The sequence below is a fragment of the Gorilla gorilla genome, chromosome 19 (assembly GCF_029281585.2).
Source record: "Gorilla gorilla gorilla isolate KB3781 chromosome 19, NHGRI_mGorGor1-v2.1_pri, whole genome shotgun sequence".
In the NCBI taxonomy this organism is placed as follows: domain Eukaryota; kingdom Metazoa; phylum Chordata; class Mammalia; order Primates; family Hominidae; genus Gorilla; species Gorilla gorilla.
The window spans coordinates 109,902,512-110,046,690 of NC_073243.2; positions in this window are offsets into that span (position 1 = coordinate 109,902,512).

Here is a 144,179-nt window from a genome sequence, read left to right on the forward strand (position 1 = left end):
CATCCATCCATTTACCACCTACTCAATCACCCACCTACGCAGAAACTTCTACCAAGCCATAGAATCTTTGGTTTACCTGTGACACACCCACACATGTCCTCTTTCCAGGGGAATAGGTAGTTAAAAAATTCTGTCTGCAATGTGAAAAGGACAGGAGGAAAGAGAGAGCTGCCCTCCCAGCTCACCCCTTGAGGAATGCGGAAGGATCAGTTCTTTCGGGAGCTGGAGGTGCCCATTCCTCTCATGCACAGGAATTAGAATCAGAATCAGGAAGGGTGTATCTATTTATAACACAAAGAAGTTAGGAGTGGTGCATTGAAGGCCACAGAGGTCTGCCTCCTGACCCTTAATGAACACTCAGAGTTCCCAGGTTTGTAATAGACCTGGCGGTCTTTGTGTCTAATTAGATGCATACAAGAATTGACATAACCTTTGACATCCACATAATGGATGCAATGATGTTCCTTGTTCTCTCCACCCATGAGGTTAAATGGAGTTTTTAAATAAATACATAAATACTAACCCGTGGTTGAGGCCCATTTTCTCCCTGGATCTCCTGAGCTGTGGCATAGATCTGGCTACTGATATTAAAGCAGGAAGCCATAACCTGAGTGTCTCGCAGCTGGTGATGGAACACCATACCAGGCTCTTCTGAGGCTCCCGCACTGAGACTGGGCCCCCAAAAGGCAGGACGCCCTAGTTGGTCTCGGACCTCAACCTAAGTTGTTACGCATTGTAACGACAGCTCCTGGTCACTTCTGGGGCTGGCGGCGGGAGCATAATTTAATTGCTTTTCCTTCCTCCCTCAGGTCTGCATATTATATTATATTGAAAAGTAATTATGCAATGAAAGTAAAATGTCAGCCGGCGCTGTCTGGGAAGCAGCGGCACAGATGTGAATTATTCTCTTCCTCGCGTCTTGCAGACATCTCTATACCTCTCTCGGTCACACACCACGGTGTGTGCTCATGGGCTGGAGTATTTATGCACACAAGATGAGATTTGCTGGTTTTTTTATTTTTTTATTTTTTTCCCTTTTCCCCTTGCAGCATCTAGATCCCAAGCTGAGTTGCCTCGTTGGCAATGATTGATTACCCAATATCTAATTAAACCTGATCCAATCACTTATTATGCAGAGTGGAACAAACAAACTGAAGGCGGCTGTCAGCGCCGTGATTGATGATGTGGCCAGCCCGGCTTTTGTGGCTCCTCATGTCCCGACGCTTGTTACAACCAGGCAAAGCCGCGCCGGACCAAGCGCCTGTCACTCCCCGCCGCCCGCCGCTCCCACCACCCTCGCCACCCTTCCCTTCCTCCAAGTGAACTTTTAGAGGAAAAGTAAACGGAGTGGGAAAGGGAAAACAGGGTTATTGAGGACCGATGAGATTCCATCTAGGTTGTTCCAATAATGAGATCAAAGTCTTCCTCCATAGAGTCCTGAAGCGTCAGGGGGTAGACGGCAGGGTCTCGAGAGAGGTGGGTGTGGAGGAGGAAGGGTGTGCGTGTGTACGACGCTGGGTGGGGGCATCTTTGGCCATGCGTGTGAGTTTGTCTGGTGTGATGCTGTGTGTGTGTGCACCATTGCACTGTGTGTGTGCACCAGAGAGCTGCCTGAGGCCCGAGCCACAGCAGTGGACGCACCTTGGGGAGAATGACGGACAGGATACTGACGCAAACCTAACAGGGCAATGATTTTTTCTCTACCGTCTGCCAGGCAGGATTCTCTTAGCAGCTCTCATTTATAAATTTTTCAGCTTTAATGTTTTAATTATTTAAAATGCAAATAGGTTCAAGGAGAAAGCAGCAGAAAATACAAATTCCCTCAACAAATTCCTTGTGCAGGGGCTACAGGGCTGCAGATGCAGGCGCTGTCCCACCACGAGGGGCTGTGTCCTGAGAGCTGGGGTGCTCCTGAGCTCGGGGGGCGGGTCCTCTCAAAAGGTGATCGGCTTCGATGGGACGAGGCAGGTCTGATGTAGACGACAGAGGACAAGGGCCCTGTAATAAACACACCTGCAGTTGGGAGACTGAGCATATGTGGAATACACGCCATGGGGAAAGCCGGCAGCATCGTGGAGCATCAGTGCTCGGCAGACCTGGCTGTGCTCCCATCCATACTCTCCACAGACCTGTGCATGGCTGACTCGCCACCCACCGCCCTGCACCCCCAGATGGCCAAACCTCCTCCGGCAGACAGAGCTTCCTCTCCTTTCTCTTTCTCTCTGAGGCAGTGATTCCACAGGGAAGGGTAACCACCCGGTCCCTCTCCCGTGACGACTCACAGACACCAGTGCCTCAGGTTTGCATCCCAGTAGATGAAAAACAACAGCACAGGCTGGACACGGTGGCTCACGCCTGTAATCCCAGCACTTTGGGAGGCTCCCAGTAGATGAAAAACAACAGCACAGGCTGGACACGGTGGCTCACGCCTGTAATCCCAGCACTTTGGGAGGCCAAGGTGGGCGGATCACCTGAGGTCAGGAGTTCGAGACCAGCCTGGCCAACATGGTGAAACCCTGTCTCTACTAAAAATACAAAATTACTGGGCATGGTGGGGCATGCCTGTAATCCCAGCTACTTGGGAGGCTGAGGCAGGAGAATCACTTGAACCTGGGAGGTGGGGGCTGCAGTGAGCCGAGATGGCGCCGTTGCACTCCAGCCTGGGGGACTGAGTAAGACTCTGTCTCAAACAACAACAACAGCAAAACCAGCAGAGCCTCAGGGACCACAGGAGGGGAGAGGCCTGAGGCCTGTCATTTCAGGAAACACCTGATCATTGGTGGTGGGGCCTTGAGCTACACATGTGAGACTGAAATGTGGACCTGAGAGGCGTGAGGGTCAGCAGTGTAGGGACTGTCACGGGGCTGGAGACTCCAACAGATGCCGGCGCAGGGGGTTGGCACCCAGTAGGGGAGCCTCCTGTTGGTGGCCCCTGCTGTTCCTGGCTCTGTGCTCATCCCACCCTCAGATGCCCCTGGAGGGGTGAAGGAGCTGGCAGGGTGCACACACTCAGCCAGGCCATGGTGGGTTCTGCTCCCATGCTGTATGCTTCCTTGGCTGTCTGGGAGACTCTGGAGAAGGAAGTGCATACGGGACTGGCCCCTGAAGAATGGGGGCTTCAACAAATAAGGACAGGTGGCTGCGGGCCTCAAGTCCTCCGTCCCTGGTGCCTCCTGACTCTGTCCCAGGGCCCTGGAAGGGCTGGGGACTCCCAGGGCACAGGCAGCATCCATGGGCAGAGGCTCTTCTGTCCCCTCTCATTAGCTTCAGGGACCATCTTCTCTTGTACACGACAGCGAGAAAATGCAAAAGCAAATTGCAGGTGTGTGCATTTCTTCTGGGGAGGCCTAGACTTGGCTCAAATTTACAAGTTTGTGAAGAGAGAGAAGAAACAAAGAGAGAAAGATGAGAGCCATGTCTTCTGTTTTCTGTGAGCTCTGTCCATTACTCTGCAGCTTAAAAGCACCCCCATTAGGGAGCTGCCCCTCCACGCCTCCCTCTGTGTTAAAGGCAGAGGTTTACCCAGGGCATTCAGCAGTCCACCCCTAGCATGGAGAGGAGCGGGCCTACAGGCGCCAGCTTCTCCACGCTGTTCCAAGAAATGGAAAAGATACGGGATTTGGAGGCTAAGACCCAGATTCACATCCTGACTTCCTGAATGTGGGAAATTCAGCAAATCTCCCGGAGTCAAAGTTCTTCATTTGTAAAATGGGCAAATTTAACCCAGCTTTGAGCAAAGAGAAAGTGATAGAAATAGGAATCCTTGTCACCTGGGAGCGTTCCTGAGGTTGGATGAAGGGGTTTACCTGTGGGAGGGTGTGATGGGAGGGAGGGCAGGGCCACTGGCCCCCTTCCCGCAGAGCCCCGGAGCCCTTCTGTCCTGGCCACGTGGCAGCACCCACCGGGGGACACACATGCGGCTGATATACATTTAACGGTCCAGTGCCTGTTATAAAAACTTCTATGCATCATTGGGGTTCCAAGTTATGCTGGATAGAAGAAAGATGCAAAATGCCAAAAACGTTCCATTTTTCTGATTTTCCCCATAGTTTAGACGTGGTTTTTGTTTATGCCAGCCCCAGTGTAAGGTTTTCTCACCTCCAGCATCTCAGATGCAAATGCCTCTTCTCCCTCCACCTTCCACCCTAAGCCTCTCTCCCTGACCCAAGACCACTTTTCCAGTTTGACTTGAAACTCCAGATGTGGGTTGGACCTAGGCTGTTTAAGTGGTATAAGCTGCCTGCTTTTCAGAATTTGCTAATGGTTGAACATAATTGATTGGCAAATTTAATTTGAATTAGAAATATACTCTGCCCTGGGCCAGGCACCGTGGCTCATGCCTGTAACCCCAGCACTTCAGGAGGCTCAGGTGGGTGGATCACGGGGTCAGGAGTTCAAGACCAACCTTACCAACATGGTGAAACCCTGTCTCTACTAAAAATACAAAAAATTATCACAGCATGGTGGCACACGCCTGTAGTCCCAGCTATTCTGGAGGCTGAGGCAGGAGAATCGCTTGAACCTGGGAGGCGGAGGTTGCGGTGAGCCGAGATTGTGCCGCTGCACTCCAGCCTGGGCTACAGCACAAGACTCCATCTCAAAAAAAGAAAAGAAAAGAAATATAGTCTGCCCTGGTCACTTGATCAACACAGCCATTTCATCAACTTTTCAATGAGGACAGTGCACATTATAAATGGCAGAAGATAACTCAGGGCTGGTGCCCCCAATGCTTCGTTCTGCATCATTATTTCCTTTCTCCTACATGCTCTGTCTGCAGGAGGCTGCGGGACAGGAGAGAGCCATGTGCCTTCGGAACCCTTAGATACAGGTCAATGGTAAAGCAGGGCGAGGACCTAGGAGAAAACTGTGGGGCTGAAGAGCCTTGGAAGAAGGCTTTAGCGGCTTTGGTGCTAAAATATTCTCTTTTAAAGAGCAGGGGAAAATTGTCTCTGTGAACTGACCCAAGCTGGTTTGCATTTGTGTGAGCGTCAGGTCCTGAAGGAAACTGGTCCTCATCATAAATCTGGTTCAATTTTCTTTAACTTTCACTGTGTGCATCCTTCCTCCTTTCTGAGCAAGGGGTTTCTTAGTCCATAATCACCACATTAAGATAGAAACACAGTGGCAAAGTGGCAACTTCAGACTCTGTGGAAATGGGCATTTTAAAAAGAAGTGATAGAAATGGGAAGCCTTGTCACCTGGGAGCGTTCCTGAGGTTGGATGAAGGGGTTTACCTGTGGGAGGGTGTGATGGGAGGGAGGGAAGGGCCACTGACCCCCTCCCTGCTGACACCCGGAGCCCCGGAGCCCCGGAGCCCCTCTGTCCTAGCCATTTAGCAGCACCCACAGAGGGACACACATGCAGCCGACATACATTTAACGGTCCTAATGGGTTTGAGCAGGAGTCAGGGTATAATGAAAGGAAGTTCATGTATTAGTGTGCCTTGTCTTTGAGTCAGAACTCTGGAAAATATGGATTTGTAGAGCAGATGGAGATCAGGTAGTTATTGGCTGTAGTAAACACAGATCATTGTTTACAGTAAACATGCTTTGTCCATCAGAGATAGACTGGATAATGAAAATGTGGCACATATACACCATGAACTACTATACAGCCATAAAAAGGAGTGAGATCCTGCCCTTTGCAGGGACGTGGACGGAGCTGGAAGCTGTTATCCTCAGCAAACTAATGCAGGAACAGAAAACCAAATTTAAGAACCACATGTTCTCACTTAAAAATGAGAGCTGAACGATAAGAACGCACGGACACATGGAGGTGGGAACAACACACATTGGGGCCTGTGGGGGCCGGCAGGGAGAGGATCAGGAAGAATAGCTAATGGATGCTGGGCTTAATACCTAGGCGATAGGATGGTCTGTGCAGAAAACCACCATGCCACACATTTACCTATGTAACAAACCTGCACATCCTGCACGCCAACCCCAGAACTTAAAATAAAAGCTGAAGGAAAAATTAAAAAGAACATGTTTCGTCCTAGTGTGCGCTGTAATCTCAGCTACTCTGGAGGCTGAGGAGGGAGGGCTATTTGAGCCCAGGAGGTCCAGTCCAGCCTGAGCAACATAGTAGGACCCCAGTCTCTCTCCCTCTCTCTCTCTCTGTCTCTCTCTCAAAGAAAAAGAAGAAGAAGGAAGAGGAAGAGGAGGAGGAGGAGGAAGAGAAGGAGTTGAAGTTTTGAAACCGGACTTGAACTCCACAGAAAGATTTTTGAGTCCAATTCACTGAATGGGCTTCAGAATCATAAAGAAACATTGACTTTTGATATCCACCCATTACTATTTTACCAGATATAGAATTAATGATGAAACATCTGCCAAGCAAGTATTTTAATCCTGTTAAGTTGGTAGAAAGATGAAAAAAAAATCTACTAGAAACCAAATCTGGTTTTTCACAGCAATGAAAATCAGTGTTTTACATAAGGGCACAGTGAGTCCTGCCCCCCGGATAAAGCCAAATTCAGCCCAGAAAGGTTATCTCAGGCGGGCACTTATGGTGCTTTTCTCTAAATTTTCACTTCAATTAATCTCTAGAAATTCAGTGTCTGATCCCCGTGACAGAAGCCTCTGGCTTCTTCAGAGTGACTGCCGAGGAAAAATTATCTGACACATATCAAACACGCAAGAAACCACACTGGACAGCATTAATCAAAACTTTCTCATTTCCCGAAGAATTAAGCATTAAATAATTAATCCCAGCACTACAGGCAGCTGTAAAAGAGGCCTCATGCCTCCCTGCTGGTAGGAATTTGTCCTTGTCTAAAAGACTAGATTGATATATTTATTATTTATCAGATTAATCATGGCCAAGAACATTATAGATTGGCAGCCCAGCCCAGCCAGGGATGGCGTCTGGCCCTTATCAGAGCAGGGAGGCTCCCACTGACACCGCATGCAGAGGGTGGAGGGAGCAGCTGCCCTCCAGCCTTTCCTGCAAAGGAAAAGGTGTTTAAAACATTATTTTAAAAAGAGAGTGAGAGAAAAAAGGAAAGTCGAAGAAGAGAGCTGATGAGGAAGATACCATTGACCTGGGGCCAGAGGAAAGGCCCAGGGGTTGCGGGAGAGCCGTGGTCCGTGGGCCAGAATTTCAAGGGACGCTATGAAGCCAAGATCATGAGCTGTGAGTCCGAGCTCCAGCGGCTCCACGTGTATGTCAATCAACGCTGCCTTCTTGACTTGGCACCCTTCACATCCCCTAACCTCGTCCTTCAGTGGCCCCGACCACCACTCCCTGCAGGCAGCTGCTGTCTCATTTTTGGCTGATCTTTTTTTTTGCAAGGCTGGGTTGCCACACAGCTGTGCTGGCTGTCCTGGGGGATGAGCGCATCTGACTGAAGACAGGAGAGAGCAGACGTCAGGGAAGAGCCCTTCTCCATGCCTGTGAATTGTGGTGGCTCTCATTTCATTGTTGAGATACTTGTTTCATCAGAACGAGGGTTTTCTAATCAAGCAAACCCAAATGTCCAGGATTTCTACTGAGATTTGAACAGCAAGAACAGTTCATGGAGGTAGAGAATAGCACCCAAGCAGAGAAGGGCGTGAAACCTTTCAATCTCATGATTGATTCACAGACATTTTAAGGAAAAAGGGGTTCGCTTGGGTAAATAAATTCGGGAAACTCTGGGTAAATTGGCTTAAATGGGCGGCCTTTCTGCAGGACTGCTCAGAGCCTTTGTAAGGCTGGATGGTTTTGTGGGACCCTGGACGGCTTTACGTAAGCAATGCTTCCCCACTGGGGCCCAAGAACACACGTTCAGACCCCGGCCTGGAGACTTCAATCCCTCAAACATGGCAGCCTCTCCAGCCTCCCCCTCCAATCCCAGCCACCTTCTGGTGCAGGGTCTGAGTGAGGCAGGTCAGAGACTGGGAAGAGGCCAGGAGGGTCTGACCACACCCTCTGTCCACTTAAGGATGCTGTCATTCTGGAAAGGCAGTTGATTCACTTGTTAGTAGTGAGGAGGCCAGTCTGGAGGGGTCGAAGGACACACACTTTGGTTGACAGAAGGCAGCTCTCCCAGCCCTTCACACAGTCCCTGGGGCAACTCCACGAGTCTGAGATGGAAAACTCTCCATTTTACTTTCCTTAGTAAAACTTACCAAGGAATGTTATTGATACGTATAAATATATTTATGTACTAAATAACTATACATGTTTATTGAAAATGATTATGTGAATAATTCATGCAGAATAAACTTTATTTTCTTAGAATAAAATCGACTGACCTTGAATTACTCAAATAGTGGCTTCAGGTTTGCTGTGTGAATGTGGATCTCACCCCCAGCCTCTTCCAGGACTCCCTCCCTTGACCACCTCCCTCCCCTGACCACTCCCCTCCCCTGACCAGCTCTCCTCCCCTCACCACCTCCCTCCCCTCACCACCTCCCTCCCCTCACCACTCCCCTGCCCTGACCACCTCTGTCTCCTGACCACCTCCCTCCCCTCACCACCTCCCTCCCTCACTACCTCCCTCCCCTGACCACTCTCCTGCAGGCACAGGTCTGTCCACCATGAGTCCGTGATAGCAGCCACAAGCCAGTTACAGCGTTGGACCCATGCCCCCCTTCTGTTCTGCTAACGGTCAACACTGGGCCAACCGTGGAAGACTCCAAGTCCCCCATTCCTGGGGTCAGAAGCATGCAGGTCTTCTTTTTGCAAACACAAAAGCTGAAACAGAGATGCCTTCTCAGGGAAGAATTCCTGCGTTTCGGAAGGGAAATTGTTCCCTGCAGCTGCACCTAGCAGGCTTAGGCTTCCAGGGTTCTCTCTGGGTTTAATAAGCATCACCTTTTTCTAAGGTGCTGTTTGGTTGCCAAATTCAGATAAAATATTTTGTTTTACAGATAGAAAATCCAAGATACTAACAGGTTTAAGTGATGTTTTCATCGCCACACCTTTTCCATACATAATTTAACTACAATTTCACCCTTTCTTTCAGTAATAACTTAATTGGTACAATATAAATGACATCAGATTAAAAAATGTATTAAGAGTCCACTCATTTCTCTCAGGAATGCGATAAATGATCATCAGTGGATTTACAGAGGGTTTGTGCAGAGTATGAATAATTTAATTTCCATTGCTCGACAAATTTGCAAATGTTTTTAAGCCGTCTAATTTTTTTCCTTTTAGTTTGACTAACTAGAAGTTGTTTTCATTATTTCCAATATCACATATGTATTCTGCTCACAGGTGTGTGCAGCCCTGCATGTAGATCTGCCTCCCGCCGATCCTCCGGACTGCACACAGGTGGTGCAGGCAGGTGAGCAGCTGTGAGCTGTGCTGCAGGGGTCAGTGCTGCCTGCGACCGCAGGGCACCCCGGGTGACGACGGCCAGCCCTGACCCTGGGAAGAGCGGCCAGGAGGAACAGGTATTTCTCAAACAAGAATGGATAGAGGAAGCTGCACCAGGTAGGAGGAGCCTCCTGAGCAGAAACAGAGAGGCCTGGAGGAGCTGCCTGCGGGCTGGGGTGGCTGCACAGAAAAGCAGAGGAGGACCTGGAGGCTGCAGCACTAGAGCCCTTTACAAACCTGACCTGGCTGCAGTGAGATGTGTGAAGGCAGAATCCGACAGTCCGAAATGATGAACATGATGGACAGTAACTGTGCAGTGTAGTAACAAACTCTAAATCTATTGAAAAATTCAGGGGAATTCCCATGTTTTTGTATGGAATTGGGTTTTGAATGAACCCATTGAAGACACTGAAATTCTTAAAATAAATGAACAATCATAGAACAGGCTGGGGTGGGCATGGGAAGCGCTGTGTCCCCTGCCTGGAGACATACGGGCTGTCCCTGAGCCCCACCCTGCCTCTGCCTGCCCTCACCTGCTGTGCTTCCTCCAGGAACGCCCTGTGTCTCTTCTTTACCAAGATGCTGCTTACATCCCTGCTATGGTCTGAATGTCTGTGTCCCCCACCAAATCCCTATTTTGAAAGCTCACCCTCAAGGTGGTAGCATCAAGAGGTGGGACTTTGGGAGTGAGGAGATCAGGCAATGACGGTGGCGTGCTCAAGATGGGGCAGTGTCCGGCAGGGAGAGCTGACTGTGTCTCCCGCTCTTTCCATCACATGAAGACACAGGAAGAAGGCAGGCCTCAGAGCCGGGGGGCCTCCCCAGAGCCCACCACTGTGCCCACACCCTGATCCTGGACGTCCAGCTCTGGAACTGTGGGAATAAATGTCTGCTGTTGGAGCCCCCAGCCTGTCATGAAGCCCAGCCTAAGCTAAACCCACTTCCTTGGGAAACTCCTCCTCAATCTCTCTGTAGGTTGCTTCTTGGTGAGACTCCCTTGCCTGCTCGGCCACCCTGTCCACCCACCACTGGTCTACCACATCTCACTGTCTACAGCTCTGTGTAACCAGCTCTCTGCAACCAGCTCTGTGTAACCAGCTCTCTCTCTCCGTAACTAGCTCCCTGTAACCAGCTCTCTCCACACTCAGAGCAGTCCCTGACTCGGAGCCCACCCAGCTTAGGCACAGGAGGGGCCGCGTGGGCTGAGCCTGCTGAGGGCACCTGTGTGGATTCAGGGACCATGCTGTTCTCTTGATGTCTTCCTTTATTCAGAGAATCTGAAGTGGTTAGTTGGATGGTAAGGCCGGTTCTCTCTAGAGAAGCCTCTTTCTGAAGAACTCACACCACCATCATCCTGCCTTTAAAACAAAGCCAGCCCCACCCACCACCAGGTGTGTGGGCCGGGACAAAAGGGACTAGAGGCTGGGGGACGGGCTCCCATAGAAACTCAAGTCAGATCCACACTCCAAACAATTAGCTCTCCAGAGAACCACTGGAATTTGTATAAGGAGTATAAGGAGAAGAATTAAAATAAAAATAAATTAAATACATTGGTATAATTCATAATTTTTTGGTAAATATAAATAATCAACTCAAGATGAAGACATTTTGAGGTTATCAGTAATAACCAATGGAACTAAAAAAAGTCAAAATTTTTCCCCATAACTGTTTCTAGGGCAAGAGGATTTATAGGCAAATTTCATCAAGATTTCAAGAAACGTTTTATTCCAATACCATATGAATTACAAGAAAGTTAAAACAAGACCACAGAAAAGCTACTCAATTCAAATCTTAAAAATAGCAAAAATCTGGATATGAATAACCTGACAAAAAAGACAGAGTGTGAGAAACACAGCTTACGCTCATGTACACTTGTCTGTGTAATCCCTGAGCGGCAACTTTTACATGTCTGGGGATTTTGCAAGATGGTTGTTGTATTAGTCCATTCTCATATGGCCATAAAGGCATACCTAAGGCTTGGTAATTTATGAAGAAAAGAGGTTTAATTGACTCACAGTTCTGCAGGCTGTACAGGAAGCATGGCTGGGAGGCCTCAGGAAAGTTACAGTCATGGTGGAAGGTGCAGAGGAAGCAAGCAGGTCTTACCATGGTGGCAGGAGAGAAAGACAGAGCAAAGGGGAAAGAGCTCCACACTTGTAAACCACCAGATCTCGTGAGAACTCACTCACTATCACGAGAACAGCAAGGGGGAAATCCGCCCCATGATACAATCACCTCCCACCAGGTCCCTCCCCCAACACTGGGAATTACAATTCAACGTGAGATTTGGGTGGGGACACAGAGCCAAACAATATCAGTTGTTAAAAGTAGCCATTATTTAAAAATGGTTAAAATAAACCCATATTAGTTATTAAAAATAGCCATTATTTAAAAATTTACTAATGGCTATTATTAAAAACAGCCATTTTGAAAGTCATTATGACATTGCTATATAAATTTAAAATTAATAAATTGTATTTTTAAAGGCAATGCTTACTAAAGAAGCTTCCCGTTTTACCCTCTGCACGCCTCTACTCCCGCGCCTGTGCGGTGGAAATGCCCTGAGGACGGCCGCCATGCTCCTCCTCACCCGGCGCTCCCGGAAGTCCCCCTGGCAGCCTGAGGTCAGCATCCCCGCGGGAATATTTACACCATGGAGGCTGGCAAATGCTGCCCACCGGGACTTGCTTCGTTGTTTGGTTTTGTTGACTGTCTACACTTACGGAAGTAATGGAGGACAAAATGTAAAACATGAAATCAAATGTAAAGGTGGCTCATGTCTTTAGTCATGTTATTGTGATGAGCGCGATGAGCTGATAAAAAATTCTCCCTGTGTTGGAAAAAATTCTCCCCTGTATTGGAAAACTATTATGCAGTTCAGCAAAGAAGTCCTCACATCACGGACAAATGAGTCAAATTCCGACTGTGTTCTTCTCGTCAAACTTTTGTGTCACTAACATAAATCAAAATATCAACCAACCTTCATGTCATTCATATTGAAAGTGATTGTCAATTGCAGCCAGAGGTTGGCTACAGAGTCAGGAGTTCAGCAAATTCAATAAAACATTCTGAGGATCAATTGCTTGTGTGACATTTACAATAAAGAGTATTGTATATTGTATTATTATTTGTTGATTATGTGCCAAACATCCCTTATATCAGTAGAACTTATTTTTAAAAAATATGTAAGCATATGTGTGCATATAATTTTTTCAGAGCGCTAGATATTTACCAGCACTCCTCTGCATAAAATACTAATGAATCAGACTTCACAATTCATTAAAAGTCAAATCTACCAATATCAAAATTGATTTATCAAAAAAGTAGGGTGGCTTACCTTAACAATATATCTATTAATATAGTATATGGCATTAATAGTTTATTAGAAAGCCGTGTAGCCAGATAAATAGATGTTACAAAGGCAAGCCCATTAATATCTTCATATGTAAGAATTATGTATCATAATTATAATACATATTCAACTAGCATATATCATGAATCTACATATTCATAGCATATATCATGAATTTAGCATATTCAAAAATCTACTAAAGAGTATGTACTTAACCTGGTAGGGAATATTTGCCCCAGCCCACCAATCAACATCATCTAATAGCAGAACACCCGAGGTATCCTCACTAAAATCCAAGGACTCAAGGCACTTTCCAATATTCCGCTCCGGCACAGCTGTGTTAAGGGGTAGGACTCCCCTAGATAGGAGTTCAGCTTCTACCTTTGCCTCTGCCTGCCCTGTGGTTGGGGCAAGCTTTGGTTTGCTTGTTTTAGGAGTCTCTGAGGATTAAATCAGATGACGTATGTGAAGTATTCCTTGCGGCCTCTTCTGTACTGTGAGAACTAAATACATTATAGGCAGTGCAATTCTGTGAGCCAGAAATAATTGGCAAAGTGACTGGGAAGCAGGAAATAAAATTGCCGTTATTTGCTGATCATGTGATTTTTGTGGCTGGGCTACATCAAAGAATCACCTAAAAACAAATGAAATAGCAGAAGGTCAGGTAGAGACACACACACACTGTCACCAGATCAGAGGCTTTTATGTCATACTGCAATTGACATTTATAATCTGTGATGGGAAAGTGATCATTCAGTTCATAAAATAGAACAATTAAGAAATGAGTAGGACCCATCTGAAGTATTGTTATAATTTGAAAAATATAGAAGAGTTTGAGTCAAAGGTGAAATTCAAAATATGCAAGTTGTTTTTGTTTAACAAATGAACATGGGAACCATTTTGGAGGTCTATGTGACAAAATGTTTCTAAAAATGTGTCTGAAATAACAAAATTACTGCAAATAGTTCTCCCTCCTTCCCTGCTTCCCTGCCTTCCCCATTTATTTTTATTTATTTATTTTTTTTTTTGAGACTGAGTTTTGCTCCTGTTGCCCAGGATGGAGTGCAGTGGCACCATCTCTGCTCACTACAACCTCCACCTCCTGGGTTCAAGTGATTCTCCTGCCTCAGCCTCCTGGGTAGCTGGGATTACAGCCACATGCCACCACACCAAACTAAATTTTGCATTTTTAGTAGAGACGGGCTTTCAACGTGGGTTGGCCAGGCTGGTCTCAAACTGCTGACCTCAGGTGATCCACCCGCCTCAGGCTCCCAAAGTTCTGGGATTACAAGCGTGAGCTACTGTGCCCGGCCTTGCCTTCCCCTTTTACCTTCAATTTTCTTTTCTTTTTTTTTTTTTTTTTTGCTTTTTTCATTTTTGTCTTTATAAAGAAAATTTATTTAATCTAGAAGATTGTAAAACATGTAAGGTTACAGTCATTATTTGGCTTTCATGCTAAAATATGCAAATGAAAAAACAGATACACACATTTGAATATGAAGATTAGCATTTAATACGTGGCAAATACGTAGGGCATTAGTAAGTATGATAACAAGATAGTTTAAACGCTATATGTAATAAAAATGAAAACACATGACATACAAGAAAAAAATGGGGTCACCAATCTCTGGAAGCAAAAGGATTTTCCCAATATGTCAGTTTTTGAGGCAGTGTGCAAATGCACATTGATACCTTGGACCACATAAATGATGAACAGGCTTGCATTTAAAAAATAAAACTAAGTGGAAGACACACTGAGAAAATATTGCAACTGATGATTTTAAAATCTCTTATAAATTAAGTAAGATAAAATATTAAGACCTCAATGGAAGAGGAGTGAGGCGTGTGAACTGAGCCGAAGGCGGGGCAGGGCCAGGATAGTGGCGACCGCAGGTTCACAAGTCATAGCACTGATAAAAGGTCAACAATCAGGAAACAACGTTTTTTATCTATCCATTTTGTAATTTTATTAAAAATGAAAATACCAGTGGAGACCAAGTGTGCTAACATGACTACCTTCATTTGCTATCGTGCATGCATATTCACTGTGACAGTTTCATAATATGCATTAAGATAAAGGCTGCTCAGTGATGGGATGAATTCAAATTCATTGTAGAGATTTTTGTTGGGACAAAAGGTAACAAGAGGATACAAAAATAAACCACAAGTAAACTATTTATGTTTTTACTGGGTATTTCCACTTACATGTATGTGTGTATTATATTATTATTATATATATATATTTGTAGTCATATATTTATGTGTGCAGATATAAAGATATTTCTATAGCAGAGGTTATATTAATATATAGTTTTTATCTTGCCTTTTTACTTAACATAAATCTTTACCATTTAAACCATGTATTTCTTTTATTTCTTTAAAAAAAACAGGATACAAGTGCAGAACATGCAGATTTATTAATAGGCATACATGTACAATGGTGGTTTGCAGCACCTAGTGACCTGTCCTCTAAGTTTCCTCCCCTAAAACCCCACCCCCCAACAGACGCTGGTGTGTGTTGTTCCCCTCTCAGTGTCCATGTGTTCTCAATGTTCAGCTCCCACTTATAAGTGAGAGCATGTGGTGTTTGGTTTTCTGTTCCTGTGTTACTTTGCTGAGGATGATGGCTCCCAGCTTCATCCATGTCCCTGCAAAGGACATGATCTCATTCCTTTTTATGGCTGCATAGTATTCCATGGGGTATATGTACCACATTTTCTTTATCCAGCCTTTCATCAATGAGCATTTGGGTTGGTTCCATGTTTGTGCTCTTGTAAATAGTGCTGGAATACACATACATGTGCGTGTGCATGTGTCTTTAGAGTAGAATGATTTATATACCTTTTGGTATATACCCAGTAATTGGCTTGCTGGGTCAAATGGTATTTCTGGTTCTAGATCCTTGAGGAATCGCCACACTGTCTTCCACCATGGTCGAACTAATTTACATTCCCACCGACAGTGTAAAAGGTTTCTATTTCTCCACAGCCTTGCCACCATCTATGGTTTCCTGACTTTGTAATAACTGGCATTCTGACTGGTGTGAGAGTGGACCATGTATTTAAATATCCTCCAAGATATGCCTTTAATGGCTTCATAATATTAATATCTAATTTTGGGAACATGTTTTATTTAATCCTCCCCAACACTGTCTATTTAGTTTCTTTTGGAGGTTTCACTGCTGCGGGTTGTTCTGCAGTGGACAACTGTAAACAGATGCCCTTTAGTGCATCTGAGATCGCTGCCTGAGCATTATCTAGTGACCCATTTCCACCACAGGGTCACTGCTCCCCGAGAGCTCCCTTGGGGACCAGAAGCCTCTGCCCTGAGCCAGCCCATTTCCACTCCATGAGCCAGAAGACTGAGAACAGCCGGGTCCCAGCAGAGCCATGGCTGCCCATAACACGTGAGAGGCCTCTAACTTCCCTGCGGGCTGCCTTCCACCTCCCGTGCCGTGCCCACGCTGTATCCGGAAACTGCACTTTGCAAGTGTGGACGCTGGCTGTGGTGCTCCTGGAGGAATCACCTCCAGGCGACTGCAGTGGTCAGCTTCCTTTCCTCAGGAATGTGTCGCCTGCAAAGTGGCACGTAGATTCATGCATCTCACATGGTGAAAGGCATTCTTACGCATTCCTGTTGGCTCCATTTGTCTTGGAAGTGTCCTTTCAAGACTCTGGTGACATTGGAAATTGTTCTGGCACTATAATTATTGGATCTGTTAAATGTTCTAGTTGGATATTTGGTACCATGGATTTCACTCTATACACATGAAACCCAAAAGCTTTTTTTATTTCTACCTATTTAACTTAAGAAAGAACAAAAAAGACAAGAAACATAGCTGTACAAATTAAGATAATAAAATTAGCATTTCCATCCACATGAAGAGGTGGCATTGTATAACCATCCTTTTGCTTTGATAATAAAAGTTTAATCTTATTTTGGTTTTAAGAAATAGGACATTCATCTTATTAAAAATAAATATTTTATACATGTTTTCATAATCGCCTTCATAGCAGATTGCTGTTGGAATCGTGCATATGCTTCTGTTTTTTCCATTTGGGTCTGGTTACGGAGTTTGATGATTTCTTCATTGAAGTTGTTTCAGCCCACTGAGCATTAATACTTTGAATTTGTATCATTAATTTCATACCTGACCCAGAGCTATGTTTTTATTACATTAAAGAGTGCTGGAGTAGATTGTGTTCATTTAGAAATAAGTATTAGAAAAAAAAATCCAACCAAGACTCTATTGAAGCTGTTTCTATTTTATCCATACCTGTTTCTCTGTAAAACTGGTTGGCAAAGGTCTTTTCTACTGTTTTCTGTAAGGAGGGCAAAGAGGATTCCTGAGTCCCAGGTTGACCTGGGATGTCCTGGGATGACCTGAGATGTCCTGGGATGATCTGGGATGTCCTAGGATGTCCTGGGATGACCCGAACGTCCTGGCCCCTGTGGTTCAGACGCAGATCTTCACCAAACCCGTGCTGACTCCTCTGACTGCCCCTGCCCTTGGGGTCGGGGAAGGGAGGTTGCTGACTTGCAGGCTACCCCTCTCAAGGGGATCCCATGGCCGCTGCCTTGATGTGGACCTTCCCGCTCTTCAGGTCCTGGGAGTGGCCCCACTGGTTTCAGAGTTCTTCTGTGCACAGCAGAGGTCAAAGGGAAAGACGTGTCTAGGGAAGAGGAGGTTGGCGCGGGCCAGGGGGGTGGGGAGGGTTCTGGCTGAAACCCACAATGGGCCGGGCAGGGCCTGGGAAGCTTTGTTGTTCTTTTGTGGGTTTTTTTTTATTTTTTAGCATCACTCCTAGTTAATTTAATACTTACATGCAAACTAGTCCCTTGGGAACTTCCAATGTGAAGGCTTTCTGCTGGTGTTGAACCTTGTGTGGGCTGGACCTGGGGAGTGCAATCACCAAAGCCACTCTGCCTGGACCCCCATCGAGAGAGAGAGAGAGAGAGAGAGAGAGAGAGAGACAGAGAGAAAGAGAGAGAGAAAGAGAGATACTTTATTTTACAAAACAGTTCAAAACACTAAGCTTCTGGCCCATTCTGCCATCGTACAAACTACAAATGCTCGCTCAGAAGCTGAGGGGCATCCTTGAGTAGCATGTCTAAAAAGTGAATAAAAATCCATATAAAACAAATACTCAAATAGTTTCCGCAGGACACAGATAAGTGTGACCCGTATCCTAGTCTTCCACGTGGCTGATGCGTGCCGACACTACTCTCACAAAGACATTTCAAAACTAGCATAATTGAGTTAAATGGTCCCCCCAAATCCCTTAATTCAAGCTAAACTTGCAGTTTAACAACTATAGGAGTGATATCTACACATTAACGCCACACCTTAACATGCCTAACACTACACATGAACACGCTTCCGGGTGCTGTTACATCCCGCTCTCTCCCAAGCACGAGACACAGGCAGGATGCTGACGTCCTGCTTCTCTGCTGCGGGCGGGAAGTCAAGACTCCGGATTTGCTGCAGGAGTTGCCGTGGGGATCCTGACTTCACGCAGGAGATGGTCGGCCTCTGGAAGTGCCTGGCCCGTTTATCCTCGAAATCTACCTGTGCAGGTGGTCCTTGCCTCAGCCCCTCAGGACAACACAGGTCTTTCCTAAGTCAGAGGGAGACCATCAGATTGTCGTGTCCAAGCCCCCTGAAGTGGAACCCACAGTCTCCATTCAGTCTGCCCTCAGTTTCCCTCTCCTGTGCAGGGCCATTGCTGCTGTGGACGCGGCTCTCGCACTCCTCCACTCTCTCCGGCTGCTCAGCGCCAGGGTGTCGGTGGGGAAACAGCAAGAGATAAGGGGACAGTAAAGGCCTTACTGGTGGAGCTGCCGTGGGAAGGGGCTGCCGTGGGAAGGGGCTGCCGTGGGAAGGGGCTGCGAGCAGCCTGTGTCCGACCAGGGCCTCGTGGTCCTTTGAGGGTTGCCTCGCTGACCACATGCCCACGGGCACATACATAGATGCCGGGTTCCCCACGCCAGGAGTCCTGTAGCATCCACGCTCTCAGGCAGGATTTAAAACGCATTCCGGCTGCTCTCTTTCCCTGAAATCTGCATGGTGGGCCCAGTGGTGCCCATGAGCCTCTTCTCCAGCAAGCTCCAGGCGCTCGAGCCGATGCCCACTCAGCCAGGCCCCTCACCGGTACACCACGTGATGCTTTCACGGGGAATATCTAGAACACAGGTGGAAAACTCGGTCCCCTGGGAGTCCTCACTGGAGGGACCCCCGCCCTTCCCATCTGAGATCTGGTGCAACGTCAGGTGTTTCCATTTGAGAGGTGTTGCCCGGCTCAGCCACAGAGCCACCCGGAGAGCAGGCTTTCCGTCCATCTCTGTGCCACGGAGTAGCTGTGCGGCTCATGCAATTTCTTCTCTTTTCAGGGGGATCTCACCTGCTCAAGGATTCGTTCCTGAGACGGCGCTCATTTTCCCTGTTCCCATCTGTCTTTGGAGTCAGCCCCTTTCCCAGTGCCAACCTTTCACCCAGGACTCAGTCACATCATCATCCGAGACTCCCGACGCCCCCTCCTGAGGGGCTGAGTGCGTTTCAGAGGGGGCAGATGTCAGCGCTGTCCCTCCTCCAGACGGCCCTCATACTGCAGAAGCCAGCTCCATTTCCAAAGGAGACACGTGGCGGGCTGGGTCCTTCCCTGCTGTGAGAACACCATTCCATCAGCCCTTTTCTTTTCACACTAGGAAAGAAATGAGTTTGTAGGACGAGCACAGCCCCGGTGGGTTTAATGCTTTCCTTCTGTGAACAAGCATCAGAAAAACGCTTTCCTCATTTGGACAACGCCAAGGGGAAGCAAAACCAGGCTGAAGACCTGCGCTCATGCCCACCTCAGTTCTGCCACTTGAGCTTCTAGCAGGTGGGCAAGGTCAGAGAAACTCAAGTGTCACTGCTTGAAGGCCGCATCACCCAAGGATGGTGAGGCCACCTGAGGGGCAGGGCAAGGACACAGGAGCGGTGGGCTCAGGGTGGGAGGGATGATCACGGGTCTGGCCACAGAGATGGCTTCACCTGCCACACATGGAGTCCTTTTGGTATTCAGCCATTCACAGGCTAGGGCCTTGCCTGGACATCCGCAGATCCACTGCTTGTGACAGGCAGGCCAGGTTCTGCAGTGGGCTCACTTTGCAGTAGGTCCTCATGGGCACTGGCCACAGGGTCCTTGGAGCCTATCATTGACGCCTGTGGGCTCTGCCTTTGGACTGTCCAAGATGCACCATTCCACGGCTCTGCAACTGGTGCAAAGCTGTTGGTGACATTCTTGGGCTCTGCCCTCAGACTCTTCAGGTGCCACCACTGCACAGCCCTGCAAGCAGTGGCAAAGTTATCCAAGTCTCATCTGAGCAACAATGACCAGTGGCTGCTGGTCCCAGCACCCAGGGCTGTGTGAGATCAAATGAGAAAAGGAACTTCGACGGCTCAGGTCAGCTCTTGTGAAAGGTCACTCTCTTTCCATAGTCTCTGCTCCATACTCCAGGGTGTCCTTGAGTCCAGCTGCTTCCCCATGAGCTGCCCCAAGGGCCCTGACCTCAGTCAGCACCTGCTGGCCGCCCTGTCTCTTCTCTCTGGCCATGCAAGCCTCCCTGGCTATCCGGGTGGTGCTGCCACACTGGGTCGACCAGCTGACTGCAGGTGCACCTGAGCAGTTCAGGTGTGTCCTGCCTGAACCTCAGGCTGACCTCAGGCTTGGCTCTTTAAGAAACTCCTTGGTTTTGAGCAGGAAGAGATTGAACTTCCTGGCAAAGTGCACCAGAAAGAGCAGCCCTCAGCCCAGGGAGGGGTGGGGGTGAGTGCGGTCACAGGTGACATTCTGGTCTTCCTGTGTCCTTGTTTCAAATGTCTTTTCAGCCTCAGAAATGCTGCCAGGGTCAACAAACTATAACTGGCAACACACATATTTCTGCATGCTTAGGCTCATGCACATTTCTGGACACACGCATTCACTTCTGCACACTTAGGCACACACACTCCTGCACACCCTTACACATGCTCCTGGGCACTGAGAGTTATACACTCACACGTGCCCTAGCACACTTGTGTATCTTACACACTCACACACACACTAATGCTTATGCCCAAGCTCACACACACTTACACACACGTTCACACACATCCACACATAAGCACACACTCACACACTCTCTCACGGGAGCACACACTTGCTCACTCTCTCATGGGAGAACACACTTTTTCTGCCTTCTCTCTACTGACCTTTGCCAGGAGAAGCTGACATGTGCGGAGCTCCCTGCATCACCCTGACGTGGTGATGTTCTATTACAGGACGGCGAGGGCAAGGTGGCCACTGGGAGCCTAGATTCCTTGCCCGGCCTCTAGCCGAGGTGACCGTATCAAGCAGGAGGTCTACAAGGCCGCAGGTCCAGTGTACCACACATGGCCTGTGGCTGCTTCTCCTTTTACCCCCACCAGAGAACCCTTATCTGGCCTTCTCTTTAATGTCAGTGATGATAAACTCTGCAAACACCATAACCGACCACCCGAATGGCACACCTTCTACTCCCCAGAAATCCGCCCACAAGCAAGGAGCTGGATGGGATGTGCTTGCAGCAGGGGCCAGGCTCGCTGCCACCCACAGCTGGACCCTTCGACAGGGACTGCCCTTCCATAAATTACCACCACCAAGAACTAGGCAGGAAAAGATGAAGACCTAAGCAAAGGGTCTTTCTCAGAAAAGTAAATGATGCGTAAGACCACAGATTGCAAAGCTTATGGGAGATACAGGAGTGTAGATGTTGTACCTGTTAAAATGACGACCTGAAAATTTGTTAAGCAAATGTCAAATAGATGCATACAGGCGCCAGAGGGAGCACTTTGGGGTGTTCTATTTACAAATTTTTAATTACGTTTTCTGTTAAAATTGGTTCTCCAAATAATTAAAAATAGCAGCCGTTGCATTGACATTGCTCTCCCGTGTCCCGGGTGGCCTTGCTGTGGAGCGCCTGGTCGTCCTGTGTGCCAGTGTCAAGCTTGTTAATTAGGCTGAGCGTGACACATGAGAACCTCAGCTGGAATCGGCCCCCCCGGGTTGTGGGGCAGGGAATGTCTCCAGCATAGTAGCTTGTTGGAGCAAGAGAGTATATTTATTGTTTTACAAGTTGGTGGGGTATATTGCTCATAATTTTCCCTTACGTAGAAGCCTTTAATATACCTGCATGTGGAAGTCTTCCATCTGCACAGCAGTAGGGCTCTTGCTACCCTAGGTAAGCCCTGGTTGAGGATTTCCACAGGGTAGATTTCAACCAGGACTGGGATGTTTGTCCGCATGATGTGGTATTCACATGAGGCCCCAAGCTTCCTACAAATAGTGAGTGCATCCCCTGAGGAAGAAGCGGGGTGGCTCCGCTTGGCTTGAAGTCTTCTGTCATGTTCACCTCTGCGTGCATCTGAGCCAAAACAGAGGTGCCGGCCATGCTAACAGAGCCTTCTGTTGCCTCCAAGAGCATCCCACAGGGTACAGAATTCTGCAGAACCTTTCATCTCCCAAGCCTTGGAGTATAGACAGTTCCATCCCAAGACAAGATTGCACATGAAAAATAAAGATATCCAGGTTCCCTCATGGGGAATTCAAGGAAGGGTTGCTCTACAGCATCCGCAAAACCACCCTGACTCTGAAACATGAGCATCAGACATTGTTTCTGAGCTGGGGTATATTGCTTGGAGGGGATCTGGGTGCACAATTCCCCAGGGGGCTTCATGTCTCCGTCCCCTTCCGGGCAGGTCCCACAGCCACGCCGCTGCCCGTGCAGGCTGCACTCGCTGCTGGTGTATTGCAGGTGGACACGGCCTGAGGCTCGGAGTCTTTGACCATGTCTCCATGCTTTCTGGACACCCGAGAGGGAGGCCTCTTGTTCCTAGTACATTTCATGCTGGGAGAAGTCGGGGAGCGTAACTGCCTGCCACAGGAGGAACAGACCCCGACTCTCACAGGCACCTCTCCAAGACCCGCAGCAGCCCTTCAGCCCATCATGGGCTCCTTCTCCCCCTGGGTGCCTCCTTACTGTCCCTCCTAAGCTGTAGCAGTCCCTCCCCGGCCCCCACCAAGACATGATGACGTGTTCATCCACACTAGGTGAGGCAGAAGTTCTCTGGGGATGTTGGCATTTTATTGGCCACTGGGTTTTAACCAAGAAAACTGAGTCATTTCTAGCAGGAAGGGTAGGCTGAGTTCAACCTCCTCCAGAGGCCTCCAGTCTTGGAATCCAGCCTGGGGAACAGCTTCCTCCACCCAGAGAGTCACTAGTTCATCGGGAGTCACAGTCATGGGCTGCCTGCTTGGGGCTGGCAGCGTAAGAGGGCAGCTGGAGCAGGCGGGCGCCGTGGAGAAACGAGGCCACCCAGCAGACACCCGTCGCTGTCATTCTACAGGAAAATGAGGGTGGAGGTCTGGGCTAGGCAGCAGAGGAGCCGGGAGGACCCCCCATGGGTGAGGGCTGTGCAGGCACCAGCCAGGAGCAGGGGGAGACAGAAGCACGTGTGGACCCAGCTTTGTCTGTAAGGTCAGGAAGTCACCAGTGCCCCCCAGAACCCCAGGGGTGCCCGCAGTGAGACTGATTCACCTGAGACCTCCTGGCTGAAAGGTACCCCAGATGAATTTGGCCTCAGGCCTGTCTGACTCAAGTGTTCTCTGAAAATGGAACTGAGCCGTGTATATGGCAGTGGCCCACAGGCCCTGTTACGCCCGCCCCCTCACACCAAGGGCCGAAGAGAAATCCAGGAACAGACGCTGCTTCTTTCTCATCAGGGCTGTGCAAACAATGCCCTCAGCACACGAGCCACCCTCTCTCTGCCTTCACCTTGATTAGGGGGCTCTGAGCATTTCTGAGACCCTGGGCCACCCCCATTAAGCCTGTTGATGCCAATCCAGAGGACCCGGGACCCCAGGAGGACTTCGAAAGAGCTTGGCCCAGACAGAAGCTCAGCGCCCCAGGTGTGCACCTCTGCTCCTGGAGGCCTCCATCCTGCCCCCTCCCCATGCCCATTGTCACACACATCCACACACACATGCACACACCCAGAGACACACTCATACACACACATGCACACACACCTAGAGACACAGACACACAGAGACACATTCATGCACACACACAAGGACACATACGCACAAACACACGCATACAGATAGACAAAGACAAATCCGCACACACCCATACGCATGCACATACAGAGACACATACATGCAGATATACAGAGACACATATGCACACACTCACACACACACATACAGAGACACGCACACAGATACACAGACACACATACAGAGACACGCACACAGATACACAGACACACATACAGAGACACAGGCACACACAGATATACAGACACACACACACACACACACATGCACATACAGAGACAAATGAGCAGACACCCAGAGACACACTCATACACACACACACGCTCACACATGCACACTCACCTAGAGACACATACACACAAACATCCACGCATAACAGATATACAAAGACAAATACACACACATGCACATACAGACACACACACACAGATATACAGAGACAAGTACACACCCACACACATGCACATATACATACACACACACACAGATATACAGAGACAAGTACACACCCACACACATGCACATATACATACACACACAGATATACAGAGACAAATACACACACACTCACACATGCACATACAGAGACACATACACACAGATATACAGAGAAAAATACACACACATACACATACAGAGACACACACACAATGTACACATCCACATACACAAAGACACACACACACGTCCAATGGTACACATCCACACATGCGCACATATGGACACAGCCTCCAGGGCTCTGACCTCTGGGTGTGGGGCAAGTGATTTGAATTCCATGGGCTTCTGTTTCTTCACACATGTCAGGAAGCCTTTGGACAAGATTGTCTCTAAGGGGAACTGAGTTCTAAGACTTATATTCAATTTCCCAGCTTGGTAAGGGAGCCACTGTAGGAATCACGACAGGGAACAGTTTCATGTTGATTAACCTCCCTGTCACCAACTCTTAAAAGACGCTCACTCCACACACACACACACACACACACACATGCACACACAGAGATGCATGTACACGTGCATACACACACATGTAGGAATCACGACAGGGAACAGTTTCATGTTGATTAACCTCCCTGTCACCAACTCTTAATAGATGCTCACTCCACACACACACGTGCACACACACAGATGCATGTACAAGTGCATACACACACATGCAGGCAGAGGCAGGTGCCCCCACACCACACTGTGCCTGAGGGCAGACAGCCCACACAGCCGGGAGCCGTCACCCCAGGGGGCTCCAGCCAGCCTATTTCAGGAAGAGGTTTTTCCTGAATACCTGCTGTCTCTGGTGTGAACACTGAAAATACAAACATACCCCTGCACGTGCCCACCCACGCATGCACGCCCTCCATACGCACACATGTACACACAGGTGCACACACATGTGCATGCACATATACTTCAGCATGTGGCTCAGAGTCTCTGTTACATAAAACTCATTTGTCACCACTCTTGAAATTACTTATCACCACATATAAATAAAGGTATAAATTGAATAACTTTACTTAAGAGAGCTCATTTAAAATTTATTTTTACAGAAATGGGTGTTATGTTTTTCAGAAATCAATACACTTCTCTGAGATCAAGGACTTTTTACAGACAAGTTTTTGGCCTGAAATTTCTTCAGAACTTCGTGCATAGAGACGTGAGTGCCATCTATAGAATGAAATTAGAGGCATGTATTTCCTCAGAGAGAGACTCGAGGAAAAGAAAAGTGAAAGAGAGAGAGGAGGAAGAGGAAGAGTAGGGAAGAAGGTGAAAAGGGAAGCAGGCATTTCAATTTCCTGTTAAGGCAATTTTTGCCTGTATCATAAGGACTTTTTCCAGGAGGCTTTGAATTTTATTATATTTCTTAGTTCATATTACAAATTTAATTAAATTCAGTATATCAAAGATCTGAATAATCTTTAAAGAAAACGAGCAGTATAAATAAATACAATTTAATATAATTGTAAATACTAGATAAAATAATTATAAAGATAAGATTTATTCAAAGAAGAGAAGGCCTTGCTTTAAATAATTGTATCTTAGTTTCAGCAAAAATGAAATTACATAAAGAGTTTTGATAGTTTCAAATCTTCCTTACCCCCACAGTACAGTAGAACCAACAGAGAATTTCACCCAATTTGTTTTCTTTGATCTTCTTGGCTGCCTTTCAGTTAGAGCTGTGAAGATGGAAAGTGTTTTTCTTCTGACCATTTCACGAAAGCGGTCCCTCTCCTGTTTCCACTCTTCCCCTCCTGGTCTGGAGTTTTCCTTTTCATGTTGAAAAGTGTTTTAATTGCAGCAATGGGAGGGAATACAGAGCCCTTTATCTAAAGCCTTTCTGCTAGTTATATATCTTTAAGTTGCAAATATATCTGGCTTGTAATTTAAATCATAATTGTACTTTCTATGGAAGATACTAAGATGAAAAGCAGAGGGCAGCCTACCACATACAAACGCCACTGTGCGCATACTCACACACACACACACACACACACACACACACACACACACACACAAAGAGAGAAAAAAGAAAAGAAAAAAGGATGAGCAGGATAAAAACAGCTTGTGTCAGTCCCCAAAAAATCCATCTGTGATCACAAATGAAACATTTCCAATCTCATAATGGGTAGACTGCTTGGTTTAATACCAGCCATGCAAAGCAAGACCTCATCAAAAGGGGAGCTGCACGGAGGTCCCAGTTTTCCATTAAAATAATTTCAAAAAGCTTTTTTTCTCCCATTGAAAGAACCCATTTTGCAAGATGATTTAGCTCAAAATCTGCTGGGAGTAACCCTTGACATAAAGTCATATTGTGTTGGAGTTTAGTCCTAAATTCATACATCAATTATTTACTGTCAACGCCGATTGTATAAGTGTAGAAAATTACGAGGAATGATATTTTCTCTCAGGCAGAAAAAATGTGATACAGCAGATACACACCCCACCTAATGTGCCGCCCCGCTGTCCAGAGCCCAGAATTATTTATGCATTGGAAAACAGTGCGCCGGGGCCAAAGGGAAAAGACAGAAGGGAGAGAGAGCGACAGACACATTATTTTAAACCTTTCCTAACACCCATAAATATTTCATAACAAATAAATAAAGAATGTCGGGCTTGTGTGGAGACAGCTGTAGCCGCACGGTTCAGCGCTCGCGGAGCTCTGGGGACCCCGCACTTACCCTCCGCTAAGCCCCTATTTCTTTTTAATCATCCACTTAGTGCATTGTGGGTAGAGGCTCTCCAGGTGAGCGGAGTGCTCAAGGTTACGCACGTGGAGGCCGCTTTTCATCTGACTTCAGGGTTTTTCCTTTCCTATTTTTTTTTTTAGAAAAATAGGAAAATGGGATCTTCCTCCTGTGTCCAGAGGTCTTATCAGAGGCCCTGTCCTGGGGGTCGCATCCCGACCTATGTCGTCTCTCCAATATCCCCCTGCAAAAGAACTAATGATTGTCCAGCTCCTGGAACCCATCTGTGAGACTCACACCGTTTAAACTCTACCACCTAAGACTTTCCTCACGCGCCACTCTCTCACTTCAGGAGGCACTGTGTGCTTCCTGAGGTGTCTTCCAACTTTATTCGTTTTTAAGTCAGTGGGAATCCTTCATGGTAAAAACAAACAAAAAAAGGCAAGACAAACGTGAAGCCTCGGCAGAGCAGAGTTTGCTTGTGTGTAAGGGATGGCGCTAGAGGTGCGTGCGTGAGCGTGCACCTGTGCATGTGTGTTTCTGTCTACTGTTGTGTCTACACACTGACCCACAGTATGTGGAGGGGTCACCTGAGGAAGGGTGTTGTTTACCATGAGGCGGAGCAGCAGTTTTCAAACATAAGAAACTGAGTGTGCCAAGGGCTTTGGCTTCCTGGGTTTTCAGAGAGTCTAGGGGGATGGGTGTCCCCGCAGGGACGCGTCCCTCTGGGCGGAGGACTCTGCATAGTTTCTTTATCCTCATGGAGCCTGAGGGACCCTCCCACTCAAGCAACTTCTACCCATCCACTCTCCGTGACAGTGGTTTGTTTGGCAGGTATTACTGAAATTCCCCTTATAGACTATTGTCACTGGCTGGTTGAGGAGCTCACCTGTGGCCACCTAGCACCTGCCTCCCACTAAAGCAGGGCTCAGAGGGGATTCTGAGGGCTTCCCCTCCTAGAACGAAGATGCATGCTGTAGCCTCTAGATCCAGGCAAAAACTAAACATAGCAGTGAATCAGAAGGCCGGCCAGGCGCCCTGCCACCAACCTGCATGTGGACTGCAGGGCTCCAGGCTGCTGGCCCGGCCTCAGTTCCAGGGGCTTCTGGTGAAACCCTGTTCCACGAAGTCTGAGACCAAAATGTCCCTTTCCAGACACTGGTGCAGCCGAGACCTGTCTGTGAGCTCACCTAATCAGGACCTGAGCCCGGGGCTGACTGGGACACGGCAGGGGAGGCTGGGGTCTGTGTTTCTGGTGCAGGGCCTGGATCACTGGCGTCTCCCTTACCCTGAGCCCAGGGCTGACTGGGACACGGCAGGAGAGGCTGGGGTCTGTGTTTCTGGTGCAGGCCTGGATCACTGGCATCTCCCTTACCCTGAGCCCAGAGCTGACTGGGACACGGCAGGAGAGGCTGAGGTCTGTGTTTCTGGTGCAGGCCTGAATCACTGGCGTCTCCCTTACCCTGAGCCCGGGACTGACTCGGACACGGCAGGGGAGGCTGGGATCTGTGTTTCTGGTGCAGGCCTGGATCACTGGCGTCTCCCTTACCCTGGCGGCTGATGTCCCTTTTTCCCAGTGTTGCAAGGTGGTGGCTCCACAGGGGCCTTCCATGAGGCTGCGCTACGGCTTTTCTAGAATCCCCTGCAGGTCTGGGGTGAATTCCTGACCCCCAGGGAAGGGCATTTGGAGATGGGGCCTTGGGGAGGTGATTGTGTCATGAGGGTGGGGCCCAGAGAGCTCCCTCAGCCTCTCCCCACTGCACGAAAACACAGGAGGAAGCAGCTCTCCACCAGCCAGGAGGAGCCCTGGCCAGAGCCACAGCTGCACCTTCCTCCTGGACTTCTCAGCCTGCGGCTCCATGAGAGGGGATATTGCTGGGTAAGCCCCCACCTTTGCATGTTTGTCCTGGCAGCCTGAGCTCCCCATGCTCCACTTTGTAGCAGTCAGCAGCTCCCCTGGGCAAGCTCTGTGGTGGCATCCCAGGACTCGTTTCTGAAGACCACGCTCAGATCTGTGTCCTCCAGACAGCTCAGTGACGTGGCGAGGCCCTAACTCTGTTCTGTGTCCCTCTTGCTTCCTGTTCCCAGTGACTGAGTCCTTGCTTTTCAGATTCTCATAGATTTCATCATTCTGTCCAGGGTGTCTGTCTCCAGCTTCTGTTCTGAGGGTTGGCTCACCGATCTTTGGAAAACAAATCTCTATTTTCTGAACTTAGGAAGAAAGGTACATTGCAAGAACTCTTATGGAGTCATCATTTAAAGATTTAATAAACCTCTCATTATTTTTTAAACATTTCAGGATATAACCAAGATCTCAAATAACCTGCTAAATATTTATTTCATTAATACTTAAGTGCACATTTATTTTTCACTAATTATTGCACATGTTGTTGAGGTATATCTACTGTAAGCTCATCCACAGTAATTTCAGGTTTTGAAGAAAGCAAGGCATGAACATCTAAACTTCATTCCCCAGCCCCAGGAGGATGTGCTGGGCTTTGCTGTGGGTTTAAGTCCCCAACTGTCACTGGCTCTAATGTCTGCTGTCCCCACCTGCCCCAGACGCCCCAGGAAAGAGCCGCATCCATGTGTAGCGACACATCTGGCCCATCATGGAAGATCCCAGTGACTGCCTGCAAGAGCGGCCTGAGAAAGGGCATTTGCAGGATGTCATCCTTAGGCAGATAAAAGTGGGAGGCTTTGCAGGTGTCGGGGTGACCGGAGGTGGCAGTTGGGAGAGGAAAGGAGACAGCGAGGGAGGCAGGGGAAATGCTCAGGGCAGATGCCTGTCCAGGTGCCAGCCTCCTTAGGGAATGGGGCTGCAGGGAGTACTTCACACCACGTTTGGCTCCGTCCTGGCGCTAGTTCCCTCTGTGACCAACTTCATGAAGCCCCGCGCCTGGATATCACCTTCACTTTGTCTGCGTCATACCCAGTGTAAGTTTTACCCAACAGTGGCAGCTGCTTTTTATAGGCAATATTTTCCTGAATGTCAATTTCAAATACAGTTCCCAGACAGTTAAGGGCGTTTTGTTTTGTTTTGCTAGTGTTTGTTGATCGCCATTTTTTTTCAGATAAGAAAACTTTATTTTTTTTTTATTTTTATTTTTTTTTTTTTGAGACGGAGTCTGGCTCTGTCGCCCAGGCTGGAGTGCAGTGGCACAATCTCAGCTCACTGCAAGCTCCGCCTCCCGGATTCACGCCATTCTCCTGCCTCAGCCTCCCGAGTAGCTGGGACTACAGGCGCCCGCCACCACGCCCGGCTAATTTTTTGTATTTTTTTTTAGTAGAGACGGGGTTTCACCATGTTAGCCAGGATGGTCTCGATCTCCTGACCTCGTGATCCGCCCGCCTCGGCCTCCCAAAGTGCTGGGATTACAGGCGTGAGCCACCGCGCCCGGCCAAGAAAACTTTATTTTTAGAATAGTAATTCAGATAACGTTAAATCTTGGAAACTTGGCTGGTCGCTTACTTGAGATGCTTCAGTTACTTCCACGTATATCCTGAAGGGTTTGTTAAATATTTAAGAAAAAGGAATGCTATTTTACTTAAACGTGCGGCACGTGTTGCTACCCTGCAACCCTCTTTCAGGTGTGCCTGTGAAAAGAACCACGGAGACCAGGAAGCCTCCGGTGGAGTCGAGGAGATGCAGCAGCCGTTCAGGCTGGCACCGTAATTTCCTGACAGTGTGAACCAGTGTGTGTGTGGAGCTCTAGGAGCTCGTGTGGGGGCTGGAGGAGGTGTGAAATTCTAAGGCCTCAGGTTCTGACAGTCGCTTACTTTAGGACAAACTGGACTTGTCCAGTGATGGTTCCCCCAGGATTGAGATAATGTATTGTTTATGAGAATGTTCTGGGGAGATGGGAGCCATGTTCAGATGAGCTGGCCCAAATGCTCCACGGAGGACTAGGCCAGGTCATGGCCACAGTGGGGCTCTTCATTGCTGCCCAATGGGGCTCTACCAGAGACTGGAAACCAGAGAGGACAGGGCTCCAGAAACCTCCGGGAAAGGCCTCAGCCTCGGGGGCAGCTGCTTCCTGGCCAGATCCTGAGTTATCATTGCCATTCCACCAGCCTGAGGGACTCACCACCTCCCACTGTCAGCATCCGGCTCAGCTGCCAGCCTGCAGCACCTTGTTAGTGGGCTACTTCTACTCAAGTCAGCACACCCGTGCGACTAGCTTCCCCAGGCCCGTGGTCTCGCAGGCTTCCCTCTCTTGGGGCCAGCGAATGGAGTCACGTGGGCTGGATCTGCAGCAATTAGAGTCACAGGGCTGGATCTGCAGTGATTGGAGTCACATGGGCTGGATCTGCAGGGATTGGAGTCACATGGGCTGGATCTGCAGGGATTAGAGTCATAGGTCTGTATCCACAGTGATTAGAGTCACAAGGCTGGATCTGCAGTGATTGGAGTCACATGGGCTGGAGCCAGTGGTATAGGCATACAAGCTATGTTTTCTGCCCACTCCTTGACACTCATTGCCATGTTTTCCTGTGAACTGTGGTAAACAAGTATTTTGAGAAGTATACCTGGGTTTGCTCCAGAGTGATACCCCTTCTCATTGGCTCAGGGCTAAGGTCCACAGAACTGCCTTTTCTCAAACAGGTGAGGAAAGCTCATTTAGGTCTTGAAGTCTCAGTCAGGAGAGCTTCAAAGATGTCCCTTCCACCATAATTCTCCATGTGTATTCTCAGTGGTTATCAGGAGCAACTGTAGGGTGACGGGAGTTAGTAGGTCTTCTTGTCCATTTTGAGGTGCAGACGTTGTCTTGGTTACTTCTGGAGATGCCTCCACGTTTGAGCACAGAAAGTTATATAGATAGGCTCGTGAAGCATTCACATAAGGAAGCTCCAGTTCCTCATTTGTAAAATAGATTGTTTTGATGCTAATAGTTCTTGACCCCTCTCTATGGGCTCGACATGATGCTAGGCCAGGCACACGTCAGTGAGCACGACGTGGCCACCTTAGAACTTCCCATCCCTTAGATTATTAAGTGATATAAAACACATAGAAACGTCCATTAAGTGCACAAATAATGTTCAAATATGAGGCTTTATTGCATTGGCCAGCCACAATGGTTCATGTCCAAGAAAGTCACTATTTGATGACCTTATCTCCATTGCTGTTGAATGAATGCTCCTCTTCCGTCCTCCTCTGATGAACCCCATGATCCCAGCATGTGCTCCCTCAGGGAACTAAGACATGCAGGTGATGAAAAAGCAGAGCCTGAGCATCCCAGGGCTTTCACTGGGAGGTGTAGATGTGGGGACTTCAAGGAAGCACGTGGGAAATTTGGTAATTTAAATAGAGGAGCTGCAAGACACAGACTCTTGAGGAGTTCTTAGGGAAGCCCAAGGCCAAGAAAATGAGGACTGGAGAAGAATATGAGGTCCTTCACACCCATAGCTAGAAAAATCTTTAGGTAAAGATGAACTTCTAGCCACATTCACATAAATACTCATACCAGAGGTCTATTTTCCTCAGAAAATGACAAGCCATGTCAAAAGGGAAAAACCAAAACAAAATAAAAATACAAAAACTTAGTTTAAAAAGACAAAGCGAGCATCAGAACCAGACTCAGCCATGGCCCTGATGAGGGAATGAGCAGATGGGAATGTAAATAATTGTGAATACTATGTCAGGAGCTGTAATGGGAAAAGTAGAAAGCATGAGAGAACAAACAGGGACTGTAAGTAGAATGATGGAAATTCTGAGTCTGAAGAATTTGCTACAAATGCTACCAAAAAAGAACACTGTGATAGAAACAAAGAATGTTAATCAGTGAGCATCACTGATGCTGCAGTGATCCAATACAGCTGAAGAGAGAATCAGTGAACTTGAAGACAGGTCAATAGCAATGTCCTAAATTAAAATGCAGAGAAGAAAGAATAAACACACACACACACACACACACACACACACACAGAGAGAGAGAGAGAGAGAGAGAGAGAGAGAGAGAGAACATTCTTTACTGGGAATGGGAAAATTTCAAAAGGTATACATATATGTAATACCAAAGGAGAAAAATGTTAATGTTAATGACAGACTCAAAACCACACATACTAGAAGCTCAGACAACACAAAGCAGAATAAATATAAGATGAAGAAGAGAGGAGAAGAAGAAACAGGAGGAGAAGGGAGAAAAAGAAAAACTATACACAAGCATATTATTTTCAAACTGTAAAAAATCAAAGAGGAAAAGAAAATTTTGAAAAAAGCCAGAGAGAAGAACAAGGATAAGAATTGCAGCTGACGTCTTATCAGAAATCATACAAGCAAGATATGAGTGGAGTGAAATATTTAAATTGTTAAGAAGAAAAAACCCAAGAATTCTATAAACAATTAAATTTCTCTTTAAAAATGAAGAAAAAATAAAGTCTTTCTCAGACCTCCCTCCAAAAAAATTCTTGAGAGAATGTATCACCTGCTGATCTGCCATTAAAGAAATAATTAAAGCAGCTCTTCAAGAAGGAATGTGATATAAATCAGAAACGTGAATCTCCACAAGAGAAAAGAGTCAGGGAAGGGATAAATGAAGGTGAAATGTATTGGGTGATTATAGTATGTGAGTAAATGAAATGACAGCAATATCACAAGGGACGGGCGGGAATAATCAAGAATTCTCTGCTAGAAGGCACCTGCACTCCATATGGAGTGGAATAGTGTTCTTTGTAGGTGGATTTAGATTAGTTAAAATGTATATTGTAAATTCTATGGAAGCCACTATATTTTAAAGAAGTGTAATTGGTATGGTAAGAGAGAGGATAAAATTGATTCCTACAAAATGGTCAGTTTAAACCAGAAGAGTCAGAAACAGAAGTCTTCAAATTAAAAAAAAAAAGTTACAAATATGGCTAATATTAATCTAACTAGATAAATCATCACTGTAAATGCGAACGGTCTAAATATATCAATTAAAAGAGCAAGATTATCAGAGTACATTAAGTGGATTAAGAAAACAAGACTCAAGTGTATGTGTTGTCTATAAAAATCTACTTTAAATACAAAGATACAGAAACACTAAAATAAAGATATGGAGATAGGTTCATCATTGTATTAGTCAGGGTTCTCTAGAGGAACAGAACTGATAGGATATATATATATCTTTTATATATAGATATATATCCTTTATATATACATATATATCCTTTATATACAGATATATATCTATATATATATATCCTATATATCCTATAGCCTACATCCTTTATATATATATCCTATATATATATCCTATATATCCTATAGCCTATATCCTTTATATATATATATCCTATATATATATCCTATATATCCTATAGCCTATATCCTTTATATATATATATCCTATATATATATCCTATATATCCTATAGCCTATATCCTTTATATATATATATATCCTTTATATATATATATATGGAAGTTTATTAAGTAGTATTAACTCACATGATCACAAGGTCTCACAATAGTCCATCTGCAAGCTGAGGAGTGAGGAAGCCAGTCTGAATCCCAAAGCTGAAGAACTTGTAGTCTGATGTTTGAGGGCAGGAAGCATCTGGCATGGGAGAAAGATGTAGGCTGGGAGGCTAAGCCAATCTAGCCTTTTCATGTTTTTCTGCCTGCTTTATATTCTAGCCACGCTAGCAACTGATTAGATGGTGCCCACCCAGATTAAGGGTGGGTCTGCCTTTCCCAGTCCACTGACTCAAAGGTTAATCTCCTTTGGCAACACCTTCACAGACACACCCAGGATCAATACTTTGCATCCTTCAATCCAATCAAGTTGACACTCAGTATTAACCATAAGAACTCCAATCCTTGCTAGCTTGAACCCATACACATCACCAGAGATCATACATAGTCTTCAAATAAAGGCAATAATAAGGCCATAATTACACCTGACATAATACAACTGTCCTTTGTACAACCAGAAATGCACCAATCCCCAACCCAAATGCTATTACATAAAGTTAACAATACTTAAATGCTGATATGAAGTCAATAAAGTTTATGTCACATGATAAAGGAAAAAGGAAATAAAATAAATATATTTTGTAGTGCAAACGTATACATGCACAAACATGTTTTTAGCAAAAGAAGGAGGAAATGCTCATGATAATTACAGTCATCCTTTCTGCAACTGGTCACGTGGTCATAGCTGGTATTGATGACTACCTTCTTCTATCACCCATTCTGTATTCCCTTTGCCTTCAGCAAGCACCTCAGCAAGTTTTTTTTTCTTTTTTTTTTCCCCCCCAGGCGTAGTGACCCAAACCTTCATTCCTGAAGGGTCTGGGCCGTCTGTGGTCCTGCCCGGATTGGGCTGTTGTAGTTTCCCATTGACCTTAATCATAGGGCATGGTAATACTAAGATACACCCTGATGGATCTCCTGTATTCCATGCATACTCTTCCTTACCTCCACTGTGGAGTAGTAGACTGATTTCATCTTGATAGTCCAGGTCAGTCACCCCAGCCAACACTGGAACTCCCTTCTTAGCCTGTTGACTTGAATGTAGGAGGAGCTCAAAGTGTCCAGGTGGCAATCTTAACTTCCAGTTCAGTGGAATTGTTGTTGTGTCTCCTGGTGGCAGCATTCTTCCCTATGGAACTAAGACCTCTGGGCCAGCAGAACATAATGTCGTGGGAACAAATGGCAAAAATTTGTTCCCACGACATTAGCAAAAAAAATTTGCTAGGTGATGGTGAGTGGTGCCACTTCCATTTCCACCTCTTGATTCCTGAACCTGTGAATTCTGGCTATGAGAGAAACAGCATATCTTGGATGCTGATTCTGAGCATACACAGCCTTTTAGAGGACTTTGCCCCAGCCCTGAAAAGTATTGTCACCTACTTGACATTGTAATTAAGACTTCAAAAGGCCATTCCACCATTCTATTAATCCAAGTGCTTCAGGATGATGGAGAACGTGGTAAGACCAGTGAATTCCATGAGCATGAGCCCACTGCCACACTTCTTTAGCAGTAAAATGAGTGCCCTGGTCAGAGACAATGCTGTGTGGAATACCATGATGGTGGATAAGGCATTCTGTGAGGCCACGGATGGTAGTCTTGGCAGAAGCATTGCATGCAGGACAGGCAAACCCATATCCGGAGTAAGTGTCTATTCCACTGAGGACAAACCTCTGCCCTTTCCGTGATAGAAGAGGTCCAATATAATCAACCTGGCACAAGGTAGCTGGCTGATCACCCCGAGGAATGGTGTCATATCGAGGGCTCAACATTGATCTTTGCTGCTAGCAAATTGGGCACTCAGCAGTGACTGTAGCCACGTCAGCCTTAGTGTGTGGAAGTCCATGTTGCTGAGCCCATGCATAACCTCCAAACCTGCCACAAAGGCCACTTTGTTCATGGGTCCATTGGCTGATGACAGAGGTGGCTGGGGAAAGAGGTTGAGTGGTGTCCATGGAACGAGTCATATTAAAATCCTCCTCTGCTGAGGTCACCCTTTGGTGAGCACTCACATGAGATGCAAATATCTTCACAGTTTTTGACCACTCAGAGAGATTCGTCCACATAACTCTTCCTCAAATTTATTTGTCACCAATTTTTCAATCATGCTTCTTCCAAGTCCCTGACCATCCAGCCAAACCATTGGCCACAGCCCATGAATCAGTGTATAATTGCACATCTGGCCATTTCTCCTTCCATGCAAAGCACACAACCAGGTGCACTGCTCAAAGTTCTGCCCACTGGGAAGATTTCCCTTCATGGCTGTCCTCCAGGGATGTCCTAGAAAGGGGCTGTAGTGCTGCAGCTGTCCACTTTCAGGTGATGCCTGCATGTCATGCAGAACCATCTGTGAACCAGGCCCCAGTCTTCTCTTCCTCTGTCAACTGATCATAGGGAACTCCGCATGAGGCCATCAGCGCAGACTAGGGGAGAGAAGGCAGGGTGGCAGGAGTGCCATCAAACTGTACTATACACAGTGAAGAAGCACTTCAGACTAAGAAAAAATAATACTAGAAGGAGACTCAGTTTCTCCAGCAAGGAATGAAAAGCACCAGAAATAGTAAATATGTGGTTAATTACAAGACTATTTTTTCTCTCAGTTTACTTCATATACACACCTTTTTAAATAAAAAATTATAATAGGGTCATGGATTCTATAATGTATATAGATATAATTTGTCTAAAAATTATACTGTAAAGATAAGTGGATGAGGTGAGTGAACTATGATTGTAGAACTTCTACATTTCACTTGAAGTGGTGCAATATTAACTCTAAGAAAACTGCAAAGCATCTTCTTAGATGTATAAGATGCACATTGTAAACCCTGCAGCTATCATTAAAATAATAATGCAAAGAGGTGTAGTTAGAAAGCAAATGAAAACAAAATACCAAAAATATTTAATTTATCATAACACAGAGGAGATTAAAACAAAACAGTGAATCTAAACAGAATGTATTAAATAACAGTAAAATAGTAAACCCAAATCCATCTATGTGAATTATATTAAATGTGAGTGGATGAACATTACAGCGTAAAGGCTGTGTGCATGAGACATCCCTTCTGCGTGAGACAAGCAGGAAATCTGAAGCCAGTCATTGGATCTCTTCAAATGCCCGGGTGTCTAAAGTCATGTGGATCAACTGCTCATTGTTCTACTGGTTTTTCAAGTTGTATCCAGAAAGTTTACACTGGGTAGATTTTACCCACTCCTTCAGCAGAGAGAGGCTCTGGAGATCCAGGAGCTGAGAATGGAAGCAGAGAAGGGAGGCCGGCGGTGCCCAGCGCACTCCTCCAGGGCAGGAGCCTGGGGCAGTGCAGGTGGGAGGAGCTGTTCCTGAAATGAAGATGCCCCCTCTGGTGTGAGGGAGCCTTGGGGGATGTGGGCTTCTTGAGCAAGTTTTATTTTTTATTTTTTTTAACTTTGATGAACATAGGAGTCACTGAGAATACCTAATCCTAGAAAATCCACCAAATCCTATAGGTCTGGGGTGGAATTCCCAAATCTGCAATGATAGCAGGCACCCAAGTGCGGACGCAAAGACACCAGCTGGAAACATTAGACCGGAGGGGTCAGGGCACCTCAAATGTGGACGGTGCTGGGTGCATCAGAGCCCTGAGTGCTGGCTGCAAGCTGGGTCCTCACTCACTCACCCCACCGACCCCAAGCTCCACAGCATCACCGAGCACCGCCGACCACATGTGTGCCGCCAGAGCCAGGCCAAGAGCCCCTCACCAGGGGCACGGCCCTCACAAGGGCACGCTCACCTGGGTCAATCTACTTCTTTACTTCAATAATTGAAATAACTTGTCGGAGCCCAGATTTAATGGTGTCCTTGATTAATCTCACTGTAGGCTTCTGCAAAGTAGATTCTAGGCTGGGGAGCACAGAAAGTCAACCTCTATTTGTTGTTTTTCAGCCATAAAATGCCTCTTACAAAACAAAGGCAGCTGAAGCCGGGGTGTGAGGCACCGCTGGCAGGTCCCCGGGGAGCCAGGGCAGGGCCCGATGCTGCTTCACTTCAGCGCTTGCTCCATTTCATAAATTGATTCTCAAACGGCAATTCATTAAGTCACTTAAATTGTGCACATGCATCTGCAATTTAAGCAATGCTAAAGTAATCTTCTATCAATAATCAAATATATTTTATTAGTTTTTCCCTTCTGGCAAAGAGGTAAATAATCCTAAAACAGCCTATTTTAGTCACTTACAGAAAATGGACACAGCCTTTTCTAGGATATGGGTCATGGTCATGTGTAGACAATACTTTTGATACTGTCAGCTCACAATTGTCCCTAGAAAAGCCAAAGTCACTTACATTCTATCTAATTCAAGGGATAAAGTGAGAGAAAGGACACATAAAATTGGAAATACGGACACAGGCCTGTGAGTTGTCCAATGACATTACTAAACAACACTATTTGCTAAAAGCCAATCAAACCAACTCTGAAGTCAGATATTCTTTTACTCTTTTTTTTTTTTTTTTAGATGGAGTCCCACTCTGTCACCCAGGCTGGAGTGCAGTGGCATGATCTCAGCTCACTGGAACCTCCACCTCCCGGGTTCAAGGGTTTCTTCTGCCTCTGCCTCCTGAGTAGCTGGGATTACAGGCATGCACCACCACACAAGGCTAATTTTTGTATTTTTAGTAGAGATGGGGTTTCACCATGTTGGTCAGGCTGGTCTCGAACTCCTGACCTCGTGATCTGTCCGCCTCGACCTCCCAAAGTGCTGGGATTACAGGCGTGAGCCACCGCTCCTGAAGTCAGATATTCTGAACTTGATGTTAAGCAGTGAAGAAAGTCGCTCTCGTGAGTGAGGTCTGGGCTTGCAGTTCTCTCCGTGGGGCCCTGCTGTGGGCAGGAGCCCGTGGATGGGGTGACTAGGTGCGGGGCGGGCTCTGTGGTCCTGCAGTTGCTCTGGGTCTCCTAGCGAACCTGCGTTCCTGGGCTGCGGCTTCTCAGTTTCTTTGGGCGGGACAGCACCGCCAGCATGGGCTGGAGGTGGCCATTTCTCTCCCCGTCGGTGGGCGAGTCTCTGGTAAAAGAGTTTCCCTTGCAGAGAGGCCTTGTCAAGAAGAACCAACGGCTCTGGTTATTTCTAAATAGTTCGTTTCTCCTCTCCCGGAAGAAGCAGGAGGGGATTTTTCTCTGATCTTCATTGTGAGGACCCGGCCAAGCCCCTTGAGGTAAAATCCACAGAAGTGTGTGAGGTTTCCCTAAGACAGGACCCTGGAGCGTGTAGCCTCAGATCCGTCTATGTTGAGCCTGCAGCAACTGGTCCAGGGTGGCTCCAGTTTCCGGCCTCGCACTGGGACGCTGGCTCCTGTGGAGGGTCCTGCCTCGGGGGCAACACTGTGGCTCTGCACTCACCTGTCTGTGGCTCCGATTGGGGCAGCCCTGGGCCTTGACTTCTCTGAGGGATCTAAGAACTGTCAATTTTCAGTTCGCTCAGCTTTTTCCCCAAAGATAAAGCTGGGGATGGGAGTGAGGACTCCCCAAATCTCTCCTGCCAGACCGGAAGCCACGAGTCTAAATCTCGCTACCTTTAAGGAAATGAATCCAGCCTCCAGGGCTTTATAAAGAAGACAGAATTCCTGCTCAGGGGTGTGGCCTAAACCCCGTCCCACTCAGGGGACTGCATGCAGGGAGGGGCAGGCCCTCTTCACATTACAGGAGACTGAGAGAGCAGGTGCCTTGGTTAATGCCTCCCAGATGTGGCTTCTGACAGGTGGGTCTGCTGGGTGTGGCCCTGAAGCTTATCTTGAGGAGGTGAGGCTTGGGCCCCAGACCCTTGGGCACTAATCGCTTGGGTTACATCTTACACTGAGTGCCCAGGGTTTTGGGGGTCTGACCAGCACATGTGCCCTAAAGCTGATCAGGTTTCTGTCTTGATCTTATCTGTGCCTCATCTTCCTTCTCTAGCCATCTGGTCCATCCCAAGTGCTAGCTTATGCCTCTTCAGCAAATTCTCTTCTTCTTACATTCAGATTTGGGTCCAGTGCTTGTAAGCCACCCCTTAATTGGCATCTGCTCCTTACTTTTTTAAATTTCAGCTTTTATTTAGACTCAGGGGTACTATGCAGGTTTGTCCTGTGGGGTATATCCCACGGACCTCTTTCTATCCTCTGTCTTCAACAAGTGTCACATGAATCATGATTGGACACAGCTATGAGACAGAGGCAGTTAATTCCTTGAGTATCTATGAGTGTCCAACACTGGCGCTGATTCCTGCGGGCTCTGAGCAGCTCACCTTCCGGGATGGCTCCATCTCCTGGGATGTGAGGGGTCGTTCCCCAGGGCAGAGCCAAGGACGGCATCTTCCCAGGGCTGCCAGCACCTTAGAGAGCCCACGGGGGGAAGAGCAGAGTGGGTCACGTGGGGCCAATGGCTTTTGACATCTGTGATGAGGGCGGATAACAGACATAGGAAATGATTCTGATTGTTTTAATTATCGTTCATCTGAAATCATTCCACCACAGACAGCTTGTTCACCTGCTCCAGACAAAACTAAAAACCTGACTCGACTTCCACATGGCAATAGAGGACAAAGGTTACATCAGGCAATTCTGCTTTCACTTTAGGGCAGTGGCATCCCTCAGAATGCATGCACTCCTGGCCCCTGACGCCATCCCAGCCTCCCACTCATTCCCACATGGCCCTGGACATATCTGGCTGCTTACCCTGTGGCGTGCCCACCATGTGTGCATTGAACATCTCGCCGTACTTTGTTCTACTAAGCAACAGTTGAGAAAACAACAGCAGCATGTACCTACTAAGCAGAAAAATACTTAAACTGCTCCTGTTAGCTAATTGTTTCCTTGAATTCCTTACAAGTCCATGTTTTTGCCTGGCTTTTCATTTGTGGTTGACTTCTGGGGGCTCTTGTACCTTTAAACATCAGCATTAACTAGGCGTATTTTAAATCACTAACTAAAAGAAAGAAAACCTCATTAAGAACCCGAATCACATCTAACCTCCCCTGGGTTTCTGGGACAGGGATCCCCTGCAATCCCTGTTTAAAATATCAGGAATATGACATGGCCCACTGCAGGGGTCAGCGGAGCCTCCACCCAGCACTAAGGTGCTGTCCGTGGCCCAGATAGAGCTGGACAGGGAAATCTTGACGTGCAAATCGGCTGCTCACCTGGGCTAAGGTGATGGAACTGTAGGCCCAGACCTGTGCCTACACCAGTTCTCCAAGCCCTGCTCACATGTCCACAGGGTCCTGAGAGTGCGCTGGAGGTGACATCTGAAGCCACACGCCCTGGTCCCCACCCACCCACTGTGTGTTCCATGCCTGTTCCTGATCTTGTTTTTGACTCTACTTCCCCCTGGCATGGTAAACAACATTTATATAAAAATGTCCCTGATTTATTTTTTTTCGTTCAAGTAGACAAAGGAATAGACAGTTCGTGTTCATCTCATAGTCACATACCTCTGATATTCTAAACTGGCCATCTGTAATCCGGGCCACTGGGCGGCGTTCTTCTGATATTCTGATCCCTAGTTCCCCAGAAGCAGTTGCAGCTGGGCGCCGTGGCTCGCGGAATGTGTAATGATCAAGTTGGGGTGTTCGGGGTATTCCCCATCTTAAGTGTTTATCGTTTCTGTGTTGGGGAAATTTCCAGTCCTCTCTTCTGGCTACATTAAAACATACAATGCATTGCTGGTAACTATAGTCACCGTAGTCCACAAGCAAACATTAGACCTGACGTCTTGGCTGGGCACGGTGGCTCGTGCCTGTAATCCCAGCACTTTGGGAGGCTGAGGCGGGCGGGTCACAAGGTCAAGAGATCGAGACCATCCTGGCCAACATAGTGAAACCCCATCTCTACTAAAAATATAAAAATTAGCTGGGCATGGTGGCATGCATCTGTAGCCCCAGCTACTCTGGAGGCTGAGGCAGGAGAATTGCTTGAACTTGGGAGGCAGAGGTTGCAGTGAGCTGATATCACGCCACTGCACTCCAGCCTGGGCGACAGAGCAAGACTCCATAAAAAAAGAAAAAAAGAACTGATGTCTTCTGTGTAACTGCAAGTTTGTAGCCACCCCCCTCATACCTTCCCCAGCCTCTGGTGTCTGTCATGCTGCTTTCTAACTCCATGAGATCAAGTTGCTTAGCTCCCACGCACACGAGTGACAACACGCGACATTTGTCTTTCTCTGCCTCGCTTATTTCACTTAACATAATGATGTCCAGTTCCATCTATGTTGCTGCAAATAACATAATTTCATTCTTTTTTATGGCCAATAGTATTCCATTGTGTACATATACCACATTTCCTTTTCGTAACTTTTATTTTAGGTTCAGAGATACATATGAAGGTTTGTATAAACATGTGTCAGGGGGGTTTGCAGTACATATTATTTCATCACCCAGCTATTAAGCCCAGTACCCAATAGTTGTCTTTTCTGCTCCTCACCCTCCTCCCACCCTCCCCTCTCAAGTAGACCCCAGTGTCTGCTGTTTCCTTCTTTGTGTTCATAAGTTCTTATCATTTCACTCCCACTTATAAGATCGAGTATAAGACCTTGATCTTGTGAGAATGTGTGGTATTTCGTTTTCTGTTCCTGTGTTAGTTTGCTAAGGATTATAGCCTCCAGCTCCATCCATGTCCCTGCCAAGGACATGATTTCATTGTTTTTCATGGCTGCATAGTATTCCATGGTGTGTATTTACCACATTTTCTTTATCCAGCCTGTCACTGATGGGCATTCAGGTTAATTCCATGTCTTTGCTATTGTGAATACTGCTGCAATGAACATTCATATGCATGTATCTTTATGGTAGAATGTTTTATATTCTTCTGCGTATCTATCCAGTAATGAGATTGCCAGGTCCAGTGGTAGTTGTGCTTTTAGCTCTTTGAGAAATTGCCATACTACTTTCCAGAATGGTTGAACTAATTTGCATTCCCACCAACAGTGTGTTTAAGTGTTCCCTTTTCTCTGCAGCCTCTCCAGCATCTGCTTTTTGTTTGTTTGACTTTTTACTAATAGCCATTCTTACTGGTGTGAGATGGTATCTCATTGTGATTTTGATGTGCATTTCTCTAATGAGCAGTGACACTGAGCTTTTTTCATATGTTTGTTGGCAGCATGTATGTCTTCTTTGGAGAAGTGTCTGTTCATGTCCTCTGCCCACATTTTAATGGGGTTATTTGTTTTTCTCTTGCAAATTTATTTACTTTTTGTATAGACGCTGGATATTAGATAATTAGCAGATACATAATTTGAAAGCATTTTCTCCCATTCTGTAGGTTGTCTGTTTATTCTGTTGACAGTCTATTTTGCTGTGCAGAAATTCTTTAGTTTAATTAGATTCCACTTGTCAATTTTTGCATTTGTTGTGATTGCTTTTGATGTCTTTGTCATGAAATCTTTGTTTCTATCTCCAGGATAATATTGCCTAGGTTGTCTTCCAGGGTTTTTATAGTTTTGGATTATATAGTTAAGTCTTTAATCCATCTTGAGATGCTTTTTGTGTGTAGTATAAGGAAGCAGTCCAACTTCAGTCTTTTGCTATGGGTACTCAGTTATCCCAGCACCATTTATTGAATAGGGGGTCTTTTCTCCGTTGGTTATTTTTGCCAACTTTGTCAAAGATCAGACACAGATGGTCATAGATGTGTGCCTTATTGTTAGGCTCTCTATTCTGCTCTATTGGTCTATATTCCTGTTTTTGCACCAATACCATGCTGTTTTGCTTACTGTAGCCTTGTAGTATAGTTTAAAGTCAGGTAACATGATGCCTCCAGCATTGTTCCTTTTGCCTAGGATTGCCTTGGATATTCAGGCTCTTTTTTGGTTCCATATCAATTTTAAAATAGTTTTTACTAGTTCTGTGAAGAATGTTTTTGATAGTTTGATAGGAATACCATCAAATCTGTGAATTGCTTTGGGCAGTATGGACATTTTAATGATATAGATTCTTCTTATTCATGAGCATGGAATGTTTTTTCATTTGTTTGTCTTCCTGATTTCTTTGAGCAGTGTTTTGTAGTTCTCGTCGTAGATATCTTTCACCTCCCTGGTTAGCTTCCTTCCTATTTCTTCCTGTTCCTTCCTATTTCATTCTTTCTGTGACAATTTGGAATGGGATTGCCTTTCTGATTTGGCTCTCGGTTTGGGTGTTGTTGATGTCTAGAAATGCTAGTGATTTTCGTACATTGATTTTGTATCCCGCAATTTTGCTGAAGTTGTTTATCAGCTGAAGGAGCTTTGGACCCAACACTGTGGGGTTTTCTAGATGTAAAATCATGTCATCTGTAAAGAGGGATAGTTTGACCTCTTCTCTTCCTATTTGGATGTCCTTCATTTCTTTTCTTGCCTGATTGCTCTGGATAGGACTTGCAATACTATGTTGAATAGAAGTGGTGAGAGAGGATATCCTTGTCTCAGGCCAATTTTCAAGGGGAATGCTTCCAGCTTTTGCCCATTCTGTATAATGTTGGCTGTGGGTTTGTCACAGATGGCTTTTATTATTTTAAGGTGTGTTCATTCAATACCTAGTTTATTGAGCATTTTTAACATGAAGGGGTGTTGAATTTTATCAAAAGCCTTTTCTGTGTCTATTGAGATAATCATGTGTTTTTTGTCTTTAGTCCCGTTTATGTGATGAATCTCATTTATTGATTTGCGTAAGTTGAGCCAACCTTATAATCCTAATTTCAGACAAAACAGACTGCCAACGAACAAAGACCAAAACAGATGAAGAAGGGAATTACATAATAGTAAAGTGTTCAATTAAATAAGAAGGCTTAACTGTTCTAAATATATATGCACCCAACACAGGAGCATCAAGATCCATAAAGCAAGTTCTTAGAGACCTACAAAGAGACTTAGACTCCCACACAGTAATAATAGGAGACTTAAACACTCCACTGACAAGACAGATCATTGAGGCAGAAAATTAACATACATATTCAGGACCTGAAGTCAACATTGGACCAAATAGATCTGATAGATCTTCACAGAACTCTCCACCCAAAAACAACAGAATATACATTCTTCCCATTGCCACATGGTACATACTCTAAAATCAACCACATAATTGGACATAAAACAATCCTCAACAAATGTTAAAGAACCAAAATCATACCAAACATACTCTCGGACAACAGCACAATAAAAATAGAAGTCAAAACTATGAAAATCGCTAAAATTTATGCAATTACATGGAAATTAAACAACATGCTTCTGAATGACTTTGGGGTAAATAATAAAATTAAGGTAGACATCAAGAAGTTATGTGAAAATAATTAGAACAAAGATACAATGTAGCACAGTCTCTGGGACACTGCTATGGCAGTATTAAGAGGGAAATTCACAGCACTAAATGCCCACATTAAACAGTTAGAAAGATCTCAAATTAACAACCTAACTTCAAAACTGAAAGAATTAGAGAAGAAAGAATAAATCAACCCCAAAGCTAGCAGAAGACAAGAAATAACAAAAATCAGAGCTGAACTGAAGAAAATTGAGACATGAAAAACTATTCAAAAGATGAATGAATCCAGGAACTGTTTTTTTGAAAAAAATAATAAAAGAGACCACTAGCTAGACTAATAAAGAAGAAAGAGAGAAGATCCAAATAAATGCAATTAGAAATGGCAAAGGGACTATTACTACTGACCCCATATAAATCAAAACAACCTTCAGAAATTACTGCGAACATTTCTATGCACACAAACTAGAAAACCTAGAAGAGATGGATACATTCCTGGACACATACATCCTCCCAAGACTAAGCCAGGAAGAAATTGATTGCCTTAACAGACCAATAACATGCTCCAAAATTAAATCAGTAATAAATAGCCTACCAATCAAAAATATCCCAGGACCTGAGGGCTCACAGCTGAATTCCACCAGATGTACAAAGAAAAGCTGGTACCATTCCTACAGAAACTATTCCAAAAAATTGAGGGGAAGGACTCCTCCCCAACTCATTCTGTGAGGCCAGCATCATCTTGATACCAAAACCTGGCAGAGACAAAACAAAAAAGAAAACTTCAGGCCAATATCCTTGATGAACATCGATGAAGAAAATCCTCAACAAAATACTTGCAAACTGAATCCAGCAGCACATCAAAAAATCTTCCATGATCAAGTAACCTTCATCCCCAGAATGTAATGTTGGTTCACATTTTCTTTATCCATTCATCCATGGGATCCGTGGACATTTAGGTTTGTTGCTTATCTTTGCTATTGTGAATAGTGCTGCCATAAACACGCAAGTGTAGGTATCCCTTTCGTATACTGATTTCTTTTCCTTTGGCTAGATACCCAGTAGTGGCATTGCTAGATTGTGTGGTAGTTCTATTTTTCGTTTTTTAAGAAATTTTAATCCTGTATTCCACAGTGGCTGTACTAATTTACATTTTCACCTGTAGTGTACAAGAGTTCCTTTTCTCCACATCCTCACCAGCATCTGTTATTTTTTGTCTTTTTCCTAACACCCATTCTAACTGGGTATAATGATCTCATTGTGGTTTTGATTTGCATTTCTCTGATGATTAGTGATGTTGAGCAATTTTTCATACATCTGTTGGTCATTTGTATGTCTTCTTTTAAGATTGTCTATTCATGTACTTTGCCCACTTTTTAATGGTATTATTTGATTCTTTTACTGTTGAGTTGTTTGAGCCCATTTTATACTCTGTAATTTAGTGCCTTGTTGGATGAATACTTTGCAAAAATTTTCTTTCATTTCACAGGTTGTCTCTTCACACTCTTGACTGTTTCCTTTGCTGTTCAGAAGCTTTTTAGTTTAATATAGTCCTATTTGTCTATTTTTGTTTTAGTTGTCTGTGTTTTTGAGGTCTTACCCATAAAATGGTCACTTGGGTCAATACCCAAAGTATTTCCATCAAAGTTTTCTTCTAGTAGTTTTATAGTGTTGAGTCTTACATTTAAATCTTTCATCCATCTTGAGTTGATATGGTAAGAGATAGGGGTCTGTTTCATTATTTAGCATATGAACTCCAGCACCATTTGTTAAAGAAGGTGTTCTGTTATGTATGTTCTTGGCTCCTTTGTCAAAGATCAGTTGGCTGTAAATATGTGAATTTATATCTGGGTCCTTCATTCTGTTCCATTGCTCTATGTTTCTATTTTTATATTAATATCATGCCATTTTGGCTACTATCACCTTGTAATATATTTTGAAGTTAGGTGATGTGATTCCTCCAACTTTGTTCTTTTTGCTCAGAACCACAATTCTTAAACACAAATGATCCTAGACTGGTAGTGACTGAAGGCCACTGGCAGAAGCAAATGGATGCAAAGGCATAAGAATGATACAATGGACTTTGGGGACTAGTTGGGAAGAGTGAGAGGGGGTGAGGGATAAAAGAGAACAAATATGATGCAATGTATACTGCTCAGGTGATGGATGCACCAGGCTCTCACAAATCTCCACTGAAGAACTTACCCATGTAACCAAATACCACCTGTACCCCAATAACTTAGGGAAAAATAAAATTTAAAAATTAAATAAATAAAATCCCACTACCCATATAGTCTAGAGAACATTACTGACTTCACAGGTCTAAATTAAATAAGATAGTGTTTGCCTAGTGCTTAGCATACATATGCTCAATTAATGGACATTTCAGCAAGGGCAGAAGAGGACTCTGGTTGGGTTTACAATATCCCTATAACCTCCTTGACACTCACTGTAATCAACAGGAAATGAGTTTCTGATTCCTAACTTAAAATAAAGGTGGCAAATCTAGGTAGCATAAAGTGATTTAAAAAAATGAAGCAAATGGAAACATTTTCTGGAACAATGTGCCTTCATTCTAGGCCTCAAATAAATATTTAAGTTCCTGATGAGCACACAGTCAAAAGCAATTGGTCACACAAAAGAATCAAGTATCTATGATAAAAATAAACAAGCAAGCAAACAAAATCTAACAAAAGAAACATACAACAAGTAGGATGGGAAATATTCCAGATAATAAAATTATTTGACACAGAATTTTATTTTATTTTATTTTATTTTATTTTTGAGACTGAGTCTTACTCTCTCACCCCATGTGGAGTACAGTGGTGCAATTGTAGCTCACTGCGGCCTCCAACTCCTGGGATCAAGTGATCCTCCAGCCTCAGCCCCCCAAAGATTTTTCAAAATAATTAAACGAGAAAATGAATTTAAAATATGAGTGAAAGGAGGAGATTATAAACAGTGCCCAGGCAGATTTGAAACATATCTAGATAGACCTTTTAGAAATGACAAATTAACCTAAATAACACATTCAGTAAAAACCTTCACAGCAAATTGCAGATAGCTAAGGAGAATTAGTGAGAGGGTAGCTAAATTAAGAAAAGTTAACCAGAATGAGACACGGAGTTTCAAAAGGATGGAAGCAGAGAAAATCTAAACGTATTTAACAGGAGTCCCAAGAGAAGAAAAGCAAAGGCAAAACAGTTTTCAAAGTGATAATGGCCGAAAAATTTTGTAAAATTAATCAAAATTAGTGTAAACCATAGACTCAAGAAGCCCAGTGAATCCTAAGAAAAGTAAATAAAAAGAAACCTAACTCTTCCCAAACCATGGTGCAAAAGTTAAAATCAGCCAAGCAGGAATGATGGCAAATACCTTAAAAGCAGCCATGGTTAGACATTGTCAGCAGCATCAATGGACGCCAGAAGGCAGAAGAATAACTTTTTAAATATGTTAAATAAAATTACCACCAACCTTGAGTTCCAGACCCAAAATATGCTTTCAAGGGTGAGAAAAAAAATAAAAGAACTGTTGAAAAAAATAGCCACAAACAGGTCCACACTAAAGGAAATTCTAGAAGATCTGTTTCAGGCAGCATGAAAATAATCCCAGATTAGAATTCTGAGATTCAAGAAGGAATAAAGCACAAAGAAAGCTATAAAATATGTGGGAAATCTAAAAGATTTTAGACTGTATAAAATAATATCTCCTGTGCTTAAAAATACAAAAAGTCAAAATACTTAATAACAATTTTATGTAAGTTTTGAGGAAAGTAAATGGAATTAAAATGTTTTAAAATCTTTATATAATCTGAGAAGAATATAAAAGTGTTGATTAACTTTAGGCTTTGGTATGTAAAGTATGGCTGGTACAGTTTTTAACGTAGAAGAATAGAAATAAAAATATATAACAAGAGACTAGAAAGAGGAAAAAGCAAAATAATAAAAATGTCACTATATTCCAAAAATAAAAGAAAAGAAAAGACAAAAGAATATAGAATAAGTAGGAGAATTAACAGCCATAATATGATAGTGGATTTAAACAAAAATGAGTAGTCATATCAAATATAAATGGATCAAATAATCTTATAAAAGGTTAAAAACAAGTAAACGAAATACTATGGCAATGTTTAAAAGAAGAATTCAAAAATCTGAAAGTATAATTTCTCATAGACAATAAAGGAAGGTAATCTTTAGCTCCTTTTTACAAACCATGCTTGGCCAGGTGCGGTGGCTCAAGCCTGTAATCACAGCACTTTGGGAGGCTGAGGTGGGTGGATCACGAGGTCAGGAGTTAAAGACCAGCCTGGCCAAGATGGTGAAATCCCATCTCTACTAAAAATACAAAAAAAAATTAACTGGGTGTGGTGGTGGGTGCCTGTTATCCCAGCTACTCGGGAGGCTGAGGCAGGAGAATCACTTGAACCTGGGAGGCGAAGTTTGCAGTGAGCTAAGATCGTGCCACTGCACTCCAGCCTGGGTAGCAGAGCAAGACTCCATCTCAAAATATAAATAAATAAATAAAATAAAAACTATGTTAACTGTAACATCCGTCACAAACTCTATGGAAACGAGCATTACCAAATATAAAGGTCATTTCAGAATGATGAAAGTAAATTTATCAGGAAATTATAACCGTTGTAATTAATATGTACCAAATAACATGATCTCAAAACCTGTGATGCAAAAACTAGCAAAACTTTATGAAGAATGCATGAATCCACACACATACTAGAACATTTTAATAACCATCACTCCATTTGCAGTAGTTAATAGAACCAACAGCCAAATATTTACTAAGTATGTAAAAGAGTTGAAAAATACAATTAAAACATTTAATTAATGGAAACATATGGAACGCTGCATGAGATACTTTCTTTTCAAGCAGATTTAACAAAATTGATGAAATCTTGGGCCATAAAGAAGTGTCAACACATTTCAAAGGAATGAAATCATATTACGTATGTGATACAACCATGATGAAATCCAGGTAGAAGTTAATAACAAAACAATAGTTAGAATATTATCTTCACAAGTGTTAAAGTGAAAAATGCCCTTCTAAATAGCCAATGTCAAAAATAAATTTACAGCAAAATGGGAAATATATTTCAAACTGAAAACAAGCAAATGAAGACTTTGGAGTAGGTTCTCATTGGAACATGACAGTGTCTTTGTTCTGAATGCTTCTTCTCCTTTTCAGAAAAAACACCAACAAAAAAGCAAAACATCAGGAAGAAATGCTCACAAATTACACATCCAGTGGGCCTTGGGAAGAGAGGAGGAGAAGCTGCACAGTCCACGATGCAGGTAAAGGCTTCCAGAGGCAAAGGACAGCAAGTCTTGGCAGTAGATGGGTTGTCATGGGACAGAACAGGGAGCACCCAGAAGGGTGCATGTGTTGTGGATTGGGGAGCAGGTGATGGATCTTGGAAACCTTCAGAAAAGGGAGGCCCACCCCTGAGCACATGACAGTAATCAGGGCAGGCGTTTCTGTAGGAAGAGGAGAGAGAAGCTTGGGAAGCCTCCCAGGAGGTGAGAGGTAACACATTCTAGGAAATGAGAGCAAAATGCAACTTTGGAAGCCTCTAAGGAGACCTAGCAGCCCAGATAGCAATAAAAACTTCTCTGGATCAGGGGAAGCCACAGACTGGTCCATATTTTAATGTGGCAGCCACAAAGAAGAGCTACTTATATTGGAAATGTGGAAAGCTTTCCTCGTCTATATTCACAGAATATTTGTTGCCTTCTCCGGAAAAAAAGCAAATTAAACCAAAAACTTCTGGGTGTCCGAAAGAAAAAAAAATACTTATAACCATTATAAACAAATTCAAACTAGTTGAGAAAGCAATATTTGAAATGCTTGTCAAAGACAAGGACCAATATTACTTACCCATAAAGTCACAAAGATATGAGGGGGGAACAGATTGAAAACCCAACAGAAACACAGGATTCTCTAGCAGAACCAATTCCTGACTTCTCAGAAAGAATCATAGCAATAATATTCCTTCAGAGATTTACATGTTGATGACAGACAATAGGTAACTAACAGAACCTTTCTCTGGCTATAAAATCATTGGTTCATATTTTCTTAAACATAACAACTAAGTTACTCCATTTACTTCTGGCATAATGTGTTGTTGAAAAAAATGACAATTATCATTTTCTCTCCTTATAAATCACTTGTTATTTTTGCCTGGACCTCAAAAAATGCCTACCTTTCTCCCTCCCTCCCTCCCTCCCTTCCTCCCTCCCTTCCTTCCTTTCTTCCTTCCTTCCTTCCCTTCTTTTGTTAAGGCCAGGAAATTTACTAAAATCTCTTAACTTTGGCCATTCGCGTTTATATTCTCAGACACATGCTGTGCTCTCTCAATATGCAGTTTCAAATCTTCTCCTTTCTTTTAATTTCAGGAAAGTGTTCTTGAAGTATAGTTTTTAGTATTTCTTCTGTTTCTTTTTATTTTGATTTTTCTTTCCAGGGATGCCAATTATTAATATGTCAAAATTTCGTTGCTTTTCTTGAGTATTTGTCATTTTCAAATCTTTTCATCTCTTCCTTTTTTATTTGTAAATTTTTTATTCTATCTTTTTTGTTTGCTCATTTAAATTTTTATTTCTTTATTTGTTTTTGATGGCTTTCTTCCAATTACTTCCTGGGTTCTTTTACCTCATTTTTGTGTCTTCCTGATTCTGATATTTGCTGTTGGTGGTTTGTTTTCCTATTTTGTGTCTCTTTTTTTAGCTTATTTAGAATGAGCCCACTGGAGGGTGGATCTGTGTGCTCTTCTGTTATTGCAGGGATGTTCTTCTGTCTTTTTCTAGCTAAAGCTTTGTGTGGGGCTTGACCTGGGTGCTCTTTCATTGCTGGTTTCCATGAGAGTTAAGTTTCCTGAACTTGAGGAGTTGGTATGGCTCCTGATATTTTTTCTGTCTTCATTGAATTCTTCCTGGGGTTCCGTTTTTCACTGTGTGAAAACAGCTGCTGCTTTCTGAGATTCTCGGCTCTGCCAGGCTCCCTTTTCTCTGGACCCCATTCCTCCACCTCCAGCGTTTCTGTCCTGCTCCCTCTGTCCAGCCAGATCAAAGCAGCTTATCCTCCACATGGGGCCCTGCCTGGGAGGGAGCCGTCAGGGCTGACCTGGCCAGCACTCCAGTCAGCCCTCTATCTGAGGGGACAGAGCTCTCCCCTGCACCTGCTGCCTCGCTCTGGGTGGCTGCAGGGCTTTCCAGGAAACACCCCTTGGATCCCAGGCTGTCTCCTCACCCCAGGCTCAGTGGATTCAGGGCTGCTTCCCTGCACTTTCTTGCACACACAGGTGAGTACCCAGCAGGACTGGCCACCATTGCTGGTGTCCTCATCCACAGGGACTTTGGGTTTAGGGATATCTTGTCCCATCTTCCCAGAACTGTTATACTCTTTTTCTTTCCAGTAAATTGTGTGTGGGCAGTGGGGAGGGGAGGATATGGAAAATACTTTAATTCCTCTCTGAGCTTCTCTTTCGAAAATGATTGGTACTTTAATGTGCTGGTTAATACTGAGTGTCAACTTGAGTGGATTGAAGGATGCAAAGTATTGATCCTGGGTGTGTCTGTGAGGGTGTTGCCAAGGAAGATTAACATTTGAGTCAGTGGGCTGGGAAAGGCAGATCCACCCTTAATCTGGTGGGCACCATCTAATCAGCTTCCAGTGAATATAAAGCAGGCAGAAAAACATGGAAGGGCAAGATGGGCCTAGCCTCCCAGCTTACAGCTTTCTCCTGTGGAGGATGCTTCCTGCCCTCGAACATTGGACTCCAAGTTATTCAGTTTTGTGACTCGAAGTGGCTCTCCTTGCTCCTCAGCCTGCAGACAGCCTATGGTGGGACATTATGAAAGTGTAAGTTAATACTTAATAAAATCCCATATATATTTATATATAAATAGATATTATGTATTATATATATTTATATATAAATATATTATGTATTATATATATTTATATATAATGTTATATATTATATATTTGTATATATAATATATTACATATATTATATATTATATATAATACTATATATAATATATGTAATATATAATATGTAATATTATATATTACATATTTTATTATATATTATATATATTATATATTATATTATATATAATATATAATATAATATATAATATATTAATAATATATTATATATTATATAATATTAATAATATATTATATATTATATGTAATATTATATATTATATGTAATATTATATATTATATGTAATATTATATATTATATGTAATATTATATATTATATGTAATATTATATATTACATGTAATATTATATATTATATGTAATATTATATATTACATGTAATATTATATATTACATATAATATTATATATTACATGTAATATTATATATTATATGTAATATTATATATTACATGTAATATTATATATAATATATAATATTATATTATATATAATATATATTATGTATAATATTATATTATATATAATATTATATATTATATATTATATTATATTATATATTATATTATATATTATATATTATATTATATTATATATAATATTATATATTATATATAATATTATATTATATATAATATTATATATTATATATAATACTATATTATAATATAATATAATATATTATATATAATATTATATATAATATATAATTATACATATAAATATATGGGATTATATTATATTATACATTATATATTTTATTATATTGTATATTATATTATATATTATATAATATATGGGATTTTATTTATAATATATCATATATATTATATGTAACATATAATGTATTATATATAATAACATATAATATATTATATATAATAACATATAATATATTATATATAATAACATACAATAATATATAATATATTATATATAATAACATACAATAACATATAATATATTATATATAATAACATACAATAACATATAATATATTATATATAATAACATACAATAATATATAATATATTATATATAATAACATACAATAATATATAATATATTATATATAATAACATACAATAATATATAATATATTATATATAATAATATACAATAATATATAATATATTATATATAATAATATACAATAATATATAATATATTATATATAATAATATACAATAATATATAATATATTATATATAATAATATACAATAATATATAATATATTATATATAATAATATACAATAATATATAATATATTATATATAATAATATACAATAATATATAATACATTATATAATAATATACAATAATATATAATACATTATATATAATAATATACAATAATATATAATACATTATATATAATAATATACAATAATATATAATACATTATATATAATAATATACAATAATATATAATACATTATATATAATAATATACAATAATATATAATACATTATATATAATAATATACAATAATATATAATACATTATATATAATAATATACAATAATATATAATACATTATATATAATAATATACAATAATATATAATACATTATATATAATAATATACAATAATATATAATACATTATATATAATAATATACAATAATATATAATACATTATATATAATAATATACAATAATATATAATACATTATATATAATAATATACAATAATATATAATACATTATATATAATAATATACAATAATATATAATACATTATATACAATAATATACAATAATATATAATATATTATATACAATAATATACAATAATATATAATATATTATATACAATAATATACAATAATATATAATATATTATATACAATAATATACAATAATATATAATATATTATATACAATAATATACAATAATATATAATATATTATATACAATAATATACAATAATATATAATATATTATATACAATAATATACAATAATATATAATATATTATATACAATAATATACAATAATATATAATATATTATATACAATAATATACAATAATATATAATATATTATATACAATAATATACAATAATATATAATATATTATATACAATAATATATAATAATATATAATATATTATATATTATATGTAATATATTATATAATAATATGTAATATATTATATATTATTATATATTATATATTGTTATATATTATATAATATATAACATTATTTTATATATAATACTTAATAAACTCCTCTGTATATAGTTTATATATCGTGTATAAATAAACTATATAAACTCCCATATATAGATACAGATATAGAAATAGATATAGATATATCCTATTAGTTCCGTCCCTCTGGAGAACCCTGACTAATACACCTGACAACAGGACGGCATGGCTCCTTAATCATGGCACAGATTAGAAGAAATCTCCTGCTAGAATATTCAGATGTTAAATTATAGACACGGGAACAAGAACGATGTTCCATTTCAAACCACTTCTTTCATACGCGAACACGCGTCCTTTAGCAGGGATACTTTTCCTCAATGAGTACAGATTTCAGCAGTTTGCTGAGATCACAAGTGCGCTTCCAGGCCGTTCCTCCACTCCTGCGACAAGGTCCGCCGGCAGAGTACACACGTTTTGTTCAAGCGCTGGAGGAAACTCGGCTCCCTTGCTGTGCACCTGCGGGGTCTGGTTTCAGCCTCTGAGCTGTTTCCCATTCGTTCAGACCCTTCCGGCAGCGTCAGCAAATCTCAGACTCAATGAATCTCACTGGCACTGGCTGTTCTCTTATTCCGCTTTTCTTCCAGAGATATTGACACCATGTTTACATCCATTTTAAAGTTTACTTTTTAAATTACGGAATGACTACCAGTGACATTTGATTTAGAAAAATTAGAAAATCTGGAAAAATATAAAGAAAGGAATAAAAATAAACCATGATTAAAGGATACTAAGGTTTACATTGTATTTTATTTCTCTTTTTTTTTTCTCAGTTAACAGTTACAGTAATTTTAGCAACTCACATAAATTTTAGGCAATATCCTATCTGGGATCAACAAGCTAAGTGAGTAACTATGTGAGATGATGTGAAATGATGACATGTCCGTTTCCTTCAGGATGGTAACCATTTTACTATCTTTATGTATCTTAAAACATTATGTTGTATACCTTAGATATACACAGTAAAATTTGTTTTAAAACAAAACAAAACCCATGACGCTTGGGCCAAATTCAACCCATGTCTGTTTTTGTACAGCCCCTAAGCTAAGAGTGGTCTTTACATTCTTAAATATTTTTTAAAAGTCATAAATAGAATATTTTATGACATGTGAGAATTACTTGAAACGATCATTTCTTTGTCCATAAATAATTCTGGGATCACATTTGCCTCATCTGTTTAATGGCTGCCCATGGCTGCTTTCTCACTATGAGGGCTGGGCTGAGGCTGGTGACGGAGACCACGTGGCCCACAGGGGCTATGATATTGGCCACCTGGGTCATGACAGAGGTTCCCACAGTTCTGTGCAGGAGTTCCTGTTTTAATCCCCATTTTGCATGAAGAGAGTGAGATTCACAGGTAGGCCCCCAGGTCAGATTGGGAAGTCAGACCCTGCAGGTGGAAGCTGGGGCCCCTCTCGCAGGGCTCCTGCCTGGCCTCCGTCCTCTGCTCCTTTCTGGGACATTTGCTGTGCATCACATTTTTTTTTTTTTTTTAAATAGAGTTTCACTCTTGTTGCCCAGGCTGGAGTGCAATGGCATGATCTCGGCTCACCGCAACCTCTGCCTCCTGGGTTCAAGCATCCTCCTGCCTCAGCTTCCCAGGTAGCTGGGATTACAGGTGCCTGCCACCACGCCAGGCTAATTTCTGTGTTTTTAGTAGAGACAGGGTTGCTCCATGTTGGTCATGCTGGTCTTGAACTCCCGACCTCAGGTGATCCACCTGCCTCGGCTTCCCTAAATGCTGGGATTACAGGTGTGAGCCACCTCGCCTGGCTTGTGTTTCTCTATTTAATGCATATTAAAGGTTATACTGCTTGAGTTTCATCCCATTGCGTGTTATTATCACCGTTGGTCCATATTTGAATAGAGTTTATGATTGTGAAAATGACATTGTATTTTGAGGCCATAATTAAGGTAATCACAGAATGTTACTATATGTCAGACATTAAGTAATTTTTAATTTTTGGCTATTCAGACATTAAATCAGAGACAAGTGAACAAGAACAATGTTCCATTTCAAACCACTTCTTCTTTTATACATGAACACGCGTCCTTTAGCAAGGATACATTTCCTTGACGAGTACAGATTTCAACAGTTTGCTGAGATCACAAGTGCGCTTCCAGGCCGTTCCTCCACTCCTGCGACAAGGTCCGCTGGCAAAGTAAACACTTTTTGTTCAAGCGCTGGAGGAAACTCGGCTCCCTTGCTGTGCACCTGTGGGGTCTGGTTTCAGCCTCTGAGCTGTTTCCCATTGGTTCAGACCCTTCCGGCAGTGTCAGCATATCTCAGACTCAATGAGTCTCACCAGCACTGGCTGTTCTCTTATTCTGCTTTTCATCCAGAGATATTGATACTCTTGTTTTACATCCGTTTTAAAGTTTACTTTTTAAATCACGAAATCATTACCTGTGACATATTTAATTTAAACAGCACTAAATAAGTTTCTGCCTGCATCTGTCCCTGTCTGCGTATTTCCTGGTGCTCTAACCTAGAACCAGAGCCAGCACGTAAGCGACTTTCTGCATCTTCCAGGCTCCTGATCGCCAGGTCTCCACATCCCCCAGACAGGTGTGCGTGGTCCTCACGCCCTGGGCAGTGCACGCGGCGTGCTGTCCACCCAGCCCAGGCAAGAACTGGCTCTGCTGTGCAACTCCTTCATTTTTTTTGAGGAGCAAGTTCTAGTATCACATTTAAGTTGCAATTTGTTTCATTGCTAAGGAGATGAAAAAGATATTTTGGCATATTGCTCTTCTTTTGTTAGTTGCCTATTAATTTTTTTCATCGTTTTTTATTGCTTTTTGTGAGTTTTTAAATGTATATGTCAGAACTACTTCTTTTAAACATATTAACCTTTCATCTATCACATCTGCTAAAATGGCATCTTTGTATTGGTGGCATTGGCTGTTAACATTAAGTTGTTTTACGGATGTAGATAATTTAAAATCTAGGGTTGTCAAGTCTTCATGTCCCCCACCGCAGTGGGTATAGCACGGTCTGACTCGCTCAGACACCGCTTCATACCCACCTTGCAGTCCCTGCTCCTCGTTATTATTTAGTTTTCTCATTGAAGCTTTGCTCTCTCTTCTCCTTCCTCAGTTTCCCTTCCAATCCCTCTCCACAAGGGCTGTGCCTTGAGCCCAGTGGGATCACGCCCACCATGGCAGAAGCCTTTTCCTCCAGGCAGGGACAGGTAAACATGGCCCAAATAGAGGGCTCGGAAATGCAGGGTTGTGTGATGTGGACGGAGGACTAAACCGTTCTCTCCAATTCACCTCGAGCCGTTGCAGTGTGTCTACTAGAAGCACTGGTCTGGAAACGTGAATCCACAGCTGCATGGAGAATTCAGATGGCGGAAGACGCCTCAGCATCTTCTGGGGGCTTTGCTGCGTCTTGGCATCTGCACTCATCATGAGCTAAAGCAAAATAAACCGAGACCAAAACACCAGGCTCTTCCACTGGGGCCGGTATCTCTAGGCTGCAGGGCCCAGAGCCCCTACTCCAGTGCAGTAGAGGGGTTCTAAGGCCCCTGGAGTGGAGGTCCCAGGCCCCAAGGAAGTGAGTATCTCTGTACCTCTCCTCCGAAGACCCACCCTTAGAAGGGGCTCATTTAGAAGGGAAGATGGCCCCGCACCACGAGATGATCACAGGCATGGACAAAGACAACCTTTGGAATTAGGAGCTGATCTTAAAGACAGCATGGCCAGTGTTATTAAAACCTGGGTTCTAGAATCAAATAATTCAAACCCTGCCTCCAACACTACCAGGGTCTCGACCTTGGCAAGTCACCCGGACTCCAGCCTCCTTTTTCTAACGAGTAAAGTGGGCATCCCAGCATGACTCTTCCCTTCCGGTTGTTAGGACACAGCCCGGCACACGTGACTCGTGAGTGCTGGAAAGCATGACTACTTGGAAGTGGCCAGATGGCTGTTGCAAGACTGAGGCGGCCCTAAGCGTGTGCTCAGCCACATGATTTAGATGTTTAATGTCAACACTCTACGATGTGCTGACCTCAAGACTTTTCATCCAGCTCTGCAGCAACCGCTGAACCTGGGGCCGCAGCGAGGGGATGTGGAAATCATTGGGAAAGTGGTACGCTTGAATTAGGAAATCAGGAACCTTCCGGAAGTCCCATCTTTGGGCTTCGTCTAAGGGGTGGATGTGGGTCAAAGATCTTATTTATAGGACAAATCCTTAAATTACTCAGAATATTAGAAAAAGACTTGTCTGTTAACCCTCAAAGGTTAATAAAGTTAACTTTTACAAAAGCATGCATTTCAAAAGACATTATAACTCACAGATTTTGTGCATGTTAAGGAAAACTCTATAAAAATATCCCCTCTCTTCTTTTCTTTATTACTTCTTTCTTTATTACTTCACTTTATTACTTCTTTTTTTATGACTTCAGAAGCTGCCGCACCTTCTTCTCCAATTTGCTACCCATTCTGTGGCTTTCCTCTTGTTTTCTGCTTATAACCTTCACAATCCTTTCCTGAGCATGTGCTATAATTCTCTCCCCTTTTCTTTATCTTCTTGTTCCTACAAGCTGGCTTGAATAAAGGACTCATTATCACCAGGCCCACAATGGGTGCAGACATCCTCAGTCAAGATGCTGTGCAGATGAAATATTGATCGGTCCTCAGTGAGTGATAGTGCTCCCATGGAAAGAGCACCCCGAAGTTAATGGGTCCGCCCATGCACGCCACAAACGAGGCATTCAGCAGCACAAAGAGTCCAGGCCTGCGAATTATAATTACTCCCTACAACAATAAACGTCAGGACTGTTTTTATTTATTGACCACAACCAGTGGCCGTCTGTGGGCTACACATTGAAAATTCATTCTACAAACCAGCGCCCTGGATGGACTGTTTGCTTTCTTCCAGGGACTGTGGATAATTAACCCTGGAGCTGCCGCCAGCCCTGGTGTGTCGAGTTCTGCAACAGGAACACAGGTCCTGGGCCTCACTCCTGCAGCGTGCCGGGAGCCCCGGGCCTGGGTAGGAGTTGCAGGAGCCTCCAGCACAGGCGAGTGGCTCTGAAGGAGGAAGGTGTTAAGGAGCCATCACAGGTCCTGCCGCTCCAGCCAAAGCACTCTGGTTGGCGTCTGAAGCTCTGGTGCACAGGGCTGAGCTGTGCAGACAGCAAAAACCACACCTGCTGGGAGAACCAATTGTCCGGACAGGTGATGGCAGAGAGTCCCTCCCAGCCCCAGTGCCTGGGTAGCCAAGGACTGCAAAGCCACCTCCATCCCCACTTGTCTCTGGGACTCAGTTTGAAGATTAATAAATTTAACTTTTTTTTTTTTTTTTTTTTTGAGACGGAGTCTTGCTCTTTCGCCCAGGCAGGACTGCAGTGGCGTGATCTCGGCTCTCTGCAAGCTCCGCCTCCCGGGTTCACACCATTCTCTTGCCTCAGCCTCCCGAGTAGCTGGGACTACAAGCGCCCGCCACCACACCCGGCTAAGTTTTTGTATTTTTAGTAGAGACAGGGTTTCACCGTGTTAGCCAGGACGATCTCGATCTCCTGACCTCATGATCAGCCCACCTCAGCCTCCCAAAGTGCTGAGATTACAGGCGTGAGCCACCCCGCCTGGCCAAATATAACATTTTTGACTGGTACACTTAACATGCCCACACCTGGCAGCTCTTCTGGTCTTTAGCTACTCAGCTTCTCTCTGGAAGAAAGCAGTGTGTCAGCCACAGTGCCTGTGATGGTGGGTGCTTGAGGAAAGCTCGCCAGGGGCCTACCCAGGAAGTTCCAGGAGGGTTCTAGGCACCAAAGGTGACCATCTCAAATGGCTGCACCTTCAAAGGTCTCTTGCCCCAGAGAGGGCATTGCTGGCAGCAGAGGCCTGGGGTCCCCAGACCAGCAAACAGCATGGCTTCCACACACTAAGGGCTCCCTGAAGTCTCACGGAGGGCTCCTGGTGATCAGGAGTCTGATGCCAATTCAGTGCCCCTCAAGGCCACCTCTCCATCACAGAAGGAAATGGGAAGCCCAGGAGGAGAGAAGGGTGCTGCATGAGGCAGGAGCCAAGCAAAGCCCTCTGGGGGAGGCCAGGTCGTGGCTGGCAGGAACTTCCCCAAAGTCCTAATGGTGGCAGTGGCTTCCAGGAAGCTCTGGGTGATGAGGTTGAAGTTCTCAGTGCTAGTTTTGCTGACACAGCTGCCAGTCCCTGAACCACTGCCCCCTGCTATGGCCGCACGGCTGCCTGCGTCCAGTTTCCTACGTTGAAGCCCCTTAAGCTGCTTCTGTTCCCCTGCTGGGACCATGGCAGATCTGTCACATTTGCAGGAGAAGACTTAATTCAGTTCTGGATCCAAGTCACATTTTTATTGCAAAATTAAACATCACGTCGCGTATTATGTGCGTAGCAGTGTATTGTGCTGAACACAGACCATGCCTCTGAGTAGCTTAAGATGCTGCATTCACCTTACAAGGGCAAACACAGCAACATCTAAGCCCAGAGCTACCTCACCTACGAGGGGCACGAACACATCTGGGTCCCGCTAGACTCAGGGTCTTCTGCGGTGAGTTGAGGGTTTGTGATGCCCCAGAGGTGAAGACACTTGAGCTGGGGCAGGTACCAAGTCCCCCCATGTCCCAAGTAGCTCCATGCCTGGGACAAGGCCACAAGACAAAGAGGGACCTTGGAACACCTTTTGACCACCCCCAGAAAGAATGTATCATGACTGCTCATTGTGAATCCATTTCTTAGAAGTACATCAAGAAACCTCTGCGCCTGGAGGCTGCCTTTCTCTCTCAGGAAGGACTTGCTCAGTGAAGGGGATGACGGAGGTGGGAGGGAACCAGGTTGTGACATGGAAAGTACACTTGGAGCCTGAGGTTTGCTGCAGTGCCAAAGTGGTTGACCAATGGCTTTTTCTTAAGTCCCTTGTGGGACCAGGGCTTGGTCACCATACAAGGACCATGACTGCCCCTTCCCTGACATGCTCTCAAGGGTGCCACAGCCTGGGACAGGAGTTCTTGAGGGAACTTTGATGAGAGGGTCCCAAGACTCAGATACAAATGCAAGCAACAGCCGCTGGTGCTGAGCAGCTGGGCTGCATCCCCGCAGATAGTCAGCGGGAGGACGCTTCACCCTCTTCCTTACAAATCCTGCGGGACGGTCAGCGGGAAGACCCTTCACCCCTTCCTGCCAATGCTCTGTCTCATGGAAATATATTTGGTCTTACATTTTAAACATTTTCTCTTACAAACAGGATAAAACTTAAATTTTTAATTTATAAATTAGATCATTCTAATGTTTGTTTATGTATTAAAGGTTATAAGTAAATCAACTTACAGATCAAAAGCTATAAAATACTCCAGAAAATTAGTAAGAATTGGAAAATTAGAGAAAAATAATTTAATGATGCCTCAGAAGAAGAATTTCCAATAGAAGGAGGATGATTTTCCATGAGTTGTGAGTTATCACATGGTTGTCTGTATAGCCACACCCTGACCTTACCCCTCTAGCTGATACCTAGTGTGTGAGATTTTAACATGAAACATACCTGGGGCACTAGTAAGGAGGGAGCACTTGGGTTTCCAGCATTCTTAAACTTTGGTAACTTGGAGGAAAGGGCATGGCGAGACAGATGAAATATTTGTTTTGCTCATCAATGTATCCTCAGTCCTGGAACAGGGTGGTTGAGAGCAGGTACTCCACGAATACTCATTGGATGACTAGATGGATGAATAGGTGGGTAGATGAATGGATGGGTGGATAGATAGATAGGTGGATGGATGGATGAATAGATGAATGGATGGGTGGGCAGGTGGGTGGGTGAATGGATGGGTGGTTGGTGTGTGAATTAATGGATGGATGGATGGATGGATGGATGGATGGATGGATGGTGGGTGGATGGATGGGTGGATGTGTGGGTGGGTGAATGGATAAATGGATGGATGGGTGGGTGGAAGGATGGATGGTGGATAGGTAGACAGGTGAATGGATTGATGGGTGGATAGATGGATAGACGTGTGAATAAGTGGATGGGTGGATGGTGAATGGATGAGTGTATGGATAGAGGGATGAATGGGTGTAATGATGGGTGAATGGATGGGTGGGTGGGTGGATGAATGGATGGATGTTGAATGGATCAGTGGGTGGATGAATGGATGGATGGATGGTAGATGGATGGGTGGATAGGTGAACGGATGGATAGGTGGACGGATGAGTGGATGGATGGATGAATGGGTACATGTGTGGGTGAATGGATATATGGATGGATGTGTGGATGGATGGATGGTGAATGCATAGATGGGTGGATGTGTGGGTAGATGGGTGAGTGAATGGATGGGAGGATGAATGTGTGGATGGATATGTGGATGCATGGATGGACAGATAGATGGGTTGGTGGATGAGTGGGTGAATGGATGGGTGAATGGATGGATGGATGGATGGATGGATGGGTAGATGAATAGATCAACCAGTCAATGGATAAATATTACACACCCTAAACTCAAATTTGCCAGAAAAATTGCATGCAAGAGCTATTCCATCTCTCACTTCTCATCTGAAGTCCTTTTGTCCTCCTGACTAGACTTCATATGCACAACACAAGCACCACTCTCAGACCTTGACTAATCATTAGGTATGATTTAAAAATCCATGGAATCAGCCATGACCACAGAGTCCTTCATATAACTGACTCTTGAAGACTTGGAGGAAGAGTTGGTGAAACAGTGGAAAGGCAGCCACTGTGTTGTTCAAAGCCCAGTCTACATCTGCTGGCCTAGCACCAACAGTGATCGTTGTGAATAACTGATGCTTACAAAGATGCTTTTAGGATCCAGATATTTGTCTAAGAAGGAATTTATATTAATTAAGTTGTCTTATACCTGCAGTTTGTCAGAGCCTCCCACAGACAGACACTTGGCCAGGCCACTTCATAGATAACCAGTGATGCTGAAGTTGGGAATACCGTCCTTTTTCTAGAGACAGGTCCAGTATGCCTTGCACAGCATCTCCTGACCTTCTGAACTTCATTCTCTGGAGTACAGCTTTCTCATCTATAGACTGGTGAAAGTATAACCTAATTTACAATGTTGTTATTGGGATTAAAAAAGATAACAGGTCCTCAGAAGTAAAACTCCTAGAATGTCACTGGAGCCAATGGGCATTCAATAGCCCTTCCTTCCCTCCCTTCCTCCCTTCCTACCTCCTTTCCCTCCTCTTTTCTTTCCTTTTCTCCTTCTTCTAATATTCCCTCATCCCTCCTTCCCTTCCTTTCATTACTCATGTTTAACCTCAGATTAAAATGCAATGAAAATATACTGTTTTTGCTTCGACTATGATAAGTCACAAGAAGGGAAGAAAGCAGTTTCAGACACCTGGCATTCCATCAGAGTCAGGAGGACTTGGAAGGAAATGTCCTGGTGTTCTCTGACTGAGTCTTTGAGAGATACCAAGGCTCAGGGCCTGGCTTGTGTATTTAAGCTTTCTCTGTAACAGCTGCCTTATGAAGGGTATTATTTGGGGTATTCTGGGATGAAATCTGTCTCTTTGAAATTGATATGTTAAAGACCTAACCCCTAGCACCTCAGAATGTGACTGTTTTGGGAAAGAAGGTATTTAAAGAAGTGATTAAGCTTAAATTAGGTCTCTAAGGTGGGTCCTAACTGAATATGACTGGTGTCCACATTAGAACAGAGAATTAGGACGCAGACATGCATGTAGGAGAGACCATGTGAAGGTTGAAAGAGAAGACGGCTGTCCCTAGGACAAGGAGAGAGGCTGGAACAGAGTCTCCCCACTGGTCCTCAGAAGGAACCAACCTTGGTGGTACCTAGACTTCAGATTCCCACCTCCACACTGTGAGCAATAAATTTCTGTTGTTTAAGCTGCCCAGACTTTGGTATGGCAGCCCTAGCAAATGAATGCACAAAGTATTGGCACAAAGACCCCATAGAAAGGGCAAGGGTGACAAATGCAGCTGGCAACGTCTGAACAGCAATGGCTCTGCTGGGCCCCTTGCCAAGCAGGTGCTGAGGACCTCAGGTGGATCTCAGGATCTGTTCTGCATGGGCTACTAAGCCAGCTGTGGCCTCCATGTTGACTGCACATTTCTAGTTGGGAGGCCACGTGTTCTTGGAAAAATCACCAGTGCTTAGTACCGGGGGGTCCTGGACAGTGGTGTGGTTGTGACTGCTCCCTGAAGAAACGAAAGTTCCAGGAAATATTGCCCCACTCCTTCTTGTGGAGACATATTGTTGGACACACCATTTTCCTGTGAAATTACAGAAGGAGATACACGTGCCATCCTCTGAAGGACACCTGAACCCACTCACCCCTCTCTACATCCTAATTTCTCCTCCATGAAGGTCAAGAGTGTCTTTTCAGACCCAGCACTCTGGGCCAGGAAGAAACTGACCTCTACCACCGAGTAAGATATGCGGACCAGAGGCAGGTGAGCTAATGAGAACGTGAACTGTCCACAGTGCTGGCTACAGCATGCAGGACTGACAGCCGATTGTGGCACAGGTGATGTTACTGAAAGTCAACAAAGCCATTCATCATCATGAGAATGATTTTCAATTTCCATGTCTCCATTCTTCCGCACTGAAATTTGAGCGTGATAATTTGTGTTGTGTAACCCTATCAGTGGGATTTTTTTGTTGTTTGTTTGTTTAAAACTCAGTTTTTAGCCTACCTCACCTGCCTGCTCATGGAAACACTGGAGAACCCTTCCAAGGGGACAGAGGCAACTGAATCTTGGCCCAGCAGGGAAGGACCAGGACAGCACACAGGAGCTGGCTTCAGGCTCAAACCGCTCTGGTGGGAAAGCAGGGAAGGACCAGGACAGCACACAGGAGCTGGCTTCAGGCTCAAACCGCTCTGGTGGGAAAGCAGAGCTGGCCCCTGCCCACCTGTGTGGCATTGGGTGATGTGTTAGCTTCCCCTGCCTCCGGAGGCTGCCACAGGGTTTCAGGGAATATCACACGGGAAGCACCTGGACGGAGGAGGCTCTCCAGCGATGGTAGCCTTGGATCCATGGATGGTTTAGGTAGAGCAAGCATGGAGTTGATTTCTTACTGAATTGAACTGGGACTAAGTCATTCATTCCCTTAAACACGCAGATGAGAATGTCATATGCACGTACAGGCACACGTATGTACACACCCAGAATATACAGGGATGTTCACTAGACGAATCCATTGCACTGACATTTTTTAGTGGAAGAATAGAACCAGCAATCTTAACTTATTGTTTCCCTCAGTGCTAAGTCTCAGGGCTCGGGGTTCCCTACATTTTATTAGCAGGACCCACAGCTGTCCTCTCGGCAAAACGTAAAATCAGCAGCGAAGGGGCTGTGGAAACTGAGCAGGCAGTGAAGTGTCCACACAAATGCCTGCAAACCTCGTCCTCCAGTCAAAGCACGAGGGCATTGAACATCCAGCCTGGACTTCCAGGACACAAACGGGCCCCTGGCCGTTTTAACACTCCCAGAAAACTGCAGAGAAGCGGGCATTGCTACCCTTCTATGTTAAGGTCAGTGCAGTCATTTAAAGTCACCGTGATAAAGAGACTATAACCAAAAACTACCAATTGTCCAATGCAAGGAGCGATTTTCCAGGGCTCATTTTGCCCATACCACGTACAGATCCCCTTCAATCTTTTTGCTGCTGTAATTTCAAATTTGGACACACACACCTCTCCAGCACATTTCAAGAACCAGACCATTTTTAAAATTAATTTTTAATAATGTGTAATAATCTGAGTGTCCCTCGTCTGTGTGCAGAATTAGAATTCCTCTGGTAGAAAAAGAAATATTTGTGCAGAGCCTTATGAGCAGAACTGGCCCGAGGCTTCCCAGGGCTGATTGAGAAACCGCAGCACCGCGCTGCTTAACCCCTTCCCTGCCGCTTCCCACCTGCCCACCTCTGCCAACACAGGGAGTCACTTTGGCTTTATTACATAGACAAAGACTGAGGAGGAGAGGCTTGCTGATTGCAGAAGAAAGACTCTTTGAAATTGAACACGGGCTTTATTTAAAACTGCCTGAAGACCATGAGGCCACAGCTGAACACGTTTATGCCACCAGGCACGAAGCCTCAGGGTCCCCCACAACCATGAAAGGGAGCCCTGATCTGGACGCCCCGTTGATGAGGCCAGGAGGAGACCTGGTAGCCAGTGGCGTCTTGCCTCCCCTTTGGCCTCCTGGGATTCACAGGAGGGCCTGACATCAGCAGCGGCATTCCTTCCTGGAGGTGGATAGATCACAGGTAGCAGAGAGCATCAGCAGCAGCCTGTGCTCCCCAGATAAAAAGCCTGGTGAGGTTGCCAACGTTGCCATGAGCGCCCATCAACCTGAAACCCAGCAGCAGCTGACTTGGGTGCATCTGAGTCTCTGCAAACTCTGCCGTGTGCGAGAGCATGTCTTGCCTGGTGTTGTGCTGACTGAGACTCTCCTGCCCTTGTCCGGCTGGTGATAATTACATCTATTCGTGATTTCCAGTGACCTGAGAACACTGTCTGTGGCTCAAAGAATGTTCTTCCCAAAACCAGGTTGAAAAGAAATTCATTTCCAGCCTCTGTTCCCCATGGGAAAAAATCAGACCTAAAACCAAAACTCTGAAATTCAAAAGAATGGAGTCGAAAGAGTGAAAGTAGCTGCTGAGCGAGACTTCTTCTGTTTAGCTGTAAATCCAAGGCCCTTCAGAGCCGCAGCATCCGCGTGTGGCTGGAACGACTTCAATACGACAACCTCAGGGCGGGGTTTGGGTTATTAAAATGAACACACTTCTTAGTGAAAGTCTAAAACAAAAATCTGTCAGTGGCCTTTGAAAGTGTCTGTTGATTTTTCATCCGTGCTTTGGAGCAGATGATATGATTATTTTTGTAAACCAACAACAACATCAAGTGGTCCCACTGTATCTGAAGTTTGCCTCAAATAGTTTGCCTAAAATGCATCGTTCTATACCAGCAGCTACTCTTTGTCACAACTGGAAACAAAGCCCACATAACTGAGGGAACCGATGAGCGTTGCCCTCTCTCCTGAAGGAGAGAGGGCACATGGCGTCTTGCTGCACTTGTTCTGGGTGTGAGTGACAACACCCTCGCCAGCCTCTAGGCAGACCCGGGACAAGCACACTGAGGCGTTCTGAGGTGAGGTGGGTCTTCCCGTCAGAGTCTGTGAAGCCTCAGCGTGCTGGGTGGTTGCAGATGACACTGGTGTGTTCACCACCCATGAGAAGGAAGGAAGACCTGGCTGGCTGGGCCCCTGGCCGCTTCTTCACCTTGCAATCCATCGCCTTTTTACTTAATCTCTCTCTTATTATTCAAGTGTATGATTATTAACTAAGAAATAGGGAACTGATCTTCAAGGAGTAGGTAGCTCCACCTCCTCTGGGGTCTGATGTCTACACCACCTGATGCTTTTTCCAGCACTTTTCCTGTGTTCTGTGAGCTTGTGGGAGCCTCAGGGCCTCACCTCACTGTGACACTGAGTCGCTCTGCAGGGACCCTGCCCTCACCCAGTCCTCGGCGTCTCAAAGCCACACTACGTTCATAAAAGCCCCCAAGCCTGCCACACCAAACACAGCAAAACATCTGTGCTGAGGAACCCGCTTCCTAGTGAATTGAGCCACTTTGGAAAAGGATCGCGCAGCACCATCTGTTTGGAGAGAGAGTGGGTGATGCTGGCGTTTCACGTCTCGTGCTTTAACTCAGCCACACAGCCCCCTTGCCATCCCCCCAAGACCCAGTGAGTTCTCATGCAAACTGTTTTCAATCTATATTGATCTCAAAGAATGGCAGTGAGAAAGCTGCCCTCACAGAGCCTGTGGCCACCCAACCTGGGGGCCCTTAAAGACCCCCTCCCTCACTCATGCATCTCAGCTCCCAGTCCCCGACCCACCTGTGTGGTCTCACTTGCCTCACATTAGAAGCACCTGAGGAGGTGCTGCAGGTCCTTCCGGGGCAGCTGTCTTAGGTCAGCCTTTGCATTGAGACCGGCCCCTCCCCTTCCTGGTCCCAAAGTCTGCAGCAGAGTCTAGCCTGAGCCTGGGGAGGGGTGGGCAGCTCCAGGATATGGACCTGCCACCCGGATGTTTTCGTGTAAGACACAAGAGCTATGGAATGCCCCCAGCGAGGAGGCTGGCTGGAAGGCCTACACTGCAGTCTGCAGGTGAGAACATACACCTGCTGAGACGGGACGTCACCATCCTGGAGCCCCCTCCCTTACCCTGGGGAACCTGTGTCGGAGCAGCCCACCCCCCATGGTTTGGGACCCCCCAACTGCAGAGCTGCCTATGAGGACACAGTGGCACTATTGGACCATACCACAGTGCCCTGGCAGAAAACAGGTGGCATCCCACACATGAGTTGGGGGCTTACTACATGGAGCCTGCTGCCAAGTTTGGGCAGGGCAGGAAACCACTTCAGATAGGAAAAGCCCCATCTGGAAGCCAGGCCTAGCAGGGATCCATGTCCACCCAGGGCTCGAGGGCCAGAGGAAGAGTCCTCAGCAGAGCAGGGAGGGCGTCCCTGCAGGAAGAGTCGGGGCAGCACACCTGGCCTCTCTCTGTCCACCCTCCAGCCTCTCTGCCTCCTATCTGGGGGGCTGGACACCTGGCCTCTCTCTGCGCACCCTCCAGCCTCTCTGCCTCCTCACTGGGGGCTGGACACCTGGCCTCTCTCTGCCCATCCTCCGGCCTCTCTGCCTCCTCTCTGGGGGACTGGACACCTGGCCTCTCTCTGCCCATCCTCCAGCCTCTCTGCCTCCTCATGGGGGGATGGACTCCAGGCCCCTCTCTGCCCACCCTCTGGCCTCTCTGCCTCCTATCTGGGGGGCTGGGCACCTGGCCCCTCTCTGCACACCCTCCAGCCTCTCCACCTCCTCACTGGCTAGACCTGACCAGAAACCAGAGGACCAGAAGGACGGTTGGAGCAGCCTCTTTAGGTACCTGGTGGACAAGGGGCAGCATGAAGAGGCAGAGGCCGCCCTGGACAGGTGGGTGACAAGAGCCAGTCCTGAGGAAGGCTTTCTCTCTCACGACCAGAGACAGACATTGAGCACCCATAACAATACCCATACAGGAACTATATCCATATAGGAATGATACCCCTACAGAAACTATATCCAAGTAGGACTGATATCCACCTCCTCACTGGGGGCCTCACCTGAACTAACAAGGGAGTTCAATGTGCTGACAGCAGTCTTTGAAAGTCTGTTTAAAGGCTTTATAATCATCAAAAGTATTTTTTAAGTGTAACCAACCCAAGGAAATGTAGTGTGAAGCAGGAAGAACCAGCCACATGTAAATAGCACTGCAACTCCACTGTGAGGAACCGGCAGTGACGATGGGGTCTCAGGAGACCTAAGTCCAGAGTTCTTTCCGTGAAACCTTCTGTGTGCCCACTGGAAATTATTTGTGCCTCAGTTTCATAAAACTCCACAGAAAAGAGCGGTCTCAATCCCTTTCTTAAAACAGTTCTTTAGTAACAAATATTATTTTATTGGAATGTGCTCGCTTTAAATCACTCGGCAAACATTAGCTACAGTTATAAAAGCCCTAACAGATTCATTTGATAATACTGGAGTGAAGGGTTTTATCTCAAGGACATTTTTTGTTCCAAATTCTGAAACCGCATTATTTCAAAAACAACATTAAGTTTTTGAGGCTGTACCGCTAGTCAGACATGTCTCTGGGAGCTCAAATGCCTAGAAGTGTCTGAAATGACTTTAACATAAAGAGATCACGATATAGACTAATAAAACTTAAAGTATAATTAAAAAAAAAAAACCTGTTTGCCAAGCTTTCAACTTACAAATCTATAAAAGGTGAACAACAGCAATATCCTGTGACCTTAAAAATAAAATAATTTTCAGAGAGCTTTCATCACAATAAAAAAAGGTGTGAAAGCAAATTCTAATGTATATTTTACCCTATGACATAAAACAATTTCACAATTGTTAAATTATGAAATTTTAAAATAGAACATAAATACTATAACTTTTTAAAATTTTCTGTAACAAGCTTTATTATTTATAATGAGACAATCGTTTTTCCTAAAAGTAAAAACTAAACATTTTTAAACATAAAAGTACAAGACTAACAAATAGATTCCACTGACTAATGACAGAGAGTTCCCTTCCTGTGTGACAGGGTTCCTGTATGGATACAGTTCCTATATGGGTACAGTTCCTGTATGGATATAGTTCCTGTATGGGTACATTTCCTGTATGATATAGTTCCTGTATGGGTATAGTTCCTGTGTGGATATAGTTCCTGTATGGGTACATTTCCTGTATGATATAGTTCCTGTATGGGTATAGTTCCTGTGTGGATATAGTTCCTGTATGGGTATAGTTCCTGTGTGGATATAGTTCCTGTATGGGTATAGTTCCTGTGTGGATATAGTTCCTGTATGGGTATAGTTCCTGTGTGGATATAGTTCCTGTATGGGTATAGTTCCTGTGTGGATATAGTTCCTGTATGGGTATAGTTCCTGTGTGGATATAGTTCCTGTATGGGTATAGTTCCTGTGTGGATATAGTTCCTGTATGGGTATAGTTCCTGTGTGGATATAGTTCCTGTATGGGTATAGTTCCTGTATGGATATAGTTCCTGCATGGATATAGTTACTGTGTGGGTACCGTTCCTATATGGATATAGTTCCTATATGGGATCATTCCTATATCAATATAGTTCCTGTATGGGTATCATTCCTATAGGGATATAGTTCCTGTATTGCGATCATTCCTATATGGATATAGTCCCTCTGTGGGTATCATTCCTATGTGGATACAGTTCCTTTATGAGCATCGTTCCTATATGTATATAGTTCCTGTATGGATATTGTTCCCATATCGATATAGTTCCTGTATGGGGATATACTTCCTGTATGGGTGTCGTTCCTATATGGATATAGTTCCTGTATGGGTATCTTTCTTATATGGATATAGTTTCTCTATGGGTATTGTTCCTATATGGATATAGTTTATGTATGGGTATTATTCCTATATGGCTACAGTTCCTGTATGAATATCATTCCTATAAGGATATAGTTCCTCTATGGGTATTGTTCCTATATCGATATGGTTCCTGTACAGGTATCGTTCCTATATGAATATAGTTCCTAAATGGATATAGATTTTGTATGGCTATTGTTTCTGTATGGGGATATAGTTTCTCTAGGGGTATCGTTCCTGTATGGACACAGTTCCTGTATGGGTATTGTTCCTATATGGATATAGCTTCTGTTTGGGTATCGTTCCTATATGGACATCGTTCCTGTATAGGTTTCATTCCTATATGGATACAGTTCTTGTATGGGTATCATTCCTATATGGATACAGTTCCTTTACAGATATTGTTCCTGTATGTATATAGCTCCTGTGTGGGCATCATACCTATATGGATACAGTTCCTGTGTGGGTATCATTCCTATATGGATATTGTTCCTGTACAAGTATCGTTTCTGTATGGATATAGTTCCTCTATGGGTATCTTTCCTATATGGTTATTGTTCCTATATGGCTGTATTTCTTAGATGGGTATCATTTCCATATGGACATAGTAGTTCCTATATGGATATATTTCCTATATGAGTATAGTTCCTATGTGGATATAGTAGTTCCTGTATGGACTTAGTTTCTGTATGAGTGTAGTTCCTTTTTATTGGTGTTGAATGTAACTTTACCAAGCAGGTAAAAATTTAAATACAATACCCAATAAATTTCCATTTCTCTTTCCACTGACAGCATCGCTGCTGTCACTTTGTAGCTTTCCTGATCAGGAACTCCGTGAGAGAATCCCTGATTCTCTGGCTCCTGGGGGCAGGAGAAGCATTTGTAGTTTAATTTGGGGTCAGGTCTTAGTCTCAATCTCCCTGAAACCAGAGGACTTTCTAAATCGTGTTTTTAAGTGGAGCAATTGACTCCTCTAGAAATATTCTGCAGCACTGCCCACCCTCCCCTCTGCGTGAGAAAGAGCTGAAGCGGCCTTCCCGCTTGCCCTGTCCGGCGGGTTAGCAGACCTGGGATGCTGCCGGCCGGGGAGGACGGTGGCCGGACCCAGGACCCTGTGTGAAACAGGGACATCTGCTGGCTGGGCCGGGAGCAGGCCTTGCTGTCGGGTGTCATGCCAAGGATGAATTCAGAGTCCCCAGGCTGTTCTTAGGATCTGAAAGGGAGTGGGGAAAGGAGCTTCACACACAGGTGCAGATGTCAATCCTGGAGCATGCACTTCTCCAGAGCTGTGCTGGGGCCTCGGGGCCTCCAGCCGCCCATCCACAGGGACCCAGGCTCCAGCAGCCCCAAGTTCACTCTGGAAAGAAGGGCCATGTCCAAAGACCCAAGTTGCACCTCCTCCCCTGTGTGTGTGCACCTGTCACATTTAATCGGTGGACTGAGGATAAAGTAGAGACGCTGGCCAGCGAAGCGTCTGTGGAACTGTTCTGTGACTGGAAAGCCGGCTTGGGTTCTTGCCTCTGCAGGAAAGGTGACCAGCAGCATGTGGTGGGCACAGCTGAGATCCGCCCTAGTTTTGCAGATGCCGCTCTCTTCCCTGGTCCATCCTCACTCTACTTTGCATGGTGTTTACTAGAGTGGAGCAGCATGGCCTTCCCAACTGGCGTGGCTGCTCTCAGACATCGCTGCGTGATCTCAACTGGCGTGGCTGCTCTCAGACATCGCTCCGTGATTGTGAGCCACAGTGGCAGCTGCAGAAGCAAAGGTGCTCAGGGACTGTGCTGGGGCTGGAAGACAGTCTCCTGTATCCCTTTGCTCACTTGCTTCATTGGTGACTTTGAGTGAGCTTTACTCTCAAGATGGTGCCAGCACAGGCGGTGAGGTGCAGACCCAGAAGCCGCCGCTCTTCCCAGGCCTTGTGGGTCTCCCCCAGCTGAGTCGCTGGTGCTTTCTGGGTGCCTAAGCGATATCTGTAAATGATGAGATGGGATTATTTACCTGCTCTCAGCCCTGGGGGCTTTTCACAGGAAACTTTGCAAGCCCCGGTTCAGGTGCTCTCTCAATGGAAGGTGTCCCAGAAGGGAGATGGTCGCTCTGCTCTCTGTAAGAAACTGAATCATATTTAGAGGCTCATCCTCATTTCCCCAACACAACACGAAGCTTCAGCCAAGGCCTTCAGGCACCACGCAGAACTCCTGATCATCAGAGCGGACGCCCATCCATAAACAGGGTTCCTGCTGGTGTCCTCCAGGACTTAACGTCTGCACCGGCTAGGCCCAACCTTTAAACACTGTGATGGTGGGGACCCAGGCCTCCGCCTCTTGGCAGGGTGAGGACGGGGCAGGGGCCACAGGCTCAGGTCTAATTGTTGAAATGTGTTCTTGAACAATGGCTCCCAGGGAAAATTAAAAAAAAAAAAAAAAAAAACCCACAGAGGTGCTGAGTTGTGAAAGAAGGCTGTTTGGAGCCTGGTTTCCTGAATAGACTTGTTAAATACCATGGCTGATGTATGCCGAAGGAGGGAGGCCTGGCCAGCTGAGCGGCCCCTCTGACGGAGCAGGCCCGGCCTTCCAAGCTCCTTTGGAGGTAGGCGTGAAAGCCAAACTGCACTCTCCTCTATATTTTTTTTTTTCCGTTTCTGCCATGCAAAGATAATCAGGTTTATGTAAAGTCTGTGTGCTCTTTTGACAGCCCATGGTATCTCATTAATTCAATCACACCAAACACCATTGTTCCCAAAGTGTTTGAAATGCGGATAGGGACGGAGGCTTTTCTAATCCTGTCAATCATTGTTAACATTTTTCTTGCAGTTGCCATGGCTGGGGCCGGAGTTCATGAAAACACAGAGTGAGACCCAACAAAACACGAATAAAGACTTATTTGAGATACTCTTTTTAAAGGCCATCTACCATGCACGGAACATGGGAAGTGAATGTAGACAAGTTTGGACACTATGCGCGCGGAGAGGAAAGAGCGTAAGGAAGAATTTGAAAATCAAATAGGCCTATAAAAACTTGACCCAAGAGTCTCTGGGAAAAACCCGCTGAATTGCTCCCTGGTAGAACAATGCTCTTTCTTTCGTGCGTTCTTCAGGGGGACAATGGCTCATATATTATAACACATGCCGCTGGGGTCTTTACACCGTTGTAAGCCAGCTCAGACCCACAGAATGCTGATCGCGGACAACAAGAGATTGCGCGCCGGTAATGCGCTCTTTTTCTGGCTGCACTGAAAACAGGCACTGGGAAAATTATTCATGCATAGAGGCCAACAAAGCCGAGATGGAGATTTGCGATGTCACACAGCGCGATCATGTGACACACTTAAAAAAAAGGACAACAGGCATTCGCCCTGAGACGTTGTTAAATTCCCATTTCATCTGCATGAATGTGCCCGCGGCCAGTCGCCACGTACTTGTGGTGGCTGTGGCTGATCTGGGGGCGCCACACGGATTAATGGGGCCGCAGTGTGTACAGGGGCAAAACCGGACGGCAGTGGCAGAATTTCCCAACTTCTGAGGTTCCTCAGGATCACTCTGACGATTCCTCCAAGGCCTCCGTTCTTCTCTCGTTGGAGAACAGTCATGGCTGTGGACACGCAGCCGACTCTGGTGCTCGGCTCGGCAGAGACGACGGGGCCAGCACCGGGGGCTCCTCTGCTGGTCTTACGTTTCCATTTGGTGAAAAGGGTTCACAGTTTTGGGAGGCATGTTGATTTCTAACTTGGTTTGCATTGCTCTTTTTATTGTCATCTCATTTTTCTTTCTTTCAGGGGTGCTAACAAGCCCCAAAGAAGGGCAGCCTCTTCTGACCAGCTGCTGGTGAAGCCCAGCGCGGCCCGTGCACATGCGTTACCTCCCACTGATGCCCCGGCACGGCGTCTCACCTCCCCTCCAAGCCCCGGCACGGCGTCTCACCTCCCACTGATGCCCCGGCGCGGCGTCTCACCTCCCCTCCAAGCCCCGGCATGGCGTCTCACCTCCCCTCCAAGCCCCGGCGCGGCGTCTCACCTCCCACTGATGCCCCGGCACGGCGTCTCACCTCCCCTCCAAGCCCCGGCGCGGCGTCTCACCTCCCACTGATGCCCCGGCGCGGCGTCTCACCTCCCACTGATGCCCCGGCGCGGCGTCTCACCTCCCCTCCACCGCGTCTTACCTCCCCTCCACGCCCCGGCACCGCGTCTCACCTCCCCTCCACGCCCCGGCACCGCGTCTCACCTCCCCTCCACGCCCCGGCGCGGCGTCTCACCTCCCACTGATGCCCCGGCGCGGCATCTTACCTCCCCTCCACGCCCCGGCGCGGCGTCTCACCTCCCCTCCACGCCCTAGCGTGACATCTTACCTCCTCTCGATGCCCCAGAACCAGAGCAGTGCTCCAAGGTTCATGATTTAAGCTCAGCATCTTCTACTGAAAACGTCAAAGGAAACCCAACCCAGCCATTTCTCATCATCCCCACGGCCAAGGCCCCGTGACAGGCAGCGCCTCCCACACTCGCATGAGGCACCCTACTCCCCCGGCCTCCCTGCTCCATCCGGGCCTGGCCTGTACAGCCCATTCTCAACCCTTCCCAGTGAGTCAGGGCTCCTTCCTTGGGGCCCAAGACCTCCAGGGGCCTTGGATGGCTTAGGGTCAGAAACCGGGGTCCCGCCCAAGCCCCAGCCCCACCCCCACTTCCCTGGCATCACAGTCTACAGCCTCCCTCCCTCCTTCTCCCCAGGCCCACAGGGTTGCCAGTCCCTGGGACATACTTCCCCAGATAACCCCCACCAGCCTCCCTCTCCTATGGTTCTCCGTGAGTCCGTGGTTCCTCTCGCTGCTTCCTGTCCTCTTTGGGCACGTGGCAGTCACACGGGAATGTCCACTCCCTGGGACACTCGTGACCTGTCTCTGTCCTGGACAGGAAGCTCCAGGAGGGCTGAGCCTGTCCTTTCTGCTTCTTGACTCTTGCATTTGCAGCTCCTGGCTCTTGGCGGCAGCCCAGGGTAGGTTCTGAGTGAAGGTATTGGGAGTGCCTCCTGTAGGGATGGGAAGACAAGGAGGGCCTCCTACAGGGAGGGGAAGACATTCCTGAGGAGGTCACTGTCCATCAGCCACGTTCTTGCGGAGGCCACTGTCCACCAGCCACGCAGGGCTGCTCCAAGTGAGTGGCCACTTCCCGAGGACCATGTGCCCTGGGCGCCTTGTAAGGGGCCACGCCTCGCTCAGGATTCCCACTATGCCCACCTGCCCTGCCTTCTGTTGCCTCGCGTTTGGTTGCCTTGATCTCATCAGATGCTATATGTGTCTGTCAGTCTCCTCAAGTCCTGATTTGCAGCCAGGAAAGGTATAAATACATTTCTAAATAATTTGTGTTTGTGAATAAAAAAGTCATGGGCACGTTTGGCTTAAGGACAACACAAATCTCAAAGTTAAAAAAAACACTATTTTTAAAATTACCAAAAAGAATCTGACCTCCTTGCTGTCTCTTTTTTTAAAAAAATTGTCTTATATGCTGGAATCTTGCTGTCCCTTAGCACCAAGAGCTTGTACTTTCCTTCTCAGCTAGGAATCCATGTATCCCTTTCTTCATTATTGCTTTTGTGGTGTCGTTTTTAGTGTCTAAGGACCTTTCTTCAACAGAGCTCACCTGCATCGTGTTTTCGTCTTTGAGCTTTGTCATTCTCACCATTTGGTTCTGAGAAAGCCCCAGAATGGTGAGGAATCTCAGATGCAGCACAGGGCCTGCTGGGGTGGCCCTGCCCGGACGGCTCAGCCAAGGGCCCTTCAGAATCTCGTCAAATGGCTGCAAGGAAAGACCGTTAGATTGTTTGAGTAAAACAAAACCATCAATAGTAAGAAATTAGTTAATGCTCTAGAATTCTGATTCATAGACACTGTCCCAGGAGTAATTCCTCCAACAGCAAACATAAAGCAACAACACAAAGTCTTTCTCTAGAAACGGAGGGAGAGAGGATCAGAGAGGGCTGGGAAGGAAACAGAAGGAAGTCTGGGAGGTGGGGAGAGGGAAGGAAAGAAACCTTCAGGAATAAGAATAATGACCTGGGGAAGGCCATCCGGAAAGGGAGCTAGGGAAAGGTGGCGCAACCACGTTCTGATTTTTTTTCTACTTCTCCCCAGCCTCACCTCCAAATGTGCCCCTGCTCTCACACAGCCTCCGGGATGGCCTCTGTGAGCTTCACAATTGCCCACACATTTTCCCTTAGCCTTTTCCCTGTTGAACAATTTCGAAAGGAAAGAATCCTCACTCAGCTAATTCAAGAATATTTTTACTGACTTCATCATTCTTATCTTATTAAAGCTTACATAGCTCACTTTTTAATCAAATGGTATATTAGTTTAATAATGAAAGTTCCTATTCATTTTCACCCTCCAGCATGAACATACTGTCTTTTTTTAAGGACCTATATTTTCCCTTTATATTTTAATAGGGCTACTTATAATAGATTCTCTCTCTGGACACATTGATAATTAATTATTTCCTTTGGTGCTGATGGCCTCTCACCCCTTCCCGGGCTTCTGGTTTACAGGTTCCGACGGCATACCCATCTTCCTGGTCATCCCCTCTCCTGCTGTAGAGGCTGTTTACCCAACTCTCAATTTTCCATGACCATGAAAGGAAGGAAATGTTTCAATAATCCCAAACTATAGATGAGTTCAGATATTTGATATTTGGCCTTGTGATACATTTTAATATAAAACCACATTAAGATGTCAATGTATAATAATTTTGAAAGGGATTGTGCATAAGTTTTCATTTTTCTAGTGATGATAAACATTTTGATGTCATATGTTGTGTGTTTTAGCACATTACATTTACTTTAAAGTCGCTTCCATACCAATTCTCATCACTTTGCTCTCTATTAAACTGATATTCTGTGAACATTTCAAGTTTAAGGCATTTGAAAGTAAAATAAAATCATGAAACGAATATTAAAATATTCACCTCGCCTGCCCTGGGCAGCCATCAAGATGAACCCTGGCAGGTGGGAGAAGCCACCCCACAACAGCAGTCACTGCAGGAAAGCTACAGAGCAGGTGCACTGGAACATCCCTTCAAGAACTAGGACGTTCCCCTTCCTGGGTCCAAGTGTTCTCATTGTTCAGTTCCCACCTATGAGTGAGAACATGTGGTGTTTGGATTTTTGCCCTTGCAATAGTTTGCTGAAAATGATGGTTTCCAGCTTCATCCATGTCCCTACAGAGGACATGAACTCATCATTTTTTATGGCTGCATAGTATTCCATGGTGTATATGTGCCACATTTTCTTAATCCAGTCTATCATTGTTGGACATTTGGGTTGGTTCCGAGTCTTTGCTATTGTGAATAGTGTGGGGTGGGGGGAGGGGGAGGGATAGCATTAGGAGATATACCTAATGCTAAATGATGAGTTAATGGGTGCAGCGCACCAACATGGCACATGTTTACATATGTAACAAGCCTGCACGTTGTGCACATGTACCCTAAAACTTAAAGTATAATAATAATAAAAAAAAGAACTAGGACGTTGCACCCCCAGCTCCACCCGGAGCAGGCGTGGACCCTACGAGCTGGGCCATCCCTCCTAGCACATCGCTGTCTCCACGCACTTTCCCACTGAGAAGTCAGGCCACTCTGCACATGCTGAGGCCCTTCCCGAATGGGCCAGAAAGCTGGAGTGAGGGACCAGGGTCAGGCTGAACACCTGACGGTGGAAAAAAGAAATGCCCACAGCTATGCTGATCCCATTTTTTATGCACAGGGAATATCCTTAGAACATCTGTACTAGCCATTTTGCTTAAGTTGGAATCAAACGACTGATTATTTCAGAACAAACAGGCTAGCAAACATTGGCTTAAATTAATGCAAAATTTCCAGATTTGTTTTTAATTATAACCTCAAACGTATGAACAGAAAAAAACCAGAATGATGCCAACATAACAGGAACAAAACACTGCCAAGGAATGAGTCTTAAATTATGGAGAAAAATCTGCAAAAGACCCAGCAGCTTTCGAGTCAAGACACCATTTATGACAAAAATCATCAGCTTCCATTCCAGATCCTGGAATTATTTTAGAACAAACAGGCTAGCAAACATTGGTTTAAGTTAATGCAAAATTTCCAGATTTGTTTTTAATTATGACCTCAAACATATGAACAGAAAAAAACCAGAATGATGCCAACATAACGGGAACAAAACACTGCTAAGGAATGAGTCTTAAATTATGGAGAAAAATCTGCAAAAGACCCGGCAGCTTTCGAGTCAAGACACTATTTATGACAAAAATCCTCAGCTTCCATTCCAGATCCTTCTCTATGCACTGATTCCTGTACGGCAAGGCAATTCCTCTGGGAAAAAGAAAATTAGGAGGCATGGTCCTAGAACAGTGCCTCCTGGCACCTGGGAGGGGCTTGATCCCGGACATGCCTCCTGCCAGGGTCACCTGTGAGCACTTCCCTCACCCACATGATGAAGATGGAGCCCTGGGAGGCAGCACGATTCCACCTGGACTGTGCCAGGCTGGGACTCAACCTGGTATCTGAACTCAGGTCTTCTGTTTCCTCATGTTGCCAACCCCGCAAAATTCCAAGAAAACAGATCTGAAATGAATTGAAATATCACCTAAAAAATTTTTCCATGTGAGTTTGTGTACAGTCTAATTAAGAAACTTTAGGGGTAGTTTGAAAATGTAAAAGCAGGTTCTGGAGACCAGGAGCCAAACTGCCAAAAGCAGCTTAAAATGCATGCTTCACAGACATCCAGTGGCCCGTGAAATGCTGCTGCAGTCGTGCATTTGCTGATGGGTGTCTCCTGGCAGGCAGGCAGCTGAAATCCAAGACAGCCAGGAGGAAGCAGACAGGCAGGTTTCTGGGCTGTTTGCTGGCACTCTTGACATGCACGGGAGACTGGCCATGTCACCTCCTGGTCTTCCATCTCTCCAGTGAGTGAACAGTGTCCATTCAGAGCTCCCAGACTCTATGGTCCATGTAAGACTGCCAGAATGAGCTGGGCTTTAGGAAACAGGTATTTCTGGTCTCCACAATGCCTGGAGCACCTACAAGATCTATTGCACCCAAACCGGTCTGATTCTTTCCAAATGCTCCCTGTCCTGCTCCGTGAGCTGGGAAATGGCACGCCCCACTTGCTCTGATCTGTAGTCTGTGTTTTCCGCAGGTGCCAGGGTGCGTTTTACCAGCTCTACTGCACTCCTGTTGACGGCAGCTGGGGTGGAGACTCTGCTGGCCGACTGTCTCATTCAAACGCCCAAATCGGCATCAAGGTTCCAGTCCCACCTCATCTGCTGCTGTTGCTCTCAAAAGCAGAGCCGGCATCATCATAAGTCCTAGGTTCCCAGGCAGGGGAGCATCTTGAGATGGCACGGTCCATTCATGAGGGGGTAACTGAGGTGTGGGACATCCGGGAATTTGCCCAAGACACGGTCTATTGGGCCAAAGCTGGACAGAGAATCACAGGCCCTGGCTGGTGCCAGATCCCCCCTCCTCCCCAGCCCACCTCTGTTATGAATTTCACAAAAGAAAAATACAGTTATGATTCAAGTTCTACTCTTGTTCTGTCACAATCTATGTTATTTTCCAAAGAGAGGAAGGTCAGCCCTGGCCTTCCTTGCCAGTGTGTGGGATTCTCCAGCTTCCAGTCAGAATTGCATCCATGCGGGGAGCAGGGTTGTTTGGCTGGAGCCTACTTGAAGGAGATGGAGCTGTTCAGCGGAGCAGGTGGAGATTTCTCGGCTCTAGTCTCTATTACCCATGACTGCACTGCCGTCCCGCTCAGAGCCCTATTCCAAGCCCCCCGGCTGGCATGGCCACCCCACGCAGGACTGACCAGGGCAGGGAGGCATTTTGCACTCACAGAATACAAGAAGAAAAGCCATTCTTATACGCCTGTAGAATGAGGTGGTGCCCACTGAGCCCGAGTGTTTTTTAAGTGAGGAAGAGTTAGGCTTCTGTCATGTTCACAAGCATAAAAGGAAATAAAATTAGACTCTGTCTCTCACAGCACTGCTTGTTCCAACAGTGGGCATGTGGGTGAGATTTCAAGCTTCTCAGGTGCCCAGGAACCTTTGGGTCCACGAAGCGTTAGATACATGAATCTACCATGAAACAAGTTTTATGTGACATCTTCGTGCATTGCCAGAAAGGTGAACCCTGAAAGAGTGAGCTTGTTCTAACAACAATCATCTCCCAGATAACATTTTTCCTTTAGTACTTAGGAAACAATATATCTATCTTCCAATTATTTGTGAGGTTGAAGCAGAAGGGTAAAGTGTTTGTCTGAAATCCCTAGGTATTTCCCAGATATTTTAAATAAACATTCAATAGTTTCAAATGTTTCCCCAGAAAAACCACTACAGATTGTTATAGGCCTCCAAAGTTTAGGAATGATTTTGTTTGTTTGTTTTGTTTTTCAGCCATAGAGAAGGATCTCTAAATGAAGAAAATACACATATTGAAATTACAAATCATGCTACGATAAAGACACATGCACACGTATGTTTATTGCCCACTATTCACAATAGCAAAGACTTGGAACCAACACAAACATCCATCAATGATAGACTGGATTAAGAAAATGTGGCACATACACACCATGGAATACTATGCAGCCATAAAAATAGGATGAGTTCATGTCCTTTGCAGGGACATGAATGAAGCTGGAAACCATCATTCTCAACAAACTATCACAAGCTCAGAAAACCAAACACCACATATTCTCACTCATAAGTGTGAGTTGACCAATGAGAACACATGGTCTCAGGGAGGGGAACATCACACACCAGGGCCTGTCAGGGGTTGGGGGCAAGGGGAGGGATAACATTAGGAGAAATACCTAATGTAGGTGATGGGTTGATGGATGCAGCAAACCACCATGGCACGTGTTTACCTATGTAACAAAACTGCACGTTCTGCAGAACTTAAAGTATATACATATATAAAAAGAAGAAGAACGGCAATCAGGCATGGAGAAATGTAAAAATTTATCTAAGTCGTTCACAATACTTTTTAAATATTTTCTGACTAGCAAGAATTCACCAGCTTAGTCTCTACTAAGTCAGAATTTCTGAAAAGATGAGGGGCAACCAAAACTAAAATTATACCTTTTTCTCCGTCTCTAAAGTGTATGGAGAAAAAGAATTAATGATACAAATCAAATTTTCAGAATGCTGCTTGAACTCTTAGGAGACTAAAATATTTTTCAAGTACTGTCAACCATTTGAGAGAGATTTCTTTATATCTGAATAACCCATATGCCAAATACTTCTTCCAAGTTAAGTATGATGGAAGTTAAGAGAGTTACCTCTTCCTGAAAGCTTGGAGCCATGTCTTGTTCAAGTGTGATTTTCACAGTGGATTAAGGGAAGTTGGACTTTGGCAGATAGAGGAGGACATGGTCCCCTCTGGGCACAAGCATCCAATCGCATCCCTCGGTTCAGCTCAGTTTATTAAACAGGTGTCATTTCCTACTGTGTGCCAGGCCCTGTTATGCTCCCCATTCAGGGGCCTCTGGGCACGTGCTGTGTTTGCTGGGGCACTCAGTATCTTTCTGACTCATCAAGCCACCAGGGTGAGGGTGAGCTCCTTACACAGCAGGTGCTCAGGCACTGTTTGGGGATGCGTCCATATATTCAGCCATTGAGCTGACCTGGGGCACATCTAATTTTTAGCATGGAGTAGGGACTGAGGGTCACTCCAAGGGTGCTCTAAGATCTCCTGATGACACCTCTTCATCAGAGAGTGTGGGGAGGGAAGAATAAACAAAGCATCAAGTACATAAACCAATTTCTTTATCCCTTTGCTTTGGGTGCCTCGCTTATAGCAAGAAAATAGGAAAGGTTTCTGCCTTGTGAGAACAAGCCGTGTATTGTGAGGAGAAAGAGTAGGTAGATTTGGATTAGCAAGCAAAACTGTGTCCTATTTTGAAGAGCTCTTGATTCCATCCGACTGTGTCGGATTGTTGAAAACGCTAACATTGTGTGTGACTATTCATTTTCGTCACCTGCTCTTGATTAATCCCGTTCTAAATGGCATCTGTAGACCCTGAAATCTCATACCACTTAATTAAATTAGCGACACATTTGTCTCCCCCGTTTTCCTATCAAAGGGTTGTGCTCAGGAGAAATAAAACCTTTGTTCCCCGCTACTCCGTATAATTTACACCCTTTTCTCCCCCTCTCTTCCAGCTCCTGGCTCAGATGCTAAATTGTCACCAGTAACAGGGAGCTATTAGGGTTAGTGAAGCATGTCAAAGAAGCCGCAGTGGAAGCTCGGCTGAAAGGGGCCTCGGCTCCCATGGAATGGCAGGGTCAGGAATCCGGAGTCCAAATTGTTCAGCTTGGCTTTGTACCAAAGTCACACTTTTTGAACTAAAACGTTTGACCTCTATAAACAGAGAAGAGAAGAGAACTGCCTCTGAATAGCAAGACAGAAGGCAGAGACAAGCACAGCCGGGCGGTCTCCACGCACTCAGCCGTGGGCGCTGAAGACGACAGGTTCGCGGTTCTGCTCCGTGGACACAGGCAGGTCGAGATGGAAGAGATCTTTCTATTTAACTTAAACGGAAGGCTTCGGCCCCAACGTCATGTGAATTAACAATGGATTGGAATACAAGTGTGAGTGAGTGAGTGGAAAAAGATGTGTTTATCAACAGAAAATTCTAGATGCTCTGTGCATTTGATTTTGGCTCAGGAGGTTTTCAGTGTTGAAAGGCACTGCGAAGAAGTCACATTTGCCCTCATGTGCACACACACAGGGATAATAGCTGCATTTTCCTCTGCTTTGCTTGTGTTGCACAGAAAGCTCTTGCATCTTGAATGTGCAGGACAACTGCCAGAGACACAAATCCTACTCCTCCACGAAACAAGTGCCTTCCCATGGCTTTAGCCCAGAGGGAAGATGTCTGGAGGCAGAAGGCAGAACCTCAGATTTCACACATTGGCCCTCTGAGACTGGAGCCACGTCAAGGAGACCCCACCGAGTGCCCACCCTGACAAGAACACACAGACGCCTGTCTGGCAGGGTGGCAGCTGCTGTTGACCCCAGTCCTGCTTATCAAAGGGGAAGGCACGCTCCCCTGGATCCACAAGTGATTGGAAGGCATTTCTGTGCCCAATTTGCTTCCCGTGCTTGACCCTGATCTCAGCAAGTCCTATGTTAGCGTGAGCAGAGCTGATGCCCTGAGCCGACATTCCTGTGATTTTGGATGGCCACTTCTTTTCTTCAGCAAAACAGATCCCCTTATAAGAAACAGAGCCCTGTCTTGTGCTCTACCAATGTTTGCTATAGACACACACAAACACAGCCTTGACTCTTGGCGGGCTCAGTGGTCAACTCCTGAAATAAAAACCAAGGATGAGATTCACATGGAATCAGGAAAGCAGGCCAGTGAAACTGAACACGATCAACACAAATAGAAAACGTGCAGGAAGAAACACAAGTTATATCTTTAAAGCAGGTGCATGAGATTATAGTAGATGCATGAGCCCCAAGGTGTTAATAATATAAGACAAAGCCAGTCTCTGCACCTGCCCGTGCAACCATGTGCATATTCATCACTGCCTGCTGATTGCCACACCACACGTCAGAGTTGTACATGATCAATTCTGCTGGAAGAGTTTCATGGCATAGGTTTTTTCATGATGTGAGGGTGTTTATCTTGCTGATGATAAAATAGAGTTGATCACATGACAATGGGGTGGTTACAGGTGGATTATGTGGCAAATGATGAATACGAATAGATTTTTTTGGAAGCAGCTTAGAAACATGCTAAACTAACTCATGTTCATTAGAAATGTCAAAACATCCTCATTCATTATTTCAAATCAAATATGCAATTTACAAGAAAGGAACCCAGCAGAGTGCTTACGGATTTTAATAGGTGTAAATGGGAAGGTGGGAGGCTTCAGAATATGGAAAGGATTCCTAAGAATTAGCAGAGGGGCAAGGAGAGAATGGGTGAGAATGATACGCAGGACATAGGCCCAACAGGGACAAATGCAGCTTTCAAGCTCTTGGTCCAAGCACCCAGAAGGGAAATGTTACCCAGAATGGTCTGCCTGGAGGAGAGCCGAGGGAAACACCCAGAGGAGAGTGGTCTCAGCATGGGTGATGAGGAGCCAAAATCCATTTTCAAAAACAGACACCAAGTTCCAAGTACCACGGCTTCTTTAACCCAGTCAGTTTATCCTCCCACCACCCCACAATGCAAGCTCTATCCTCCCTTCCCAGACAGGATGCAGGGGCCCCTTGTGGAGGTTCTGTGGTTCTTACCAGCCACTCTGCTACTCAGTGAGGAATTTATTGCAGGCTTGGAGCTGCCTGACTCCAAATGTCAGCTTCCTGTTCCAGATCTCACAGACACAGATGAGAAATAACAGTGCGATGGTGTTGTCAGGAGGTATGGAGACACATCTTCTCGAAGTCAGGTGTGGGATTTCGAGAGAGAGTGGCAGGCCCTTCTAAGACAAGCCCATTAGAAGTGGTGTATGAACCATCCATGCAGAGCCCCAACCAAGGGAGTGTCTCACTCCCAGCCCTGTTGGGAGGGCACCAGCACCAAGAACCCAGGCCACATGTTGGAAGGGTGCTGAGCAGAAGCTTGGACAGGGATGGTCCTACACATGGAGGATGACAGGGTGACTCAACAGACTCCTCTCCAACAACTTTTGCCACATCAGTAGAGTTTTTTAATTTGTGACCCTGAATTATGACTGAAAACATTTTCCATGCAACAGAATAAAATGACCACTTTTCTTTTTCCTTAAGAAAAATAATGCAGAGATGCATTTAGTGAATGGCAAATTTATTTCAAGTCATCAAGGAGCACGTGTTCTCTTTTCTTGATCTCAAGATTACACCCTGTTATGATGACTTTGATGCTGTTTTGACCACATCATGGCACTGGCTTGTGTTGGATTTGTAGTCAATAGAACTTCTTCGCTGGAATGGACCTCTTCAAATCCAAGGTTCCTGCCACATTTTATTTAAAATCTAGTCGTAAGATGCACATTTGCTATTAATAGGATTTGTTCTGTTCATTTCTTCTTAATCGTTTTTAAATACTGACTTGGCCAACTTGAGTTTCAAGTCTTCCCACCAGCACCTCCTATCCCAACAACGACATCTGCTGATTCTCAAAGGCTGGTGCAGAGACTTGCCCAGGGCTCCTTGCTCACCCAAATGCATGGACACAGAGCTCCACAGACAGATGGACAGACATACAGATGTTGTGTGCATCCATCCGCACGGCCATGGCGGCCTACTCCGTCCCCCTTCCTGCTGGGATGGGACTGTGTGACATGTCATCCATGGCCTGGAGAGTAAACAGCAGGCACCAGACCTAGATAGTTCTGGGTGCAAAGCTTCCGCAAACTGCCCACTCCTGATTGATTCTTCATCTGTACAATGAGGACATGTCCCACTCCTGACATTGCTGCAAGAGTTCAATGTTGTGAGCCACACAGGGAGTGCCTGTCACAGAGGAGGTAAACAGCATCAGACAGTCCCTTACTGCACAGGTTCAGTAGGTGCCCTGGGAGCCTCCTCTAGGCTGGAGTTGAGAAGCGAGGCCATGGTGAGCTGGGGCCAGATGTTGACTCTCAAATCCAGCCACGGCAGTGCCCAGAGCACGAGGGTCCCCTTCTGCCAGGCCCCTCTCATGTGTGCTGTGCCTTGTGGCCTGGCAGCAGGTCCTTCTGCCTCCTAACATGGAAAGGGAGGCTGGAAACCCCCAAGGGACCAAGTAAAGTCAATTTACTCATAAAAAGGCAATGTATTATGATAGGATTCAGATTTTCAATTGAACACTGTAAAGGGAAGTTTTAAAAGTCACATATAATTTGATTTAATAGGGTTGCTTCCCCCGCTCAGCAGGAAAATGGAATGCAGACAGAAGTGTGATTTTCATTTAAATGTCTTCATATGAGAGATGATGTGCAGCATCAATCTTCCAGTGACAAGGAAAGAGGGCAGGAGTTATTGATGTTTAGTGGCCGCAGGATTATAAACAGGGAAATTGAAAGTGATCCCTAATTGACAGGGCCCGTCTGCAGCCGTGGGAGAGCCTGGCCTTTTCTCACAGTGAGAAGGGAACACAGAAACAGCTGCGAGAGATGGGGCAAGAGTGACATTGGAATCTAGAAGATGAGGGAATGGGCTGCAACCTCAAACGGTGCTCTCTTCCATCCACAGCCTGGCAGTGCCAAAAGTCATCCTGGATCTCAGGGAGCTTCTGATATGGTGTCCAGGGACCTAAGAAAGAAGCTGCAGTTTCAGGTCATCATCGACTCTTCAAGGTTGGCACATACCTGGGTCCGGCTGTGCTACCCCAGATCAAGTGGTACCCCCAGGAGTGGGACGTGGCACTGGCTTGTGGCTGGAGGTTCCTTCCTCAGCACTGCCAGGAGGGGCTCTGCACCAGGAGTCCTGGCCAGCACCCACTGAACACTTTAACTGCACTTACTATGCTGTGATGTCTCATTCTAAAATTTGTCACCTGAACCATGTACCTCTAAATGTTAGGAAAGAAGGGAGTTGGTGTTTGTGAAACTGCCACATGAACCATAGAACACCAGGCACAGGTGAGATACTATCGTGCATGACATTCCAGAATAATTTCTCTCTTTCCCTTTAGGAGAAATTTTTAGAAATGTTCGTATCTGTCAGTATCTGAGTTTGTTTACAAATGGCCACAGAGGACACTTTCAAGGTTCCAAGCCTCATTCAACATGTCTTTGGTGTGACTCTGGATCTGAGGTGGGGAACGGGCAACCACAGCCATGGGCACCCTTCAAGCCATCAGGCCATGGCCTCCTCCTCTCGTTTCCTGCTCCAATAAGTTTGCAAGTTTGCAGATAGGGAAATGCCGTGGCCAGGGGTCCACCACACTCTTTGAAGAATGTGGCTTCTTGCAGGTAAGACAGCGTGGGGTCAGGTGGAGCTGCACCTGGCTCTGCTGCTGAGGGGAGCATCCTTGCTGCAGGCGGTACATCTGTCTAATCAGTCTCCTGCAGAGCACCCCTGCTATATCCTGGCCAAATGCCCGCCGCCGATGGAACCAGACGTAGAGGACACAGAAATGATGCTGAAAGCCACCCAAGTGAGGTCTAGCAGGGATAAATGTGAGTGCGGCGGAGATTTGAAGAGCCACCCTCAGGGTCCCAGGTTGGCAGTGACCTAGAGCAGCAGCAATTCATGTGGAAAAGGGTTTGATGGTCTAAACTATGGGCTGAATAACGCGTAATAGGATTAGAAATGTTTGCAGTTCCTAGAAAACACTTGAACCTTTCAACAGCTTGGACAGCGCAGGCAGCGGGGGTAAGAGAAGGCAAGTCCTGGAATGGTCTGAACACACAGGCAGGCGGCAGGGCCTGTGCCAAGGAGCAGCCGGGATGGGCACCTGCCCCACCTCCCGTCCTGTCAGTGCAAACCTGCAGCAGAAAGGGCCAATGCCCACAGCTCTGAGAGTGCTTGGGACCAGGAATCCTGAGCAAGGGCCCCCAGCCCAGGTACCACGCTAAGAGGTGGTGTTTGGATTTTGCAGAATCAAGGCGGCTCAGAGGACAGGTGCTGGACAGGCCAGGCCCAGCTCAGCAGGGCAGAGGCCAGGTGGAAGGCTGTCCCCAAACCGCTCAGGGTAACCCGGGCCTCACATGGCAGCAGCGCTGGAAAGAGCTGGTGGCTGCAGCAGGAAGTGGCTCCTTAGCACCTCCAAGCACACGGAGGACACTTGGGAAGGGCTGGAATCCTTCCTGAGCCAAGGCCAGGATGCACAGAGATGTCAGTGTTGATGTAAATCCGATTTTATCCACAACTATGGACTATTGAGGTGCCAGATGGAACCACCCCCAGTCTCTGATCTTTTTTTTTTTTTTTTTTTTTTTTTTGAGACAGAGTGTCGCTCTGTTACCCAGGCTGGAGTGTAGTGGCACAATCTCAGCTCACTACGACGTCCGCCTCCCGGGTTCAAGCAATTCTCCTGCCTCAGCCTCCTGAGTAGCTGGGACTACAGGCACATGCCGCTACGCGCGGCTAATGTTTTTGTATTTTAGTAGAGACGGGGTTTCACCGTGTTGCCCAGGCTGGCTGAGAACTCCTGAGCTCAGGCAAACCACCTGCCTCGGCCTCCCAAAGTGCTGGAATTATAGGTGTGAGCCATTGAGCCCGGCCCAGTCTCTAATCTTCAGGAAGCTGCCGAGCAACCTGTTCCTTCCTGAAGGGGCTCGTGGGGATTCTTCCCCCGAAGGCGGTTCGCCCATAACCTGTCATCACCCATCCGCGGAAGGATTCTTTGTATAATTAATATGTTTATCAATCCAAGCCTCATAGTGTAGCGTGATGATTGAGTACAGACCGGAATATGAAATGTTATGAGTTCAGGAATAACCTTCATTACACAAAAAAATCACAGGCTCATAGAGCCCCGGGATGCTGTATCAGACCGATCCTATCTGGCATCTAATAAATCAAAGACCCCCTCCGATTGGCTTTTCCTATGTGAGTGCCTGTGCTGAGGCTTTATTTCACAGGCTCTCAGGTTCATCAGAGAATTAAGAGACAGTGATTGATTGTTAACTGGAGCCCATCAACCCCAGTTAAAATTTCATAATATTCACATTAATTAAAGTGCTTCATTATCCATTTTCTTTTGCATAGAGTGAGTTGGGCACCTCCGGGTTTTGGAAAAGCAAATATATTTGAAATGAAGCCCTGACTCATTTCATTTTAACCACCAGGGAAACAGTGGCAAAATTCTAAAACAGGGAGTGTTAGGAAGTAGCTGCCAAAGTACGCTTCCCAGAGTAAATCACCAGGAGGGGGTCTCATGCTGCCATGGCAGAGGTGCAGACGGACAGCCGGGATTTTGGGCCACAGTTGCTCAGACGCGAGAAATGACTCCGTGTTTTATCCACAGTTGCGTGGTAGGAAAGTTCCAAATGTTGGAGGCGAGGTCTGAGAGGCTCCACAGTCCAGCAAAGGCGCCGCCTGGGCAGCCCTGGGTGGGTCTGTTCTTCACCTCTCTCCCCTTCCCTGGAGACCCCCACACCGGAAGCCCCACATCCCGTGTGGTTTGGACCCCTGCAGGAAGGATTTTCTCCTGAAATCCCTATGAGGTAGAGGTGATTATCATTCCTATTTTACTGCAGAGAATTCTAAGATTTAAAGGTTAGAAAAAGTGTGCAGGACACTACAGCATCTGCTTCCATCTACATAAACTCCGTGGCATTAAAACAGAGAAAAAGGATCAGGAACAGACAGAGGTTAGGGATCGCTGCAATTGCCCTACGAACTTAATTGACCTAAATTATGCATGTAGAGCGCCGGAGATCGGAGATAACACGTTATTTTCAAGCAAGGAAATAATCATGTATTTTGAGGGAACACAAAATACTTACCAAGATACACTCTATTCTAGACCAGAGCAGAATTCTTTAATACATTTGATAGAATTCAAATTATATAGAATATGTTCTCTGACCATAATATAATTAAATTAGAAACCAATAACAGAAAAAAATGTCTGGAAATAGAGATAGTGAGGAAGACTGAAATAGCTGGAGAGATACACCCGTGTTCATAGATCAGGAGATTCCATTTTGTTAAAATATCAGTTTTTTCCACATTGATCTCAATCCCAAACTTTATTTTTTTGTAAGATTTAAAAATCTGATTCTGAAATTAAATGGAAATGAAAAAGATTTTAAATGGGCAAAACAAATTTAAAAAGTTGGAACACCTACAGTGTGGTTTCAGGACTTATGATAAAGTTACAGTAATTTAGACAGTGTTATAATTGCACAAGAAAATCCAAGTATATAAATTTTTTAAAAACAGACAGTCTGAAACAGGCTTGCATGTGTGAGGTCAAATGATATTTTTTAAAAGGATAAGATTTTTACCAAATCATGATGGAACACATGGTCAACCACCTTGATTCCTACCTCACACCACATACAAAATGACCTTGATGTTGAAAAGCTAAAGCTTTAAAACTTTAAGATAACACTGAAAAAAAATCTTAGTATTTATGTTTCACAAATATTTCTTCAATGCTTTCACAAAAAAGGATACAAGGAAAATCAATAAATTGAACTTACCAAGATTAAAAACAATTGCTCTTCAAAACTTATAAAAATCAAAATTCAAGCCACATATTAGGAGAAAAATATTTGCAAAACATGTATTTGACAAAGGATCTAGATCTAGAATATACAATCAACTCTTATAGGTCAAGAGTAAGAAGATACATTCAGAAAGTGGGTAAAATATCGAAACAGATACTTCATTAAAGCAGGTATACGGCCATCACATAAGCACATGGACAGAAACGTGACATGAGTCACTAGGGGAACTGGAGATGACACTACAGCAAGACACCATCCCATTGCCATGAGAACGACTAAATTTAAAGACCGACCTCACCAAGATGTGTCGAAGATGCAGAGCAACTGAAACTCTCAATCATCCAGTAGGAAAGGGAAATGGCACAACCACTGTAGAAGACAATTTGGAAGCTTTTTTAAAGAGTTATACCTACACCTGCCATTAAAGATCCAGCATGACCAAAGAACAATGGGTCTAAACATCAGAGAATTCTCTATTAAAATACAGCTTCCAGCCTCCCCCAAGGAAAGCAAACTCCTAGGCTGCTGTCACTTATGACATTGTTTTGTAACAAAGATGACTTGCTTGGGTGCCTGAGGAAACACTGGATTCCCCAGTGGCCTTGTGGTGGTTGGGCACGAGGTGTCTGGAAAAAGAATTCACCTGTAGAGGAATGGAAAGAGGGGCTCTACGCTGCCCCTGCCATCCTCATGGGCTTCATTTTCAGCCAGGTTAGCAGGTCCTGCCCTTGTCTCCCTCCCTATACCCCAGAAAGCACCGGCTCTGCTGCAGTGGACACAGCCCTGCCCACAAGCTGCCCCTCTCTCTGTGTGACTTGGCCACTGTCTTCCAGCTTCTGGACCCTCTGAGACCCATAGATAATTCAGCCATTATATTTAGATAAATGCATGCCCAAAATGAAAACATAAATACACTAAAACTTGAACATGAATATTCATAATAGCTAAATAAAAGAAATAACCCAAATGTCCACCAACAAGTGAACAGAGAATAAGTTACGGAATATTCATACTATCAAATATTACTCAGCAATCAAAAGTTACCAGCTATTGAAACATGTGACAACATGGGGGAAACGTCAAAAGAATTAGGCTGAGTCAAAACAAAAAAGCCAGAAGCAAAGAGCATGTTCCGTAGATTTCTATTTTTATAAAATGCTAGAAATTGCAAACTAATCTATTCTGACAGAAAGCGGGCAGTGATTGCCTGTGAGCCGGAGGGGTGGGGTGGGGAGGACGGAGGGATTACGAAAGGAACTTGGAGGTGACAGATAAGTTCACTACTGATGTAGTGATGATTTCACCACATCAAACAAAACTCATGAGATTGTGACTTAAATATAAATATGTGCCATTTACTGGATGCATAGGATGGTTCAGTAAAGATGAAAAAAAGAATCTGAAGTTCAAACAAAGCACATGAGTCCTTAGGCCTACAAACGCCATTCAGATTCACGTGGCCAGCGAGAGGAGAAGGACCTGGGTGTCCAGGGGTGTCCTGCAGGCCCCAGGCTCTGGGACTGGCACCAGGCTGGCATCCTCCCAGTGGCGCCTCAGCCTTGCCAGGTGCACATCTGCCTCAAGCCAGGAAGGCTGGGGCTCAGAGGGTCCGGGAGCTGGGGACAGTGGCCAAGTCACACACAGAGAGGGGCAGCCTGTGGGCAGGGCTGTGTCCACTGCAGCGGAGCCGGTGCTTTCTTTTCTGGGGTGTGGGGAGGGAGCAAGGGCGGGACTTGCTAACCTGGCTGGAAACGAAGCCCATGAGGATGGCAGGGGCAGTGTAGGGCCCCTCTTTCTGTTCCTCTGCTGTTGAATTCCTTTTCTGGACACCTCATGCCCAACCACCACAAGGCCACTGGGAATCTAGCGTTTCCTCAGGCACCCAAGCAAGTCATCTTTGTCACAAAGTGGAGTCATAATTGACAGCAGCCTGGGAGTTTGCCTTCCCTGGTGAGGGGCTGGAAGCTGCATTTTAATAGGGAATTCTCTGATGTTAAGACCCACTGTTCTTTGGTCATGCTGGATGTTTAATGGCATAACTTGAGTCACTCTGACCTTTGCGTGGGATATGATGTCTTCTTGGTGAAGACTTACGTAGCACGTGGTCTGTGCACACTTACAAAGATCAGTATATTTAATCTTTCCAAGACTGCATGACACAGTTGGTGCATGATCCCGTGATGCAGGCGGGAAGTCTGGTCACAGATGGGTGAGTCTCCTGCTCCAGGCCACATCACTGACTACCCGCTTGGTTTTGTGCCCAAGTGTCTGGTGCCAGACTCCAGTACTCAACACTAAGCCCAAGGTTGCTCCTCACCCTGCCCACCTGCCCCCAACCTCAAGACCTGGGAGGCCAGCCTTCCCAGGGTTTATGCTGAAAGGAAAACATCTCATTTTAGGAAATCACGTCATAAGTCATCATTCATTAAAGCAGATGATTAATTACAGCACATAGGAATTAATGTAGAGACCAAATACCTACCTTAATTTCAGTAACTAGGTCTAAACAAGCCCCTCGCTATGGATAAGCCTCAAATCTCTGCTCTTCAGTTCCACTGTCTATACAATAAACAGAGCTCCCGGAGGCCCATGGCACCAACTTTCTCTCTGGAGAGGCGTCTCTTTGGTGAATGTCTCCAGGGAGAAGCGCGGCTCTTCTTGCTCCAGATGCTGATGATCCGGGGCTCATGGTCGGGTCAAGGTGGCTGCTGTAGCTCCTCTGTGCGCTGCTGCCCCCTCTTCTTGGGTCCCATGGGGGCAGACCCCCTCAGAGCATGGGAATGCTTGTGAGTTTCAGTCATGCTGCAGCTTTACACCCACACGGGCTGCTGAGAGCTGCTGCCACGCTGCCTCTGTGGCTGGAACCCTGGGGCTGGCTCAGGACTATCTGGAGGAACTATAGTGGATGCCTACAGGTTTAGGTCGCCTCCGCATCTGCCATGAATGGGTTTAGCTTTCTCGTGCCAGAGCCAGGGTTCAGTCACCCTTGCACGTGTGCAGTTTGACACCACACCCAAATGACTCAAGGTGGCGGCAAGAGGTAAAAACACAAGACGTCTCTCTCGCCTCGCACACTGGGCTCCTCGTTTTCCTTAAAATGGGTGATTCAGGCCTTTGCCTGTGAGCTTAAGGTGCCCCCCACCCTAGTCCCCCGTCTACACAGTGGGCTGCCGGGAGCCTGCTTTCTCCCTGCCCGTGCTCCCTGACCCCTGAGTGTGCGGCCTCCAGGCGTGCTGTGTGCCCCCTGTCTGTAAGTACTAAAATCTCAGGCATTCACATTGCGGTTGTATCACCAAAGCCACGCCCTATCCCTGACCCTGAGGCTGCTCCGAAGGAAGGGACCGTTGTAAGTGGACCTCCCTCCTGTGGGATTTTGTCCAGGCCTCTGCTGGCTGCTGGAGACAGAAGCTGCCCGCTGATTTCTTGGCGAAAGTCCAGGAGGCTGATTCAAAACAAGCAGCCGGGTTGCTGAAATGGGGCTCGAACCCATCCTGTGACCCAGGGTGGGCGAGACGAACCCCGTGCCCATTTCCCCCAGTGGCCCTGCGGGGCCTATCTTGCATCTCGGGATGGCATCCTTCCATCACCTTCCAGCACGGAAACGCGAGCTGCAAACCACAGAGGAGTGCGGGTCAGCTCGCTAGGGCTGCCCCTGGAAGCCCCCAGGTCCCAGGGCCGCCTGCTCTCACTGCCTGTTGGTGCCCCAACCCCACCTCCATCCTTTCGGGGTGCACCAAGGCCAGCCCTTCAGCCTCAAGCCCCAGAGGACCACGGCAAGTGGCGTCCAGAGATGACCAGCAGTGCCCTTAGCTTCAGGCTCCGTTGGGGTGCCCATCTAGCCCCGGTGTCCCTCCCTGCATAAGCCAGGCTAAGGCCCCTGCTGGCCTCTGGACTTTCCTTCCTCTGCCCTGGGCTAGAGGCTCACACCTCCTGGACCCTCAGCAACCCATAAGAGGGGCTGGCCCTGCCCTAAATGTCCCCCATAGTGACAGCCTGTTGTGGGCTCTGCTGCAAGCTGGAGTACCCCCTCCGCCAGCTTCTACTGCCCCCTCTCCACACCCCCACATCCTTTCTCATCACACTCCCTGCTGGTTTCACCCTAAGTGAAGGGTAGAGATGAGGTTTTTTCTTGCCTTCTGTCAAACCATCACCCGGTGTTCCTCCTGCTCTAACCAGCTCATCAAGCTGATTTAGGGAACAAAGTGGGTGGAGAAATTCAGTACTGGAATAGGAGGCGGTGATTCATGGGTTGTGAAGAGTCGGGGGATTGTTCCTGGTGTCCTGGAGTTGAGCTGTTCCTGTGCTCCCCTAACCCTAACCCCTACCCCTTAACCCCAACCCTAACCCCAACCCCTAACCCCTAACCCTAACCCAAGCCCTAACCTTAACCCCAACCCTAACCCCTAACCCCTAACCCTAACCCAAGCCCTAACCTTAACCCGGGACAGATGTGGGCCCACCAGGGAACTGCCAGGGCAAAGGGGAGAGGAGACATGGGGGCCTGCCACAAAGTCCACCCAGCCCGTGTGAGTGAGAGGTTCAACACCCACCTGTCAGCTTTCCTGAATGTCCCAAACTCAAGCAAAAAGACGATGTGGAAACTAGAGTTGTGTTTGGTGCGTTGGTTGTTTTATAAACCAGCCAAGTGCAGTAGTGAGGAGGGCGGGGAATAGAACAAGGAGCTGGATCTGTAGCTGACGGATAGCAGCCGGCTGAGAGAACCCACGACCTCCGGACCAGCCCACACCAGGAGTTTTTAATAGTTCCCCAATTCTCGGAGACAGAAAAAAGTTTAGAATATTTTTTCCCCTTTTCCATCCATTCCTATAAAATAACTTCCCTCTTGTTCAAACAACAGGGCAAAGGTGAAGGTGGGCGGCCATCCTGGGTGGAAGAAATCCCTTTCCATTCGATATTTTCCTAACTCCTCTCTTAATCCCGGAAACCGTTTTACTCTGGCCAATCTTGAGGATTATGTGTCAAACGTGAACAGTGCCCTGTGGTTAAGACACAATATGGAGTCATAGCGGGAAATTCCACTCTTATTTTAGGGAGAGCATTTCCCCACGCAGACTGGAGCGACTCTCTGTTTTTATGCATTGGTGAAATTGAACTCTGTTAATGCTGGCTTGGACTGTTTCTAATGCTGGCTTGGACTGTTTCTAATGCTGGCTTGGACTGTTTTTATGACTTTAGCTGATGACACCAACAATTAAGGAGCTCCAAGTTGAACAGAGACAGTCCTTGGTCAGAAAGCACAATGTTCCGCCCTCAGAGGACAGTGAAGGGGAGGAAGCAGGGCGTGGAACAGGAAATGCTGACCATGCCCTCTGGAGTCAGAAACATCCTTGATGACTGCCATTTGTCTACCAGGAAGAGAGATGCTATTCCAATCATGCGCGGCCTTAATTGCAGTAAACTGTGACATTTGCACATTTGCAGGGACCACTTTAAAAGTCTTTCCATCCTTACAGATCCAAGAAGAACAGCAGGGGCTGCAGCATGGAGGGAAACTAGCAGAGAAACAGAGGGGCAGTGGGCTTCCCCTCCCCTGGCAGCCTCCCCGCAGGCCCACCCAGGGCACTGATATTTCCAGCGCCAAGGCTACTCCCCCACCCACTGCTTAGTTCCAAAAGCCTTTCTTCAGAAGGCCAGGGCTCCGACTTCAACTCTGCTCCCAAGTCAACGCTAAAGCAAGAGAACTGAATCTCAGGCTCGTTTACACCGAATCCACCAAGACCCAATTCACTCACCCCCAGCACCGACTCACCCTCTGTTTGCAAAGAAGAAACACAAACACAGCCCTCACAGGACAAGTTATCAAAGACAAACAACAAATAAACAATCAAGTCACAGGGTCAGGCTTTTTGCCACTGGTGTTTGAATAGTAGCAGATTCTGTGTAAGGAAGAGGCCAACGGCACACAGGAGGTGTCCCCGTAGCTCAGGTTGGACCCTGGACACTCCTAAGTATTGACAGGGCACTGGGTCAGGGGACCTTGTGACTCCCAAGGTTAAAGGAGCCCGCATTTCCAGGAAGCATTTGAGGAGCAAGGGGAAGCTGCCTGTAACGCCTCAGGAGCAGCAACACCCTCCCCACCTGCTCCCTGAAGAGAAATCCCCGACACTGGGTTAAAAATGCCAAGGGCCTTACTCCTGGTTCCGCCTTGAGTCCTCCCAGCTCCCTGGCCCCTCCTCACCTACCCACCTGACCAGAGCCTCTTCCACTTCCTGCTTCTGTGCCCTGGATGGCTCTGAAGCCCCAGCTCCATCATCTCCACGACAACTTGGAAAAAATGCTCAGTGTTAGCATTTCAAATTTTAACTCTATCCTAAGTTTATAAATTTACAGCATACATTTATAGCATGTCAAATGTAGCATCGATGTATATACACCTAAATGTATATACACTTATAAATATCAAGTTTATTTACGTGTGTTGCTGAAAGGATTGATTAACTGCATTAACTAAAGCAGAGTGATCATAAAATGGAAGAAAAAGCAGCTGTTGCAGAAATAAAGCAGCTAAATAATAAAGAGAATAGGTAAAAGGACGAAGTAAATGTAATTGAGCACAAATCTTTTCTGTACTGCTTAGGAATTTATTCATCCACAAGTCACAGGAAACCAATTATTAGCCACTATTTCTTCAGGTAGCGTGAAGTCCATGGATGGGCACCACACACCAGCTCTCACAAATTTACCATCCACGCTTCTCCTGTGTTGACTTTTATCTTCGTGCTTTTTGTCTCATGCTCACCAGACAGCTGCTGCAGCTCCAGACACCACATCCGTAAGAGGATGGGAGGAGGAAGGGCTTTCCCAGCTCACCCGTTCCCTTCATCTCTCCTTAGGACCCTGCAGCAAACTTGTCTTGGATGTCAGAATCCAGCTCAAACTGTCCACTGCCTGCTGAGAGGGAGGCTGAGAAGCCTGGGAATGGCCTGGTCCAACCAGGGTACATTGGCTCAGGCTGGGCACAGGCCACCTTGAGCAAAAACAGGTCTTGTTTGCCAGGCAGAAGGCAGGTAACATCCTAGTGACACCGCTGAGAATTCTAGAAGCCCAGCTAAAAGGAGAAATTCAACTTTGACCAGAAGAAGCAAAATACTAGGAGGCACTTGTCACTTAGGTCTCCAGGGAGGAGGCCCTGCGCAGGGTGCAGCTGAACAACGCGCTTGCTGGTGGCTTTACTGTGGCAGCAGCATCTGCAGGAGGGGCCACTCTGCAGCGCCATCAGCAGGTGGGCAGGGCTGCTCCACACAGGCCATCCCTCTGTCCTCCTCTGTACCCCCATCACCCCTGGCCACCATGACCTTCACTCCACCTGGCCCATCCCCCTCCAACTGGGCCCCAGTGGGCACCCTGTCCGCTTTGGGACTGCAGTGTCCTCTGGATTCCAGTTCCCTCCATGGTGTCCCCATGTGCCTGACGCTCCAGGACAGATCCTCTGGAAGCCACAGCCTGGTCCCACGCACAAGGTCCTGCTGGGGAAGGGGAGGCCTCATCTTCCCAGGGTCGGGACCCTCCCTCCTGGAAGCCCCTCAGAGCTGCAAGCAGGGAGACATACAGGCTAGAGGCCAGCAACGTAGTGGGCACGCAATACCCCCTGGGGTGCCAGGCCCTGGGGTGTTGGACACCAGGTCAAGGCAGAGCCCACCTTCTTTCCTGCGTTTGCTGCACGTGGCAGACCCTGGGCATGTGGAAGATGCCGGAGACGTACACAACCAGCAAGCGCGCAGGGGCAGCCTGTGTCTGCAGGTGATACGGAGGTCTGTCGTGGGCTGGATGGTGACCCCAGAAGACATTCCCGCATCCAAACTCCAGGAACGTGTGGGTGTGGCCGTGCTTGGATAAAAGGTCTTTGCAGAATAAGTTATGATTTTGAGATGAGGAGGCCATCCTGGATTATGCGGGCCCTAAATCCAATGACAAGTGTCCTTACAAGAGGCAGAGGAGCAGAGAGAGACAGAGGACAGATGGCCTCTTGAAGACAGAGGACAGATGGCCTCTTGAAGACAGAGGGAGAGGCTGGAGCAATGTGTCCACACCTCAGGGGTGCCTGGAGCCCCAGACACCAGCACAGGCAGGAAGAAGCCACCCCTAAGACTTGGCAGGGACTGTGGGCCTGCTGCCTTCTGGATTCCAGACTTCCGGTCTCCAGCCCCGGAGGAAAGTACGCTTCTGCCACTTTAAGCCTGTTTGTGGTCATTTTTTCTGGCGGCTGCAGAGCACACAGAGGGTACAGAGACAGGGAGCATTCAAAGACAGAGACAGACACTGGGCGGAGGGCAGAACCCAGGTGCAGTGTGATGCTATGTAAGCCAGGCCGGAAAGACCATGAAGATGGGAGGCCAGCTCCGTCCACAGAGGGGAGGAGCAGCACTCTCTCAGACTGCCTTCTGCAGCAGTGCCACCTCTGGAAGTCCGCACGACCTCTCTGGGCCCTGGTCCCCAACTGTAGAAAGGGACAATGACCATGCTTGCCTCATGGAGACACTGTGAGTGTTAAATAAACTAATAAACATAAAACACTTAGGAGCTTTATGTAACAGTACTCTCATGAGTTTTCCCTTAATCTCTCAATATAGCCCAAACCGACCCTTTGGATGGAGGGGACTATGAAGGGGCCTCTTGTGAATGACTGAAATGACCACATCTCACCTGCTCTCCATCCTGTACACGACTTCAACAGAAACCGAGCGGAATCGGCCCCGGCTCTGACCATCTCGATGGGCCTCCTGCAATGGATTCTGGAACCACGCTTACATCCAGGAGTGTTTTTGTAAAGCCTGTATGGTCGTCTGTTCACCCTGAGAGCTCGGGGTGGCAGCCTGCTGTTATTTTTCCAGGGGGAAGCTCCAGGGGAGAGCAGCCCCGTATCTCGTGAGAGGACGCGAGCCCAGGCCTGCAGCCTGCAGAGCTGAATGGAATCTGAAAACAGAAAATCTGACTTGTCAAGGGAAATCGAGCTCCCAAAAACACCGTTTTCCTTCATTTGGCCGGGGGGGACAGTCTCCAGGTCCCAGATTCCACGGAGAAGGTCGAGGGAGACGCTCTCTCCCCTCTCCTCCCGGACAGTGCTGCCGTGAAGGTGGTGGTGGGGCCGCGTGGAGCTCTCCTGCTGTGAAGGTGGTGGGGCCGCGTGGGGCTCTCCTCCCGGACAGTGCTGCCGTGAAGGTGGTGGCGGGGCCGCGTGGAGTCCACGCTCCGGGAGGTGGGTGCCGCCCTCTCGCCCCGAGGTGTCTGCTGGCCGGTGTGTTCACGCTTCCTCCCGGGTGCTGAGAACTGAACTTAGTCTTCAAAGGAAACAGAAGATGTATCGTGAGTGATAACCACGGACAGGCCTGTTTACAAGAGACGCGCAGCCGCTCCTGGAAGGGGGGCTGTAATTATTTCCCGATGTCTCTCTGTGGCTCCGCAGCCTCATGAGGCCCCAGGAACAGAAACGGAGTGCAGGTGAAGTCTAGTTCCAGGGCACAGCGCCAGCGAGCCTCAAACCGCCCCATAAACAGGTGATTTGTATCCTGTAATTGACAACAAAACACTGGCTTTGCAAGTGACTATTAAAATATCGTTATGTAAGGAAAGTGTGAGAAGGTGGTTAATAAAATCAGAACAGAGCAGTGTCGCCTAGTGATGGCAGCCCGGCCTCCTGCGGAAGAGTCACCAGCCTGCGGCCGCCACCAGCTTCCCTCCAAGCTGCGCTCACCGCTCATCCTCATGAAGCTTTCAGGAAATGCCACCATCTCTGTTAGGGTTGAGTTTGTAAATTGAAACCTAAGTCGGTGTCCTCTGCATTTTCTGAGCCTCCCGGTCAACTGGAAACCCAGAGCTATGGAGTGGGGGCCCGGGAGCCTTCTGTAAATGGCTTCTCCGCAGACATAGGTGGAAAGCCCTGCGATCCTGGCTTTGGCTTTGCCACTTCATGCTTTCCAAAATTCCTTCAGCCCTGGCCGTGACTATGGCTCCTTGTGTGTGTGTGATTTTCCCATGTGCTGGACACTTGCTTGCTTGGATGTGGTTTAATTGTGCTGTAAGCTCCTGTGCAATGTGGTCTTATGTTTCCCTAACTCTTTCCCTGTTCTGTAGAAGAGAGTAATTATGCACACAACTGGCACAGTCAGGTTTGCTGGCATCCTGCTGGTCAAGTGAAGCCTGGTTCTCGGCCCAGGGTATGAGTCAGGGACCCTGCAAGGCATAGAAACCAAGAGGAGCAAAGAACCCACGGCCTTTAAAGCGATCGTTTCGTGGAGAACAGTGGCTCTGAACCCTCCCTCTCCTTGGTGAGGATCTAAGTTCGCACAGGGCAGAGACACACAGGGACAGAAGTCAAGCCCATCAACCCCACGTCCAGAGGAACACATTGTGATCACTGCAAGCACTTCCATTGTTCCATGCCGATGCATTGCAATACTGGTCTGGGGCCCTGGTTCTACACTGTCACCTCTCCCCTCCAGGGGAGGCTGTGTGTCTTGCCGCAGGGGCTGGGAGGCCCTGAGGGAGCCCCTCCCACACCTTTGGCTCTGCACCTCCCTGGCAGTGTGCCAAGGCTTCGGCATGAACTGGCCGGGTTTGCAGATGTCCAGGACACCTAGGAAATATCCTCTGCTGTCTGGAGGTGCTGGCGCCTTTCTGCCATGGGGCTTGCCTGCGAGTCCGCCCCACGGCCCCTTCCTGTGGAGCCCAAACCCTCCCAGCCAGGCCAGGTACGCTGGTCAGCGGAAGTGATGGGCACAGCGGGGGATGTCGCCCTGGGTCCCTGGAGCATTGCAGGCCCCCTGTCCATCAGTGTGCAGAGCTGACACCCCAAGGAGCTGGGCCCACAGCACCCACACAGCTCACAGTAGCAGAAAGCACGGCCATGTCCAGGCACCACCCACGCTGGGAGGGGACGCTGGGTGTTGGGACAATCCAGCGGGGCTCCTCACCCAGACCCAGGCCCAGGCCCAGGCCCAGGGCCTGGTGGCACAGGAAGGCCTGAAGCCTGAGCTGGACTGAGACTGAGAAAGAGACAGAGGACCGGAGGTTGCCACCCAGGACACAGTGCCCCAATGGGAGGTCAGAGGGGCTTGCACCCAGCGAGCACCACGCAGGACCAGGCAGCCCAGGAGACCCAGTGAGGCGTGGAGCAGCACAGGGCTCTATGGGGTTCCCAGGGCTCCCTCAGCGCCAGGGCAGGTCACCTCCTTCATCTGAAGGCCTTCAAAGGGCTGGCTCCTAGGCAGCAGCAAGGGAGGCAGGGCAGGCAGGCGGATCACGGATCTGAGACGTCCTGCGTGATCCTTGCAGCAGGGCAGCCTTCCTCAATGGTCACGCCCAGCCTGCCACCTCTTCTGGGCTCCCAGCTGCCCCTCAGTCCTGACCCTGCTCCTCCTTCACCTCCGTGTGGCCACCACCCACCTTGCCATTGTCACATGACCTTGGGGATACTCTTCTCTCCATGAGCTCTTGTATTTTAAGAAGGAACTTGGGATTCTGAAAATATCCCTAGGCCTTAAGAAATAAAGGAACAGGCCGGGCATGGTGTCTCACACCTGTAATCCCAGCACTTTGGGAGGCCAAGGCAGGTGAATCACCTGAGGTCAGGAGTTCGAGACCAGCCTGGCCAACCTGGTGAAACCCTGTCTCTATAAAAAATACAAAAACTTGCCAGGCAAGTGGCAGATGCCTGTAATCCCAGCTACTCAGGAGGCTGAGGCAGGAGAATCATTTGAACCCGGGAGGCAGAAGTTGCAGTGAGCCAAGATCACGCCACTGCACTGCAGCCTAGGTGACAGAGTGAGACTGTCTCAAAAGAAAAAAAAAAGAAATAAAGGAACATCTGCTGCCACCCTTCAGGAACTGCAGATGGGCTGAGCAGGGGGGCAGGAGGGTGGGGCGAAGGGACAGCCGCTCCACGATGGATCCTGGGTGTCTGAGCCTGGGCTCCTACAGGGCTGGAGGCTGTGGGATGGGATGAGGACTCCAGGATAGTGTGGATGCCTTGGAGGACTTCCTCTCCCCAAGGAAGTAATGCTACTCCCTGAGGTCACTGCTGGACAGTGGACAGAGCGTGGTCACCTGGGCTGCCTCTGGAGCTGGGGCTGGTAGAACCTCAGCACCACTGGGATGTTCACATCTGCATAGAGACTGCCTTCCGCCGGGCAAAAAAGATGAGAAAAGGGGCTTTGGTTTACGGGCCCCGAGCTGGGCTGCCTCCTTCTTACCAGGGCCTAGAGTCGCTAAGATCACACCCCAGAGTTCAAAGAAGAAAACTGGATTCTTGCCTTCAATGCACTTGCAGCCAACTTGGAAAATTTTATACATTCTTCAACCCCCGTCTTCCCATCAGCTGCTTGTTAAACGTAGCTACATAGCTACATGGGCTTTCTGTACAGCAGATTATTTAAATCATTTGCTGAAAAGCTGTACTTTATTCACATTTAAATTCAGTTATTTGAAATAAATTTACCTTTAAATCATGTGTACATTACAGATCATAGTAATTATGATTAGGAAATATGTCAGGCACTGACAAATAAATCAACAAGTGATCAAATGATAAGTTGGCCATTGATGTCTGACTCACTTTTTAATCCAGAATTCCATCTGCAATACTCAACGTGTGTTCAAAGGTCCAGGTATCTCTGTACACCACCTCAACTTGCTCAGGCAGAACTAGCCCTGTCTCCAATACAAGTCAGAGCACTGAATTCCATATGCCTTTAATCCCATGCCTACCTCATCTGCTTGTTCCAAGGAGCAAAGAAGAAAGATGGAGAGATTTCCACACTGCTTAGCATTTAGAACCTGTATAATATATTGTTTTCTTCCTGTTTCTCAGGATCTCTGTAAATGCCCCAAATCACAAGTTACTTCGATATTGCTTTACCTTACAAGAAAAACAGGCGAGAAGAAAGTAACTGGTAATTATCCGTTTAAGTAATTAAGAAAATTGATTAACAGACAAAAGGATTCTTTCTGAAGGAATTTTAAAAGAGATTTCTACTACCTGCTGCACCATTTATAAAATAGCATAAGGGAATGTCAAGAAAAATTAATGGAGTAATTTCTTAAATCTGATGAGAGAGAGAAGCCTGGAGAGAGAGACTAATTCCCTGGGTCCGACGGTTCCCCTGTCCGGGCGGTCGTCTCCAGGCCGGCAGCATCAGCACCACCTGGGGACCCGCTGGAAATGCAAATCCCTGCCCCTCCAGGCCTGGGGAGTGTGAAACCTGTCGGAGGCCTCCAGCAGATCTCCACGTGCACCAGTTTGAGAACCCCTGCCCTAAATCCTGGCTTGGGGCCATCCCTGCTGCAGCCACCAGAGCCGCGTCCTCCCACTCGCTGCTGGCCGGCTCAGGGCAGTGCGGACGGAGGATGGTTTTCCCCGGTCCCACCATCGGCGTGGTCGCCAGGGGTGCTGCCCGGGCCAGCGCCGTCCCCACCGTTCCTCCGGGGACTGGCAAGGAGCTGCGAGCCAGGCGGGAGCCCGCGAGGACGGGCAGCTCCCTCGGGACCGGTGGGCTCTGTGTTGCCGTCTCCGAAGCCAGAAGCGGTGAGCACTGAGTGAAAGAAAAACAAAGCTGGGAGCTCTTCTCTCCAAGGGTTGGCTCCCCCACACCTGTGCCGCAGGCGCCTGGGGACGTGTTCCTGTCTGAAATTCAGATTTCTAGCCTGAATTGTAGAGGCCTGATGCGGACTCCCTGCTTTGGTGAGATTCTACAAATGAGCCAGGGACAGGCCACCTATGATGGCATCAGCCACCCTGGGGACAAGAGAAGGCCCGGGAGCAAACAGAGTCCATCCTAAGGCCCTTTTCTTCCAAATTAATCTAGAAATTTAAGCCACTTATAATAATAATAAATTAAGAAAGTAACAAACATTAGCAACATCCTAATTATAAAAATACAAAATCATTAAGAACTGTAAGCAGCATAAAAGTTGCTTTTGAATCTGATGAAATGACCTACACAGATTAACATGCAGGGATGCGGTGTGTTTTGGGGGCTGTAAGGGAGGGGCTGTGGGAACCTGAACTGCTCTAAATCACAATCTTTCCATCAGTGCATTCTCAGCACAGAGAAGGATAGCACGGAAATCGACCACAGCACCCCTCACCCTGCGTCCTGCATTCAGCCCCTCCGAGACGTGGCCCCTCCACCCCACACCCACCCAGACAGTGGGGCCACATCATCGGTCAGTCTGCAGCCGGGAGGGCAGCTCAGGCCGGACGCAGAGCGCAGCTCTGGGAGCCGGGGGAGCCGGGCAGCACGGAGCGCCAGGTTCTGGGCCATCCATCGCTCACGGGGTGTCAAAGCTCTTTCCAGATAATTTGAAGTTTTAAGGAAAAGCAAAAAAGGGCATAAAATTTCAGAAAATATATCTGTGGAGATTTATGTGAACTTTGGATGGGGGAGATATTTTTTAACATGGCCCCAAACGCGGAAAATCTCCAAAAATCAATTTGGCAGGTGTGGCTAAAAGTAAAAAGCGAACACATAAAAAAGCAAATGTATATTTAAAAAAAAAACTCAGTTCACAATTTAAACAAAAATGCTAATAAGCATTAATATTAGAAAAAGTATCCATCCATGCCACACATGATTCCAAAAGCGAGGACTAGATCAGAGTGGGGAAGGGAGCACCCCCTCACCCACCGCAGCACAGAGAATCCAGGTCCTGGGAGGGCCACCAGGAGCAGGGCAGCCCCAGGGCCGGCCTCTCCGACCGTCCAGGCTCTAACTGCAGCCTCGAGCAGGGACCACTCCTTTGAGCCCGCCAAGAACAAGCTCAAAAGTGCAACTCCAGAAATATTCATTTCAGGATGTTCAAAGTAAAAAATCGGAAGCACTAAGTACACCATCCAAGAAAAGAGCCTAAAGAAGAAACAAAACCACACCGTTTGGGGCACTCTGCGCTGTGAAAATGAGGCTCAGGGAAATTAGGGGAGATAAGATCAAGACTTCTCCTAATGGGAAAAGTTTAGAAAGCATTGTAAAAAGTGCTACCTTTTTGTGATCACACATCTGAAAAAAAAATAGAGAACATAAGAGTAAGAACTTATGATGATACCTATAAAGATGCACACTCACAAATTATGTTTTGTATTTTCACCTCTTATCTGATTTCTATTTGACAACATGATGCCATTTTTACAGTTACTATACTTATACTAAAAAAATTAAAATGATAGTAGAAGAAAATAAACTTCTGAAGGTTCAATTTAACTTCTCTATAGAATAAGGAAACAGCGATTTCACAAAGCTCTGGAAAAACACTCTGTGGCTTGCCTGAAACACAGCCTTCTCCTCCAACCCCAGCAGATGTTCGTGGTAGAAACAGCACGGAACTTCGTAACCCTGCCCCATCTACCATCCAAAGGTGCTCTATGGATAAAAAGAGATTTTTTTAGAAACACCTTGACATATGGAAAAGTTAATGTGGATATTCAAAAATAGTTATTATGACTCCACAACTCATAAAAGTCACAGGAATGGGTGCCAAGACAGGATTTATTTTTAAGGATTTTGTCCATCCTTATCACCTGGATTCTTGAAGTCTATGGCAGTGACTCTCAAAGACCCTTGCATGGTCTTGGTGATCCTACGTGGTTTTTAAACAAGCCTCTTTGGAGAAGAGGCTGGCCCTTGTGTCTGTAGGAGCCCTGGGCCCCAGCAGGCCATCTAAATCTTCCTCATGTCAGGACATCGGCTGGCTATAAATAACCTAGACTTCCATGTCTGTGCGGCTCGGTAATTTCTCTTCCTTTCCCCCTAGGGCTGAATTCTCCTTCTACAAATAGTAGCAGAGAGCCCTGTGAAGCCCCTTTAAAAGCGTCCACAGGCTGCCAAGACTTCACGACCACAGATAAGATGAATAATTTCAGGCACAGTCCTGCTCTGCCATGGCCCCCGATTCGTCAACTCCAGGGCTCCAGAGAAACCCCAGCACAATTGCCAACAGGCTTCACTGAAATGAAAACATCATTTTTCCTTCCGTCCATCTCAGGGAAGCCTGGAACTGCCTCTGATAATTAATCCACTGAGGGAAATCAATACTACAACTGGTTGAAGACGAAACAACCCGTAGCAAAATAAACTTGCGAATGATGCTTCGGCAGTTTCTGCAAGCACACACTGTCGGCTGCAGATGTGGAATCTAAATAAATGTTGCTTTCTCTCCAAAAATAATCCCACCCAGAAAGTCAATTACCCTGAACCATTTTATGTTCTATGCCGCTTGTGTTATAAATACAGCCTTTGTTCTCCCAATGTGGGCTAGTTGGCTTCCTTTTCCCATTAGAATAGCAAATGAGGCTATAATTTGATAGGTGGAAATAGACACAGAGTTTCAGGTGTGAATGATTGATGAACAATGAAGAAAACACAGATTCGTCCCATGCGCCCTTTGTAAATCCAGGGTGAGTTTTTGGGATTTGTGTTTGTTTGTCGTTGGCTTAGGTTTTTGATTTTTGCTTTTTTAATTTAATTTTTCATTAGAAAGGCAGGTTGAGCCAGCAGCACAAACTGAATCGTAGCTTAGCCCATGGCTCAAGATAGAGTGTCGTGGCTTCACCAAGTACAGAAACTACTGAGGGCCAGGCCATTTGTTCACAAGAAGCAATGGTACATCCAGTGTTTGATGGGCCACGGTTCATGCAGAAATGAAATTTGAATAAGTAAATCCACCATGGCAGAGTATTAGGTTTCCATGAGAAAAGTGTTGTCACGGCAAAGGTCCTGCCCGGCCGCCTCTGGGTCACCTGTTGGCTGACACACCTGAGGCTGGCTGGGCTGCACAACCTGCCCAGGCAGATGGAAAGGGGAGAGGCGACACCTGTGCTGGGCAGGCATCCCTGTGCTGGGCGGGCACCCCTGTGTTTGGCACTTTCACGTGTTCTCTTTACCAATTCTTACAGTAACTCCTGCAGCAGACCTGCAGTAGTTCAGGGATGGAGTCAGACCACCCAGCTCTGAATCCTGGCTGTGCCTCTTGAGAGCTGTGCAACTCTGGGCAAGTTGCATGCCCTCTCTGTGCTTCATTTTCCTCTTCTAAGAGAATAGTGCCTCTCTCGTGGGGTTGCCATGAGGCTTCATAGTGTTACGTGCGATAGGGCTTAGAACAGTATTGGGGTGTTCCTGGAGCTCGAAAAGTGTTGTTTTTTGTTTGTTTGTTTTTTGTTTTTTTGGTTTCTTTGTTGTTGTTGTTGTTTTGAGATAGAGTCTCAGTTGCTCAGGCTGGAGTGCAGTGGTGCAATCACAACTCACCGCAGTCTCAACCACCTGGGCTCAAGTGATCCTCCTGCATCAGCCTCCTCAGTAGCTGGGACTACTGGCACCACAGTCAGCTATTTTTTTTTTTTTTTTAATTTTTGTAGAAACAGGATCTCTCTCTGTTACCCAGGGTGGTCTCAAGCTCCTGGGCTCAGGCAATCCTCCTGCCTCGGCCTCCCAAAGTGCTGGGATTGCAAGTGCGAGCCACCATGTGCAGCCTGTTATTCCTGTTGGTATCCCAGAAAGACTTGCTCGAATTTACACAGGAAGGGTGAGGCAAAGAAGAACCTGACCATGTCATTTAGGCTTCAAATTTCATCCTGTTCCCATTGTTTCCAGAAGCAGAGAGAAGGCGAATGAAGACTTTGGCATGAGCTTGCTTTAGGAGCAGCTGGGTAGGTGGGTAGGTGAGGCCTCGAGTTCTTTTGAAAACTGAAGCTACTTTGGAAGCAGCCACATATTGTTCTTGCCTTCTAATCCCTCTCCTTCCATCTAAAGGAACAATATATAATTCCCTGTTTAAATCAAGTTCTCCTTTATACAATGAATACACTCATTGAATGAAAAATTGGAAGAAGACAAAGAAAATATAGAGAAAAGGTGTTTCATGTTGTCATTGAAGAGAGAGAAGAAATACCCCCATTATCAGAGACGGCCACTGCTGTGGAAAATCTCCACTCGCCCTGCGTGAACCTGGGTGGCTGCTGTGACATCCTTTGTAACTGAAGTAAAGTAAGATAATCACAGGCCTTTTGAGCCACAAATTGAGCCCAATTCTGAAGCCATAGTCTGTTCTGTTGGCTTTTAAAACCAGCAGCAGAAAACAAAAATGCATCTGTGCTGGGGAGAAGGAGCATCATCCCACGTAGGGACAGACACTCCAACCATGGCGCTCCATCTTCATCCTCAGTTCCCAAATATATTCACATGTGTGACGTCTTCCCCGAGCTCTCCGCCAGCATGTCTCCCTAGTGTAGAGTTCTGTGATGAAGCTTTAACCCACCTCCAAACCTCTTCCTTCATAAAATTTCAAGTTTGCATTTTGCAAAAGGCAACAGCCGCAGTCATGCTTAAAAGGAGGTGATGCTAATTATGCACAGATACCCCGAGCTGCAGGATAATCCATTAGCCACACCTCCCTTCCTTGCAAACAACGTTTGAGGAAGATGCTCCGTATCTCAGAGCCAAGGGCTCAGTTCGTTAGAGCTGAGCTCAGAAAGCCTGTCTGGGATTCCTCTCCCTCTTCTCCCTCCTTTCAACACACTGAAGCTTTCCCTGGAGTTCAGAACAGATTGAAATGATTTTGGAGTCTCGCTCTGGGGAGACGTGAAAGCTCTTTTCGTAGCAGAGGTTGGTTTTCTGCTATTGATCTGTTCCCTGCTCACCTGCAGCCACAGTGCCCGTCGTTTATTTATGAGTCACAGCAACGCCAGATCCAATTATAATCATTACCTTGACGAATGCTGTAACCCGCGGGTAGAGCATCTCCAGGCATGGCTGCCCCTGGGTTCCCACTCACCGAGGGAGCTCAGCCTGTCTCTCTCTGGTCTCCTCAGGGTGTCCCAGGGAGAAGAGAACCCTGGGAGGAAGGCCTGGAGGGGATGGGCCTGGGCCCAGAGGGTGTGTCCAGTCCCTGCTGTGGCTTTCAACGCCCCAGGTTTGCATCTTCATTTCCAGTGCAGGAGAAAGAAGCTGAGGCCTTCCAGCACTGTGGCCAGGGGACGCTGTGCAGGGAACTCAGCGAGACGCTCCTTAGACACAGACGAGGGTCCTCTGGGCAGCCAAGGCGGCTGCAGACAGCAAAGTCTGGCACGCTGCCCAGCCTGGCGTGACCATGGAGAGCCTGCAGGGAGGCAGGAGGAGCCCTGAGGAGGAGCGGGCGATGCCCTTGGCCCTGTCCTTAGCTCCAACCGCATTCCCCAAGCCGCCCTGGCTTGGGAAGGGAGGAGTCACCTCCCCGCACACGCCCCTGCTCTATGGCCATGCAGATGTCCACCAGGAGCCTTTGTGGGACCCTCGTGGAAAATGGGTGGGCACCGGGGTGGGCACCGGGGCTGCTGGGAGGCGGCCTGGATGCCGCCCTGCAAGGCTGTTATTCCCCGGCTACAAGTGGTCGTCATTTCTGAGTGGCCCGAGTGGCGAGGCTTTGGCCTGCCTTGTCCACCTAAAAGATCCTTAATCACCACCCCAGTTTATAAATCAAGGAGGCCGACTCACTGCGCCACGATGAGGTCAGGCGCCCGGGAGTACTTAGCCAATTCCCAGCCCGGCTGTGCCCTCCTCTCCTCGGCAGCGGCCCATCCATCATCCCGCACCCACCGAGGCAGCGCTGCTGACAGAGTGCCCGCCAGCCAGACAATGTGATCCCCCAAGACTTGGGGGCCGGAGCTCTTTAAAATTTCCAACCAGTTCCTTAGCCTTTTGTGTTAACAAAACCTATTCATTTCAGGATTTGGCAGTTCAAATTATTTCAGACAAGACCCCAAGACAAATCGTTATATGATAGAGTCACACGGCGCGAGTGGCTGCGACAGAGGGATGGATGCTGTTCACTGAGGGCGGGGGGAAAAGGAGCAAGGCGAGGCCCTCGACTGCGCTGGGGTCCTGGCCAGGTCCTCGGCTTCCCCAGGCGGCACTGGCCCACCAAGGGCTGCCTGCGCTCAAACTGTGCACATTGTAGAGTTTGTTTTTTGTGATGGGTAAATATGAAGAACTCAGCAAGGAGCTATTTTTCCTCCAACATTGCATTACCTGCTAAGTTGCTTTTACATATTTCAAACAGAGTTGTTGGGTTTTTATTATTATTATTATTATTCCCTGCAAAGAGAAAACATAAATTGTCTACTGTCCAGAGGAAAGTGTGGGAGGTAAGGGTAAGTGGAGCCGACAGCTCCCATTTCCCTTGCCCCCGCGGGAGAGTGATGGGCAGGGCTGGAAAATTGTGTTTGAAGCAACGTCGTGACGTGCGATGACCTCCCGTTCACATGACGATGAGCAGAACAGCCAGTGGGACCATTCTCCTCAGTCTCTTTGGGAGAAACAGGATGGGTATGCGGGAGGACAGGGAGAAGGGGCAGAAGGCCTTTTGCAGGACCTTTGGACTCAGAAGCTAATGAAACATAATTGCAAGGAGTAGGTGGAGGGCCTGATAAAAGCCGGCCCTGGGTGTGGCCCACCCTGATCCTAATTCCAATTTGTGACCCTCATCTGTTTTGCATGAACAGCCCAAGCCACAGGCCCATGCGGGAATACCCGGCCCCCTGCCAGGGTGGCAGCAGATCCTGCCGGGGATGTCCCTTCATCAGGGAAGCCATCCAGAGTGGGACACAAACATTCTTTCAATCTCTCATTGCTTTGAATGAAGGGAAAGAGCCAGGGCACATCCATAAAGAACAGATGGAGTATGGACGTGCTTGGCCACCCTCATATCTCTGAGAACGCTCTGCATCCAGGGAGGCGCAGCGCCAGGGTTTGGGGATCCACTGGAGATGACCAAAGCGCTGTCCTCACACATTGTACCTCCTTCCCTCTCTCCTCTTCAGCTAAAAGGAAATATAGTTCAGGTTTATTACTTATTAATTTTGTTGCTTCATCTTCCTGGAAAAACTGTCACTGTCTCTGCCCAAGAATATTCACAAGCTTGTCACCCCTGACAGGCTCCAATGTGGCTGACTCATTTGCCCTAAGATGCATGGAGTCCTGGGGCTGCTCCTGCCTGCTCCTTGTCCACCACACTGTCCCGTCAGGGGAGGCTTCAGAGGGACAGGGAACAGGACTTCTGTCTTTGAACATGCTCTTTTTTTTTTTTTTTTTTTTGAGATGGAGTCTCGCTCTGTTGCACAGGCTGGAGTGCAGTGGCGTGATCTCGGCTCACTGCAAGCTCTGCCTCCCGGGTTCATGCCATTCTCCTGCCTCAGCCTCCCAAGTAGCTGGGACTACGGGCACCCGCCACCACGCCCAGCTAATTTTTTTTGTATTTTTAGTAGAGATGGGGTTTCACTGTGTTAGCCAGGATGGTCTCGATCTCCTGACCTTGGGATCCACCTGCCTCGGCCTCCCAAAGTGCTAGGATTACAGGCCTCAGCTACCGCGCCCGGCCGAACATGATCTTTACAAAGTAAATCAGCGGCTTCTCTGAATCTCTCAGGCAGGACTTGGTTTTCTGTCCCCACCCACCTGGGCACCTCCCTTCCCAGGGCAGCGCTGTCTGTGAAGCCTCTTCCTTTTGTGCGCAGATTTAAAAATAGCACCATTTCCCTGCGCAAATCTGGCGTGGAGCAGTTTTCACAGTCATTTCTCTGAGGGAGACATCAATGTTGCCCAGCTCTTCCCGGCATAGAGCCCAGCAGCAGCCATCATGCTCACACCCGCTCCTTCGGCCAACAAGGACATGCTCTGAACGTCCTAGTTTTAAAGTTGGCCTGGCAGCCTTTTAATGAACACAGTGTCATGAAATAATTAAATTAATCATCCTCCTTTTCTCCTGGAAGGAGGGGTAGACTGTGTGTGCTGGGATCACATGTGCCAGTCCCTTCCAATGTCTGCCTGGCTCTAGTGGAGGCAGCACACACGGCCCCTGGGGTTCTTCACCTTCCCACACCCTCCGCATCAGCAGGAATCCCCTCTCCACTGCAAGCGGCTCTCAGGATAGCGTTGGATAAAGTTCATTCACTTGAGACTCTAAATGATTTGAAAACATGAAAACATGAAATGCTGACTATGTCGCTGTCATTTATCCTTAGCAAATAATAAGAGTTCCCTTTTTGCTCATTAAAGAAATATCTAATTGTGAATGCAAGGCATCCGTGATTGCATTCATTTTTATTTTTATTATTTGGCTACATAACAAATTATCACAACCTGGCAACTTAAAACAACCTGCGTCTATTCTTCTGTGGTCTTGTGGGTCCTTTGCCTTGTGGGCCCTCCACCTTGGGTCACACCAGGCTGCAGGCAAAGCATCAGCCAGGCTGAGTTCCCATCTGGAGGCCCGAGTGGGGCAGAACCGGCTGGGGCTCTCCTTGGGCCCCATAGCCACCTGCAGTTCCTTGTCATGCAAGGTCACCTGACACAGCTGCCCACTTTGAGGGGCCCATGGGAGTCTCCAGGCTGCTGAGACTGAGTCTTAGGAACAAAACACAATCACAAGACATCCTATCCCTGGGGCTGCCTCTTCTGGCTGGAGGCAAGTAGCTTATGCTCGAGGAGGAGAGGGATCCTGGAGGCCGGGCCATGGGGCCACCTGAGGGTCCATGTGCTGTGGGAATGAGCTCTTTCCACACACGCACTCCCACATAGATTGCAGACAGGCCTTCTCCACAGACGGGGTTTCTAGAGCCTGCTTTGTCTTCATATCAACAGAGGGAGCTCCTGCCTCCCCCAGGTCCACAGACTGGACAGTCTGGTCAACCTCGTGCAGGATGACTGTGGCTGTCCCCATGTCTGATGCGGCCCAGGAAAGATGCTTGCTGAGTCACTTTTACTCTGTCTCCATCCAGGGCTGTCAGGGTCCGGAGGCACCTCCGAAGTGGATGTGTGCGATGTTTACTGAGCAGCTGCTGTGTGGAAAGGGGCCCCTGCGAGCTGGGGCAGTGGTGGAGAGCTGAAGACAAGCCTGTCCTCAGGGGCTGCTTGCTGGGGTCTCCTCTCCACTGGCCCCCACACTCCCACCACAGTCAGCAGCTCCCAGCGTGTGTGAGCAGAATCAGTGTTCTCAGGCAAGTCACTCAGTGTCTGGAACCTCACCTTTCTCCCTCGACGGGGCGGGTTAACCATCTCCAAGGAGTCCTCCTGGAGGAGCATGAGCTGGATGCAGGTGGAGCGCTGGGCGCCGCAGCAGGCGCCCATGTCATGAGATTCCCGTGTCTGACATCCAGTGATGCCCAGCAGCTGCCCACAGTTGTCGGGGGCTGTGTTCCTCCTTCCCTGTGGTCCAGCCTCTGCAGTATCTTACCAGGGCAAATCCAGCCCATCAGATGAGGAGCCAGGCTTGGCCTCCATGCTGGCACCCCTCAGGCCCGCAGCTCCCTGCAAAAGGCGGCTTCTCCCAGGCACCTGGGGAACTTGAGGCGGCTGCTGTGTTCCAACCTGGCAGATTCATACTCTGGGCAAGTCCCCTCTGCCTGACCCCACATAGCCCAGAGCCCCTCAGCTGGCTACATAGACAACAGTCTCAATGTGGGTCATGTGAGGTTATTTAGAGCACTGCGGCCCTGTTGGCCCATGTTCTAAATCACGTCCTCTTTGGCAGCTTGGTTTCTCTCCTCATGCCCCAAGTCCAAGTGGCCTTTGTGTCCTTCCGGCTTCTGCCAGAGATCCGTGTGTGTGCACACATGTGTGAGTGTGAGTGTGCCTATCATATACACTGAGAAGGTGTGAGTGAGTGGGTGTGTGAGCAGGTGTGTGAGCAAGTGTGTGAGTACCAGTGTTTGCATATGTGTGCAGAGCAAGGAGAAGGTACTTCTCCTCATGTGACTCCCCGCCTTGGTCCATGTGCTCACAGGCTCACAGTGTTCCTGGATCCAACAAGAACAGGTGAGGGGGCTGGGCACATCGTGTTCAAAGTAGGGAGTGGGTATCTCCAATTTTACGATGAGAAATACACACTAAACTTGGAGCCATGGTCTGCTAAGTGGGGCCCCAGCCAGAAGCTTCAGTCTCTTGGAAACTTGTTGAAATGCACTTTCCAGGGCCGGACTCAGTCCCTTCTGACTCGGAGGCCCGGGGGTGGGGTCCACGACCCCGGCTCAGCTTCTAGGGGCTTCCAGTGCACTCTCAGCTCTGAGCCCACGGGCTCCGCCCTCAGACCAGGCTCCTCCAGCTCCAGATCTCAGCTGGTGTCGCACACGTGGGCACATGCACACTCACACACGTGCATACACATGTGGGCACACGTTCAGAAGAAACAAGCCCCTCACAGGAGCTGTCACCATTCACATCAACCACCCTCGGAGTGCGTGTCCAAAATGTATTTTTATATGCCATCTTTACTGGCATTTATTTTTTTATGGTATTATAATACTATTTAGCACACTTTCATGAAAAAACTATAGACCAAGGAGAAGCCATTATACACAGAGTATGAATTATGAAATTATAAAATAAGTTTTCTAGGCACATTTAATTAGGGGCAGAACGGGAGTAGCAGTATCTCTATTTGTAAGTTGGAAAAAGAAAACAGAAAGACGTGCTTACACTCCTTTACATCTTCACAAAAATAGTGGGCACTTAAGCCCGTTCAATTGTTAATTCATCAGGAAAATAGTCTTTACTTGTGGTGATTCAGGAAAACAAAGTGGCGAGGCAGTGGCCTCCCCTGCAGGCCTGGGACAGCAGGAAGCACCCCACCAGCTCACTCCTTCCCAGCTCCAGGGGCTTCTGCCTCTGTCCTGGGCTCAAGCGTAGACGCCTTGCCTCCAGGCTGGCTCTTGATCCCTAATCCGAATGGGATCCTGAGGCCAGGGTGGATGTCTCCTCGTGATGTTGTGTGCTTTACAAATGACCAAGAGTTTAAACTCGGGTCTCGCCATCTGTGGGTTTCACGCTGAAAGCAAGAGCATGAAAAGCAGACGTGAACTCAGCCCAGCAGAAACGTGTGTGGACCGGGACTGAGGCCACTTGTAAAGAAGTGTCTAGAACTTCTGTGAAAGCAGTAATTAGAGATAATACTAAAAGACAAACCAGGGAACCAGACAGGAGGCAGGAACGACAGCTGTGGGATCTCCAGGCTACGCTGTCAGTGCCAGACGCTGAGTGCTGCTCACGGGATTCCTGGACCTGGGTGCAGAGCAGAGGTGCCCTGGTGGGGCTCAGGGCCCCAAACAGCAGCAGGCAGACAAAGAAGACATAACCAGTGGGAGAGGAGGCTGGTGAGAGACAAGGAAGGCCCCTCTGATGATATATCGGGGGCGGAGTCTGGGGCAGGCGTGGGTGATGGGAGAGTGGGCAGGGACGTGCCAGGTGCTTGACCAGGCCCAGAGGTGCGCAGGGCAGGCGGGAGGGCTGGCAGGTGGAGGGAGTGTGTGGGCTCTTCCTAATTGTAAGGGTAATCTGCCTGAGGGTTTGCAAGGTGCATGGCAGGGTGTCCACGTGCTGAGTAAACAGTCGCCTGGCCGCTGTGCAGGAAGCAGAGGGCCCGAGGCTGCCGCAGGGGTCCTGCAGGTGTTAAGGTCCCTGGACCCTGGAGGGGAGCACAGAGAGGAGAGAAAGACGGTGCCCAATGTGCCGTGCAGGTGGCGCCAGTGAATGGGGTGGGGGATGAGGAGCAAGAGGAGTTCTGCGGAGCAGGTGCTCCTTAAACTGAATATCTTCCCTGGGTGAAGAGCTGTCCTGCGAGGCAGAGCCCAGAGACCAAGAGAGCAAGCTTGGCGGAGCCATCGCTATCCCAGCATCAGGGGAAAGATGGAAGTCCAGCTCTAATGTCACCCTGTGTTTTAAAGATAAAATTGTTAAATTACTCAGGGCTCATCTAAAACGCCTGGTCATGTGACCCAGCTCTGGGGGATGTTTTGGGGATCAACATCAGGACTGGGTTCCCCGTCAGTGAATTGACAGCCACAGAGGCGAGGCCTCGGATGCAACCCTGCAGTCGGGACGGAAAGGCGCCCAGGTGGGTGCCCAGAGCCGACAGATTCCGCCTTCACTGCTTCTCAGTGCTCCTGCCCTTCCTGAGCTGCTGGGAGCATGGCCCCAACCCCTTCCCAGAAAGCAGCAGACACTAGATGGAGAAGATGCAGTGGTCCAGCCAGGTGGACACCCAGCTCCCAGGCAAGGCCCCGCACTTCTGAGCACCATCTCACCACTGCTCTCAGCCTTTGTCCCCTCGGAACCCCTCCCACGTGGGCACCCCGCACCCAGGCAAAACCTCGCCCTTCCCGAGCACCATCTCACCACTGCACTCAGCCTTTGTCCCCTCAAAACCCTCAAGTCATCCTTTAAGTGGAGGCCATTCCCATGTTAGAGATGAGAACACAGTCTGAGAACGGCCAAGCGCCTGGCCTGGATACAGAGCAAGAACCCGCAAGTCCAGAGGGACGAGAGAATCACCGCTCCTGTGGGTTGTAGAGTCCTAGACCAAGAAAACATCTTGACCAAAAATGCAAAAGCAAACTAAGTTCATTGAATGGCTGATGTCATTTAAAATACAAAATCAATAATTGTCCTATGTCAAAAGAGTAAGCATTTGGAAATACAAAGGAAGAAGCAATTCAGTTCACAAAAAATAGATAAAATATCTCTAAAAAAGCATAAGGAAATACAGGACAATATGCTTTTCAAATTAAAGAATTATGTGAAGATACAAGAGAATATTTGAATAAATGACAACAACTCTTGTTCTTAGCTAAAAAGACTCAGCTTAAAAAGATATGATCTATATTTGTTATACATTCCCAATTAAAATAACAATTAGAATCTTTGACCTTTGCTGGTAGGAAAACAGCTTGAATAACATGACATAGGACACAGGACTCTAAAGATCTTCCAGAAACATAAACATTTTTAAATAGTCAGAAAAGTTTTAAATGAAAAGTAATTCAGAGGAGCTGCCTTATCGAACACTGAAATATGTTATAAAGCACAATCAATAAAACTATGCAAAACAGGAGAGAAATCATCCATAGAACAACATAATGAAACAATTCAGAATGATTCATCTAATAAAAGTAATATTTCAGATCACCAAGTAAAAGATTAATAGCTTCTAAAGGATATTGAGACAGTCTACTAGTTAATTAGATAAAGCAGGATGCCTATCTCGTGCCTTACAACAAAAGAAATTCCTGCTGGAGCATCAATTTAAGTATAAGAATTTAAAACTCCAAAGACAAAATCATAGATGATAAAGAAACAACTAATCTTTTCTTTGAGATACACTTTCTGAATATAACAGAACAAGCAGCCAGAAAACATGAAACTCTTCATTTTGAATTCATAATAATGAAAAAAAAATGTTCAGAGAAAAACATTTTACAAAGTCAAATGACTAACTGAAAAATATATTAGCAACCTACCTTATTAAAGGATCTCTTACAGATTACTAAGAAAAGCAGAACTTACTTGAGAAAAACTGAAAATTCAGAGTAGTGAGAAGTAAAAATGTCTAATAAGTATTTGAAATGATGTAAACTAATGCTACCAGGGTTTCTTATATCTCAAATTGGCAGGTTGTTTTGTTATGCTCCTCCCCCACCCCAGTTGACTCAGGTAATGGAACACAGACTCTGCTCACCTGTTGCCTAAGAAGTATTCTAGAGCAAAGTTTTGCAAGTCCACTTGACAATGTCTTTCAAAGATTACAAGGTGCATAGCCTGTGTCTTGACAATCACATTTTCAAGACTGTGTCCCATCAGCATACCTGCCTGGGTACAGGAATATAGGGATGATTTGTGATGGGAGAAAATGGAATCAGCCCTAATGGCCATCATTAGTGGTCCACGGAGTACCATGCAGCCATGAGAAATAGGTGAAGCTGTAGACAAATGCCGCTCCAAGATTCATTAAGTGAAAAAACAAATTCAAAACAATATGTGTAATGTGGGGCTATTTCTACATTAAAAGGATAGATAGATGAATGGATGGATGGATGAATAGATGGACGGATGGACAGATGAGTGGATCAGTGGATGAATCAGAGGGTGGATGGGTGGGTGGGTGGGTGCACGGATGGATGAGTGGGTGGATGGACAGGTGAATGGACAGGTGGTTGGACAGGTGGATAGATGGATTGGATGGTGGTTAGATAGATGGATGGGCAGGTATATGATGGATTGGAGGGTGGATGGCTGAATGGATGGACAGGTGGGTGGGTGGGTGGATAAATAGGTGGATGGATGGGTGGATGAGTGGATGTGTGGATGAGCGGATGGGTGGGTGGGTGGATGGATGAATGGATAGATGGATTGGAGGGTGGATTGGAGGGTGGATGGGTGGGTGGGAGGGTGGATGAGTGGATGTGTGGGTAGATGGATGAATGAGTGGGTGGGTGGATGGATGGGTGAGGGGTGGGTGGACTGCCAAATAGACAGATGAATGAATGGGTGGGTGGGTGGATTTGTGGGTGGGTGAATTGGTGGGTGGGTAAATGGATAAATGAGTGGGTAAGTGGATGGATGAATGGGTGGGTGGATGGATGGGTGAGTGTGTGGGTGGACTGCCAAATGGACAGATGAATGGATAAGTGAGTGGGTGAATGGGTGGATGGGTGAATGGATGGATAGGTGGATGGATGAATGGGTCAGTGGGTGGGTGAATGGATGGACGGGTGGATGGGTGGGTAGGTGAAAGGATGAATAGATGGGTGAGTTGGTGGGCAGGTGGATGGGTAGGTAAGTGGATGGATGAATAGGTGGGTGAGTGGATGGATGAATGGGTGGATGAGTGGGTGGGCAGATGGATGAATGGGTAGGTAGGTGGATGGATGAATGGTTGGGTGAGTGGATGGATGAATGGGTGGGTGAGTGGATGGATGAATGGTTGGGTGAGTGGATGGATGAATGGGTGGGTGAGTGGATGGATGAATGGGTGGGTGAGTGGATGGATGAATGGGTGGGTGAGTGGATGGATGAATGGGTGGGTGGGTGGATGATGGATGAATGGTTGGGTGGGTGGGCTGACAGATGGACAGACAAATGGATAGGTGGATGGATAAACAGACATACACATTGCATGCAAGTATACTTTTACATATACACAGTAAATATCTACACTCAGGAAACAACAAAGGTCCCTCTGGAGTAAGAGAACTAAAGAGATACGGTCAAGCCTGACTCCCAGTTTTGCTGTTTGCTGACAGCATTTAGGCCTCACCCCTCTTCTTCTTCTACCCCATATCTGTCAGGCTGATAAGAAAGCCAGGCTGCTCCTTTCTTGAGCACCAGTGGGAGATGCAAACCAAACAAGACCGTGCCCATATGTGTGAACCTTCACCCGAGTCCCTCAACCACGAGGAAAACCCTCACACCACTCAGCTTTCATGGCCCTCTCGAGCTGTTTCTGGAACAGGTTGGGGTTCGCTCTGCTTTCCCCGCAAAGGCTCTTCATGTGGGTAATAAACACCCCCATGCCCTCCTAGCTGTGTGGCGTGATCTGTCCCACCTCCAAGCGGGGTTCTGGGTATGTTCCATTCTGTTTCTGTAGGCAGCCACAGCAGGACAGAAGGGAGTCGTTACTCTTCTTAGGACATCTTTTTGTACTGTTTGAATTTGTTTACAATAAATAGTCTTTATAGTCAAAACAAATAATAAAAAAGTCATTCAAAAAGCAGCAGTTCTGTCTCCAGCTTGCTCTCCATGTTAATGTGAGAAGAGTTTCCTCACTGTAGGTGCCCTGCGTCTGACAATACCATGGCAGGATGGGGTCCCCAGACACCTCTCACCATGAGCTTCCTTCCAGAAAATCTGCACCTTGAGTTCATTCAGGCTTTCGAGTTTCACCAAGTACGAGATGAATCTGATCAACTTTTCAGCTCCAGGCACTTGGTCATGTAACAAGTGTGGGAAATGATTTCTAAATGCAGCAAAAATTATTAAAGCTCAATTATTCATGGTGGCACTGATTATTTCTTCCATGCTCCCTCCTATCTGTCAAGCCTGGGTTCCACTTTCAGATGAAATACAACGCTCAGTCCTCAGACAGCCCCAGAGGTGACAATTAATAATTAAAGACCAGTTGATGATAATTACATGATAACTTTATTGACCAAGCTCAAACGGAGGGAGTGATGGACTCAGAGCCTGTGGAGGAGAGGAAGCCCCCCACCCAGCACCAACCAGGGCTTCCAGATGGAAGTTGCATTCCCAGCAGCACACGCCTGTCATGTGCAGTCCCATTGAGGATTGATTGGGGTTTTATTCATCGAAAAGCTTACTTTAAGATCTGAGAGTCACCTTTCAAGGTTCTCGTGGAGTTCAGGGGTCGCCCATGCCCACTGCTCCAAGCTACAGCACCCTTGGAATAATTAGAAGGATGGCAACGTCAGCTGTCTAAGCCCTGCTGCTCACAGCCAAGAAAACAAGGGCTGTGTACTAGAAAAGTTCACACAGAACTGGGTGGAGAGTAATCAGATAGACTCCCTCAGTGAAACACTCTGGGGGGAGTAGTTTTTATCTGGAAAGTACCCTTCACGTTACCTTCACCATTTATTGCAAGAGTCATGGGATTCCTTTCTGGAGAAAGGCAGGATATTTGCAAGCCTTTTGTCAATGTCAGAACCTTTGTGGGGCTGAGTTGCCATGAGATGCTGGAAGTAAAATGGAGGAAAACACAAAAGAAAAAGGTAAATTTGGGAGTGAGCTAGTTTTTGAGAACCTGATAGCAAACTCTTCCTATGGTCTATTTTTTAAATTGGTTGTCACAGACTTATCAAGAAAAACGTCTTGCCACTCAGCAGCAATACTTAGGGAGCTGATTTTTTAAAAAATCACAATTCAGATGATGCTGCTCCCCGTTGTTCTCCAGGTGCGTCCAGATTGTGTTCCTGGTGGCTGCCCTGACCCACAGTGCCCAGGGCCACCTCTGTACTCTGCTGTGGGTCCACCATGCTCTGTCAAAGAGCATTTTGATGGCGTGGAATATAAGAACTGTGGGGAGGCCTGGATGCTTCCACATGAGGTAGAGAACCTGGAGGAGCAAAATGAGACCATGGCTTTACACATCCCGTTCCAGCTCCAGGTATGAAACTGAAATAAATGTCTGACTCATAACTCAAGAATCCAAACCCGAAGACTTGGCATGGGAATGTGTAGGCAGGATCCAATGGGGCTGTGATTCTCAGTCCCTCAAACTCTGCCCAAACCCCTCTGACAGTAGCTGGATCCCTTCTTCCCATCTGCAGGGTTCATCTCCCCTTGCTGCAATAACCCGGCATTAGAGCTCTCAAGAGAAACAGAACCAACAGAGAATGCATAGCTATATATGAGGTGATCTCTTATGGAAATGTTATGGAGGCCGCGAAGTTCCCTGATATGCTGTCCAGGCTGAGGAACCAGGAATCTCCACTCGGTGGTGTAATTCAGGTGGAGTCTGAAGTCCCAAAACCAGAGAAGCTGACGGTGTAAACTCCCAGCCTGAGACCAAAGGCCCGAGCACCCTGGGAGGCTGCCAACACAGGTCACAGAGTCCAAAGTCCCAGTAGCCAGGAGCTCCAGTGTCAAGGGCAGAGGGCGCTGGTCTCTTTTGTTCTTTTCAGGCCCTCAGCAGATTGGTTGATGCCACCCTCACTGCTGATGGCAGATCTTCTGTACTCAGTGCACTGGTTCAGATGCTGGTATCTTCCAAAAAGCCCCTTGCAGACACACCCAGAAACAATGCTTCACCAGCCCTCGGGCATGGCCTAGCCCAGTCAGGTTCACACCCCAAATTAACCACCCCTCCTCCGCCATGACCTCTCCTGCGATCCCGACTTGCAGGGGAGGCTGGTGCTCCTCCAGACCCATGCCCGGCTCCTCCCATCCTTCCTGCGTCTGTAACCAGATGCACGCACGAACAGGCCCAGGGCACTCGCAGTTGATGGGAACAGGATTCGGAGCTGCAGGCAGGAGGGAGAGAGCACTAAGCGTGGCCCACAGCACACATTGCACGCACCAAGGGCTCACAGGGCTTCCCCAGCTTATACTGACAGAGACCTGTATAAGATGCCTGGAAGGGGGCCTTGGGATTGTTCTACCTGGGTGGGAAGAATATCACACAAGAAAGGGCAGGTGAATGGATATAAGGGCTCCAAGCAGAATTCTGAACTCATGGTGCCATTCCTGTGTGGCTCTGGCAGTGTGCTTGGCTGGTTAACCATAACTTGTACCCAAAGGCCATCTACAGTGAATGTTTTACCAGAAACAGGTCCCAATCCAGACCCAAAGAGAAGGTTCTTGGACCTTGTGCAAGAAAGAATTCGGGGTAAATCCATAGAGTACAGTGAAAGCAAGTTTATTAAGGAAGTAAAGGAATAAAAGAATGGCTACTCCATAGGCAGAGCAGTAATGTGGGCTGCTCAACTGATTATACTTACAGTTGTTTATTGATTATATGCTAAACGAGGGGTGGATTATTCATGAGTTTTCCAGAAAAGGGGTGGGCAGTTCCCAGAACTGAGGTTCCTCCCCTTTTTAGACCATATAGGGTAACTTCCTGACGTTGCCATGGCATTCGTCAACTGTGGTGGTGCTGGTGGGAGTGTCTTTTAGGAGCTGATGCATTCGAACTAGCTATAATGAGCAGTGAGGATGACCAGAGATCACTGTCCCCGCCATCTTGGTTTTGGTGGTCTTTAGCCGGCTTCTCTACCACATGCTGTCTTATCAGCAAGGTCTTTGTGACCTGTATCTTGTGCCAACCTCCTAGCTCATCCTGTGACTAAGAGTGCCTAACTTCCTGGGAATGCGGCCCTGCAGGCTTCAGCGTCATTTTACCCAGCACCTATTCAAGATGGAGTCGCCCTGGCGCAAACACCTGTGACAAATGTTGAGATTCAAGACCTCCCCTGTGTACCATAGAGGAAGCTATCCAGAGGCTGGGTTAGATGGGAATGTGGAATAAATATGTAATGCGAGCCAGGCTCACCACCCCAGGGAGGACACCTGATTCAGCACGTCCTTGAGAATGCTCCCGCAGGAGAGGCACAGCCACGCTCCAGTGAGGCGGCTCTGCAGGCCGCAAACATGGCGGGAAGGGTTCTTACGTAGCAAAAGAATGAATACACGTATCTCCTCACGTGGCAAGAGATGAAAATAAGCTCCAGAACGGAGCTTATTCTGGTTTCCCCAGATGAACCCCAAGCACAATTATGTGTCTCCATAAAGGGGAAAGGTAGAGGAAGTTTGGGTCAGTTCCACCCAGAGGAGGAGGCCACGTGAAGGTGAGGTAGAGATCAGAGCGATGCGGCCACAGCTGAGGGACCCCCGGAGTCACAGAAGCCATCCGGGGCAGGGACGATCCTGCCCTGGAGCCGCTGGAGGGAGTGCGTCCCTGCGACACCCTGATTTTGAACTTCTGACTCCTAGAACTGTGAGACAAAAAATTTCTGTTGTTTGAAGCCACCCGGTTTGTGTTATACCTGTTACATGGTTCCCCAGGAAACTCATGTTCCCCAGCGCGGGGAGGGCTGCGTTCATTTGGGTTCTTTCCTGCGTTCTCTATGCTTCACAGAGTTCCAGAAAAAGCCAAGTCCAGAACATACTATCCGTGTTCGAGTATGCAGATGACTAAGGGAATCATACGTATATGCAGGGCAAACACGTAGCCCCACCTCTAGCGTGCGCCTGACGAAAGCAGGGGAGTGCGGACTCCGCAGGCCCCGCGTTCAGTGGAGGATCGCGGTAACTCCGGGGAGGACTACGGAGGATTCCGTCTACTGTCACCGTTCACTTCCACAAATAAATGGAAAAGTTAGATGCAAATGTTTCAATGTGCTCATTTAAGGTGGAAGGTTCATTTCTGTTTATTACCTAATCTCATAATTTTGCTGTATTTTTTTTTCAAATTGGAAAGTAAGAATAAACAATAATTCTTAAAATTTGCATTGCTTCCAAACTGATTCATTTCCCTACAGCACACAAAAAGCGCCCCATACAGATGTTTTAAAACTACAGCCTGTAAAACCCCAGCCTTATGATTTTGATGACAGGAGCATTAAAAAACAAACTATCCGGCATCTTTCAATTGACATCTATCTGTTTAATGGTTTAAACTCTATTGCTTTGGTAATGTTCTCCTAATGCCCCATTCATTTTGTCATTACATCTCTGAAAAAATCTAATCTTGATCTCCGGCTCTCCATTTTTCTCACCTCTTTAATAATAATCCCGGCAACAGCATATCAGCATGGAAATTGCTTCTGAAGAACGTTGTAATAAATATATGGCAGGCATATTACATAGGATTTGCTTACTTTTGATTTAAAAAGACAACATTTAATCTAAGAAGTTAGAACTCAGAGTATACATCTTGCACTTCCAAGCTCGTAAGTAAATGCAGATCAGGCTCTCTCCCTCCTCACCCATTCAAAATTCATTGCCTGCCATTTGCCTCTTAAACAGTGGGTGCAGGTCACGATTGCATACTCCAGTGCTGGGCAAATATTGACTCTAACCGCAGGAACCACCTGGCTCTGGGCAAATGGCTTCGGCTACGGAGTAATTGGGGTCTTGACGCGGGAGCAGGGTCTGAGGGCATCATCAACCCCCTGTGTGAGGAGGTCCAGGGATGAGGGATTAAACTTGTTTGGATGTTTCTGCATGAAGAGTTGCTTTGAGATGTGTAGAGTTAAATAATTTGGACATTGATTATATTATGGATATTTTAATACAAAGGAATTGATGTGAAACTAATGTTGAAATGTTATTTTAGTATCTTCTGCAGAAAGGCCAGAAGAGGCCTGACCAACAAGAAAGAACAGAATCACACATTCATTTCTATTAACACCTGCTTTCTGGATAGAAGAGCAAGGGCCTTTTCTTATTGTTGAATATAGAGTATGAAATTTAAAAATTTTAGAGAAAAAGAATATTTGAAATTATCAATTCTAATGCTCTCAATTCATACAAGGAAATTGAGGCCAAAAGAGATGAAATACCTCTGGAAGGCCTGAGCCATCTGCATCCTGAGTTCTCCGGCCCTGAAATGGATTCGAAATAATCACGACCGTATTATTTGACTTGAATTCCAGCCAACACCTTGGTGCCATGACCGTCATTTCTATTCTGATTGTCACAACAGCCTCTTAACTCTCCTACCTACTGCCGGGGTCCCTCCACTCACGTGGTGATCACAATGATCTTCACCAGATCAAAGTCAAAACAGATCCTGCTTGTGCTTAAAACCTGTCCACACCCCAAGTCACCCTGTGAATAAAGTCCCAAATGAGTAATACAGACTAGAAAGGCCACAGTCAAGCTCCTGTTGCCCCATCCAGCCTGTCTCTCCCACCTCCCCACATACAGCTCCGGGTGAGTTCCCGGCCCACCGGCCTCCTGAACGTGGTCGGAATGTGCCCTCGGCCCTCCTCGCTGTGGTGTGTGCTGTTCCTGTTGTTGGACCACTATTCTCCTCACTGTGATGTGTGCCGTTCCAGTCACTGGATCACTATTCTCCTACCTGTGATGTGTGCCGTTCCAGTCACTGGATCACTATTCTCCTAGCTGTGATGTGTGCCGCTCCCGTCGCTGGCCCACTATTCTCCTAGCTCTGATGTGTGCCGTTCCCATCGCTGGATCACTGTTTTCCACCTTGCACCCTTTTCTCTTGACTGAGACAACTTTATTCAGGTCTTGGATCCGACTGCCTTTGGTTAGAAGTTCTTTCTGAAGCCCCAAGATGGGACTGGTCTTTGCATCTGTCCAGCATCCTCTCTGCCAGCAGACGGCTTTCCCTCCTCATGCCCCCATGGTTCTCTGGCAGGGCTGCACATACCCCCTGGCTGCAGTGCTGGCAGTGGCCTGGATGCATCTTGAAGGCCTGCCACAGTCGAGGTTCCAGGTGGACCTAGAAGGCCCGCCAGCCCTACTGATTTCCCCGGGATCTGATATGCAGGTTTAGGAGAGGTGAGTTCACTTTCCTCTGGCGTACCTGGAGGCATGGCCCACCTGCTGTGTCTGTGGCTGTGCCCACCAGGGTGGTGCCGTCCTCCCTCACTGCTCACAAGCAGCATCCTGAGTGGGAAAGAAAGTGCCAACTGGGAGACAGAGGCTGAGCTACAAGACAGAAAAAATGGCCCTAATGTCAGAGTCTGGGTGCCCAAGCCCACCATCCTGGGCTCCCCAGGCCACCAGCCATTCTCTTTGTTTGTTCAAACCAGTTCATGTTGAGTTCTGCCCCTTTTAACCATGAATGTGATGATGCCATCACCTTCCTCATGGCCTCCTGCCTTTTTTTTTTTTTTTTTTTTGGTGGATGGGGCAGTGGGGGAGGAACCCTCTGATTGTTTATGCATTGACTGGTTCCCCGCAGGAATGCCAGGTCCCAGGTCCCTGCGATGGTTCACATTCACTCTATGCAGTGTCTGTAGGGGTTCGTAAAATGGGAAGTCAGGAGGTAGTTGTTGAAAAAGGGAAGAAAGATGTAAGGAGAAAGGGAAGGACAGACAGAAGAAGAGAGGGAGGGAAAGTGAAGAGGGAAGAAGAGAGGGAGGGAAAGAGAAGAGGGAAGAAGAGAGGGAGGGAAAGAGAAGAGGGAAGAAGAGAGGGAGGGAGAGAAGGAAGAAGAAAGGGATGGAGGGAGAAAAGAAGGGAGGGAGGGGTGAAGGGAGAGAGAAAAAGGAGGGAGAGATGGAGGGAGAGACAAAAGGAAGAAGAAAAGGAAGGTTCTAATATTTTACTATATATTGCTGGAGGAAAGAACTATAGGCTAATATCAAGGAGAACTCAGGTTCAGCCTGGCTTAGCCACAAATCCACTGAGTATGACCAAATCTCCACTCCCATTGACTCTTCAGTCTTCCATCTGTGCAGTGAGAGTGTAAATTGTCCATCTTCCATCTGTGCAGTGAGAGTGTAAATGGTCCATCTTCCATCTGTGCAATGAGAGTGTAAATGGTCCAAGACCCTCCTCAGCCTCGACACCACTCTGTGAGATGGGAATGAGCTCTTCAGGTGAGTCTGCTGCCACTGAAGGAGTCCACGGAGACTGGAAGGCACCCAGTGTGGACTCCATAGCCTGGAGTCAGGCATGATAAGGGGTTGGACTGAACAATCTCAAAGCTTCTTTCTGAAACATTTGTAAATCTCTAGCTTATAAGGGATGCGTACAAATAAGATTGTGAGGACCAATATCTGCCCAGGCTCAAAGCCCCAGCACAACACCTGTTGAATTATTATTATTATTACTTTATTTTAAGTTCTGGGATACATGTGCAGGTTTGTTACACAGGTAAACGTGTGCCATGGTGGTTTGCTGCACCTGTCAATCCATCACCTAGGTATGAACCCTGGCATGCATTAGCTATTTATACTGATGCTCTCCCTTTCCCCAGCCCCCCAACAGGCCCCCGTGTGTGTTGTTCCCCTCCCTGTGTCCATGTGTTCTCATTGTTCAGCTCCCATTTGTGAGTGAGAACATGTGATGTTTGGTTTCCTGTTCCCGTGTTAGTTTGCTGAGGATGATGGCTTCCAGCTCCATCCATGTCCCTGCAAAGGACATGATATCATTCCTTTTTATGGCTGTATAGTATTTCATGGTGTATATGTACCACGGTTTCTTTATCCAGTCTATCATTGATGGACATTTGGGTTGATTCCATGTCTTTGCTATTGTGAATAGTGCTGTAATAAACATATGTGGCACCTGGTAAATTATTGAGTGACCCTGAGGTTCTGGGACCCAGGAAACAAGTGGCTGTAGTTGGGTGATGTTGCCACTAGATGTCGCTAGTCCCCCTCGGGCAGCAGAACCCTGGGTTTCTGCTCTTCCGGTACCTGGTAGGGGTCTGGGCCCAGAACCCGGGGCCAGGGCAGGCGTCTTCAGTTGGAGTCTCCCTTCCTGGCCAGGTGAGGCAACAGACAAGGAAATCAAAACGCAGAAGGTTAGTATGGCACTGGCTTTAAAATTGGATCTTGAAAGCAATAAAATAGACATACAAGGTAGATATTTCCTGTGGACTGAAGTTCCAGGGAGCAGTTACCAGAACAATCAGGATTTGTGGGCACAAGGGGCTTGGGTGGCAGTGGGCTTCCCAAAGCCCCTTTCTTCAAGCATTGACCGGCAAGCCCCCAAGCCCAGCGGGAGTTTCTGGCTTGGGCCTTCAGGTGCCCAACAAGGTGCCACGCGGGGAACTTCCCATGGCCTGCATGGGTTACGCAGGCATCTCCAGTGCTCAGATCCCCCTCCCACTGCCCTGAGCCTGACCCTGCCCAGGAGGCAGCCTGGGCTGCTGCATGAAGACCCTCAGCTGTGCACAAACCACAGGACGGCTGATTTAAAACTCAGGGAACAGACAGAGCAGAGTCGCATCCGAGCCAGCAAGATCCTTGATCTGGTTTGGCTGTGTCCCCACCCAAATCTCATCTTGAGTTTTAGCTCCCATAATTCCCATGCATTGTGGGAGGGACCTTGTGGGAGATAATTGAATTTGGGGGCGTTGTTCCCCATACTGTTATGCCAGTGAATAAGTCTCACGAGATCTGATGGTTTTATCAGGGGAAACCCCTTTCACTTGGCTCTCATTCTCTCTCTTGCCCCCGCTACATAAGAAGCAACTTTCACCTTCTGCCATGATTGTGAGGCCTCCCCAGTCATGTAGAACTGTGAGTTCATTAAACCTCTTTTTCCTTATAAATTACCCAGTCTCAGGTATGTATGTATCAGCAGCGTGAACAGAGTAATACACCTCTTCTGTAGAGAGATGAGTCTTTTCAATTAGAAAATGTTCAATTCCTAAACAGCCCATTCAATGCATGTTTCAAAGATGGTTGCCTGTCATTTAATCTTTGCAAATAGTGGAAAAGGGGGCACAGATGGGCCAATGGACACCGTGTCTGTGTTTCTTTGGCGTCTCCTGAGATCCTGATACACTCCATGCATCTGATGCTCTGCAAGGTTCTCCTGCAAATGCACATCTCCCCCACAGGGGTAGTGGTGAGGGCTTCAATGACAAAGGCAATGATGAGGACCCACACAGCCCTCCAGGTGACAGAGGACTCTCCTGTACATGAGCTCCTCTGATTCTCCCATCAGCCTCGGGATGTGGGCTGTGTTACAGTTGCAGAAACATCACCTGTCATATGGTGATATGCCATGGGCACCCTGACTCTGCCATGGGCTATTTCCTGAGTGGCCAGGGAGTCTGGTATCCCCAAGGCCAGGGAAAGGCTGGCTCCTGGGAGGTAGTCCCCAAGACCCTAATGAAGAAACCCTCATTTTACCTGAGGAAGGAGAGAGAACCTGTCCCTGACATCGTCGAACATCAGTAAAAACCAATGCTGACCCTAAAAGCAGCAAAGAATGAAAATTAAGAAAAACAAAAACCAAGAAGCCACAATGAACTGGCTTCTCTGTGGTGCATTCTCCAGAGGACACTGGGTGCTTGCAGGTCAAGGAGGTCCATGGTGTGTGAGGAGAGGAATTTCATGCAGCTCTGGCCACAGCCTCTGCCCTCAAGCTCCCAGCACAAACCCAGAGGCTCTGGACTCACTGGGAGTCCAAGGAGGCAGGTGTCTCCCAGGCAGGGCAGAGGTCAGCAGGAGCCCTGAGCCTCACATGCACAGCTGGGACCCAAAAACGCCATGTCCACCTGCCCATCCGCGGACCTGTCTCCTGCTGGCTACAGTCGGAGACTCCAAGTGGTCTCCTAGTAACCAAAAAGACTTCAGCGCTAAGCCTGTCTCTTGAGAGGGGGCACACGCCTGCCTCCAGCTTCATTACCCGGCAAGGATGCAAGGAGTCTCTCCCAGGCCAATTATTCCCACCCAAACTTCAAACACCGACCACAAAAATTAATTCAATGGGAACTAGCTTGAAACCCGATCACGCTGCTGCTGCTCTGAAATCAATAACACTTAACCCCGGGCTTCCAGCGGCTCACTCGGTGGCTGGGTAGTGCCCCCTCAGGTGACTCATCCTGAAAGAAGCCAATGAGTCAGCCACGCAGAGGCCACCCGGCAAACGGAGGCACAGCTTCACTGCAGCAGAGCGGCCCGATGAGGGGCTGTGTCACATCCATCTCCCACCTGTATCGGGAGGAGGGACAATGACCACCTCACAATGCCACAGCAGCAGTGGAGTCTTTCTTCCTGAGAGCGTCACGAAAAAATCAGACTTTAAAAAATGCTTAAAGATGATGTCTGTTCAGTCTTGAAACAGCAAGTAACACAGTTGTAGGTATAATTGCAAAACAGATTATTGTCCGATCTGATGTCTCTGCAGGGTGCAGGGGGGGCAGAAGTGCAGCTGCTGAGGGCCAGGCCCAGACCAGGAAGGCCAGAAGGATGCGCTGAAGATGCTCCTGGTGGTCACATTTGCACACTAGACGGTCTCTGGCCACTCGTGGACCACAGATGGGGCAGGGGCAGGGAGTGCTGGTCAACTGGCCCTCTAGAGAAACCCCATCTGTGGCCTTCGTACACGTCCACATCCCACGACCTGGAGCGCATGTCCTTGTGCTGCCACCAAGGAGAGGGAGAGGACACACTTCCCTGGAGGGTTCAGGTCATGAGACTTGGGGCAACTGTTGTGTGTACCCCCATCCTGTGTGTACCCCCTGTTAGTCATCTGCTGTGAATCCTGCTTGGGGCAAGACAAAGGAAAAGCCTGGGTATAGGCTTGGAGCAAACTGGGGTGAAAGGTGGGCCAGGTGTCCACAGAGCCCAGCTGCTGTGGGAAAACCTGAACACAGCAGGGTCCAATGAGGGAGGGCGGCTTTCCCTCGCCCAAAACCTGGCGCAGATAGGCCAGGGCGGGGGGCAGCAGGGCAGGTCAAAACCCCCAAGCCCTTCTGCCAGGGTGGCGACACCCTCAGCACACAATCGCATCTGTGTTCTCCCTCCTGTCACCAGCAGAAGGGACACAGTGAGGACACTCAGGCTGAAACCACGGCCCGTCTGCCAGAACCTGGCCACACTCTCTCACCTGCAGCTGGAAAGCTGGGGCTGGTGGCTCGAGCTCGTGAACACGGCCCAGTCCCTCTTGGTGAGAATGGGTATTGGGAGACAGCAACAGTCTCTGCTGCCGGTCAAGGACCAGTTGGGGGCGCCTCCAAGGCCCTACCCTGAGGTTGTGACGTGGAAGGGGGCACCGACATGCTGAGGGTGAACTCATGGTGGGAGCAGTGTGGCAGACCTGGGATGTTTGCAAATACGCAGGTTGTCTGACCTCAGGATAACTGGGAATGGCCAGGGTTGGGGATGCCAAACTGCCCTTCACAATGGGACTATCCCACTAAACCCTGCGGCACCCCTGCACAGAAGTGTAGTGGAATGCCCTGGATACCCTGGGCACCCAGAGGGAAGTGGCACAGAGCAGAGGGTGATGGCAGGAGGAAGAGGAGGGGGTGACGGGCTCTTCAGGGGAGGCAAGGCTTTTCAGCCAAGCAGCTAGGACTGCCCCAGCTGTGGGCTGTGCCTGCAAACCTGAGAGTCGTGTAAATCCTGGGGAGGAAATAAATGGGAGAATTAAAGTATCCTGTGGTTCAGGAGGTGGGGCTCAGAGTCATGCCAATGAGGCCGGGCGCGGTGGCTCAAACCTGTAATCCCAGCACTTTGGGAGGCCGAGGCGGGCCGAGGTCAGGAGTTCGAGACCAGCTAGGCCAACATGGTGAAACCCCGTCTCTACTAAAAATACAAAAATTAGTCTGTAATCCCAGCTACTTGGGAGGCTAAGACAGGAAAATCACTGGAACCTGGGAGGCAGAGGTAGCAGTGAGCCTAGATTGCACTCCATCCTGGGTGACAGAGCAAGACTCCATCTCAAAAAAAAAAAAAAAAAAAAAAAGTCAATGAGAAGATTCTAGGAGCTGAGCCTTGGTGGCACTGGGGTTGAGAAACAGGTGCAGTGGTGATGTGGTGACCCCGGTGAGAGTTGAGAAGGTGGCGTTTGGAGGGATGGGGCAGCGGGAGTGGGCTGAGCCTCATCAGGGAAGAGACATAGAAGGATGTGGTTCTGCGGACATGGTGTGTGGCATAGGAGACACAGTCAAGGCCAACTCCAGCTGACTTGGGGCACGCACATGCTCTGCAGGGGTAGTTCCTCTCATCCTCTCACCAAGAAAACTCAGCACCAGAGACAGAAGAGGTTTGTGGAAAAGACAACAAGTTTACTCTGGGATGTGTTAATGCAATGGGCTGCATGTGTTCACCCCTCCCCAAATCCATGCGTTGAAATCCGAATCCCCAACATGATGGTGAGGAGGTGGAGGCTCTGGGAAGTGATTAGGTCGTGATGGTGAGGAGGTGGAGGATCTGGAAGTGATTAGGTCGTGACGGTGAGGAGGTGGAGGATCTGGAAGTGATTAGGTCATCAGGGTAGAGCCCTCCTGAATGGGATTAGTGCCCTTAAACCAGAGGCCCCAGAGGCATCCCTGGCCCCTTCCACTATGAACCAGAAAGTGGGGCCTCACCAGACTCCAAGTCTGTTGGGTGCTTTCATCTTGGGCTTCTCATCCTCCAGAGCTGTGGGCAATAAATTTCCATTATTTATAAGCTACTTGGCCTACATATTCTGTTATAGCCACCAGATGGACTAACGGTTGAGTTTAGAAATCTATAAACATCTTCTTCTGGAGGCTGAAGTCCAGGTTGGGACATCAACATATGACACAGCTTGCAACTGCTGTGGCTGGACAACCTGTGGTGCCAGAGCTTCTCAGCCCAGCATTCTCAAACCACGTGGCAGTGCAGGGCTGAGGAAGCCACGGGCATACTCCAGCCTCATGGAGGGAGCCTCCTACCATAGGTGGTTTTGCAAAGGGATTTTCTCCAGCCTCACAGAGGGAGCCTTCTTCGAGAGGTGGTTTTGCGAAGGGACTCTGGGTTTGCCTCCTTTTGCTGGGCTTGTACTTCTGTTTGTCCTCCCGGTCTGTTACTCCATCTCCTTCCAGGGTCGGGCTTTTTCTGAACACCTGGCTGTGCATGTGCATGCTAGGACTCCATAACCTTCTCCACTCGAAAAGGAGAAGAGATTCAGAGCCTGTGGGCGGAACAGGGCTGCTGACCAGGTGAGGTGTCCTGGCGTGGGATGGAGGAGAACCCCAGCCGGGCAGCATGGAGAGATTTGGAGAAATCCAACAGGTGTGGGTGTGAGGTTAAAACCCTCCTCTGTCCCACACAACAGCCGAGTCATGACTGCTCATGCATGATCCTGGGCAGGTGCACTCTCGCTGGAATGTGTCTGTTGAGGGAGAGGGAGGTGGGGTGCATTGGTGGGATCAGCACCTGTGGCCTCAGAAGACTGTCACCTGGTCTTCTGTCACCCAGTGGCATCCCAAGGAAATGGGCTGCTCATGTTGAATCCTAGAATAGCCACTTGCATGTAGGTTATATCTCTATAATCAAACAGCAAACGGGGCTCTGCTGGCTGCTTTTCTTATAGCACCATCTATGGCCTACAGGATTCAAAGAGAGCCATCGTCTCTGAGGCAGCCCTCCTGTGGGTCACCTGATGGTCTGAAGGAGGGGTGAGCCCCGGATTCAGCAGCCGTCAGTGTGATATCACAGGTGCCACTCACAGATCCTCCCGGGTCGATTACTCCATCTCCTTCCAGGGTCAGAGTGGTGGGGAGAGGCCTTTCCACCAGAATATCTGTTGTGGCAGTGCTTCATGGCTTCCACATTGCAAAATGCCACCCATTCTGACCCTTCGAAGAAGTCACTTTGCTACAAGCAAAGAGCAGGTGGTTTAAGCAGATTGAGTGATGCAAGGGCGAGTGCCGAGGTCTCAGAGTAAGGCTTCCGTGCTCTGGGTGGAGCTCGCCAGCTCTGAACATGGGTCTGTGGGGGTCAAGCACTCAGATCTGAGGGGCCGGGCAAGGTGCAGGGTTGAGGAGACACAAGAGTGTTCATCACTGACAAAAAAAAAAAAAAAGATAAAGAATTGAATCTAAAAATGTAGACGTGGCTAAAAAAATTATGGAATATTCAGGCACTTACGTGTTATATAATTACTTTAAAACAGTATTTTAAATTATAAATGTATAATTTATAATTATAAAACAATAAAATGGCACTCATAAAGTTCAATGAAATAAATGACAGAAATGTTTAACTTGGGCATGTTCTAACTTCTATAATGCTTATATGTTTATATTTTTTACATGGAAAAATAAAAGAAATATTTGTATTTACACCTGCAGATATTAGTATGCTCTTGTTTTTATCATTATGCTTTTCCCTAATATTTACATATTCAACAAATGTTATTTTTAAAACAAAAAAATAACTTAGGAAAAAGAAAGGGGAGGAGCGGGCGTGGGTGTGAGGCTGTGGTTCCCATCGGCCACTGCACGGTGCCCGGCCGGTCGTTGAAGTATGATTCTGCCCTGGTTCAGCTCAGCCTCACAACACTCCCAGGAACCTCAGTGCATGGCGACAGAGCAAACCTCAGTGCATGTAGGGGCCTGGCATGGGGGAAACGCTCCACACGTGGACACCAGAACATTCTATGAGGATGGTTTGTGGATTCTCCACTTAGGGAGGAGACTCAGATGTGGAGGAATGAGGGTCTGGGGCTGCCTGCAGGCCCCCAGGGGCTCTAGTCCAGAGCTGAGGCTCCCTCCGTAGCTTACCCTTGTTTTGAGCGACGCCCACAAGATAGGTGCACTGAGCTGGGGCAGGAAAGAGCTGAATCCCATGTTTGCTGCATTATTGTCTGAATATTTTGGCAGGAGAAAAATCGTTAGCACCCCTTTCTGAAAGCTGTGATTTCAGCATGGAGCTCCATCCCTGGGAGCTGGAGCTCCCCAAGCCCACTCCTGTCTGCATCTGGGCTGCAGCTGATGGAATTACAGAAAACACACAGGGAAGAACGTGATTGCTGGGGGTGCCGGGACATCAGAACCCAGCCACACTCGGAGCCTCGCAGATTCCAGAGTGGCTTCAAAACCTGAGGCGGGAAAGGCGTGGGAAAGCACTGATGTGGTGGTCCTCCCCTGCCATGCAGCTCTCACCACGGCCTCCCTGTTAGGCAGCCTGGTGTCCCCGTGCCAGCGACATCGGCAAGATGGGAATGTCCAGAGGAAATGTCACCTTCCGTCCTCAAATAGCAAACAAACAAAAAAGCTGCTCAACACTCTTAGTTGTGCTTCCTCGGCTCAGAAACAAAGAAGGACTTTTTAAATAAGCATGCACACCCACACACCCTCACACACCCGCTTTCGCTAGGTGTCTGTTTTAACATGTGCATGTGCTTTCACTTTGTAGTAGATTAAAGTGGCAATTTCTTCTTTCTTCAAAAATAAAAGCTAACACTGTTAAACGCCTCTAGCACCACATTAGAGCTTACAATAAGAATGGTGTTGCCTAGAATAATAGCTTACAAAAGAAATGTAAAATTAAGATCCAAACACAGCAGTAATGTAATGTAAATAAAAATTACAACATCTGCGTAAAATGTTCTCCATTGCACGGCTGATTTGAGGTCCTGAGCCTTCCAGATCAGTGTTCCAAACTGACCTGGATGAGGGGGACTCCACACTCCACAGGCCTGGGTGCTCCTGCCCAACCTGTGCTTCATCCACTGATTTCATCCCCCGTAAGCATCCTACCCCTACAGCCACCCATGCCTCATTCCCAGCCCCGGTTTCAGATGCTAACTCATTAAAGTGGGAACAGAACACTGAGCATCCTGCCTCCATCTGCTCATCCGCACAAGGAGCCCGGACATGAAGAGGATGTGCAAACAGCCCACGCCCACGCTGTGGGACCCAACGCCCAGAATGCCAGCTCCCAGGCCATAGCTTGTGGCTCCAGCCCTTCCCTGACTGCCTCCTGTGAAATCTACCCATGCCGCGGGGCCCAACACCCAGAATGCCAGCTCCCAGGCCATAGTGTGTGACCCTGTGCCCCCGACTGGATGTGCCCACCACCCAGGTGCCCCCTCCTGGGGTTATGGGGACAACAAGGCCTCCGCCTCTGAGGCAGATGGGAGCTGGGACCGTCCAGCCTGGGGTGGTTCCATACATGACCACACAAATGCTTTTCTGTGTGTTGCCTTCCCAAAAGGTGGAGATCCCATGCCACAGCCGGGCTCAGCACCCTGCATGCTTCAGAAAACGGCCCTGCCCCTATTCCTACTGGCCCACTCCTGCCATTTCCCTAATGTAAATTTTAGCCAACTGTGACTTAGTGGTGCACTTCCAAATTACTACAGTGCCCACGAGGATGTACCGAATAACACAGTGGACGAAGGGGCTGCAGAGCAAGAGAAAAGCATCAGCCCCAAATTCAGATACGGGCGCCCTGGACTGCGGGATGGCAATACACAGAAGAGCTCACGTCTAGCATTCCCGGTTGTTAAATAAGATTCTTTGTGACTTGCAAAAAACGGAAAACACCGTGAAGAATTATCAGGGCCTCCTCCACAGAAGTAATCTACATGTGTTTATTTAATAAACAGAAGATGGCTTTATTATACACATTTGATTTCCATATGCAATCGTTTCCTTATCTGTCACTTGTATCTAAGCAGGGTGCTTTATACAAACCTGAAAATGAAAAATTCAGCACCGGGCACAGGAAACTCATTTAATGTCGAGAGCAGTCAAAATCAAGATTTCTTTATTTGTAGTAACAACGCTGTTAAATCAGAAAATTACTCCCCCTTTCTGCATGTCCTTCTTCCTTTACAATTTCGTTGTTTGATCATAAATTGTCGAGTGCTGCGACTTGTCTCCGCCACTTCCCACACTGGCCGAGACAGATTAAAAACTCCGCACACAGACCAGCCTCGGCATACCATTAGCATATATATGAGATTTGAGACATTTTCTAATATTCTCCAGCAGGACTCATCTGTCAGCCAGGTGATGGATTATAAAAACTCTTAGCTTGTTTGGGAAATAAAAGGGAGGGGGCGAGAGGAGGGAAGGAAAGGACTCGGACCCACCTTTCCTCTTCCCAAGCATGCTCCAAGGGGGTTCGGAAGTCCGTGTCTGTCTGCTTCGGGAAGCAGAGAGTGTCCAGAGCCCGTTTGTCCCAAGGCAGGGAACCGCCAGCCCAGGACTGGGATGTGGGGTTGATGTGGTCCCAACAGGAAATGGGAGAACTTTCAGCTCATCCAAGCATTTGTTTTTTTTTTTTTTTTTTTGACAGAGTTTCACTCTTGTCGCCAAGGCTGGAGTGCAATCGCGTGATCTCGGCTCACTCCAACCTCCGCTTCCCAGGTTCAAGCAATTCTCCTGCCTCAGTCTCCCAAGTAGCTGGGATTACATGCATGCGCCACCATGCCCAGCTAATTGTGTGTGTGTGTATTTTTAGTAGAGATGGGGTTTCACCATGTTGGTCAGGCTGGTCTCAAACTCCTGACTTCAGGTGATCTGCCCGCCTCAGCCTCCCAAAGTGCTGGGATTACAGGTGTGAGCCACCATGGCTGGGCCCCCAAGCATCTTAAAAATGCAATGCTTTTGCTTCTAAATTACATGCCTCTCAGGGTTAATAAAACAAAGTACTGAAAATGTGAATTTAAGGTGTAAATACTGGGACCAATAAGATGCAATATTGTCCCTCCTGGGAATTAGAATGTAAGCTTGGGGCAAGGGGAGTGCTTTGGGGAGAGAGAGAGTGAGTGTGAGTGTGTGTGTGTGTGTGTGTTTCATTCTCCACGGCTCTGTCCCTATGATCCAGACACGTCCATTGACTTAGCATCCAGTGAGTACTTGGGCTGAAGACTTCAGTGAAATTGAAGACTGGGTAGAGCAAATTTTTTGTTCAGGTATCGTAACTACAAACAGTAGGTGTGATTATTTTGCTCCTGCATTTGATTTTGTAAAGTCTTGGAAAAGCACCCAATGATAATTTTCTGCCTCAGAAACATTTCTAGTGGGAATCAGATGAATTGCTGACACTGAGTAAGCTGCAGATGCAGGGCTAGGAGCCCCCCAGGAGTCCTCAGTGGGTGGGAACCTAGGGAAGGTCCAGCCCCCATGGGAGGGCCCAGCTCTCTTCTGTCCCGCCCTGTGCCCCAGTCATGAGCCTGGAAGGGTGACACTGACTAGTGCCTGGTCCTTGGTGTGTGTCATGCCCTAGCCTGAATGCCCTGCCCCACATGACCTGCTGTGAGCTCAGTTCATCCTTGGAGATGCAGCCACTTCTGTCTGGGCAGCGTCCACATGGGTCACGTCTCCAGGAGCATCAGTGAACTTCTCTGTGATTTGTACACACTGAGTACATATTTCCAGTGCAGAGGTAATCTCATGGTATTGTGATCATTTGTTTATATTTCTGTCTTTTTTTATTAAAGGAAAACTCCTTAGAAATGGAGTCCGCATGAGGCTCATTGGACACATGGCCACACCTAACAGCAGATGCCACACAGGCAGTGTGGGCCACAGTGCTCTCCAGTGAAACAATCAGAAGACACAGACTCACTGGACATAAAAACACCTAGGATTCGGGACATTGCTTTGGATGGGGCTGGCCGCCTATAAGGAAAAGGCAATGAGCAAAGGCCCTGCAAGGGGGGTTTGATCAAAGCAAGGAGGAGTTTCTTCTCCAACTCCAAACTGGTGCCAACACACATGCGAGGCGTGCTGACTCAGGCCCGTTTGACGGAGGCATGAGAGGAGGCTCTGCCCACGTGGCCCCTGGGCAGGAGCAGACCCTCGGCAGGCTCTGGCGGTGGGCTCAGCAGGCTTGCACGAAGGAGAAGACTGCTGTGGATGCTGGTAGAGCGTCACAGCAATAACTAATTAATTGATTAATGTGTGAATACATAAGCACTTTGGAAATGATGTATGGGTTGAAACGTGGGTCTGAGGCCAAGAAGAGACAGGTTTGTTTCATTCATTCCCTTCTTGCTAGCACCTCTAGGGGCACCTGACAGAGAGTGTCCAATCAGCATTTACTGAAATGACATTAAGAATGAGAGCAATTCATGGATAAAAGTAATTTACCATTTTGAACAAGAGGTTAAAATCTCTTAAAGAAAATAACCTGGTCAGGCGTGGTGGCTCACACCTGTAATCCCAGAACTTTGGGAGGCCGAGGTGGGTGGATCACCTGAGGTCAGGAGTTTGACACCGTCCTGACCAACATGGTGAAACCCCATCTCTACTAAAAACACAAAAATTAGCCGGGCATGGTGGCGGACACCTGTAATCCCAGCTAGTCGGGAGGCTGAGGCAGGAGAATTGCTTAAACCCGGGAGGCAGAGGATGCAGTGAGCCAAGATTGCACCATTGCACTCCAGCCTGGGCAACAACAGTGAAACTCAGGAAAAGAAAGGAAACTCAGAAACTTGAGAGGAAAGGAAAAGAAAAGAAAAGAAAGGAAAGGAAAGGAAAGGAAAGGAAAGGGAGAAAGGGAGAAAGGGAGAGAGAGAGGAAGGAAGGAAGGAAGGAAGGAAATCCAAGCGCAGTAAAATACCTGCTGAGACATATTAATTGAGAAGTGATCTTGTTTGAATGATGGTGGCACCGCCTTGCGACTCTGACTTGGAGATTCTGAAATGGGTGAGGAGCCCATGGCGCTGCCCCCACCCTGCCAGCAGGGTGACAGGATGCAATTCATCGTCTGTAATTCATAGTCACCACTCTCACCGACACCAGGTCCTTATGTCTTTTCTGAGCATGACCTGAAATGAATGGCCTTCCAAGAAATACAACTCCAAGGAATGCTTGATGATGCACAGGAAAAGACGGGCGTCTTCCCCGTTCCCCGGGAATGGCGTAGTAACGCGGCTGGTCAGCATCGCAGTGAGTGAAGCGGCATCGGGATGAGCTCCTTCCCAGGCCCCGCCTGCCCTGAGGAGCACAAAGGGAGGCTCTGCTTTCCTGTGTGTCTCCAGGAAGAGCAGTGGCCCCACCTGGGGACACCCCAGAGCCAGGACTGTGTCTTCCTTCCTGTAGCCCAACAGCTGGAGGCTCTCTCCTTTAGGAAAGGGAAAGCAACCCCTGACAGCCAGCACTGACTGGCCTGGCCCTCAAACCAGGTCTCAGTGTTCTGCTCGGCACCAGCCTCAGACCAAGCCACTCTGTGACCATAACAGAGCAAGAAAAGGAGCATCTACCCCGCGGCCACCTCCGATGAACATCGTCCAACCACAGGATGACCCAGCAGGCCGGATCCGAGCTTGGGCAAGTGACTGTGGCCTCCTTACCAGTCACGGCTCAGGCCTCGCCTCATCTCCCCATTCCTGGATGGGATTTACTAAGACACAGAATCTTCCCAGCTTCCTGACAGCAGCCAACCCAGAGCCGAGTGCTGCTTCCCCAAATGTCCCTCAAAGCTGCCTGATACAGCCTGAATCCTGAGAGAAGGCCATTCTCACCCCTCACGGTGATGCCCGTGTTTCTCCAGCATGCCTCCTCCCTCGCTGCAATGAGCCATGAAGTCACTTCTGTCCACCCACGCACGCCCAGTCACTTCTGCCCACGCACACACGCGGGCCTGGTCACCTCTGTCCATGCACGCACGTGGACCCGGTCACCTCTGTCCACTCATGCACGCGCGCCTGGTCACTTCTGTCCACCCACCCACGTGCATCTGGTCACTTCTGTCCACACACTCATGCCTGCAGGTTTGGCAGCAGGACATTGACAGATACTCATTATATGCAGCAGAAAACTAAAGTCATCAATACCACAATCACCAACAGCTAATACTGCAAAATCCATGGGCTTGTAACACAAACTGATTAGGATTCAACAAATGCTCAGCTCTGAAAGGAAAAGTTGGACTCTCTGTGCAAACCCACGAGAGCATGCTGCAATCACCATAGGAAGTGGTTCCCTTGGTGCCCTTCCTCCCTGCAATTCCCAAGCCCAGAGAAGTCTTGGGACAAATTAATGTAACTCCCAACTGTTTTCTTTCATTTGTTTCCTGTCAATTTTATTTTCTAAAAGGAAATATAATACAAGATGGAAACATCAGTACATCCGAGACTTTGTTCCCAGAAACAGCTGAGACTAGAAGGACCAGCATCCCTTCTGGTGACATTTCCAGAGGAATCAGTATCTGGATGTCACCCTCTTCAGGAGCCCATAGTCACCATTTATTTTGTGCAAGGCGTTTGGAACATTCCCACGGACACAGACATGCCAAGTGTGGCCAGAGAACAAGCCTGCATGGGGCAGGTACACAGGGCAGAGGTGATCCCGCCATCTACAGGCCAGAGATGCAGGGGAAGAGGAGAGTCATCTCCAGCGTGGGCACAGACTGCCCCTCCAACGGCTGTCAGGCTCAGGAGAGCAGAAAGGCAACAGGTCAAGAAGGGCAGGAAGGATGTTCCCAGGGAAAGGACAGAACGTGGCCTGCCCGACCAGTAAAGCACAAGAAAATCATATTTAGCCTCCATAACCAATGGCCATAAGCTCCCAGGAAATCAGGAAAATGAAGCTTAGACTATGGGCAGCTCTGTCTCCCTGGACAAGCCTGGGAAGCTCTGGGATCAGCCCCCACCCACCTCTCCCCGGCCCCCTCCACTGGTGGCTGTGCTGGGCTCCACACTCCCC